The sequence below is a fragment of the Oreochromis aureus genome, linkage group 20, assembly GCF_013358895.1.
Source record: "Oreochromis aureus strain Israel breed Guangdong linkage group 20, ZZ_aureus, whole genome shotgun sequence".
NCBI classification, from domain to species: domain Eukaryota; kingdom Metazoa; phylum Chordata; class Actinopteri; order Cichliformes; family Cichlidae; genus Oreochromis; species Oreochromis aureus.
In genome coordinates this window covers 36,876,433-37,000,232 of record NC_052961.1, presented here as the reverse complement: position 1 = coordinate 37,000,232, position 123,800 = coordinate 36,876,433, and the positions used below count along the sequence as shown (strand labels likewise).

General features: G+C 40.5%; 3 protein-coding genes across 3 annotated transcripts; 2 read left to right on the top strand and 1 right to left on the bottom strand.

Moving 5' to 3' along the window:
• The first annotated feature begins 8,700 nt into the window (after window positions 1–8,700).
• Window positions 8,701–16,655, top strand: trappc6b (trafficking protein particle complex 6b). The gene is made up of 6 exons (XM_031743725.2): window positions 8,701–8,937; window positions 9,022–9,089; window positions 12,206–12,323; window positions 12,549–12,632; window positions 14,370–14,463; window positions 15,192–16,655. Exons 1-6 carry the CDS (start codon window positions 8,860–8,862, stop codon window positions 15,221–15,223), a joined length of 474 nt encoding a protein of 157 aa, XP_031599585.1. The 5' UTR covers window positions 8,701–8,859; the 3' UTR covers window positions 15,224–16,655.
• Window positions 16,656–19,072: 2,417 nt separating this feature from the next.
• On the bottom strand, window positions 19,073–28,784 carry LOC116323395 (putative beta-lactamase-like 1). Its single transcript, XM_031743723.2, has 6 exons — window positions 28,655–28,784; window positions 25,789–25,862; window positions 25,547–25,704; window positions 24,943–25,163; window positions 21,055–21,160; window positions 19,073–20,405 (listed from the first exon to the last, which is right to left on the bottom strand). The coding sequence occupies exons 1-6, from the start codon at window positions 28,782–28,784 to the stop codon at window positions 19,427–19,429; spliced, it is 1,668 nt and encodes a 555-aa protein (XP_031599583.1). The 3' UTR covers window positions 19,073–19,426.
• An 11,113-nt stretch (window positions 28,785–39,897) lies between these two features.
• Window positions 39,898–104,282, top strand: LOC116323399 (ephrin type-B receptor 2-like). The gene is made up of 16 exons (XM_039605038.1): window positions 39,898–39,990; window positions 63,556–63,620; window positions 67,311–67,995; window positions 78,283–78,438; window positions 81,714–82,049; window positions 82,172–82,296; window positions 82,443–82,605; window positions 82,727–82,835; window positions 83,172–83,239; window positions 91,022–91,144; window positions 91,520–91,767; window positions 94,304–94,519; window positions 94,616–94,765; window positions 97,041–97,234; window positions 97,332–97,487; window positions 103,475–104,282. The coding sequence occupies exons 1-16, from the start codon at window positions 39,939–39,941 to the stop codon at window positions 103,581–103,583; spliced, it is 2,955 nt and encodes a 984-aa protein (XP_039460972.1). The 5' UTR covers window positions 39,898–39,938; the 3' UTR covers window positions 103,584–104,282.
• Window positions 104,283–123,800: the final 19,518 nt, after the last annotated feature.

Here is a 123,800-nt window from a genome sequence, read left to right as displayed (position 1 = left end):
TGTTACAACCCTCTGGTCTAGGGGGCACAGGATGCAATAAAAAATGTACTAATTCTAGCATTCCATTAATTAAAACCACTGAACAAAACCTGGCTCAGCATTAAAGTAATTTATTTTCACAATTTCAGTGTTCCACATGTAACTTAAAAAGAAGAAAACCAAAGCTATAGCTAGACTTCAAGGTAATGATGTTATGTCTGCCCCGAGGCCTGTGCCAATGAAATGGGGCGTGTCCAAATGAAGCCCGTGTCCAGGCCAGTATCGTTCTTCAGAATATCATGTGATCAAAGATAAACGAGGCCTCGTTTCTCTGAAATGACGTGCCTTAGTACGTGATTCGAGTTGGTGAGAAAATGCAGGAATCAGCTTTTTGTGTGAACTGGGTGATCTGAGGTGATTCTGAAGATTATCACCAGCTTGCAAGGAGATTGTAAGCACATTATGGAGCCTCCAAAAAGGTGAAAAATATCAGCAGTTAGGGAGCATTTTGACATTCTAGCACCCAGTAATGACCAGCAGATATCAGTATAGGTCAGGGGTCGGCAACCCTGGGCACGTGTGCCACAGCTGGCACGCGAAGGGTTAACTGATGGCACGACACACAGTGAATTAATCTGAGAAGGTGCATTAAAAAATAAATGGCCGGGCCAGCGGTGCACATCGCAAATTAGCTTGCATAGACACATTAGTTGCCGCTTCTTAATGACGGTATCTTAGCTAACAACCCCAACTACCAGATTCAACTTGTAATTGGCTAAAAATAACTTAGCCTACCGGTGAGAGGGCCGTTGCTAGCTAGCAGTTTTTTCAAGCGATGTTGAAATTTCCACATTCCAACACTTCAAATGCTTCAGGAGCTGCCCGCTCAGCGCAGCATCAGCACCACGGAAATACACGGATACATCCGTAGACTCGAGACAGAATTCACAATGCGTTTTAGGGACTTTCAGGTGTATGGACCAATGTTTTCTTTTCTGATCAAACCAGAAAGGATTAATGAGCAGCTGGGTTTGTCTCGCATTAACTGGCTGGACACAGAGGACATCGAAATGCAGCTGATGGAACTGAAAATCTCAACTCTGTGGGGGTCAAAGTTTGCAGAACAACAGATGCAGATGGAATCTACAGCTGTGCGTGTTCATGGAGCTGCATTTTCACCTGCTGGACATCACTACCTGGCAAGTTTAACTGTCTTCAGAACATTGCAGAGGCCTTATTGACAGTTTTTGGCTCTACATATCTGTGTGAGCAGATTTTCTCTCACATGAGTGTCCTCAGGTAGCCGTCTGAATGCTGGACACTCGGAGACCTGTGTCTCTGAGTGGGAGACCAGAGATCACATTAACATGTGTGTCCCTGTATTAACAAACATGCCATATTGTACAGTTTATTTTTCTTATCATTGTTGTAAGGAGACCATAAATAGCATTTGCATTTTCTGTTGTACAGTTCATTTGCTGTTATGGAGTTCTTGTTATGGATAAAAAGTCTTTTTTTCACTGACAGTGGACTCATCTCTGTGCTTGTCCTGCTAGACCTCAGTGCTGCGTTTGATACTGTTGATCATAATATCCTATTAGAGCGATTAGAACATGCTGTAGGTATTACAGGTACTGCGCTGCAGTGGTTTGTATCATATCTATCTAATAGACTCCAATTTGTTCAAGTAAATGGAGAGTCCTCTTCACACACACTAAGGTCAATTATGGTGTTCCACAGGGTTCAGTGCTAGGACCAATTCTATTTACATTATACATGCTTCCCCTAGGCAGCATCATTAGAAGACATAGCATAAATTTTCACTGCTATGAAGATGACACGCAGCTCTATCTATCCATGAAGCCAGGTAACACACACAATTAGTTAAACTGCAGGAATGTCTTAAAGACATAAAGACCTGGATGGCCGCTAACTTTCTGCTTCTTAATTCAGATAAAACTGAGGTTATTGTACTCGGCCCTGAAAATCTTAGAAATATGGTATCTAAGCAGATTCTTACTCTGGATGGCATTACCTTGGCCTCCAGTAATGCTGTGAGGAACCTTGGAGTCATTTTTGACCAGGACATGTCCTTCAATGCACATATTAAACAAATATGTAAGACTGCTTTCTTCCATTTGCGCAACATCTCTAAAATTAGAAATATCCTGTCTCAGAGTGATGCTGAAAAACTAGTTCATGCATTCATTACTTCCAGGTTGGACTACTGTAATTCTTTATTATCAGGATGTCCTAAAAACTCCCTGAAAAGTCTTCAGCTGATCCAAAATGCTGCAGCAAGAGTACTGACAGGGACTAGGAAGAGAGAACATATTTCTCCTGTTTTGGCTTCCTTCATTGGCTTCCTGTTAAATCCAGAATTGAATTCAAAATCCTGCTCCTCACATACAAGGTCTTAAATAATCAGGCCCCATCTTATCTTAATGACCTTGTAGTACCATATCACCCTATTAGAGCACTTCGCTCTCACACTGCAGGCCTACTTGTTGTTCCTAGAGTATTTAAAAGTAGAATGGGAGGAAGAGCCTTCAGTTTTCAGGCCCCTCTTCTGTGGAACCAGCTTCCAGTTTGGATTCGGGAGACAGACACTATCTCTACTTTCAAGATTAGGCTTAAAACTTTCCTTTTGCTAAAGCATATAGTTAGGGCTGGACCAGGTGACCCTGAATCCTCCCTTAGTTATGCTGCAATAGACGTAGGCTGCCGGGGATTCCCATGATGCATTGAGTTTTTCCTTTCCAGCCACTCACTATGTGTTAATAGACCTCTCTGCATCGAATCATATCTGTTATTAATTTCTGTCTCTCTTCCACAGCATGTCTTTCATCCTGTTTTCCTTCTTCACCCCAACCGGTCGCAGCAGATGGCCGCCCCTCCCTGAGCCTGGTTCTGCCGGAGGTTTCTTCCTGTTAAAAGGGAGTTTTTCCTTCCCACTGTCGCCAAAGTGCTTGCTCATAGGGGGTCATATGATATGATTGTTGGGGTTTTCTCTGTATTTATTATTGTGCGATCTATTGTACAATATAAAGCGCCTTGAGGCGACTTTTGTTGTGATTTGGCGCTATATAAATAAAATTGAATTGAATTGAATTGAATTGAATTTTTTTGTTTTAAAATAGCTGATAACTTTTCACTGATAGCTGCCAACATCTGCGAACAAATATAATTCTATAAAGTTGTTCTATATAGTGTGTAATTGTTCATATAAAGCATTATTAAATTTATTGCCAATGCAATTATATGGCACATTGACTTCTGAGGAAACTTTAGATGGCACTCATCATCAGAAAGGTTGCCTACCCCTGGTATAGATAAATATCAGATATCAGGCTTTGTGTAGTCTGCCTTCTGACGAAGCAATTGGCTGCAAAGATTCAACACAGTCATTGGGCTTCAAGACACCATAAGTACTCCAGGGTCTCCAAGGTCAAAATAACAAACCCCTTCTGATGTAAAAAAAAAAAAAAAAAAAAACCCTACCAAATATCCCATCTAAAACAAGTTAGATTAACCCAGTTCACCAATGCAAAAAAGATCTAACCACAGAATTCCTACTAACACAGGATTAAAGTTCCTCCACTGATGAAGAGGAAGTGACTCCAGCTGTGCATCCAGGTGTGACAGCAAACCTGCAAACAAACAAGAGTAGAAAAGAAAAAAGGTCAGTGGATGTAACATATTCATTTGGGAAAAAGTCTAACCTATAAACCACCAACCTAATTTTTTAAAATTTTTTATAAGGACACAGAGCAATTTGAGGCCAAACTTGAAAAGCAGGTGATGAAAATTGCCATCATTGGTGAACAGTACAAACCTTGATCTGACAGGATATCCCAAGGTGCTGTGCTGTGCTCTCAATCTGAGCTATTGCAAAGACCTGAAGTGTACTTTTTTCAGAAGCTGTTCCTTGACCTTGATGGACTGAGAGCCAATGCAAAAGTAAGAAGTCTTAAGATATGATGATGATGATAATTATCATACCAATACACACATTTTAGACTGATAGAATGACATAATGCCCATCTACATAACCACGCAACATGTTCATGCACATGTAGCGCACATACATTTTGTCCTTTGTAAGGTTTTTGTTGTTATTGTTTAATTTCATTTTCCAATTGCTGTCTTTGTAGAATCTGTGAATCTGTTTCCTGTTGTATGTTCTACAATAATAATAATTTAAAAAAAAAAACTAATGTAAGGTCAAAGGTCTTTGCTTGTATTGCTTTGCTGATAGTATGTTATTTGCCATAAGTTGTTCAGGGTTACTGATACCCAGTGGCGTGTCTAGAAAATTTTTGTTGGGGGGGCCAGGTAGGGGCACAGATTCGGAGAAGGGTGGCAGATGTAATTGGCAGATAATGGTAAAAAAAAATTCTAACAACCGTTGTTTTTAAAGGCTGTCAATATTAATCTATAAAGTAAGATTGGAGGTTAAATACCATGTGGATGGCCCCGTGTCGTACATGATGTTGAAGGAGAAGATGTTTCAAAAGGCACCACATCCTGGTTATCTGGTTGATCATGAACAGGTGAAGAAGTGCCTGGGATAATATAAAAATATTACATTTCATTAAATAAAAAAACATGTTATTTAAAGCAGGATTTTGTTTTACTTTCCAATTATGTACCGTAATACATATATTTGCTTAGTTAATTATTTATTCCCAAATATTAGGATTTGTCCCCTATGGATTGGTTGAACAATATATAAACAATATAAACATCCCTTCCTTGCATTTTCCTTATTCATTCTCACACATACCTTCATTTGTAGAACTCACAGGTGACAATGATGACTGCTGCTCAGTCCACCTTTCCCTGACATTGCTCTCTGCTTTTGGTTGTATTTTAGCCTTCTTAAGGAAGAAATTTTCAATATTTTGAGATCTTTTCATTCTTTCTGTTCTTTTATAGGCGGTCGTGGCTTAAGAGTTGGGAGTCCGCCTTGTAATCGGAAGGTTGTCAGTGCGAGCCCCGGCTTGGACAGTCTCGGTCGTTGTGTCCTTGGTCAAGACACTTCACCCGATGCCTACTGGTGGTGGTCAAAGGGCCTGGTGGCGCCAGTGTCCGGCAGCCTCAGCTCTGTCAGTGCGCCCCAGGGCAGCTGTGGCTACAATGTAGCTTGCCATCACCAGTGTGTGAATGGATGGGTGGATGACTGGGTGTGTAAAGCGCTTTGGGGTCCTTATGGACTAGTAAAGCGCTATACAAATACAGGCCATTTATCATTTTATCTCTACTGGTTGGCCCTGAAGTAATAAAGCAAAAACTTATGTCACAAACAACAACTTTCCTGATGTATGACCTTGACTAGAAGTCAGGGATGTCAAATTCTGGCCCTCATGGACCCCTATCCTGCACGTTTTAGATGTTACCTATAGCAGCATAGCCAATTCAAATCAAATAATCCCCAAACACCTAGTTGTGCACAAGTCTGTAAATGATTCTTAAAATCAGCTGTGTTGAAGTATGGAAACATCTGAAACCGAGAGGACAGGAGCTTTGAGAACCAGAACTGCACATCCCTGCATTGAACATGGCACAGCCATTTCATGGGGTGATTTACACTCTATTCATAACATGGAGCTGGCAGATAGGATAAGTAATGAGAGAAATTAGCTAGACCGCACAGTGTAGTGTAAGTGCTGCCTTATGGTAAACTTTGGTAATATTAATGTATAAAGAACAACACCGGCTGATGATGAAATACAGTCAGCTGGCATGGTGACACTGCCAGTATGAACCTGCAACCAAATCTGCAGCTCCATACAGCAATGTTATGACTTGGATTATATCTTATAACTCATAACTCTTATGCTAGCTCCCCCCAGTAGCCTACTGTCTGAAATATTTGACGGTTGCAATAATTCTTTAAGTGTTATTTTTCCCTTGGTATTCTAATTTCACAGAGGTTTACTAAACTCAACAAACTTAATATTACTTACCGGGACATTTATTCTCTCCTCATTTTCTTTCGCCGAAAAATTGTTTTCTGCGGTGCCGTGTTTCGTGCTTGGCTCTCCTTCCTTTGCTAACGTGATGCTCATAGCAGTGATGTTCGATTCGTGAACGAATCGTTCAATACTCGAGAATCACTTTACTGACTCGTGAATCATGATTCACAAGCGCAACTTACTCACTGACTCATCCCTGTTGCTGTTAGCAAACTAATTCCATTAGTAGAAATATATCTAGCTTATAATTAAAATTGTGGGGGGGAAACAACAGCCAGTTTATTAACAAAAACATTCCTGCTCTGAACTGGAAGAAAAAACCCTGAGTAGAAGCTCACATCAAGATAATAGCTCCTCGGTTCACAGTAGCATCACTCAGCTAGCATGCTAACAGCACATTTGAGGTACTCACCCCCCTCATAGCATAAGCGAATCACTCAGGACTCACTAACCCCCTTCCTCCTGGCTCACAGCTCAAACGAGTTGAACGAATCACTGAATCACTCACCCCCTCCTTCCTGGCTCACAGCTCAAACGAGTTGAACGAATCACTGACTCACTCCCTCCCTTCCTGTTACGAATCACTCACTTGCCGTTTCTCAATTCTCAAGTACGTGAGTACGTACTCGCATTCTTGGCGAGTACGTACTGGCCGAGAACGCACGGGAGTACGGACTTGCCGAGAACGCGAGTACGTACTCACGTACTTGAGAATTGAGAAACGGCCTTTGCCTGAGTTTCGGACGAAATGCATTCTGGGATATTTAGCTGTACCAAGTCCACACAAGTCACCACCGATGCATGCTCGATTAAACGGGCGGAGCGAGAACACATCCGGGACTTTTTCGCGTTCTCGGTTTGATGCGTACTTCGAATTGGAACAGTACTTGGTCTCCGACTGATGACGTATCACGAGTACACAAGAACGCAAGTACGCAGTGTTGCCAACTCCTCAGTAAGGAAAATCGCTATTGGCTGTACTAAAAGTCGCTAGAAGTCGCTAAATGACGTCATCGCCTAATTTGCATAATTGGTCATGCTAATGTAATTGAAACCTACGTTGGTGGAGAGAGAAATAACATCGTGGAAGAGACATAAAGTGAGTAAAAAACGTCCTAAATGCAGTTAGAATTTATTTAGAACTACAAATTAAATTTCTTTTAGTAATTATTGTTTTTTAATGTCACAATTCCAACCCTGCTCCTTCACCCGGGCTTGGACCGGCAAAAGTGACCCGAAATAGGCACTCTGGTGGAGTTACTTCGTGTGTTTGTGTGTGTGTGTGTGTGTGTGTTTATAAGTAGTTTTAAACCTTGTGATCCACAAAACAGCATAAGAGTAAAAGAAGAACTGACTGCGTTACAGTCAGTGCGGGAGCAGCGGCTTCACTCATGCGTGATTCATTTGCAGTTTGGACGCATAGGTGTGAACATCTCCTGCCCTGATAGCAGCTGTGGGACGACTATCCTCCACCCGTGAGCGCTTTGGAACGGGCGAGGTGCCCACGGCAGCACCCGCTGCTTGTTGAGAGTAAAAGCAATACGCGCTTTCACGTCAAAAAGTCGTCATAAATAAGTTTCCAATAACACCAGAAAAAGTCGCCAGATTTGTCGCTAGTCGCTTTTTAGAAAAAAAGTCGCTAAGGCGGTCTGAAAACTCGCTAAATATAGCGACAAAGTCGCTAAGTTGGCAACACTGCAAGTACGCACAAGTACGCATCCCCTCCCTCCTGGCTCACAGCTTCTTCTTCTTCTTCTTGGTTGGCAACCATGTTAAGGCACTTTACCGCCCCCTGGCTCACAGCTAAGTGGACATTTAGATGAGAAAATATATATTTGACACATTTAAGGAAAATACCAATAAAATAAAATAAAAATAAATAAATGTTCCCTTTAGAATTTTTTTGCTCTTGTCCCATTGTAAACATATCACGGTAGACCCGACGATGTTTGCATGTACACGCTTTTTTCTTTATTGACCACTTTTCACACATGGTTGCTGTACCCACAGAGCCAGCTGTAGCTTTCCAGCTCACAGCCCGACACAAACCGACACAACAGCAGAGAGAGCACAGACTTTAAGCCGGCGAGGCTTGATTGCGGATGCCGCTCAGGTGCGTCCGCCTCCCCTGCAGCGGCACTGCAGACCACGCCCCGCCACACACATTAACCACGTAAAATAAATATTTATTCAGATATTTGGCAAATATTTATTTTTCATTTTGTTAGCAGTTGAGTGATTTTTTCCAATTATTTTTAAAATTCTGGTCAAGGCTCCGCTACAGGTTGCGAAATCCCATAATGATATAAGGATGACGGCTCACTACAGTTTTTCTTTGGTATATGAATAATTTAAATTCAACTTAATTCATTTAAAAGAGACCTTCAACTGGATGTCTTTCCTTTTTGTTATATTTTTTACGAGTTCAAAATGTGTTCATTACATAAATAAAATGTAATTTTCTCTGTAGCACTTCATGGATTTCATAAGCAACACACTTTAGGTGTTAATACAAAGCATAAAGGTAAAAAGCAATAACAGTGTTATCTTCGTTTTAGATGTCAAAAAGTATTTGCGGCTCCCAGTGTTTTCTTTTCCGTGGAAACTGAATCCAAATGGCTCTTTGGGTGTCAAAGGTTGCTGACCCTTGACTTAGATGAATATCACTAATTATAACAATACTGGGGAGAATAATATTTACTGCCAGATAACACTCCGGGCCAGCAGGTGGCGGTAATGGAATAGCGGCATGTTTATTTTCCTCAAGAGCAACAAGGAAGCAGAAGTAGTTGTTTATGCTAAATGTTTGTAGCTGTTTGACTTTATGTGAAGGGATATGATTCCTAGTCTTACACTGATTTAACCACTGACAACGTAGTTAGCTGGCTCTAGATCAGGAATAATGGCAGACGAAGCTCCTTTCCAGTTATTACACAGCGAGGTGATACAGTATATTTACAAGTCAGCAGAAGGAGAGACGGTAAGAACCTCTCAGTAAGAGTTTAGTGACCGGAGCAGTATTTGGTGTTGTTGTTAATGTTTCTGTCTTTTATCCTGTATTTAGGAGAGTGGGAGAAATGTCACCAAATTGGAGAATATCGGATTCAGAGTGGGCCAAGGGTTGATAGAGAGGTAATAACCTTGACTGCTGCAAACATGCATGCCGTTGACAAATCAAAGCACTGCATGTTCAAAGCCTGATTTACAACATGGATTCCCATTAAGAAAATGCAATCTAACTGCACAACTATAGGTGGGAGGCAAGTACCATTAATGAAAACAACAATAAAAAACCCAGAGTCTCTGTGGGGTTCAGGTCAGTCGAGTCGGCTGGCCAGTCAGGAAACAATATTACACTCGTGGTTTTGTCTTTAGACCACCAGGTTCTTTAAATCAACTTCATGATTTATTGGTCAAAAGTTGCGAAAAAATGTATGAAGACTTAAAATATCATGTGACATTTAACACTATATTGCCGAAAGTATTTGCTCATCAACCACACATGAACATGAGTGATATCCCATTCTTAATCCATGGGGTTTAATGATGGTGTTGACAGACCCTTTGCAATTATAACAGCTTCAGTTCTTCTGGGAGGGCTTTAGAAACCCATTCCACGAAGCTCTCAAAGCACTGTTCTTGAGCTGATCTGAAGTTTGGAGGTCTGTAATGACTGAAGTTGGCAGCTTCTGCTCATTATGCGCCTTGCCATTCACTGCTCTGCGAGGTTACGTGGCTGAACACTTTGTGGCTGTGTTGTTGTTGTTCCCAATCGCTTCTACTTTGTTCTAATATGACTAACAGTTGAATGTGGCATAGTTAGCGACGAGAAAATTTCATGACTGGGCTTGTTGCACAGGTGGCATCCTATCATGGTACCAGGCTGGAATTGAGAGATCCTGAGAGAGAAATGTTTGTAGAAGCAGCCTGTATGCCTGGGCTTGATTTTATACACCTGTGGCCATGAAAGTGATTAGAACACTTGAACTCAGTGATTTGAACGGGTGAGTGAATACTTTTGGCAATGTAGCACATAGGCATATGCATAAGAATGATATATGGGAATTTAAATATCACTTTGGATATTTTTGTTACTTTGGACTAGGGATGGGTGATATATTGAATATACTAAGTATTAAGCTGTCTGCATGTAATTCACCGTGACTTTTTTCCTCTCCCACACGTTGCAAATGCGTCATTAAGCCTCCACATCACATTTTTTTTGTATGTTATAAGCACAAAAGAACACCTTTCTCTCATGAATTCTTGCTTTATGTACTTTTCTGTTGCTATATTCTTTTTTTTTTTTGTTAGAGGTCTAGTGTTGGAAACCTGTGTGCAACTGATGGTTAAAAAATAGTTAAAATAAAACTATTAAAATATGTTAATTTTAATAGTTACGTTAATATGTTAAAACTGTTAAAATAAAAAATTCAATTCATTCAGATTTTTTTGTATTCAAAGTAGAAACAAATATATTAAATGGTCGATTTGAATGAGTATACCAGTGCAATTTTAGGCACTATATGGTTGAAAATAACTTTTATTTTTGGAGGTTATTTAGACATGTATTGTGTATCGTGATATTGGATTTTCCTCAAATCACCCAGCCCTACTTTGGACCTGGATCAGAGTCAAACCTTCATAAAATGTCTTTGTTTGCCAACACTTAGAATGCCTATACATAATTTCCTAAATATTACATTTAAATACCACATCATATTTGATCTATGATTTCTCTTTTACATTTTACATTTGCCTTTCTTTCAAGTTGACCCCAACATGTGTTAAATTTTTAAAGAAAGCGAAAGAGCTGCCTAGTTGGTAGACATCACATTATGACCCACCGCCTAATATTGTGTTGGTCCCCCTTCTGCTGCCAAAACAGCCCTGACCCATCGTTGCGTAGACTCCACTAGACCCCTGAAGATGTGCTGTGGAAGGGTTCTGTATGATATTGTTTTCCTGGTGTTGCAGTGTTTTTGCATAATGTGGGGAAGTGAACACTGAATAAACTTGTCTACTTTCGCCATCTCACCTCATTATGAAGATAATAAAATGGTGATTACAAATCTCTGAAGAGCATAAAAGAAGTCCCCCCCCCCCCCAAATTGATTCTGTTCATCTGGACTTAGCGCTTTCAGTGGGAGAAACATTTTGTCACTCATCCAAGTGACTCCTTCAGTCTGGAGACTGAAGAAATGTTAGAGTGACGAAACTTTTCTCCCACTGAAAGCGCTACGTCCAGATGAACAGAATCAATTTGGGGGGATTTACTTACCTGGATGATTGAGCATGCATCAAAGCATAAAAGATGGTAAAACATTGTTGCAAAGAACAAAAAAGGTTACTGCTGCATCAAATCGTTAATCTGAGGATTTTAGCACATGCAGTCCCTGATAAAGTGCACACAGTTTGTGCTTCACTCAACAAACTGCACAAATAATGTATTCCTACAGCAGAGAATCTGTGTTGTGCGTAAAACGTGCTGTAAAACAATTAGTAGAAATGTGGCACTTTTCAGTTGATTTTAAACCAAAATTCTGAATTTTGAATTCTGAATGGCAATTTTCTGTTGCCATAGTGATTTAGCAGGTAAAAAGAGAGGCACTTTCACCCAGACTTTAATCTTGACAGAGTCTCAAGTCATTATTCTGGCTACATAGTACATCTGTTGGATCTCAGCCCACATCCTCCATTTCTTACTACAGACTTTGTCATAAAACACTGTCACCTAGTAAAGAAATCCAAATACATTTTTAAAGTTCTGATTATAAGGAGTTCCTTTACTGTTGTCTGTTAGGCAACTTTATGACGAGTGTTGTTAAATGTGCTGATCATTTCCATTTTTGTAAGCACGTTTTGGCATGTACATGTAGCCTCAGATGATTAAAAATCAAGGTAATCCTGGATTTGTGAGTAAATAGTTCACATCATATAGGGTCAGTAGGGAGTTTGTCAGGATCACCTCTAATGGGACAGTCACCACAAGGGGTTTATTACGTATGGTACTCCCTGAACTGATGAGAGACAAAACTCTAGAGAACTCCAGCTGTCTTCTTTTCAAGCTCTCAAAACTACCCTGAACCTGTCTGAACACTTACACAGACAGCATACTGTTTGTGGTTCATGTGCACAGTTTTTGTACTAGGCGCATTCTCCTTAAATACATCTTACAGCCAGCAGACCGTTGAAAGTCAATGAATGATGTCCTAGTTTAATTTACCCATCTCTTTGTTTTTCTCTAGATTGACTAAAGACACAGCACGGTTTAAGGATGAGCTGGATATTATGAAGTTTATATGTAAAGACTTCTGGACCTGTGTATTCAAGAAGCAAATCGACAACCTCCGAACCAATCACCAGGTCACTGGGAAGCCTGTTTTCTCTTCTTTTAATCCTGTTTTTTATTAATGTAGCCTCTGACAAATCTAAATGATAATTCTTTTTTGTCATCCATAATATATTTGTAATATATAAATGCCAGTACTGTGATATTTTGCCTTGCTTCCTGTCAGATTGATTGTTTGTTGTTCTGTTGATGTGCGTCATTGCTGATGTCATATATCATCATATGATCATGTGTTTTAGGGCATCTATGTTCTGCAGGACAATAAGTTTGGATTACTGAGTCATCTGTCAGTGGGAAAACAGTACATGGAACATGCCCCAAAGGTGCTTTTTTTTTTTTTTCTTTTACTGGTCTGTTTTAAAAGACTAACCCTGCTTCTCAAACTGTCTCTTTTACTGAGACAACATGTACATGCACAGTAGCACATCATACCATCAGAGGTGTTCACACAACATGAGTCCTGAAAGACGCTGACACCAAAAGGGAGAATCTGTAAGAAAAGTGTGCGCTATGTGCACAAAGATTTTGGAGAGAGTTCAAACTGGTGAGACAATTATGTTGAATAAAGGCTGGATTATAAAATTAAACTAATGTAATTTCACTTCTTATAACATGTTACAGTAGAGGCAATAGAGAGCAGGCAGAGGGCATCTTTCAACATGGGCAGTAAAATGATTCAGTCAGTCAGTCAGTGGTGGTAAGTTTACTGTACATCTGCTTTGCTGTGGTCTGCTGGGCCAGCAGCATCAGAGCTGGTGAAAGCAACAGACTGAATAAACTTACTAGCAAGGCTGGCTCTGTGACTGATGGCAAACTGGACAGCTTTTTCAAGCTGTGGTGAAAAGGAGGTCACTCAACAAACTGTTAACCAGTATGGATGGATCCTGACCAGCTTCTGCACCACTTACATGGACAGGTTCAGATTACTTTTAGTTCTCCTTTATCATAAACCTTCCAATTAGCAGATTTTTTTTCTTGTGCCAGTGAGACAAGACGCCAGAGATCGAATCTAAAACTCTGTTCAGTGATTCATAGTCTCTCCGTTATGTTTTCAACACCCCCACAGCACAGAGCAGAGAGCTGGACCTGATGCTGCTGAGATTCATGGACAGTTGTGGAACTCATAGCAGCTGAAATGGAGGAAAGCCCGACCTTCCTTTGCTTAAGCCCTTCTTATCAAGGTTTACTGATTTTTAAAAAAAGGAGAAGTGATGAGTTTCAGAACAGATAATTGCTTGTTTTTTATCTGTGTATAAATGGCCAAGCATCAGTTGTATCAGTCTTTTTCCCAGAAATACACGAGTACTGTTGTGACGATGGGATTAATGCTGCAATCAGATTGTTTACCTACATTCGGTCTCAGTCTTCCTGTTATTCAGTACTGAGTATCAATTGCTCATTCACTCTTTGTTGACAGTTTATTTGCTTAGAATATAGCTTGAACCAGGCCACAGCATTTATAGCCTGTAGTTCTTGATGGAAATGGCTATAGTGAACATGGACTTTCAAAACAGAGAGGAACCAAGGGTGAGATATAGGAGTGGAAGGATTGGATTATACCTTATACAGAAGGTGCAGTGTGAAACAGATTCAATTCAATTCAGTTTTATTTATATAGCGCCAAATCACAACTACAGTTGCCTCATGGCGCTTTATATTGTAAGATAAATACCCTACAATAATAATTGAGACCAATTAAATGCTGTGTTAAGATTACATGGACAGTCACCCACACTAATTATTTTACCTGAGATCTGAGCTGAGCACTGAATCAGACAAAATGTCTGAGACATCAGACAGAAGCTCTGATTTAGGCCCAGGTGGACCATAGATAACAACAAATGAACTGGTTTTTGAGTTTTCCAGCTAGGGTGGATGAGGCTAAGCAAATTAAAACTGAATTAAAACTCTGTCTGGCTCTTTGGTTGAATAACCAGCTGGAGTAGAAGATAGCTGTTCAAGGAACTGATAAGAGTAAAGGTGTTCATATACTGTGACCCCTGTTTTATATGTGAGACCATTCACTGTCATGATATAAAGTAACTGTTTTCCTCCTGCAGTATCTGGCCTTCACATGTGGTTTGGTGAGAGGAGCTCTATCCAATCTGGGAGTGAAGAGTATTGTGACTTCTGAGGTGTCCGTCATGCCTTCATGTAAGGATTTAGTCATTCAAAAACCTTTTTAAAGAGCATTTAACAGTCATCTCCAAACTGAGGTTTGGGGGTTTGTTTTATTTGCTGAATAAATTCCATTAAAATGCTATTGAGTGGTTCAGAAAGAGAAATTTGTGTTGCCCATGTACATGATTAAAATATGCCTCAGATATTTTAAATGGAGAATACTTGTGTGATTTTTACGTGACTCTGGATTAAAGTAAGGTATAGTTTTTGGTTTTTATGGGCAGAGTCACAGGTGTGAATAGTGTTGCTGAGGTGAAGAGTATGTCAGACAGGATTGTGAGTTTGAAGCTATTAGTCAAAGTGGTGATATTGAATGTAGTTAGTGTGTAGGTAGAGAGGGTACCAGGATGGGAGAGAGTGGTCAAATGTGTGTAGCTAGGCAGCACCAGATGGTAGTCTGTAAGTTGTCTGGAAATCATGAACAGGAAACAAGTGAAGGCAGAGGTGACCGATGGATGCAAGGTGGGGCTGGGATTTAGTAGTGTAGATTATTGCACATATGCACATGAAATAGTACACTGATGTTTGAGTGAAAGGTTAATCAAATAGCAGTTTGTTTTAGTCTTTTTCACCACTGTACCAAACATGTCTGCTCATATAGTGCAACTCAAATTGAACTAAACTAGAAAAAAATGAAAAGCCAACATGAATTTTTTCTTTTTGTGTCAGCTAACACGAAAAATGTCTTTCTGCCTTTGCAGGTAAATTCCAGGTGATGATCCAGAAAGCGTAGGAGGTTACACACTCAAGCTGCACTCTTCCCTGGTGTCATATTGCCTTATCTGTTAGAAAGGGAAATGCCATCCATACTAATCAGTGAGAATTTCTCTCGACACTGCAGGGATTACAGTGGGGACTGGCCAAGGTTTCTATGGCTTAAGCTCTGGATGGCTGCAAACATCTGTATCCTGCTGACACACTGTCCACTGTGAGTGGAAAAGTGCAGTCCAGTGACATTAACATTTTGTCTGCTAACATTTATATTAATATAATCCTTTTGAAGTAAAGTCTCACTAAATGAACATTTGATTTAATGTCAGAAAGAAGTGTTTGCCACCACCTACTGTCACATCTAGTTTAGTAGCATTTTCACTATAAAGACAAACAAACCTACAGTGCTTCACAAATTTAAAAGACAGATCTGCCAAAAATTAGATTATTAGGGAGGTCACAAACTGAATTTGAGTTTTTTATACCCAAATTGAAGCTGGCACACTAAACATTTTCTGAGGAGTTACTAAAACTCATGTTTGGTTCATGATTGCCACTAAATATCTCTAATTTCTGAATCTTATTCAATAAGAATTATTAAAATAATACATTTTAAAATTCTCGAGTAACAACAATCACATTTTTTTCACATTTATTTTGTGACACTATCATCAGTTTAATAAGTATTATATGGTTTTGATTAAAGAGCTTGTACATACTGGCAGGTTAACCATTTTGGTACTAATACTGTTAATTTTGGGCATCTGTGAGGTAAAGTGTATACTGGGTGGTGCTATAATAAATGTGTTAAGCTGTCTATATTTATAATCATCACTTGTTCCACCACTGCCTCCACACCAAAATGAGCAGATTATTAAAACAGAGGAAATGTGGCGCACTTTAGCGGGTTGATGAACATTGCTTGCAAGAAATCCATGCCTGAGAAAGCAACTTAGGCTACATCTACAGGTACACAGGTACTTTTTTAAATGGCACAATCAGTCTCAAGTGTTTTTGGGAATGTGCCAAAGCAGCATGTGGTGATATAACCCTAGTTTTAAAGAAATCCCACAAACAATAACACAGCACACAGTCTGACATCAAAGAAGAGATAATGGCAAACATGTTTGATGTTACAAGACAAATATTCATCTAAACATCATGTAAATGTAGAAATGTAGTTTTTGAAAATGTTCACCCTGGCAGAAGTTTTTAAACTCTGTTTTCACTAATCGAAAATGCTGTGTATGTGTACGGACATAGCCTCATTTATATATTGATGTCTAATATGACCAAACATAGTTTGATATCATGAATAAGGACGTTTGCAGGGATGAAGAGCAACATTCCTGTCGAAGCGTGAAAAAGTGTGATTTATTTTCTTTGCATCAAAGTTGTATGTTCTACCCTTCAGATGCTCCCTTCACTTGCAATAAATTTAAGCATGAAAACAATTTCTGAATGGTTCCTTTTCCACACTTTCATTGTTTACTATTCTGTCAAACACACTTCAGAAATGACAAGACCACTAGACCAAACAAAGATAATTTATCTGAATTTCAGGAGTGGGACCACACCTCAGACATGCTCCTTCCGGTTCTCTGTCTACGTGCTGTTTGTAATCTTTTTTTATGCAAACACCCATCAGCATCTAATGATTTGTGCTCACCATGGGCCCTTCGTCCCTCACACCATCAGATGAAAACCTGTACTGCTCTCTTTCATCGAATTCCCTCCAGGCACTTCAAGAAACCAAAACACTTTTCTCTAAATGACATGATCAGGCTTCAGAGAGACCGAACATCACCGGCCATCCTGGGGAACCTGTTGGCAATCATTCTACATCTATTCACCCCATCAGAACTCTCTCTGCTCCATCCAGTTATAGAGTGGCTCAGATCACTCGCCATCTCAGCGAAATTATAATTTCAGAACCTCCATTAGGGGAAAATCACCCACAAGCAAAAGCTCCCGGCATAGATCCATACCCGCTTTCCCTGAAACTGGCCAATCCACCTCAGTGCCAGGCTATGAAGACACAACGCTGTTTCCACGCTTCAGTCATGACTCCTGAAAATATTCTTCCGTTAAAGATATAGACTGGACTGAACTTTACCTCACCGATGAGTCCTAACACTAGAATTACTGACTTTTTTATTTTCTGGTGCAAGTCCCGAGGCGTTATTCACCCCTGCTGAGATTTTCACAGGTCGTCAGCTCAATTCTCCTACTGCTTTTGTTGTGCAAACCACCCATTATCTTTGAGGCCTGGCACAGCTCAGATCCAAGGCAGGCCAAACCTCTGTGTTACAACCCTCAATCTATACTATACACTATCTATACAAAATATCCCACACATTGACTGACCTGCAAATATGAAAGACACACATTCACAATATATGGAAACACAAATCTGTTTTATTTATAAAAAATTGTGTGAAAACCGAATGAAAAGTTGCTAATACAATGGCATGAGTGACATTGAGATTTCTGGTGCCAGGAATCAAAGAGACAATGCCCCGAGATAGATTCATTTCTATTATGCAACACCTTCGATTTGATGACAAGGACACGCGGGCAGAACGGGTGAAAACAGACAAATTTGCGACGATCTCCGACATCTGGACATGCTTTAACGAGAGCTGTGCTAAGAGTTTCACTCAAGGAGAACACATGACCATAGATGAACAGCTGTTCCCTACCAAGGTTCGTTGTCCATTTACACAGTATATCACAACCAACCCAGACAAATTTGGGATCAAGTTCTAAATGGCCACGGATTTGGAGACCAAATATGTCTCCAATGCATCTCCTTACTTGGGAAAGGACCCCAGTTGTCAGAAGGGAGAGAGGCTGGCAGAGAACATGGTCATGAAACTGATGCAGCCGTTTTTGGTTGATGGGAGAAATGTCACAACAGACAATTTCTTTACTTCACTGTCGCACAGACTGCTGCAGCGCAAAACAACGTTACTGGGCACGGTGAATAAAGTACTGTTTCTGTGTGACTCCTCCCATCCTGCTGCATCTGAACCAGCTAACCGGCCCTCTGATTCATTTTCTCATTCATAAAGTACTTAACATGAACAGTTTTGAGGTAATTCAGTCATCAATATATAAGGACAGAGATAGGATTACATCACAGATGAGCAGGATGGACAGGATTAAAAAATGAGTACATCAGAGGGACAGCTCAGGTTGAACAGTTTGGAATCCATGAAGTGATAGTTCTTTGGTTTATTTATTCAGGTACAGACTCTGTGCTGTTTAAGGTTTTCAGAGTGAAGATTAAGAACAAAAACAATTCAAACATAATGTACCGACAAATTTGATTTGAGGTCAGGTGTCCTATTTTATATTAATGCTTGTAGAACAGACGCACACACACACTCTCTCTCTCTTTGCAGAGATCCGAGGAATCTTCTGAGGATGCTGATGCTATTTTCTGGAGAACTGATTGGTCATTAGGCGGTCATTTCATACCTACTGATCACTAATCTGGAACAGGTTTGGTTCACAGCACAAGTTACCCTGGAAAGACTTACCCTGGAAAGAAGTGATCCACCTTTGTAGTGCAGAAAGCTCAGGGTTAAACCTGAAGTTGTCTGGGTTAAGCTAAAATCCTACTTTGTAATACAGGCCTCTGATGACTTAGCTGTGTATTAGTTTTTCTTATTAAATTAAAAAACACCCTTGGGTTTTGTTTTTTTTGTTTTTAACCTTGTTTGTCTTCACGTGTTGTCATGTCGTGGCTGATAAATTTTGAAATCTTTTTCCCAAATCTTCAGGGGGTTAGTAAATGTGGAAAACTTGCATGTACATATATTTATGTTTTCACTTAATAAAACATCATGCTTACAGGTGAAAAAAATCAGACTACAAAATCAGATTTATTTATTCTCTTGTCACTTCACTTGATCATAGACACATATTTAGTTTTTTCCCTACGATCTGCAACACTGTAGGACCAAAAAATATGCACAATAATGAAACTTTTGCTTTTCTTGTGCCAACAATTTGGTAAAAGGATGATTTATACAAAACTAAATCAATATTATGAACAGAGGATTAACAGAGAATAATATTAAAACACAGTCCGGATTGATGATGTTAGATTTGCATGAGAGAGTCTTGACACTGCCTACAAAGCCAAAAACAGTTTTTCACAGCATATTTCCTTGATACAATTCAGTTTTAGTAATGGACTTGTTTAAAGTTGCAGTCTCTATGAGGTAAAGTATGGTCTGCCAGCTATCCTCATCATCCTATATGTATTGAGTCCAGGGCAGTCAAACCCTGGTGCCACACCTTTCTTGTTGAAAAGGTAAAAATTGAAAAGCTGTCTGTCCTGTGCCTCCAGGGAGACTGAGATATTATTTACTTTCAATTTGCAAGGGTATGGCCTCTCAAACACCACCCTAAAAACCCTGTCCTGCAGATAATCTAGCCTAATAATTTGATACTTAGATGGGACAGTTGTGTCAACCTGTGGTCCAAACTGCTGCATGAGCAGCACACCATCTGAATCTGCCTTGATCTCATAGAATGTCATATTCCTGTAAGTGTAAAATCCCACATATGGAGCTGGGTCAGGTGGTGCTCTGACAGGTTGTTGAGCTTCCCTGAAAACATTCTCAAGTGCCGGGATTAGGTAGCTATATGCCTGGCTCACAAGGTCTTCGTCTGTTGGCCGAACTCCTGCCATCAAGATCACCAATCCCAGCTTGAGCCGAGGTACAAGGGAGAGGGTAGCAGCAAATCCATCCAGGTCACCATCCTTTCTCACCACGCTGTAGCCAAACTGTTCACTGATCTCCCATGGTGTGCCAGTGAAGTTGGCAAAATAACCTCTGTGGCATTGGATGATCGGGGTCATCATTGTGTTCAGGGTATCTTGGCGGAGCAGAATGGCATCATATGTACCAAGAAGAGCCATCATAAGTTTGGCCATGTCTGCTGCTGTGGAATACATCTGACCTGCAGGCCGGTACCAGCCAAGGTCATAAAGGGGAGCTTGCTTTCCATTGCTGTACACACCCACAGCCATTTTCCTCTGAATTGCTGGTGTAAAATTAAAACCAGTGTCCTCCATTCTGAGCCGCTTCAGAATGGTGTCTGAAACCCAGCTCTCAAAGTCAGTGCCAGTCACATTCTGGGCCAAGATGTTGGCTAATAAAGAAAAAGCAACATTGCTGTAGTGGCATCTGGGGGAAAAGAAAAAATAATCTCACAGATGTTGGCAAATTCTCTTTGGATAGATAGTACCTAAAAAAATACTAGACTATTATAGTCCGTATACTGGGTATAGCAGTGTTTCCCAACCTTTTGGAACCACGGCACATATCTCACATTAGAAAAATCACACGGCACACAACCAAACAAAAATGTCACAAAAAGCATATTGATCATTTTCCCCCGCTCACCAGGTATGGCGGAATTGGCTCAGTTTGTCCCCAGTATGCCTTTTCTTTGCTTTCTTTTGCCCACTACTCATGCTGAGGCCTTCATCTGGGTCGGAATTTTCTCTAGGACCCAGGTTAGATGGACTACTTTTTCTTTTCAAATATTTATCAATTGCAATTACGTGCTACGTCATCTCACAGCATGACTGTTATGTAATTTCTTCTTCTGTTTTACTGGCAGTTGGCAACCTATTTAATCAGAGCAGGTGGTCGTACTGCCCTCTAGTTGTTCTGCCCGTTTCTCACGCCAATCGCTTAGAGTACTACTCATCTTCCACTGCGCACCTATGTGGAGCGGCACAGTGGTTGGGAAACACTGGGGTATATGTACCCAATTTTCAAACATATCAAAGAAATGAAGCTTTCAAATACTGAGAAAGAAATAACTTACCTAGTTCCCGGATCTGCTACAAGGACGTCGTCCTGTAACAAATTAAGGGCTTCCCGTGTGTCTCCACTCCAGAGGAGATTAGTTGACCTTAATCTTCTTGGTAAACCTGTACAAATGTCAAACCTTATTGAATAATACTGGTGGGTATTTTGTTCATGACTTTATGCTTTAGTAAAGTGATTCATGAAAATATTTCACCAAACTTTGTATATGAAATCTTCACTTGACCTAAACATTTTATAAAAAAATACTTTTTCTCAGGTGGGCTCTGTAGGCCTTCTACCCTATAATATATATCACCTTAAGGCAACTATTGTTGTAAAGAAATGCTATATAATTCCAAGTGAATTTAAATTAAAAGCTCACTGACTATGCACATTTATTTCTTGTGGTAGGGTTTTTGTCAGTAATCACATGATTAAGTGATCAATCACATACTGGATATTAGTTTTAAATTTCATTAGGTCTACACATTTGCTGAGGTGCTCATAACGATTGATTGATCAGTCACCTCTGTAAGACCTTTAGCTCATTATTAAAGATATGTCTTTTACTCTGCCTCCTGTGACTTGCACTTATGTCCCTGTAAAACCTTGACATTGCCTTTCCTTCATCATTTGTCTAGCAGCTTTTGTAGTGGGGTGTCACGGGTTGCCGGGGCAAGCCGTGTGTGAATTATTAACGGACCCAAGATGCAGACTGCTTAAGTTGTGAGCGAGCTTTATTAACAAAAAGGTGAAACAAACAGGGACGAGGTGGACGAAACCCAAAACCTAAGAGTAACCTAAACTGGGAAAAGCTAAGCAAAAACAAACCTGAAACCTTGAGATGTGTAACAGAGATGCAGGGAGAACAACGCCGGGAGAATGCACAGGAAAGTGGAGGGGAACAACACAGACGAACCAGCAACAAGGACGGGTGAACACACACTATAAATACACACACCAGTAATCAGGGGATGGGAAACAGGAGGGAAATACACCTGGGAGACATAACAGCTGACGAGGCAGGGGAAACGTAAACAGAACACACTGACATAAGACAGAGACCTTCAAAGTAAAACAGGAAACACATACACGAAATGACACAGACTCAGAGACACGGACTAAACACAGAGACCTACTACACTAAGGGGATACACAAGCAGGGAGGACACCAAACAGAGGGAACACAACTAAACCGTAGGAAACCCAAAACAACAGTCATAATACAAAAACTATCAAAAGTAAAAGTACACAACCAAAAACACTGGGTCACCGACCCAGGACCATGACAGTGGGGTGCTGCAGTGGGTTGTGCTTATTTTATGAATTATATTGTGTCAGACCTATATTGACCATTACTGTTTACTGAGATATTTGTCTATGACGTAATAGGAGTACCCATCAGAAGGGCATCATCCTCAGCCATTTTTGCCTACATTGGGAAAAGTCTATCTCTCTGTCAAAAATGATCCCATTATTTGTGCAAGTAGCTTATTATTCCTTCCCATCCATCAGTTTTTGGACAGCTTATCCAATTCAGGGTAAATTGTAAATGGCCTGCATTTGTATAGCGCTTTTACTTAGTCCCTAAGGACCCCAAAGCGCTTTACACTAAATTCAGTCATTCACCCATTCACACACACATTCACACACTGGTGATGGCAAGCTACATTGTAGCCATAGCTGCCCTGGTGCGCACTGACAGAGGCGAGGCTGCCAGACACTGGCGCCACCGGGCCCTCTGACCACCACCAGTAGGCAAACATGAGGTGGATATTTTGCCAGTTTAATGCAGGGCCATCACACAGAGACAGACAATCATGGACTGACAATTTAGAATCACAAGTTAACCTCTTTAGAAAGTAAGAGGAAGTTAGAGACAATATATAAGACAGACTCCAACCAGCCTGGAGTCAGTTTCAAGCATTTTTATTGGGAAGTGATACTGCGAACCACTGCAACATATTGCCACCCTATCGCTGTTAGTTCTTTAAAATTAATTGCCCTTTAGCTGTCATATGAGAACTGTATTGGTATCATCAGTCTGGTAAACTAGAAAATTCATCATTTCTTACATTTAAGAAACATTTCTTAAGCTTCTCTGAGATTTTTTAAAACCCAGACTCTTTTCCTAAACCTAATAACCAGTTACCGAAAACAAAACCCGGAACGCGATGTCATCTGGTTGAAAGTGAGACACAGTTATGTCACCACTACCCTGTGTGCTGCTTATTGTAGACCAGGGGTCGGCAACCCTGGGCACGAAGGGTTAACTGATGGCACGACACACAGTGAATTAATCTGAGAAGGTGTGTTAAAAAATAAATGGCCGGGCCAGCAGTGCACATCGCAAATTAGCTTGCATAGACACATTAGTTGCCGCTTCTTAATGACGGTATCTTAGCTAACAACCCCAACTACCAGATTCAACTTGTAATTGGCTAAAAATAACTTAGCCTACCGGTGAGAGGGACGTTGCTAGCTAGCAGTTTTTTCAAGCGATGTAGAAATTTCCACATTCCAACACTTCAAATGCTTCAGGAGCTGCCCGCTCAGGGCGGAATTAGCACTGCGGAAATACACGGATACATCCGTAGACTCAAGACAGAATTCACAATGCGTTTTAGGGACTTTCAGGTGTATGGACCAATGTTTTCTTTTCTGATCAAACCAGAAAGCTTTAATGAGCAGCTGGGTTTGTCTCGCATTAACTGGTTGAGTTAATGCCAGTTAATGCGACATCGAAATGCAGCTGATTGAACTGAAAAGCTTGACTCTGTGGGGGTCAAAGTTTGCAGAACTACGAACGCAGATGGAATCCACAGCTGTGCGTGTTCATGGAGCTTGCATTGTCACCTGCTGGACATCACTACCTGACAAGTTTAACTGTCTTCAGAACATTGCAGAGGCCTTATTGACAGTTTTTGGCTCTACATATCTGTGTGAGCAGATTTTCTCTCACATGAGTGTCCTCAGGTAGCCGTCTGAATGCTGGACACTCGGAGACCTGTGTCTCTGAGTGGAGACCAGAGATCACATTAACATGTGTGTCCCTGTATTAACAAACATGCCATATTGGCCCAGTTTATTTTTCTTATCATTGTTGTGAGGAGACCATAAATAGCATTTGCATTTTCTGTTGTACAGTTCATTTGCTGTTATGGAGTTCTTGTTATGGATAAAAAGTCTTTTTTTGTTTTAAAATAGCTGATAACTTTTCACTGATAGCTGCCAACATCTGCGAACAAATATAATTCTATAAAGTTGTTCTATATAGTGTGTAACTGTTCATATAGAGCGTTATTAAATTTATTGCCAATGCAATCATATGGCACATTGACTTCTGAGGAAATTTTAGATGGCACTCATCATCAGAAAGGTTGCCTACCCCTGTTGTAGACTTTGTTGCTGACCACTCAGAGCACTGTAGGCTGCAAGTCCTTTTTCAACTGTGCATTCATACAGCACGTTATTTTATACATTTCAAGCACTATGTTGATCTCACATTTATGGGAAATGTAGAATAACCAATTAACCTAACATGTATGTCTCTGGGAGGAAGCTGTTGGGTTAGGTGACAGTGGTAACCACAGCAACATTCTGCTATATAATGGTGGCATTCACTTTCTGATCTCTAATGGTCATTTTGAATCGGAAGCTGAACAATAAAAATAATAGTTTTTCATAATTATCAAACAAAGATGTTATTATTTTAGGACTTACAGTGAAGTTTCTGTAAGTGGATTATCTGTGTCCCTCCCAATTGTGATTCGACTAGTCAATCTTTGTGACACTGATGCTTCAGAGGTCTGGACTGGCTACACAGGCTCAACAGTTATTTGATTTGTGTTGCTTTAATGGATTAAGGATGACTGCCGTATATAAAAAATGGTTGTGGGGTTACCAGAGAGATGGCTGGACATCCTGCGCAGGGTGAGTGCAGGGGTGTTGCTACCCAGGGTCCTGACTGATGAGGATGCTGGTTGCCTACTTTTACCCAGTGGGTTCTTGATAGTGAAGTTGTCTAAGTACTTCTCCAGAGGGTCATCCAAAGAGTCCACCAGACCATCCTCCCATAGTTTGTATAGCATCAACGTGGGGAAGATCTTAGAGACGCTTGCAATTCTGTCGTCACAATAATGCAAGTAAGCACACCACAATAAAATGGTGCCATAAATAAATGTATCCTGGTTTAATGCATAATATTTCCACTGGACAGATTTGAGCATTTATCATACTTAATGGGTTAGTCTCACACATCACAGAAAGAAAGCTTACCTTATGCAATTATGGTCTAATCCCAGCGCCTCACATCAAATAAAAGAATCACACTGCTGGTTACAGCATGCATGGTAGTAATTATTTAAAATAAACTATTAGTATTATGGGAACCTTTTAGGACTCATTAAGACAAATTACCACTTCTTTTTTTGTTCATATGTCTTTTTCTTCATATGTTATGTTCTTATACCTCAGTACTATACCTTGTGCAAAATAATACATCTCACCTGTACACTGTGTACTCGTTGGGTGCAGGTGAGGAGGGGTGGCTCGTGTTCCTCTTGCCAAAGTTTCCATTCCATAGAATTGAGTCATTTAAAACCATGATTGCTGATATAGAAGGTAGCTTGGTGGTGTGAATTCTTGACCTCAAGAATATATCTATCTGTTAGGAGAAGCTTTATTAAGACCAAAGGTAACATTTCAACAACATTTCAATATATACTCATTATTTGCAGAACAGATTTACTTTTTCTAATGCAATCCTGAGTGATGTGATGGGATGTTTGAGTGGCACAGGCTCTGGAAAGCGAGGACACATCTCTTCTGCTGTCACTTTTTTGGTGAATTCCTCTGTAAAAAGAGGTGCAAAGGCAGACTCATCATATCTGAAACTTGAAGCCATGTCCATCTGTCATAGCAGATCTTACAGTTGTAGGCTTACATATGTATCCTTTTATCATATTTATGTAGAAGGGCCCGTCAAAAAAAAGAAAAAAAAAAAAACATTTACCAAACATCAACATATCTAAAGATTCTGACCTCTAGGTGAATTTGTCAGTTCAGAAGAACTGCTTGTTGTATACTCCCACCTCCTCTATAACACACTGGACAATCTGAAGAGAAGTTTCACCAACAGGTTCCTTCAACCTCGCTGTCTGAGGAAACGCTACAGGAAGGCGTTCCTTCCCGCTGCTATCAGACTCTTTAATTCATCTACTTGGAACAAGATTAATCACAGCTCACTTTTGTACACCACAACATATATTTGCACACATACTTGTCCTTTTATATTTATATCTATATCTCTATATTTATCTATTTATCTTAATATTTGTCTATCATAACTCTCTTTCTACACTCATTTTATATGAGTGCTTGCTGTTTGTTGGATATTTGCTGCTATTACAACTCAGTTTCCCTCTGGGATAAATAAGGTTTCTCTGATTCTGATTCTGGTGTAGTTAACAGAGCGAGCTCTTGACAAGCTGCACTTGAATAACTGAATGTTATATCTTGGATGTGTTGAGATAAATACACTGATCAGGCATGACCAGTGTTGGGCAAGTTACTTTGAAAAAGTAATTAATTATAGTTACTAGTTCCTTCTTCAAAAAAGTAACTGAGTTAGTAACTGAGTTACAATATTCTAAAAATAATTAATTACTAGGAAAAGTAACTATTGCGTTACTTTAAAAAAAAGTTTAACCCTCTGGGGTCCAGGGTATAATTCGCCATTTTTAACTACTTTTGATTTTCCCTCTACATTTCACCTTTAAAAACTATTTACTTTGCCTTGTTTGGTATCATCCTTTTCAGCACAACCTCATGTGTCTGAATTTACAGTTATGTTTTCATTTTGACATTCTGTATTAACACAATTGATCTAAAATCAGACAAAAAACATGAAATCCGAGTAAAAAAAGTTATATTTTTTACTGTAACAACCACAAACATGTTTATTGAATCATATTTCATAACTTTAAATGCAAATATAAATTGTCAATTTTAAAATCCTATGTACAAGTTTTGCAAACAACAAAGTTATTTGCAGCCATTTATCTTTTACCATTTTTTAAAATAACAATTTCAAGCTATTTATATAACAATCACTGTTCTGCATTCAATAAGATGCCACACAAATTATTTGTGCCACTCCAAAAATATAATTTCTGTCCACTATAAAGGAGAAAATCACAAGACCTGAATGTGTGCTGTGGTCTCTGAACCAAGATATTGGCAACCGCTCCGTTAAGTCTTGTAAGCTGCGAGGTGGAGCCATGGATCTGATTTGTTGGCTAGAACATCCCAAAGATACTCAACTAGATTGAGATCTGGGGAATCCGAAGCCCAAGTCAACACCTCAGACTGCTCATTGTGCTCCTCAAACCATTCTTGAACCATTTTTGCTTTGTGACAGGGTGCATTATCCTGGATTAGCATGTATGGCAGGACCTCAAGGCCACCTTTTTCCATTGCTCCAAGGTCCAGTTCTAACGCTGTCGTGTCCATTGTTGTAGACCAGTCAACGTGAGCTTGTAGACCAGTCAGTGTAGACCAGTCAGTGTGAGCACACTGACTTTCCAGCCCTATGCTCCATAAACTGTGATGTTCTGGGTATTCTGATAGCTATCTATCAGAACCAGCATTAACATTATTTGCAATTTAAGCTACCCTGTTGGATCGGGAACACCCCACAAGAGCTGCAGTTTTGGAAATCCAGTTTTTTAGCTATCACAATGCGGCCCTTGTCAGACCCACTTGAATCCTTACACTTAATCGTTTTCCCCTCTTCTAACACATCAACTTTGAGGACAAATTGTTCACTCTCTCTCTAATATATCCCACCCACTAACAGGATTCATGATGAAGACGTAATCAATGTTTTTGAATTCACCTGTCAGCGGTCAGAGTGTTAGGCCTGACTGGTGTAAATTATCAACAGCGTCTGCTGGTGTGAGACTTGAGGATATGAAATCGAGCTATATTTATTTCACAAGTTATGTGAAAAGTGGAATTTTTCAATGACTGTTTCTTTAAAAAAAAAGAAAAAGCTTTGATGACCCTTTAGGTAACAGTAAATGAATATCATGGTCTGTCTGTTTGGATGGTTGGTAGCTGACACACTTTTAATTGACTAGACCTATTATTAAATATGAACATGTAATGATACAGTAATGGAAATACATTAATAATAAATGTTGTTTTAATAATAGGAGTTCTAATGTACTGAAGGGACAGTACATACTCTAACATGTATGTAATAAAAAAAAGGTTATTAAATTCAGCGCATACACATGAGCCCCAAAACAATCCCATTGTTCATTATTAGGTGCTATAAATATGTAATGCTTTAATTCTCCTAGGGCCACGAAGTTATAAACCTGGGTTGTTTCTTATATTACTTCAGTCCTAGTGTGTTTTACACCATCACACAGTACGCTGCTATCTCTCCGCCTGAGTTAAAGTCTGCTTTAGCTCCTTGCTGATCCTACTGCTATTTCCAGCTTTGTGTAATCCTGCTGCAGCTCCTACATATAAGTACTTACACCAAGAGGATAAGAAGGCCCAGCTCACAGGTTAAAAAACACTGTACATCTCATGTGAGTGTAAACCAATGATGGCTAGCAGCTCTTTACCTGTCTTCAGTTTTGGCTTCCTATATTGCCATATGAAGCAGCAGGTCATGACCACAGAGAGCAGAAAGAAGACAATCATGCCAAACGTGGTCCATTTCACCTTCATCTTCTTTAATGGTTCTTACAGACAGCAGGCAAAGCCTATAAAAAAGTTGTACAAATGTTTTAGTGATTTTTTTTTTTTATCAGATATTGGCTCCAACATAAAACCCATAGCTCAAATGCATGCTAGTATGTTTCATGCCATTTGAAAATTTAGTCTCACATCTTTTTTGTGTTGTCATATAAAAATGTCCCTGAACATCAGTTGCATTAGAGATTGATTAGCTTACCAAAGAAGTGAAAAGAAGCCTTCCTCAGAAGCCCCTCATTATCTCTATGATATTCTTCATCATCAGACTAGAAAAAGCCACCAATTATTTTCCTTAAGGTATACAGAAGAAAAGTCATCAAGGCCGCTTGATCCTAACTCTTTTGCTCATGAGCAGTTACTGGCCATCTACTACATGCACTTAATCCTGACTGTTATCCCGGGCTCCAGTAAGAGAGTGGAATCTATTGCCACTCTACCATGACGTCATAATCTACAGGGCTACACCACTAAACGTAAGGAAGGCTGTGGAATTGAAACCTCTTGAACCCTCACCCTCTGAACACTTCCTGTTGATTCTGCAAGAGAGCTATTTTTCAGCAGCAACAATTTGTTCTGACTACTTAATTTACTCAATGTTGAAGAATTTGTATCATTTTTGCATTTTAAATTCAAGTTATCAACATCACTGTGATACTAAAACGCCACAGCACATATAGATGTTGTTTTAGATAATAACAAAAAGTAGAATCACAGCCCAAAACAAAGTATTACTAAATATTTTAATACATACTCATTTATGTAGGATAAAACACAAATCTGTGACTACGGCAACAAATAATTCAAATGTGAAAGAAATGAATCAGAATGGTGCCTCTCCAAGCCACTAGAAGGTGCTGTGGACTTTAAATAAATGCTATTTACAGACAGACATATGTCTTTAACAGATATATGGCTAGATAGGCAGGCCTAACCTGTGCAAAGTGGGAACACTGTGTAAAATGTAAATATACATAGAAGCTATCTTCTGTCCAAACTTTCTTGAGAGGTGTTGCTGCCATCAAGTTCCAAAAAATGTTTGTATTCATTTTAAAGTTCATCATCGCACAGAAACAGCATCAGTGAACTCTAGAAAAGATCTTTTTGTGACCTACAATGCAGACTTAATTTTATAATCTCTCCAACTTGTTCTGTGTCTGTCCTAAGGCCTCCTCCCAGAGGGACAGGACCAGATAACCTCACAAAGGAGGCACACAGTCCCTTCAGTCATTCGAGACAAGGCAAGGGCCTTATCTCTAAGGGTATCCAATAAGCCACCCTTCAGATAAAACTGATATTTTCTGGTTGTATCTGGTAACAGTAGATGTTGTAGTAGATGGCGACCCCTCCCCTAGCCTGGTTCTGGATCAAGGGAGTTTTTCCTTCCAGCATTCACCCCGTACTTGCTTGCAGGGGATCTTCTGACTTTTGGGGTTTACCTTACAGTAAAAACACCTTGAAACAGCGGCTGTTACGCCGGGAGGCGCGGTGAGGGAAACATTAGACTTCACACTGTCTTAACTGAAGTAATTGCTTTATTATCTCATGCCAATATCATGCACATACAGACAGCAACTTCTCAAAATGGCCCCCAATCCATTTCCTGCTCCCTTTAAATACTCTAAAGACCACGCCTTCTCAATTCAGACTGGCCTATAAAAGAGCTACCATTGAGCCAGGCCTCCTCTTTACTGGAAAAACAAGATGGCCATCACAGAGGTAACCTGCAAAACACTTTATTACATGAATGCTTCCCAACATTAGTCACTACCTCCCCCCCCCCTCTGGTCAACACATATCCGGCAAACGGGAAAGATAGTCAGCAATGAGATTCTTCTTACCCGAACAATGCTGGATGATGAACTGGTATGGCTGGAAGGCAAGGCACCAGCGCAGTATCCTCCCATTTTGATGCTGTTTGGAGTGCATCCACACCAGGGGTCTGTGATCTGTCTGAAGAATAAATTCTCTTCCAAGGAGATAATATTTCAATGAATCAATTGCCCATTTAATTGCCAGTCCTTCTTTTTCTACTGTAGAATAGTTTTTTTCCCTGTCAAACAGCTTTTTACTTAAGAAAAGCTCAGGTTTTTCTTCACCAGCTTCTCCCTGAGCCAGCACTGCTCCAAGTCCAACATTAGAGGCATCTACCTGCACAACAAATGGTTTGGAAAAATCCGGGCTTTGCAAAACGGGTGCTTCAGAAATCTGTCTCTTTAAAGATTGGAAGGCATGTTCACAGTCGTCATTCCACATCACTTTAGAAGTGTGTTTTCTCGTGAGATCTGTAAGAGGGGCTGCCAAGGTTGAGAAATGGGGAATAAACCTCCGAAACCAGCCAACCAAGCCCAGAAACGACCTCACTTGCTTCTTGGTTTTAGGTCTGGGAATTGTTTGTATAGCCTTTACCTTTCCAACTTGTGGCTTTATTTGTCCATGGCCAACAATGTATCCTAGATACTTCACTTCTTCTTGTGCCCAGGCACACTTGCTCACATTCAGAGTCAAACCAGCCTTCTGGATCTTTGCCATCACAACCTTTGATGCTGCAGGTGCTCCTCCCAAGACTCACTATATATTACCACATCATCCAGGTAGGCAGCTGCAAACTTGAAACAACCATTAAGGATAATGTCCATCAACCTTTGAAAAGTTGCAGGTGCCCCATGAAGACCAAAGGGCAACACAGTGTACTGAAATAAGCCCATTCCTGGAATTTGGAAGGCTGTGTATTCTTTACAGGATGGCTCTAAAGGCACTTGCCAGTAACCCTTACACAAATCTAAGGTTGTAATGTATCTAGCCTTTCCTAGTCTTTCCAGTAGCTCATCAATCCGTGGCATTGGATAAGAATCAAAACAGGAAATACTATTTAGCTTTCTCATGTCAGAACAAAATCGTAGTTGAGGGGAGTCTTTCTTTGGAACAAGTACAATGGGGTTTGACCATTCACTCATTGATGGCTCAATCACTCCGAGTTCCAGCATCATCTGAACCTCCTTCCTCAACGGTCCCATCATCCGTTCTGGTATCCTGTAAGGCTTAAGATGAACAGGTTTTGTGTCTTTCAAGATGATGTTGTGTGTTATGGCATCTGTTCGACCCGGTGTGTCTGAGAACAAAGATGGAAAAGATTGCCTCACCTCATTCAACTGATGCCACTGATCTTCAGTCAGATGTTCAGGAGGGTCTTCAGATTTGGGCATGTCTCTGAATGGACTCATCCCAACTTCTCCAACCTCCAAAATGCCACTGTCTTCAGGCTGAACATCCCGTACCATCAGGATTTGCTTCACACCTGGTTCTGGGGCATTTCTTTCATGATACTCTTTTAACAAGTTTACATGTAGCAGTTGCTTTGATTTGTGTCTGTCTGGACAAATGACCTCATATGTCACTGGGCCGGTTTTTCTGGCCACCGTATAAGGTCCTTGCCACTTAGCCAGCAGCTTACTTGGTCCAGTAGACAAAAGTACTAAAACTTTTTGACCAGTCTTTAGTTCTCTCTCACAGGCATGCTTGTCATACCATACCTTTTGCTTTTGCTGCGCCTTCTGCATATGGTCTCTAACCTTTTCTCTGTACGTTTCCAGTTTGTCTCTCATCTGCAACATGTAGGAAACGATGTTGGTCGTCAAAGCCACTTCAGTAGACCCCGGTGCCACTCCAGCCACCCAGTTCCCCTTCAGCATATCCAGGGGGCCTCTAACCTGCCTTCCATAGAGCAGCTCAAAAGGGGAGAAACCAGTTGAAGCCTGTGGCACTTCTCTGTATGCAAACAATAGAAAAGGCAACCATTTATCCCAATCTTTGCCAGTATCATCAATAAACTTTCTCAACATTTGCTTTAATGTACCATTAAATCGTTCCACCAAACCATCCGTTTCTGGATGGTAGGGAGTAGTTCGGATACCTTTTACACCAAGTTGGTCATAAAGAGACTTTACCAAATGTGACATAAAACTGGTACCCTGATCTGTCAGGATCTCCTTTGGAATGCCAACTCTGGAAAAAAGGTCTACTAAGCATCGAACAATGTGTTTGACCTGCAGAGAACGCAGTGGATAAACATCCGGATATCTTGTGGCATAATCACAAATGACTAATGCATATTTATGACCACTACTGCTCTTAGGTAAAGGACCTATGATATTCATAGCTATTCTCTCATAAGGTACATCCATTATTGGCAATGTTTGCAACTGGGCTCAGTCTGAAAGTTTGGTGGGAGCCACTTTCTGACATTCATGACATGTTTTGCAGTAGTCAACCACATCTGTGTACAATCCTGGCCAGTAAAAACGTTGAGCAACACGATTATAAGTCTTTGCCTGTCCCAAATGTCCTGACCATGGTACAGTGTGGCCCAAATGCAGAATTACTGATCGGTACTCTTTTGGTACAACAAGTCTGGGTTTCTCCATGTCTGCTAGATACAGAAGTTTATCCTTTATTATGAAAGGTTCTCCAGTTACACTTTTAAGCCCTACAGCATTTTCTTTTCCGTCATCCACGTTGCATGCTTTCTTAAAGAGAGGTTTTAAAGATGGATCATTTTCCTGTCTTTCTCTAAAATTATTGGGAAACTCCCACTGAAGATCAATAGGTGGAGACATTGGTAAGGTTGGTTCCACAAGTTTTGCCCTACCACTGTTTTTATTTTTCTCCTGCCTACGTTGGCGTTTTGTTTTCCTGATTTTACTCCCTCCTTCAAATAAGTCTTTATCTACATCTGGCAGTGGTTCTAAACCCCTTTTCATTGAACAAGTGACAACAGCACAGGAATAGGCTTCAGAGTTATTGTGAACCAAACTGTCTAAGATTGGTAAGTCTTCTCCCAGAATGACATCATATGCTAACTGATCCAACACTCCTACAGTTAACATAAATGCTTGGCCCTCAACTTCAATAGTGACATCTGCTGTTGGATAATCTTTTTGACACCCATGAACACAAGTAATATTTACAGGTTTGTTAAAGTCAGGTAATACATTGCTCAACATATAAGATTTAACCAAGGTTTGTGAGCTACCAGTGTCAGCAAGAGCCTTTACTGTTTGGCCATTTATTGAAACATCTACCACATGCTTATGTGGCACTAAACCATCACCAGTTAGTTCACCCTCAAGACCTGTGGAGGGAACTACACACAACTCTACTGACTTTGGTTTTCTTAGGGGACATAAAGAAGCTTTATGACCTGGCTGCTGACAGTAATAGCAAATGAGGTTGTACCTTTGACTGCAATGTATATATACATTGCAGTCAAAGGTACAACCTCATTTGCTATAGGCTTCTTACCACCCCTAGTGTCCAAGCTTTCAACACTAGTCACCCCTGGAGGTTTTACCTCCCCAAACCTTGGTCTCCCCACAGTCATCTTTGACTTAGAAGGTTCACAATGAGCAGCTAGGTAACGTTCAGCCAGATCTGCAGCTTCCCTCCTGTCTTTGGGTTGTTCTCCTTCACCCATGTGCGGACGCCTGGCTGCAGCACGAAGAAACTGTTCCAAAATAATGGTTTCACCAATCTCTTCTTTGCTCTGACTGTCAGGACGCATCCATCGCTTATAGAGTCCCTTTATCCGATTGTAGGTTTCACGCACACTCTCTCCCACTGGTACACTGGTGCTCCGGAACCGGTATCTGTAGGTCTCCTCTGTTACATTAAACTTGGATAACACTGCAGCTTTAATGGCATCATAAGAGTCAGACTGTTCTTCATCCATGCCAGCATAAACTTCAAGGACTTTTCCAGTCAATAACGTGACCACTCTAGCTGCCCATTCAACTTGTGGCCATCCCCACGTTTTAGCTATGCGTTCGAATCGTACAAAGAAACTTTCAGGATCCTCACCTTCCCTGAAGTCAGGTATTCTTGGCTTAGCACCACGGTGCATTTCTACTCTCTGCACTGGAGCAGGTTGAACAACATGCATTTGAGGCTGTGCATGCAGTGGTTGAGATGGAGGAGGCAGCTCAGCTTGGTGCTCAGCGACTCCGTGAGGTGGCTGCAGAGCTGATAGTGGAGGCAGTTGCCCAGTCTCTTGCTTTGGGAAAACAGCTGCTGTAGAAATGTCACTCTGGACAGAAGGCTGAAGTTCAGAATGTACATCATGTTGCAGCCTTGGTATATTGTCACTCAGTTGTTTAATCTGTTCAAACAGTATTGCTTCTGTTCTTCTGGAATGCCGCATAAATCCTCTAATTTCATCAAAGATATCCGGTTCAGAAAGTTCTTTACTCACGACACCAACTGCAGTCTGCTTAGGTCGTACTACTGGTTCAAAATCATCCTCATCAGCCATTGCTCCTTCAGGTGGTGGACCTGGCTCAATTGTTTGTCCACCTTCTCTTTCTTCCATGTCAGCAAGGGGGCTTTTCCTTGTCCCATGGTTTCTTCCACGTCCTACACCCCTCATTCAGTGTGTTCTCTCCCTCATTCACAGGCGTAACCAAATCCCACTCCTGACAGCACTGTTATGCCGGGAGGCGCGGTGAGGGAAACATTGGACTTCACACTAGTGATGGGTCCTGCAATACTGACGCACCGACGCATGTATCAAGCTCACCTAGCGCGGCCTGTATCGGTTGCCGCACAGCAAGAAGGTCCTGAGTTCAATTCCACCATCAGGCCGGGGTCTTTCTGTGTGGAGTTTGCATGTTCTCCCCGTGTTTGCGTGGGTTCCCTCCGGGTACTCCGGCTTCCTCCCACCGTCCAAAGACATGCAGTTTGAGGGGGTAGGTTAATTGGATAATCCAAATTGTCACTAGGTGTGAATGTGAGCGTGAATGGTTGTCTGTCCCTGTGTGTTGGCCCTGCGACAGACTGGCGACCTGTCCAGGGTGTACCCCGCCTCTCGCCCTATGACAGCTGGGATAGGCTCCAGCACCCCCCGCGACCCTGGAAAGGATAAGCGGAAGCGAATGGATGGATGGATGAATATGTGTTTTATTATTTTGAAATCAAGCATCTAGGAAGACTGTTTTGGACCAGGCAGTCCTGAATTTTATTATAAGGGACTGCCAACCCTTAGTATTGTGGAGAGTGTCGGAGAGAAACATTCCAAGATCAGAGGATCCTTTAACGTACTGGGGGAATAGGAAGACATCTTATCAGAACTTTTTCCACCTGGCTTTACAGTTTTTGTGTACCCCAGCTTCATCTGTGCCTGTGAGTTTTCCAAAGCTGGGGAAATGGTGTCAAAAAATGCAACAGACTGAATGTAAAAACATTGGATAAACTTATTTTTCTGAATAGAATTTTATAATAAACTCTGAGTCAAATGGGTAATATTACATTCACAATACTTTCATTTTAATTTTCACTTAGTGTCATTCACAATATATTTTATAGATGTCTACAATATTTGAAATGTAGAAGATATAAAATGATTCCATGGAAAGTACAATACCTTACAGTGTACAAGTATGACGAGGTCATTGAATCAGTGTCTGTTGTGAGTCTCAAGTAAGTTTCCTGCAATGATATTTAAGGTCCAGCAGGTGTCAGTATGGAGCAAAACAGCAACACTGTGTCGACACAGTATCAATACAGTTTGGGGAATGTGCTGAAACGCTTCACGAGGCCTCATCTACCCATCACTACTTCACACTGTCTTAACTGAAGTAATTGCTTTATTATCTCATGCCAATATCATGCACATACAGACAGCAACTTCTCAAAATGGCCCCCAATCCATTTCCTGCTCCCTTTAAATACTCTAAAGACCACGCCTTCTCAATTCAGACTGGCCTATAAAAGAGCTACCATTGAGGCAGGCCTCGGCCGTTTCTCAATTCTCAAGTACGCGAGTACGTACTCGCGTTCTCGGTGAGTACGTACTCGCCGAGAACGCACGGGAGTCACGCATCGCCGAGAACGCGAGCACGGACTCGCGATTTGTACAATTGGAACACCTGCGTACGTGATGATGTCACAGGTCCGGAGTTTTTACTGCCGTCCCCTCTTAATTTAACTGTGAGTAACATGTTATGAAGCTTAACTTTAATCACAGCCAAACCGGTTTACTCAGGAACAAATAAAACACTGAAATAAACCAAACATTAACATTTAGAAGTGATCTAAGTGACTTATATATCATTTTTAACCTCAGTAGTGAAACCTCTATTAATAAAAATAGTGTACATGTACATAAATGTACATACCTTAATAAAAACAAGCAGGTGAGATGTTAGAACGCTTTTATTTCTATTTTAGTGGACACTCAATACTATAGACAGCTGCTGGGGTTTCTTTAACCTGAGTAGTGAGAAGACCGCGAGCGGGGGGGTTTGAAAACGATGTGCCGGGAGTCCGCTGTACAGTACTTGGTCTCCGACTGATGACGTATCACGAGTACACGAGAACGCAAGTACGCACAAGTACGCATATTGAGAAACGCCCATCCTCTTTACTGGAAAAACAAGATGGCCATCACAGAGGTAACCTGCAAAACACTTTATTACATGAATGCTTCCCAACAGTTGTGAATTGGCTTTTGATAAATAAACTAAATTGAAATGAATTTAATGGTTTGCAAATCATTCCACTCTGTTATTTCTTATTATTTGTAAGTCTTTCAGGAATGAGCTTTCTATAATGCTGCCCTACCTCATGAGCCATAGAGGTTTTAGTTTTTGTCGCGTTGTTTTTAAAAATGATCCACCACTTTCTGCACTGCTCTGCTCTGCTCGCTGGGACCCCGACAGTGAGAGCAGCCAAAGAAAGGCACCAGCTTTACTGACCCATAAGTCAAGATAGATTATTTCTGATTGGATCGCTGATGGTGTGTCTGACCTACAATCTGCTGCATTCTCATTGCTGTCTCCCTGGGCATAGGTTTCCATAGGAACAAGCCGTAGGCTCCTCTAATCTGTTGTTTTGCAGCTCTCACTCATCTGGAGGCAGGCTGGATTCCTTTTTGTCATGCCCATATTCTTCTGCTCTATTTCCTCACTGAACTCTATCTCTTTTTCTCTCTTGCTTTACTGGCAGCGCTATCCCTTTCTCGCTCTCTGTTTTTCCCTCTTCCTTAGTCTATGTCATCCACTGAAGTCTTATCTTAGGGAATGTCTCAGACAGGTCGGCTGTGGAATCTCTATGGACATGATAGCAGTGCAGTTTGCAACAAAGCTATTATTGAGTTCTCAATGACAAGAGGACCAAATAAAACATGTCCTCATATCACAGGTTAGTTGTGTTTTTTACTTTAATTTGTTTGATTTATACTCATCCAGTCCAAATAAAATGTCTGAAATATATCACATGTAGGGTGAAAAGACTAAATGTTTAAACATTATGTTTCAAGTGCTATGTAGAAAGGCCAAAGATTGCAGCCATAACATTTAATGGATTTATAAATCTAATAAAGCATTAGCATCAAAAGCATTAAAGCGTTGGTACAACAGCCTCTTGTCTTTGAATGCAATTCATTTCAGTTCAGGTTTTATATCACCAGTTCACATCAACAGTTATCTTAGGATGCAACAAGCTAACAAGGACTTAACAGTCCTAGGAAGGAGGAACTCATTTTAACATGAAGAAACCTCCAGGTAGACACGGGCTCAGGGAGAAACAGCCATCTTGGGGGTTAAGGCCAAGAAAGGAAAGAAAAGAAGGTTGAAGAGAAATGACAAACCGCAAACTAGAAAGAAAAAAACAGTACTGAAATAGAGCTAGGTCTGACAACGACAGTTAATAAGTGAGCCCACAACAATAACCTACAATAACATGATCACCATGATCATATTTGCTCGTTAAAGTTGCTGTAAAATCATTTCTGAATAACATTCCTCAGTGTACAATTGTACAAAGACTTTGAGCTTCTCATCATCTGCAATACACAATATCATTAAAAAGAATTCTAAATATATAAATTTATAAATTTTAAATATAAATAAATGAAACAAGACTGAAAATCAGATTGGATGCTATTTTCATCCTAGGACCTGCCGTCCACATATGTGGACATCACATTTTTGGTTATTTTGACCAAAATACTCAATTTTGCTCTACATGGGCCTTATATCCACTTACGAGGACATTATACTGCTACTGTTCTATCAAAATTTTAAATGAATATCCTCATTTGTGGCTCTCATTTTTCTTAAAAACAAAAATAAGGTAAAAAAAAAAAAAAAAAATCTGGAAATTCTTTGTTTTTACATTCATCGGGCCCCAATATGCCCAAATATCAAAGAGAAATTAAAAATGCATGTTGTGGAAGAGTTCGGGTCTTAGGAGGTTAAAATGTTTTCGGTGTTCTGTAGTGAATGAAATATCAAATCTGCAAATTAGAATAGAATAGCTTTTTTATTGTCACTGTTACAAGAACAATGAAAGGCAGTTTGGCATCTCTCCATGTATGAAGTACACAATAGCGTAAGTATTCACACAATAACAGACAAATTTACATTACAAGAAAGATATGTACAAGTTATACATACACCTGCAAACATACACGCACATATTTCCACATACACGCTTACATCTATATACATACACATACATGCCATCTAACTAGCAGGTGCATTGAGAGGTGCAGTGCAGGAGTGCAGTGTTGCGACTTTTTGGGATGGGGTTGGTAATTGCTACTTTGCTAAAAACACTGGGTTCATTCCTCGGGTTATGTGTAGGTCAGTGTTAAGTGACGTAAGAAAAAAAATGTTTAGGTACAAAGATTGTGCTGACACTGAATGGTAAAGAAAGGTTTTTCAAAGCGTCTTCACTTGCAAATATAGCATCTAATAATTTAGGTTAAAAATTAAAACAGGCAAGTGTAATAGTAAATTTGAGTAAAAGCACTTTGTTACGACGGAAATGCATATTAATGCTTATTCACAATTAACCCTGGTGGCCTTGTTTTAAAAAAGAAACAAAGAACCCAAACCCAGTCAGGCGCAGCCCATGTTCTGGGTTTTTTCCGCTGCTTTTCTGCCCCCTCTTTTTTTGGTTTCGCCCAACCTGGCCTGAACAGCAGCGCTTCAGCCTTTATCTTGGTGCCACTGATGATGATGAGGATGCTTCTCTCCATCTCTAAATGATTTCACAGGAAACCGACCACAGCTGTACGGCTGCGCGATGAATACACTGGCTTTTAACAGGCATAACTCTGGAATATCTGTGATTATGGATATCTTGTACTTTCTATGGATGCTGCCGTCGGTGTGGGCTGTCGAAGGTAAGCTGGAATTCGACTCTTATTTGAACGTAAACGCTTGAACGGAGCCGAGCTGTTAGCGAAGGGACGACAAAGCGCCATCATTAATTTACAAAAAAGAAAGAAAGAAAGAAAGAAAGAAAGAAAACAAAAGCCGACTATGCGTATTTTAACCTCATTTAAGGGACCAGTCTAGCGGAAATCACCGAGGATGGATGGAGCTCTACAGCTTTCACTATACCGAGAAGGATTAAAGCTGCAAATATGTTGGTAGTCGAGACAGAATTTAATCAGCTTCTCTGGCATTTATTCTTATCTGGCATCAAAGGCCATATACACAGTCTCATTTTCTCTGTTCCTCTCCTTGTTGTTGTTATTATGACTATTCTTATTATTTATCTTTAATTTAACTGACATTCCTTTTGCTGCAATCATTAAGTACAATATGTTTGGTCAGGCAAATACTTTCCAGTCCCACAACTTCAATTTTCTTGTTTACCCTATTTGTAAGAACAGTAAGGATAAGAAATATTTTATTCATCTAAAGGTTGACAAGATCAATTACATAAATACCCAGTATTTCTCATCAAAAGTTTATTTTAAAGAGGAAAAACAGTTAAAGTCATTGTAGGAGAGAAAACACTTTTATAGGAGAAAATAGTCTAGCCTGAGATAAGACAGGGTTGGCCTAGTCCACTACAGGGGGGACTTTACAAGTTTGATCACTTGCCAATAAAATGAATGTCTGTAATTGTTATGGTATTTTCATTTTCTTGCAGAGAGACAGAAGATAAACCAAACATTAAAAAAACAAAAAACATATTTAATCCCCTACAACTCAGCCAGAACTCATGCTCCAATAGGATTGACACTGTGCCCATGTGGCACCCAGATTACATTCAATTCAAATTTATTGATGTAGTCCCAAACCACAGCAACAGTCGCATCAATATCAATATTGTATATTGTACGATAAAGACCCTACAATAATACAGAGAGAAAACCCAACAGTTATGACTCCCTTTGAGCAACAGTGGGAAGGAACTCTCTGTGAAACACTGACAATAAAAGGACAGAGCACAAGTTGAAAAACTCAATAGGTCTCCAACTGCTGCACCTGTAAGAAAAAACACATACAGAAAACAAACAGCGCCTGAAGGGAAACAAAAGAAAAAAACATAGATGCACAAACAAACAATCTTGTTGTGTTCTGAGTGTGTTTGTCTGTCAAGAAATATACTTGGTAATGAGGGTGAGAAGCTGCATCCACACCCCCTTAGAATACAGAGACAGACAGAGACCCAGGTGACCAGGGTGCAGCCCCCATAGTACTGAAGACCCGAGGCCACACATCTTGATGACAACTGCGTGCACATCCCAGCAGGAGAAGAAGGGACGACCCAGATGGGGCCCTCATGGCCAAAGAGCAAGAGGACCAGAAGCAATGGTGGGCAGACGACTCTGACAGAGACTGGCCAACTCAGCATAAGCCGAGGTCCGGGCCCCAGGTACCCGAGAGCCGCCTGGCACCCAGCAAGTTTGCCAGTGAGCATTTAAAGGATTCAAAAAAGGCTTGAGAGAGTGTGTTGTGTTGTGATGAGATGAAACCAAATCGAGACATTATTAAGTCATGTTTTGCTTGTTGATCAAATAACAGTAACATGCAAATCCACTTATAACATCTGTGTAATGTGTTTTCTACATTTTTGGTTGATATTCTGTCTCTCTCCATTAAAATGAACTACTCTGAAAAAGTTAATTTCTTTGTAAGTGAGCAAACCTAAATAATACGGAAGGATTTAAATAATATAATAATTATAATTATTGTGATAATTTTATTCCCCACACAAAGAACATCATGGGATTTCCAGCTGCCTGATCCTATAACACTATTACTATTATTACTAAGGAATGGTTCAGAGACATCTGATCCAGCTCTATCTATGAGCGTGATCAAAAAGGATAACGCTAAGCGTAATATTAAAATTAGAGACAATGTCTATCTCTCAAACATAAACACTCAATATTTCAGTCAGGTTTTAAAGCATTTCACAGTACAGAGTGTATCAACTTTTTTGGGATAACGTCAGTGTTGGGGCTGCCATCGTCCTCATTCGGCATAGTTGGTTGAGCTTGTTAGTGAAGTGTGTTTGATGTGATGGGGTGTGTTCTCAACCAGATGAGCGAAGATGGTGATGAGGTGTTTGGAAATGTTGTAAGTGGCTGAGTTTATACTGCTAACAATAGGTCTTCCAGGGACTCCTTCTTTGTGGCTCTTCAGAAGTTAATATGTGCAGGGTATAGGATCCCCAAAGTAAAGTTAGTTTGTAGGGTGGTCAGTGGCTTTTTCTCTTTCAAGTGTTTGTAGATAGGCTTACTTTGAGACTTTAAGTATTACTGTCACTGAGGACTGGGGCAATTTTGTTGTGATAACCAACTGAGTTAAGAACAACAGTACACCTTCCCTTGTCAGCTGCTAGTAGGTTGATGCTGTGGTCTTCACTCAGGGATGTGAACACCTTACCTGAATGTTGAGGTTGGATGGAGGAACTTTTGCACTGGGCAGGGCAGGTTGCCCTGCTTTTGGCTGTGTTAGTTTAGTAACCCTTGAGATGCTCCACCTTTTGTTATTAAAACTGAAGAAGCCTATTGGATGAAAGGTCTAAAGAAATCCAGTCCTCTTCTTTTTTTCAAGCTCTTAAGACTACCATGACCAGGATGACTGGGAACATACACAGACAATACAAAATACAAAACAAAACACAAAGAGCAGCTACCTAAACTTTACTTATTCGGTGTCTTGTTAACAGTGTCACATTCTGTACAACCCTGAATACTGGATACTTTCTTTAAAAATGAAGGCAAAAAAATGAAAAATGTTTGACCCCCTGGTATAAAGCAAAACACGTACCTTAAAGCAGATAACAGGAGTGGAGAGGAAATGGCCTTGCGCTTCTTTAGAAGATCTTCATTTGGTCTGGAAAAATAAAAGTCTGTGACTCTTAAAAAAAAAAAGCCATCCATAAAACTAGTGCATTTTGCTATTTGTCACTGCTCAAGGAAAACACAGATTACTTTTCACCTCAGCAGCCAATCTGACAAAGAGTTGGAGCTCCGTTGAGCCAAGTATTCCTTTAATCTTAACTATGTCTGTGTAGGTACTCTGTAATCCAGGTCATGGTACTCTTAGGAGATTGAAGTCAAGATGAGAAACTCACTGTAATGACAAGCATTCATGAAAAAGATTCTCCGGTTTGTTGGTGTTAAGAAATTAGTTTGTACGTGATGACTTACATAGGAGGTTATATAATTGTCGGGGTTCTCTCTGTTTTCATGGTATTACTAATGGGTCTTGACATTGCTTAACATATAGAACCTTGAGGCAACTGTTATTGTGATTTGGCACTATATAAATAAAACTGAACTGAATTGACATCCAGGAATGATTGAAGTCATTTTAATAAAACAGAATTTAAAAATATATTTTAAAAAGATAAAAGTCCACACCTGTTAATTGTGTATGTTTTCTCAGTGTATACAATTCAGATGGAGTTTTGGTAAACTGTTAATAACAATAATAATAATAATAATACTAGTAGTAGTAGCAATAGAAGTACATGCACTGTTTGTGTATCCCTCGTTTTTGCTCCTACTGTTGACAAGAAAAGGAAGTTTTCATATAAGCCATATAAAATGCATTTCATTGATTCAGCATTTGGAGAACCAGACCTTTAGCAGTAATAACATGAACTCATGGTTTTCTCTATGACACAGGTGTTGAACTCCAGGCCTCAAGGGCCAGTGTCCTGCAGGTTTTAGATGTGTCCTTGATCCATCACAGTTAATTTAAATGACCTCCTTGACGTGTCTTGAAGTTCTCCAGAGGCCTGGTAATGAACTAATCATTTGATTCAGGTGTGCTGACCCAGGGTGAGATTGAAAACCTGCAGGACCCTGGCCCTTGAGGCCTGGAGTTCGACACCCCTGCTCTATGACTTCATCAGTCTCTTACATTGTCGAGGAACTTTAGCCTACTCTTCATTAGGGATGGGTACCGGTATCCGGTGCCATAACGGTAGTAACCAGACCGAAAAGCAGCGCACATTGCGGTGCTTTGTTTCGGTGCTTTATTTCGGTGCTTTTTTTTTTCCTGAGATGTCATACACTTTGGATTCTAGCCAATCATTTTACCTTTGCAAGGATAGTAGGCGGGCCCAGGTACATACGTTCATTTAGAGCAGAGCTACCGATTAAAAATGACCAAGGCGAAGCGGTCAAAAGTCTGGCTGTACTTCAGAGCAAAAGATGCAAACTCAGCAGCCTGCAACAAGTGCTTTAAGGTGATACTGTGATACTGCGCAAAGGAGGTAACTCCTCGAATCTGATGACGAACCTGGCGAGGCATAGAGTCCTGGCCCCTAGCCCTGCCAATGTAGCAGAAATGATGACGGATGATGATGGCAGCAGCAGCTGTTCTTCTCCGGGCGAGTAGCTTAATGTTGTTCGTGTGTAATTTACGTTGAGTAGGCTAACCAGGTTATTAAATTAATGCATGTAAGGTGAACTAGCAAACACCGTCGCAGTTACATGCGGCTGTCTTCTTGTTTGATGGCAGATACTCCCTTCACCCTGGACAAAAAGGTTAAAATGACCAAAGAAAAAGTGGAAAACAGCTAAACATGAGAGGTTTTTGGACAAAGTTTGTGATTTTTCCATTGTTTAAGCACTGCTTCCAGCCAAGAGTGAGACCATATATGCCCTATAGCTGCAGAAAAGGCTAACATTGTTATCTTTTTACAAAAAGACAGCTAAACATGTGAGGTTTTTGGACAAAGTTTGTGTTTTCCATTCTTTAAGCACCGGTTCGAGCACCGTTTCAAAAGTACCGGTTTGGCACCAGTATCGGATAAAACCTAAACGAAACCCATCCCTACTCTTCATTATGTTGCTTTAGTTCATGGCTGCTTTACCATTACAGTCTGTATGCACAAATTTGTGTGTAAAAAATACTGACAGATGTTTCACATGCAAATCAGTGATTTGTCAATATTTTTCATACGGATCTATGGATTTATCTAAATATCAATAGTATCAATAATTCTGGCAGCAGTATCGGATCCGTACTAGTGTAATAGAATCAGTGCTTTAGTTTGTCTCCTCTTAAGGTCAGTACGTTGTTCCACTCATCAATATAGCAGACATGTCTGTGTAAATGCCCCTTTTCTCATATAGGCACACTTTTCTCAGCTCCCTACTCTCCTGTGTGTAGTTGTCCTGCTGTCTTGTGACTCGTTGGCAATGAGTGAATGCACAGGTACTTCACAGGTGTATACTAATTTTCAGACCTGAATTTATTACTAATTTACAAACAAACTCAGGGTTTGTTTGTGTAAGCGTTCTGTTGCTAGCAAAACAAACATTCAGCAAATTAAAGCAAATATTTAGTTACATGTTGCTTTATATTTTGTTATGTTGCAGATTAAGTCATTTGTGCGTACTTACTTGGTTCTTTGTTTTCAGTTTTCATGTAGGTCAGGTTTGGGGAAAGGCCCGCCTGACATTTCCTGATTTTAAAGTACTGATGATGTCAGATGTGACATCAGCAGGGTAAACCAAGATGAGGGGTTTCTTCTACCATAGGAATGCTTCCTTTTGTGTGTTTCAAGATGTAAAGGGATTTGTTGAATCTTTTTTTTTTCATATATAGAGCCGTTTAGCTGTTACATGTGCTAATCAGAAGTGTGAGGAGCTTTTTGTAATTTTCAGTCATCTGTGTAGAGTTTTAGATTACTACTGTACTGGCTGGACTCATTGAAGGGAAATTGATAGCCCTATATATAGTCAGTCTCTGCTTGATTAAGATGAGGGAGGAGAGGTGAGCTTTGTTACTGAATTCATGGACTTTTTAATTTTGTTAACTAAGTTACTTTGGGGGAGTTTTAAGTTTCACATATGGCGTTCACTGTAAATAAAAGTCTCATCTCTCAGAATCCTAAATGTCTGCAGAGTCTGCTTCCTACCACCTTCCTTGACGTTCGAGTCACACTACTTCACAGGCTGAACCTGCGTTAATCCGTCATCAAGATTAATGCAATGAAAACCCATCTAGATTGCAGAATGGACAAACTTTGTACAAACTGGCCGAAATGCGTTGAGAGTGACATTTCCGGCATTTTGAGTCATTCTGCGCCCTAGATGGGTTAATTGCGTTAAAAATTTTAATCGCATTAATCGTGACGACGGATTAATGCGCGTTAACGTTGACAGCCCTAATACCTACATTAGATGTTAAAAAATTTATCAGTCACCTCATCAAGGTTATAAAATTAACACAACCCAGCAGAGAGTGTGATTGGTTTGGCAATGATTTCCTTTGATGTGTGCAGTCTTTCATGTGCAGCCCTCAATCATATGCTGGCTCCCTAAACTGACACTCAGTAAATATTAACTCTTAACTATTAACCTTAAATATTAACCTCTGCATATGAATCTTTGTGTTGTCTTTATAAACTCACTTTCACCTTAGGTCTGTACAGTCTATTATTATAGTTAAAGAGATCTGGTAGACTCAAAATGTAAAGTTCATACATTCATTTACAGTGAAAGTTCAATGCTAAATGTAAGTAATGGAATAGCAGTCAGTTGTTCTCAAGGCTCAAGGAAATTCTACAAAGTATCTCTCCACTAGAAAATAGTCTCTCTATCTCTCTCAGTAAGTCAGATCAGAAGGAGATCCAGGAATCCTGCACACATGAAAACAAACAGGTGAGGCAGAAGCATAAACAAACACCATGAGGAGTCAGGCAGGTGGAGCCAACGGCATTGTTCCCTGCATGACAATCCAGCATCAAGTGAAGGTCTTCCTTCTCCTTAAGTCATGGGTTGGGACCTCGAGGCATCAAGGGCCGCTCTTCGGCACGTTTTAGCTTTCACCTTGCATCAACACCCCTGAATCAAATGATTAGTTCATTACCAGGTCTCTGGAAAACTTCAAGACATGTTGAAGAGGTATTTTAGCCATTTAAATCAGCTGTGTTGGATCAAAGACACATCTAAAACCTGCAGGACACCGGCCCTTGTGGCCTGGAGTTCCCCCACCCCTGCCTTAAGTAGTAGCCAGTCTGATCACAGGATTATCACTAGGTGAGTTAATCATAGGTGTGCTGGACTGAAGGGTGAGTAGTGGAGGAAGAAGAGGACGGACACCTTTCCAATTATTTTTTGATATGCGTTTTGTTTCTAAATTCCAACAAATTTATTCAACTCAATTTGTCGTCATTTGTTAAGGGGCTTCCCTTTTTATTTTTTTCTTGTAAGAAGCTAGCTTGGCCACAGTGCTCTTTGCTGACATTTTAGAGTGACTTATCTAAGTCAATCAATATTCAGCAGCATAGTGCTCTTTCGCCTCTGGGAGAAGTGACAGAAAAACACTGAGCATTAAAACAGCTCATGACCTACTTCTTCACTTGCATATAACCTCAGTCCATTGGTTTAAATCAAACAGAAATGCCTGCTGCATCTGCCCCTTTCACAAAGAGTCGTGTGATTGACAGACAGAAGCAGCCAGTGGGATCAGTGCAGCTTATTTACTATACTCTCTATGAGATTTGAAGCTGACGACAGACCTAAATGAGACACTATATGGGTCCTAACGTGTGATCACTTTTATAAAAATCAGTCTTTGTTTTTTTTAACATCATTTAATATATATCTGATTGTGTCTCAAAAGTGATTATGGAGTTCTGTTAGCATTTTATACTCACAGGGTGTGTGCCTGTTACTGTGCTCTAACAATAGCACATATGAGTTGATCAGTGTTAGTCATACAGTAGTAGAGATCTGCAAGTATCTCCTCTGATGGAACTTTGTTAGTGAGCTGGGGGAGTCATGCTCTTGGATGGGTGGCTACCTGGAGTTTCTAGTTCAGTTACACTGCTCTCTTGTATCAGGGTTGGCTTATTTTGCTCAGTATTCAATAGGAAAGCGAGTTTTTCCTTCCTACTGTTGCCAAAGTGTCAAAGTCTTGGAGGTCATCAAGATGTTTTCTGGCAAAACTGAGATGAACCTCAGAGCTCTAGACTTTTTTGCCACAGTTGCACTGGTGTGCCTTACTTTTTTCCTTAGGTGCACCAGCACAAAAGTTAGGTGCACCCAAATTTTTCAACTGCATTGCTTAACCCCACTGTTTTACATATTCACATTTTTTTTTAACTGCTGTCCATGCAGGCAATATTGATTTGTAAATTATTAACTAACAATCTTGTCAGCACAAAGTTCTTTATTTGGAGCACAGTTCAACAAGAAGGATAAGTTACTGAAAAGGTGCTTGTGCTTAAAGTGCTTTGGCACTCTTTGGTAATATTGTAGGCAATGTCAAACTTTATCATCATCTTGGCTCCTCTGATGACCTGTTTGCTGCTGCCTGCTGCTGAAAGGCAGTGGGGAGAGGGGACACTTGGGCAGGGCATTTATCGCCGCATATAATGTGTTTTCTGGATACACTGTGCTTTTTCAGTGTTCAGAGGTTGATGGCTCCGTGTCAGAGCACTGGCTATGAATTTTAGATGGATCAGGCCTTAACGAAAAAGTTATCAATCATCTTTTCTCATTACCCACAGCTACATCCACTTCTGTCAGGCCTAGGCTTCTCACTAGGGCTGGGTATCATCACTGACTTCTATCATCTATCATCACTTCTATAATCCATTCGATTCCGATTCACAAAGTCCTATTGCTATTCATTTTGATTCAATTTTGACTCAGACAGTCAGGAATATTCAGTAGTGACACTGTGAGACTTCATCAGAGGTGTGAGCATCACAGCAGATGCCTTTGTGTCAAAGTAACTGAGGATAAAACACAGAAAAACATGAAGGAAATTTTCCTAGCCTTTCTTTTTATAGCAGATAATCGCCTTAAAACATTCTGCAGTAGAAAACAACAAAAGAAAACCATGAATCAACATTAACAGGTTAATGTTAAGCAGAGCAAAGTTACAGAGGTTTGATTAGAGACACAGCCTAGCATTTTGCAATTTGGGATCATTTTAAAAAGTTCAAATTTCTTCGCTATTAAACAGCAGAAATGAGGCCTTCTTGTCGAGGTCATTTTTGGAAAAAAAAACAACAACAGCAACAAAAGAATAACAGTGGCCGACAGCACTGTACATGACTTGTGCGTAATAAGCGAATGAATAATGCACAAAACAGAGATTTGAGATTTGAGGAAATTGTTCTTGAAGTACACTGAGAGAGAGAGAGAGAGAGAGAGCTCTGCATGAAGTGTGACTTTTATCTTGGTGGAAGAAAAACAGCAAAAGTAAGAGGGAATTCATGACGATGATATTCTTTTGCTGCTGGTTTAGTGAATTTTGGTTGGAGAGACACAATACCTGCAGCATCAGAATCTAGCACCCGACGGCACGTGCATGTACACATGTACGTGCCGTCGGGTCCGCGCTTTGTGTTTACGTCTTCGGGAGCTGAAAGCCAACAGCTCACAGATTCTGATGCGTTGGGTCTGTGTTTACGTCTTTGTGTGGAATCTGTTTACCTGCTCTCATTTACTGTTTTAGCTGTTTGGTGGTTGTTGAAATGGTTTTGTGAGCTGTAACCTGAGATTCTGGCGTTTCTGGCAAAATACATTTATATTTAAACGTCGATTCATGATTTAATGAATCGATATCGCTTTATTCATGTCATGGTCCTGGGCCATGTTGGCCCAGTATTCTTAGGTTTTGTGTGTTTTGTATTTTGCTCTTTCTTTATGCATTGGTTCCTAGGTCATTCTGTTAAGATGTTCCTTTGGTTACCCTCTGTGTGCCCCTCTGTATCTGTGAACCCTCGTCTCCCCTCCTTGTGTTTTATGCCATGTTTCCCCAGCCCGCTATGCCCGTGCTCTCCTGTCTCTCTCTCTCCTCCTGTCTGCACCTCTGTACTTCCTGTGTTATTTTGACAGTCTCCCATCAGTGTCGTGTTTCTCCTGCCATGTCTCGTTACGATTATCTGTGTCACCTGTGTTCCCCGTGTGCTCCCACTTCCCTCGTTAACCCTCTGTGTGTTTAGGTCTGCGTCTCTCTCAGTTCTGTGTCGCGTTCTCCCTCATGCTGTGTGTGATTCCCCCATGTTTCCTGGTGCGCTTTATATTTAGTTTTCCCAGTTTAGTTTTCTTTAACCTGTGATCTGTGTTTCCAGCAATAAAGCTGTGCTTTTTGAGTTCAGTCCTGTTTTCCGTGAGTTTGCATTTGGGTCCTCATCCTGCCTGCACACAGCCTAACCATGACAATTCAAGCTACTCACCTCTCTCTGCACTTTCAAATGTACATACGCATAGGACTACAGGACTATCTGGACCACGGCCAATCAGAGAGGTCCCGCCCCTGAATATCTCTGATTGGTTTAGACCATGATATGGGCATAATGTGTGTCTGTTGTTGACCACACGGAGATTCTCAGCGTTGCGGAGACTTTTTTTTTCTACTCGAGAATTTTTTTTGTACTAATATGTACACCGTATTACTATCTGTTGACATGAGGAGAGAAAATGCTCTCAATTATGGAAACAGCCAAAGGGTTTTTTTATGTTTGATGTATGATTTACATGTGTGTGGCTGTTAATAAAGTTGGCGCGCTCTAGGGGGCGTGTGCGTTCATCCAAAATGGCCGAAGGCTGATGTGTGTTTATTCCTCCCTAAGTATCGTCGGGGCAGTTTGCCATGCACGTCAGATTTTCCTGCGCATTTTCATATCTCTGCTAACAGGTTATAGGCCCAGAGAGCTAAGACATTTTCCAAAAAGAGTCCATGTGTTTTTGCCACCGAGAGAAACGTCACAACGTACAGCGCACTCGGTGAGGATTAGCATACCATGCTAGCGCCATGAGCCGACGAGCCGCTGAGTCAAATAGTCGTTGGGCTCAGCTAGTTTTTGATGGAGACGAATAGAATTACGAACTATGGGAGACGAAATTTTTGGGCCACCTTCGTTTGCATGGATTAAGTGACATTATTTTGAAGCAGCCTACCGACGCGGTGGGAGAAAAAGACAGAGCAAAGAATGCAGAGGCCTACGCGGAGCTGATCCAGGTTCTGGATGACAAAAGTTTGTCTCTTGTTATGCGAGAAGCAGCGGATGATGGGCGGAAGGCGCTGGGGATTCTAAGAAACTATTATGGGGGTAAAGGGAAGCCTCGTATAATTAGCCTGTATACAGAACTGACTTCGCTCCAAAAGTCCAGCAGTGAGAGTGTGAATGACTATGTGATACGAGCAGAGACAACAATCACAGCCCTGAGAAATGCTGGAGAAACATTGAGTGATGGGCTATTGGTAGCAATGGTTTTGAAGGGACTGCCAGAATCATTCAAACCGTTTGCTATCCATGTCACACAAAGCGAAGTTGAAGTGACTTTTGCTGAATTTAAAACTAAACTACGAAGCTATGAAGATAGAGAAAATGTGCGCTGCAGCGTCAGATGACAATGTCATGAAAGCACGTGCACAACCGAGCGACAAACCCACTTTTGAAAATTCGAATGACCGGGGAGCCGGCAACGCAGACATAGTGTGTTTCAGATGCGGACTAAAGGGACACAAAGCCAGGACGTGTCAGTGCAAGCAGTGGTGTAACGAGTGTAAAAGCACCACCCATCGGGACTCAACCTGCAGACGGAAACGGTGGCAGGACAACGCACGAAAAGTTTCCGAGGAGTTGAGCAGCAAAGACTATGGATTCCGGATAAGCAGCGAGGATGCAGAGTTCCAGTCAGAGCATGGCGTCAACAAAATGGGTCTGATGATGGACACAGGGGCAACTTCACATATTGTTACAGATATAACGAAGTTCAGAAAATTCGACGACAGCTTCCAGCCCAAGACACACTACGTACAGTTGGCTGACGGCAGTGTGAATGACTATGTGATACGAGTTGCAGAGCAAAGAGGGGAGGCAGAGTTTTGCTTGATGGACAGCAGGGGGCAGTGCCACAAAACAACCTTGAAACAGGCACTGTACATCCCCTCATATCCACAAGACATCTTCTCTGTGAAAGCAGCTACCTCCAATGGAGCGACTGTGATCTTCAAGCAAGGAAAAGACACTCTGCGACACAAAGACTGCACAAGGTTCCCAATATCTGAATACGACAGACTGTATTACCTGCAAACAGTAGACACTGAAGGTTAAGACCAGTGTAAGGGTTGCTATGACATGCAAACATGGCATGAAATTCTTGGGCACTGTAATTATGATGACATTCAGAAATTACAGGGTGTTGTTGATGGTATGGCAATGAAAGGGAAAACAGATAAATCTGTCTTGCATTGTGAAGTGTGCACATAGGGAAAGTTCGTTCAGACTAGAAACAGGGACCCTGATGCACGAGCCAAAACTGTCTTAGAGCTGGTACACACAGATCTAGCTGGACCAGTAGACCCAGAGTCCAGAGATGGATATAGATTTGCACTGTCATTCACCGATGACTATTCCAGTGCAGTGTTTGTGTATTTTCTGAAAAATAAGAGTGACACAGCAAAAGCAACACAGAAGCTTTTGGCTGATACAGCCCCATATGGGCAGGTTAAATGTATCAGGTCTGACGATGGAACAGAGTTTATGGGAAATGAGTATCAGGCACTCCTTAGCAAAAATGGAATCAGGCATGAGACCTCAGCACCATAATCACCACACCAAAATGGTACTACTGAACGTAATTGGTGCACACTTTTTGATATGGCCAGGAGTATGGCAATAGAGAAAGAGTTACCTAAAGAGTTGTGGACTTACGCAGTGCAAACAGCAGCTGTAGTGAGGAACAGATGCTTTAACAGACGCACAGGACAGACACCATATTTAATGCTGACAGGAAGAAGGCCAAACCTTTCCAGGATGCAGACATTTGGGTCAGTGTGTTATGCCTACAGGCAGAACAAGAGAAAACTAGACTCAAGGTGTGAGAAAGGAATTTTTGTTGGATATGACAAGAACAGTCCAACTTATATGGTCTACTACCCAGACAGTGGGAAAGTACAGAAGCATAGACTGGTGAAGTTTGAGACCAAAACAAGAGTAGAAAGACAAACACAGACTGACATGGTGCCAGATGATGAGGGTGACTTTGAGACACAATACAGGTCCACCAAGACCAGAGAAAACACTGATTTGAGTACAGACCACATAGATACTCTGGAATAGATCCCAGTAAGCATGTCTGAGATGAGCAGCCAGTCACAGGAGAATGAATTCGACTGCAAGGCTGTAAGGTACCCTTCCAGAGTGAGAAAAAGGCCTGGGTATTTAAGTGAATATGTTACTGACAAGGAGGATTGTGATCAAGTACTCACAAACATGGATTATTGTTACAGAGCAATGTGTAACATACCCCAAACATTCAAGGAAGCAATAATTTCATCTAACTCAGAGAGATGGGTCAGTGCAATGGATGAGGAGATGAAATCACTAAGAGAAAATGACACATTTACCTTAACCACTTTGCCTGAGGGTAAGAAGACAGTGGGGGGTAGATGGGTGTATGCAGTCAAAAACAATGGATACAGTCAGAAGATAGGTGTGGATTATGAAGAAACATTTTCCCCTACTGCTAACCTCACTAGTATTAGAGTGTTGATGCAAAAGGCAGCACAAGAAAACATGCTTTTACATCAGATGGATGTTAAAGCTGCCTATCTTCACGCACCAATAGATTGTGAGGTATTCATGGAACAACCTGAGGGTTATGAGGTGAAATCCGACACAAATGAAAAATGGGTGTGAAAGTTGAAAAAGTCGCTATATGGGCTAAAACAATCAGGTCGAAATTGGAATAAGTTGTTGCATGAATATCTGAGTGAGAACAACTTTGTGCAAAATACTGCTGACCATTGTGTTTACACAAAGATGACAGAAAATAAGAAGGTGATTCTGATAATATGGGTAGATGACCTGATCATTGCTGCTAGTGACGAAAGTGAACTAACTGTTGTGAAGAAAATGGTTGCAGCAAAATTCAAAATGAAGGATTTGGGTAAACTGAGACATTTCATTGGTATAGATTTTGACCAGAGTGACAACTGTGTAAAAATTTCACAAAAACAATATGTGGAAAAAATACTTCAAAGATTCAACATGCAGGATTGTAAAGAAAGACTGACACCTTGTGAGCAAAAACTGAACTATGCTGATGATGCAGAAAAGATGAGTGATGTCAAAAGGTACAGAGAGGCAGTTGGTAGTCTGATCTATTTGGCTACATGCACAAGACCAGACTTGAGTTTTATAGTCAGTAAACTTTCACAGTACTTTACTGAGCCAACTGAAGACCAATGGACTACAGTAAAACATGTACTGAGATATCTGAAAGGGACAACCGAGAAAGAACTGTGTTACAGGAAATGTGACAACAAAGAACTGAGGTTGTGGGCATACAGTGATGCTGATTGGGCAGCTGATGTAACAGACAGACGGAGTACAACTGGTTATTGCATAAGCTTGTCTGTAGATGGTCCTTTAATTTCATGGAAAACCAAAAGGCAACCTACTGTTGCATTATCTACCTGTGAAGCTGAGTACATGGCTTTAGCTGCAACCCTACAAGAGGTTTTGTACCTAATGCAACTGTTACAAGGTATCGATGGAAAATATGCACCGCCAAAGGTTTATGAAGATAATCAGGGTGCAGTTGCGTTGGCGAAGAATCCTGTGATGAGACAGATGTAAACATGTTGACATAAAGTACCACTTTGTGAGGTCAACTGTGAGTGAAGGAAAAATAATTCTGGATTATTGTTCAACAGAAGAGATGGTAGCAGATGTAATGACAAAACCTGCAAGTTAAGTTGTTCAAGTTTGAGAAGTTTATGTTTGGACATTAACATGGTATACGGACATGTACACAGTACCGAGGAAGAAACCCTATATGTGTTTTCTTTTGTTACTTAAGAGCATCATAATATGAGAGCAAGTGGGGGTGTTGACATGAGGAGAGAAAATGCTCTCAATTGTGGAAACAGCCAAAGGATTTATTTATGTTTGATGTGTGATTTACATGTGTGTGGCTGTTAAAAAAGTTGGTGCTCTCTAGGGGGCGTGTGCATTCATCCAAAATGGCCGAAGGCTGATGTGTGTTCATTCCTCCCTAAGTATCGTCGGTGAAGTTTGCCATACACGTCAGATTTTCCTGCGCATTTTCATATCTCTGCTAACACTATCAGTGGAGTAAATGGGTTATTGTAGGTACTTGGTGTTTGCTCTCACTGTGGTATTGTATCGCTTTCTGTTCCTGTTACCATGCACAGTGGTGATTTGTGTAGCTTAATCTGTGTAGCTCAATTAATTTCAAAATTAATTGTGATTTTCCTACTGTAACCTTCATGTGCTTTATCAGAGCACAATTTTCTTGAACCACCAGCAAATTATAGTCTTACTATTCAGTTATTGTATCACTAGCAGTATAGCCTGCGGTTCTCCTGCTCAGTGTATCACATCTTTAGTTACTCCTGAGCTTCGTTTAGCGTACCTTGTTTGTAGTTTTGGAGACAGGGCTTAGAGAACTGATGACTGATGCCGCAGATGACGTTTTGTAAAGAGGACCCAAATGCAGACACTTGGAGACTAGACTAATCTTAACAAAAGCAAGCCATTTAGCATACAAAAATACAAAACAAAAGGCAACTTTCACTAACAGAAAACTAAACTGGGAAACCACTAGCACATGGAACATGAGCAAGAGGCATCTCATCTAATGGAGTGATAAATCCAAATTTCAAATTTGTTGTTCAAATCATTGGAGGAGGAGGTCAGGCAAGAAGCTCAACAGTGAGTATCTACAGCCATCAGTAAAACACAGTGGAGGCGGTGTACTGGTTTGGAGCTCCATTTCAGCCAGTGGTTTTGGGGATCTTTTCAAAACTAATAACTAATGAACTAATTATGAACATAGAAAAGCACCATCAGATTGTGATCCACAATGCAATACCATCTTGAAAGCCAAGACAATTATTTTTAATTCAGCCGCACTGGAGAGTTTTCAAGCATGAACACTCTCTGTAACTTCGTGCCAAAGCATTTCAATTGGGCTCCAAAAAGTTTGGGGATTTTATTTTAATTTTCTAAGACATGAAGAGGTGAACCTGCTGGTGTTTTTAAGATCACTATCCTGCTGCACAATTCAAGCACACTTGAGCTTCAGGGCATGAACTGATGGCTGGAAATTCTGCTTGAGAATGTTCTGGTAGAGAGCAGATTTCATGGTTCCATCAATTATGGTAAGTCATCCAGGTCCTGAAGCAGCAAAGCAGCCCCAGATGATCACACTAACACTGCCATGTTTGACTGTTGGTATGACATTCTTTTTATGAAATGCTGTGTTAGTTTTACACCAGATGTCACAGGACTCAAACCTTCCAATAATTTCAGCTTTTGTCACATCCATCCATAGAGTATTCTTGGGGTCTTGGGATCATCAAGATGTTTGTTTTTTTTGGCTAATGTGAGATGAGTCTTGTTGTTGGGATGAGTTGGGATGAGATGAGTGTTGTTTTTGGTCAGCAGTGTTGGAACTGTCCTATGGATGCCATTTTTGCCTCTCTCTTATACCAATACCAAAGTCTTCTTCTTAAAAAAAGTCCTTCAAGCTTGGGTCCTCTACCAGAGGCCTGGGAGCTTGAGGGTCCTGTGCAATATTTTAGCTGATCCTAGGACTGCGCTCTTCTGGACAGAGATCTTAAATGTTGTTGCTGGGATCTGCTGGAGCCACACACGTGGCAGCACAGGAACAAGCTCTGAGCACAAGATCCATAGAGGCTGGGGTCTGTCATACCAGGCAAGACCCCAGGTGCAGGCTGAGCCCTTGATGCTTCTTTTTTCCTAATGTTGCTGTCATTCGGTATTGCTACTTCTATTACTATGGCTGTCTTCTTTTGCTTGTCCACCACCACTTTGTCCGGTTGGTTGCCACCACCATTTTCTTGGAAGTCCCACAGGATCTTAGCTCTGTCATTCTCCACCACCCTAGGGTGCGTCTCCCATTTTAACCTAGGGAATTCCAGGCCATAAACGGCAAAGATGTTTCTCTATATTATGCGGCCACTTGGTTATGGCGTTCCATGTATGTCCTGCCTGCTAGCATCTTGCACCCTGCTGTTATGTGCTGGATTATCTCAGGGGCATCTTTACACAGCCTGCACCTGGGGTCTTGCCTGGTGTGATAGACTCCAGCCTCGATGGATCTTGTGCTCAGAGCTTGTTCCTGTGCTGCCATGATTAGTGCCTCTGTGCTGTCTTTCAGTGCAGCTTTGTCCAGCCACTGGTAGGACTTCTGGATGTTACCACTTCTTGTCACTGGTACATACCATGGAGTGGTCTGGCCTTTCATGTTGGTTCCCCCACTTCTTGGGTTTCTGCTGCCTGAGGTATTCACTGAGCATGCGGTCGGTTGCGGCCATCCTCCTGATGTATTTGTGGATGTTCCCTGCCTCATCCTGGACTGTACTACTGATGCTCACTATTCAATTCAGTTCAATTCAATTCAATTTTATTTATATAGCGCCAAATCACAACAAAAGTCGCCTCAAGGCGCTTCATAGGTACAGAGAAAAACCCAACAATCATATGACCGCCTATGAGCAAGCACTTAGGCGAGAGTGGGAAGGAAAAACTCCCTTTTAACAGGAAGAAACCTCTGGCAGAACTAGTTCCTGGCCTCCTTCCTTCCACTTAGCGTACAGCCTTAGGGTATTGGACTTGGGGTGAAACCCTCCATGCATGGTCAGGAGTTTCCTTGTCTTGATGTAAGTGGCTTCTATCTCCTCTTCGGCCAGCTTATTATCCCAGCAGGGTACCTGATCACGGGCAGGGCGTAGGTGTTGATAGCCCGAATCGTGTTCTTACCCTTCAGCTGTCTCCTCAGGACTTGTCTGACCCTCTGCAGGTACTTGGTGGTTACAGCTTTTCTTGTGGCCTCTTGGTGGTTCCGATTTGCCTGTGGGATCCCCAGGTACTTGTAGCTGTCCTTGATGTCTGCAATGTTACCGTCTGGTAGTTCGATCCCCTCAGTTCTGACTACATTCTCTCTCTTTGTTACCATCCGACTACACTTCTCCAGTCCGAACGACATTCCGATGTCATTGCTGTTTATCCTGATGGTGTGGGTCAGTGAATCGATGTCTCATTCACTCTTGGCATACAGCTTGATGTCATCCATGTAGATGACATCTACATGGGATCCATGTAGAGGAGGTGGCTGACACCACCTCCTCTACATTGCTCCATTCCGTAATTGGTATCCATAGCCAGTCTTGTCAGTGGTCTGACTGAGGAGGTTCAGGCCTATGCAGAACAGCAGTGGGGACAGAGCATCTCCTTGGTAGCTATTCTGGGTGTCTCTCATCAGCTAGCAGCTGGTTGATTTGTACTGCCAGACATTTGTGGAGTGCAGTCAGCTTTTTCAGCCAGTAGGCGTGAATCGTGTCAGGGCCTGGTGCTGTCCAACTCTTCGTACTGGAGACCCTCTTTTTGGATATCTGCCACTGTGATGCCACCCTCTTATACCAATAATATATCTTTTACCAGTTGTATGCCCTAATTAAAATTTAATATATATAGATACACATTTCCCAGAAATTAGGAATTTGAGTATGAAAGCTGGTAAGCAGCATGGCAGGCAGTGCTGGGACATAAAGCAAAGTGAATTTTATTGAGGTATCCCTGTGGGTTTAATCCAGCATGGCATGCAGAGTGTTGTGAAGCCTACAATGATTATTTTTGCTGGACTTAGTTGGCCCACTCTCTCCTCCTCTTTGCCCTACTTTTCATTGATTCATGAAGCAAAGGCAGAACAAGAGATCTCTCTATATATGTGCTGCAGAATTGCAGTGCCAGATGGAGACAGTGGAAAGGCAGAGAGCCATTATTGTACAGAAAGACAGTGCATTCTACAATAAATATTAAGAAGGTGCATCACAGCAAGGGTTTAGTGAAACAAAAATTTGCCATTAATAAGAGTAATTCACAGAGATTATACATCTCAGAGAAAACAATTAGTTACCCTTCGTTCTAATTTAAACAGGATGTAACTAGATTGAATATGCAGTACTTCCAGCATATTGTAGTCACTTATTTGCATTCAAGCTGCTGAGACTGAGCTGCGATGGTGAGTGTCTAGTCACGAAATGAGGGCAACATATACTAATACACCCCCACCCTCACAAACCCATGATGTCCCCGTTTCCCCTGTCTATCTCCCATCAGTAGCTCCAGCCCATGCTAGCCTGTATTTTAAATGCTCTACTGCTGCACTGCTCTTCACAATTAACAAACATGTTAAATCATGACTTCTTTCTCTCTAATTTTGAAAGAAGCTTTACCAGTTATAAAAGAGGCTGTCAGACTGACACAATTTGATTCAAGCAGGAGATACAATGGCAAATTTAAAGAGCCACTATAGATGAAGTAGTCTAATCTTTTCTCTTATTTTCATACTTTTAACAGTTATTATTATTTTAGCTATGGTGATCCTAATACGCTAGTGTAAAAACTATATAAAAAGACAATGAGGCTGCCTAGAGCTTAAGGGAACTATAGCTTTGTTACAATTCAAATTTATTACTGAGTAATAACAGTCTTTTGAAGTTGTTCAGAGAATACAAATTTGTGCAACTTTAAATTTAAATTTCAGCAGCTTTTGAATGTTTTGCTTATACCAATATCGGGTAACATATGGCAAATGTGCGTGTCTATAAGATTGCAGGTTGTGTCAGTGGTGCGACACAGAGATACAGCCAGAGCTTAAAGCAGTTTTCTATTAGTAACTATTTGGATCGACTCTCCACGGTTCATGACAGTTTACAGGGTTTTCCATTAGGTCAGGGATGGGGGAACTCAAGGGCCAGTGTCCTACAGGTTTTAGATGTGTTCTTGATCTAACACAGCTGATTTAAATGGCTACATTACCTCCTCAACATGTCTTGAAGTTCTTCAGAGGCCTGGTAATGAACTAATCATTTGATTCAGGTGTGTTGACCCAGGGTGAGATCTAAAATCTGCAGGACACCAGCCCGTGAGGCCTGGAGTTCCCCACCCCTGCATTTTAGTACCAGGTACTAAAATAGTACCTGCTCACCCAGGAGAAAAAAAAAAGAAGGAAAAGGCTGCAATAAACAACTCAGTGGTCCCTGAGCCTGACGAAAAGCCACCGAGCAGCAGGTATATCGTGGCCTCGACGTCCACCTTTGTTGTGCTGTTCATGTCACATAATAATTACGTCACAGGATGCTTGGTCACGTTGCTATAAAGACAACCACAGGTCATACTCGATTATAATGGAAAACCTCTTGATCCGAGTTGAGTCGTGGCGAGTCGATCCGAGGCTCTACTAATGGAAAAGGGGCTTTTACTCTTCTCCACCCTTCTTGGCTGAGTCTGTGGGAATTGATTGCAGGTCAGCACTCATGGCCTCTATTCTTCCTATTTAGCCGCGGCTGTGACACCTGGCTTGTCACTTCTTCCCAACTCCTCATTAATCACTGCTGATACTAATAGAAAGCGAGCAGCCAGAAAATGGGACATTTGAATGCAACACTGGGTGCTTACATTTTAATATGACGCTGGACAAATACAAGACTTATTCTTCTTTTCTTTCTTTTTCTTTTCTTTCGAACAATTAAATTTTCAACAAAACAAACAGGAAATGGAAAACATAAGAAATTTCCAACACAATGATCCATAAAGCAAAAACAGAAGGTGTATGAAAGGAAGAGGCAGTGGCTTATCCAGTCCTGCCCCTAAGTTTAACTACAATTTTGTAACCAAAATGGTCATGCATACATGCATACAAACACATACACTTACATCTGTCTATAGACAAATACTGTCTCATATCACCAACATATTAATATTCTCATTCTATGCAATAGTACAGCTATAAAATAGCAGCAGGTAAAATAAGTTATACATAATTAATCTGAATTTTTTTATTTTTATACCTATCAAATATGTGTGGCTTGTATTTATTCTTAAATTGTGCAATATTTAAACTTTAATTTCCCATCTAAACCATTCCACAAAGTTACTCCACAAACTGTTATGCACATGCTTTTAATCTTTAAATTGCATTGTCCTCTCAGGTCGTATTTTCCCTCTCTGTTCTGAAACAAATTTTGAATATTATTTGGAAGCATTTTATTACTTGTTTTGAACATCATCTGTGTAGTTTTATATTGTACCAAATCCATGAATTTCATAACTTGTGTGTTTAAAAATAGATTATTGGTGTGTTCGCAATACCAAACATTATGCATTGTGCATATCTTTGAAGAGAACTCTTCTAATTGTTACCCCAGAATTAAGCACAGTAATTTAAATATGGCAGTAAGAGTTTGCAGTAAAGTGTGTGGAATGTTTTATTGTTTAGGATGTGCCTTGATTTTCTGAAAATCCCCATGGTTTTTGCCATCTTGTTACATCTTGTTATGTTAGGTGTTTGTTATATGGTTTCCAACAGAGCTTGTGGTCCAAAATTAAACCAAGAAATCTGTTTTCAAATACTCTTTCAGTGGATACCTTATCGATTTCTGATTCCGCATTTCACAATTTCTTGATTTCCAAACAACATAAATTTGGTTTTGGATAAGCTTATTTTTTTTATCAAACCAACATTCATTGTCTCATCTGCAAAAACAACAAACCTCAGCATGTTTGTCACTTTACAGATGTCATTGATATACATAGTAAACAGTTTGGGACCCAATACTGAATGTTTCGGGACACCACAGATAATATTCAAGCACGCAGATTTTGAGTGTCCGATTTGTATGAATTGCTGTCTATCCAAGATGACTTTTTAACCAGTTGTTTTCTACCCCGCTCACACCATATCTTTCCATATTTGTAACAATATTTTGTAGCCAATTGTATCCAATGCCTTTTTCAGGTCAATAAATATCCCCACTCTATACTTTTTTATTATCTATATCAGGAATCCCCAACTAAAATAGCAGGAAGTCCACTGCCTTTGTCAGTAACCTACTAATTTTATTCAGGTCTGTTGCAGCAGGGACACATGTAAAAGACACCGGCCCTCGAGGACTGGAGTTTGACACCCATGCTCTATACTGACTCTCCATTAAAATATTATCATTCTTAATGAACTTTACAAGCCTTGCAACAAATATTAACTTAGAGAACTGTGAAAGTAAGGAGACCAACCTGTAATGAGTAAAATTATTCTTGTCACCAACTTTCTGTAATATTTCTCTAAATATCCATAACTTTGGATATTTTTTATTTTGTCTGTGAACGTAACTGTTCTGAATGATAAATTACATATAGTAGGGACATAATTCCATCAATTACTTTTTTTTACTATAGTCAACTAGTCAAATCAATGTCATCGCTGCCTGTTTACATTTATTAACTATTTCTAGTTAATAATAAATAATTATTAACTTTCTTCTACAACTTCCAGTTGGACTGAATTAGGATTTTCTGGTCCACAGTCCTCACCCACACTGTTCTCCTCAAGCAGGGTATTTTTTTAATTTCCTTTGCCAGATTTGGACCCACACTGACAATGAAATCATTACCTGTTATCATTATCTGTTAACCACCTCATTCCTATTTGTAATAACCATATTTTTTCTCTGAAAAAGTCTGGGTAATTAGCTTTGGTTTGTTTATTTCTAATAGTCCATGTACCTTTAGTGTTATTCTTTTTATCCTCTGGCATTTTATTATAATAATCCTTATTACATTTATTGACGGCTAAACACAGTGCAAAGAAAAGAAAAGAAAAGGTAAACAAAGACTAACCTAAAAAAATGGGGAAACAACTAAAACCTGAAAACGTGATGAGCTGAGACATAAAACATAAATATGGACAAAGACAGTTAAACGTGGGATAACTGAGCTTGACGCATGACAAACAGATGACCCAACAACAAACAAAGGGAAACTAACACAATATATACACAGACAGTAACGAGGGAGGACAGGAGGGAAACACAACTGGACCTAATCTGACATAAAAAAGACAGGGAGGAAGCAAAACTGTAACACTGTAACACAGGACACGGAACGATCAAAATAAATCAGTAAGCAAGACAAATACGGAAGACGAAGACACACGAGCTGAATACTGAGATTGTGGGAGAAACTGACATGGGTGCATGACTGACTTGGGAGACAGAGAGTGAACATGGAACACAGAGACAAGAGGAACAAAATGAGTAACGTGGAACACAGGGAAAGTACTTTGGAAGTACTTTGGTTGTTTCACACTGGTTTGAAGCTAACATCTGATCACTAGGTGACATTCCAGGCTCTGGTTTAAACCTCTGATGTATTAACTACCAGAATATATCAGTAATAAGTGCTCTGTGTCTCACTGGTGGTTCTTTATTTTGTAGGCCATCCACTTCAGTTATTTTACTGTTTGTCATTTGAAGTCACTGAATGTCATTCACTTTTTATGGTCTATGGTCACTACATCGCTGCAAATCATTTCCAGTGTGAACAGAGCTCAATACACACAGTTTTTAGTGCAGTGTAACGTAGTTCTAATTCTTATGCCAGCCTTTTTGGTTTTGATTATCTCCAGAGGTACTAATGGATTCAACAACAGCAACAGCAGAACTGGGCTGGACCACCTACCCATCTCAAGGGGTGAGTAGAAAAATCAACACACTAGGAACAATGTAGTCAAAAGTTTGGACACACCTTGTCATTTAATGGTTTTTCTTTATTTTTACTACTTTCTACTAGTGGTGCAACGGATCAAAAATCTCACGGTTTGGATTGGATCACGGTTTTAAGTCACGGATCGGATCAATTTTCGGATCAGCAAAAAAAGAAAAAAAGACAAAATTTGAACATTTACTTATTAACTTATTTAAGTATTTTTTGCCTATTAAAAACATTCAACTCAAGACTCATTCCACGCAATTATATAAAAACAAATTAAGGTGCAATATAGGGCAGTACAGGGCTTTGTATCTACCACTCCGCTGTGATATAATGAGCTGTCACGGTCACGTAGCTTTCCGTTGACCTGGAGGTCCACCCATTTGTAGTTGGGCAACAGAAGATGCCTGGGACAGTTCAGCCATAACTTTAAACTTTTCCTGCTCATACATGCCTGGGTCCGATCTTGTCACTGAAGTGGACGTGCAACGGGATATCATAGCGGGGCTCAAGCACGTTCATCATAGTTTAAACCCCTTGTTTTGCACAAGGGAATACGGCCTCCCGCCTGCAGCTAAACACCCCAGTAGCTTTTGTAATAGCTTTAGCCCGGTCGGATTGGGGAGCAAAGGGCTGCTTAAATGCCGCAAACTCCTCTGCTCCTCCACTTGGACCGCTAGCGCTGGCCATAACTATCGCTTGACAGACTGACCACGTGCACCATACACATACTTTTTTTCCTTCTTTTTCGAATCTTTGGATCACGTGCATCCCAAACCGTGGAGTGGGATCGGTTCGCATTACGGATCAACCGTGATCCACTGCACCACTACTTTCTACAATGTGGAGGCAAACTGAAGACATGAAATATATGAAGCAAGATATATGAAATTATATAGCAAAGAAAAAACTGGTAAATAACTCTAAATATGTTTTATATTACAGAGTATATTATATTACAAAGTAGCCGCCCTTTGCTTTGTTGACAGTGCTGCAAACCCTCGGCCTTCTCTCAGTGAGCTTCATGATGTAGTCACCTGAAATGGTTTCACTTCATAGGTGTGCCTATCAGGGTTCTTTTGTTGCACTCTTAATGGGGCTGGAACCATTAGTTGCGTTGTGCAGAAGTCAGGTTGGTACACAGCTGACAGCCATATTTGACAACTGTTAGAATTCATATTATGGCAAGAACCAATCAGCTAAGTAAAGAGAAACAACAGTCCATCATTACTGTAAGAACTGAAGGTCAGTCAGTCTGGAAAACTGCTAAAAAACTTTGATTGTGTCCCCAAGTGCTGTTGCAAAAACTGCACTTCTTCCCATTAGAAGTGCTACACTGAAACTGTCTCGACCACCCCAGGAAAGGAAGACCAAGAGTCCCCTCTGCTGCTGAGGATAAATTCATCTGAATCACCAGCCTCAGAAATCACAAGTTCACAGCACCTCAGATTAGAGCCCAGATAGATGCCACACAGAGCTCCAGTAGCAGACACATCTCTACATCAGCTGTTCAGAGCAGACTGTGTGAATCAGGCCTTTATGGTCAAATAGCTGCTAAGAAACCACGACTGAGGAAAAGCAACAAAAAGAAGAGATTTGTTTGGGGCAAGAAACACAAGGAATGGACATTAGACCAGTGGAAATCTGCGCTTTGGTCTGATGAGTCCAAATTTGAGATGTTTGGTTCCACATGTCGTGTCTTTGTGCAACACAAAAAACATGAACTGATGGTGTCTACATGCATGGTTTCTACCATGAAGCATGGAGGAGGAGGTGTGATGGTGTGGGGGGGGGGGGGGCTTTCCTGGTGACACTGTTGGGGATTTATTCAAAATTGAAGGCACACTGAACCATCATGGCTACCACAGCATCCTGCAGTGACATGTCATTCCATCCGGTTTGCATTTAGTTGGACCGTCATTGATTTTTCAACAGGACAATGACCCCAAACACACCTCCAGGCTGTGTCAGGGCTATCTGACCAAGAAGGAGAGTGATGGAGTGCTGCACCAGATGGCCTGGCCTCCACAGTCACCTGACCTAAACCCAGTGGAGATGGTTTGGGATGAGATGGAGCGCAGAGTGAAGACAAAGGGGCCAACAAGTGCTCAGCATCTCTGGGAACTCCTTCAAGACTGTTGGAGACCATTTCAGGTGTCGACCTCATGAAGCTCATGGAGAGAATGCCAATGTGCAAAGCACTAATCAAAGCAAAGGGGGGATATTTAGGAGAATCTAAAATATAAAACATGTTTTGAGTTGTTTCACAGTTTTTGTTTACTAAATAATTTCATATGTGTTTATTCATAGTTTTGTGTTTATTCATAGTTTTGATGCCTTCTGTGAGAATCTACAATGTAAACAGTCATGAAAATAAACAAAAAAAAACATTAAATGAGAGCACCTGGAAAATATATACATGGTGGCCCACTGGAAAGTCATACTTACAAGTCTACAAGTCTTATTTTTTACTTTAATCTGGGGGTCAAACATATGCCATTGATCCAGAATCAGCTTTCTGAAGAATCAAGTTCAGCACACTCTATAGAAGTAATACTCCATGTTTATCAATAAAGTAGATTCTTGTGCTGGTATCCAGTGATACCAGCATTACTGCACAATCTTTAAAACTGCATCTTTATTAAATCTATTTGATGTTTGATGACCTGAAACTTTTAAGTGTGAAGAATATGCAAACTATGAGATCAGGAAGGGGGGGAAATACTTTTTCACTGTCCAAAAAATTTCTAAACCAAGCTTTAAAAGTTGTAGAATTTCCTTTAAGTCACCTGGCTTGCTACATCCAAATATTGATAGTATAAATACTAATTCAATTCAATTCAATTCAATTTTATTTATATAGCGCCAAATCACAACAAAAGTCGCCTCAAGGCGCTTTATATTGTACAGTAGATAGCACAATAATAAATACAGAGAAAAACCCAACAATCATATGACCCCCTATGAGCAAGCACTTTGGCGACAGTGGGAAGGAAAAACTCCCTTTTAACAGGAAGAAACCTCCGGCAGAACCAGGCTCAGGGAGGGGCGGCCATCTGCTGCGACCGGTTGGGGTGAAAGAAGGAAATGCTGGTATTGGTATCAGATCAGTGCTAACATGGCTGGATCAATACTTTGTTTCTGTCCTCCAAACTCAGTATGTAGCTGATACTCAATTGTGTTTAATAATTTATTTTTTCTGGAAATGAAAAAATATAACTCAAACAAGCCCTGTGAGAAAATGTCTGAACCTTTATCTGTTGACTGTCACATCTATGTTATTTAAGCAAATTTAAAGAATAGAAGTTGACCCAATGTGCCATACAGATGGGGGCATTTGATTTCCAGATCTTCAAAAATCCCAGCTTTAAAATATATGAAAAGCTGAAAAGTATGTTTTACTCTATTAACTACTTATTATGGAAAATAAAAATCACAGGGATTTAGTGGTGATTAAAATGGGTTGCAAACTTCTGATGAGTGACTTGTAAGTGACTGCTCTCCCCTCTATAAGCTGCCTTTGTGGGTTAAAAGTTTCTGTCTTGGTATCAGCAGTACTGGCTGACTCCACTAGCTTCTTCTGCTTTTGGATTGTTCCAAGTTGACTTCAATGTTTTAGTGCTTGCATGTTTGTCACTTTATCAGTAGCTCTGTTTCTTGGCTCTCTTCTAGTGGGAAGAAGTTAGTGGATACGATGAAAATATGAACACCATCCGAACATACCAGGTGTGCAATATCTTTAATAGCAGCCAAAACAACTGGGTCCGGACCAAATACATCCGTCGCCGTGGTGCTCAGCGTATCCATGTCCAGATGAAATTTTCAGTACGGGACTGTAGTTCCATACCCAATGTCCCTGGCTCCTGCAAGGAAACCTTCAACCTCTATTTCTTTGAATCTGACTTGGATAAGGGCACTAAATTATACCCACCCTGGATGGAAAACCCATGGGTGAAAGTGGACACTATTGCAGCCGACGAGAGCTTCTCTCAGGTCGATCTCGGTGGCCGCATCATGAAGATCAACAGTGAAGTTCGAAGCTTTGGACCTGTTTCGCACAATGGCTTCTATCTTGCTTTCCAGGATTATGGTGCCTGCATGTCACTCATTGCTGTCCGAGTCTTCTACAGGAAATGTCCCCATATAATCCAGAATGGAGCTGTTTTCCCTGAGACACTGTCAGGAGCAGAGAGCACCTCTCTTGTGGCAGCCAGAGGAGTGTGTGTTCCTAATGGGGAGGAGGTGGATGTACCCATCAAGCTGTACTGTAATGGGGATGGGGAGTGGACGGTACCTATTGGCCGCTGTATGTGTAAAGCTGGATACGAGGCTGTGGCGAATGGTACAGTCTGCAAAGGTAAGAAGGAATGTGTGAATGAGTTCTTATGAGATGTGCCTCTACGGCTGTGCCATATTATATCGCTCGCAATAACACCAATGTAAATTTCACATCATATAAAATGTCAAATTACTACATCGTTGCTATAGCAATGTCATGTGTTTTTAGCACCTAAAATGGAGCTACTTCAAACAGCTCCAGCAAATCACGATACATTGCAAAATATGTGAGAAAACTGTTCTTGCTAAAGATGGAAAGATGAGTGTTTCACACACATGAGACAAAAGATGCAGTTGCAGCTGATCTGCAACCCAAATGTAAACCAATGGCTCAACTTGGCTGAACTTGCTAGTTGTGCTCCATAATGACAGGAGGAGCAGCAAATAAACAAATAATAATAAGAAAATAACAAACAAACTGAAGTCACTACCACAATTTTTCTTGAAATATTGTGATATAATTTTGAGCCCAACATGCCCACCCTGGCTCTGTTCACAGATGAAGAGCAGCAAGAAAATAGAAATAGTTTTATATGCATATTGATGATATTAGTGTATCTCGAAATGAACCAGCTTAAAGTAACTTAAGTGCAACATTTTTCATTCATTCTGTAACCAAATGTATATATACAGACAAAGGTACTTTACCTGTACAACAGATTGTCACCATGGCAACACTGTGTAAGATAATGTAAACTACACAGTTCCCCACCTGAACTCTGAATGTGCTTGAACTGCTCAATAATCTGAGATTAAAATATATACACTACACTAGGGGCGATCGTGGCTCAAGAGTTTGGCGTTCGCCTTGTAACTGGAAGGTTGCCGGTTCGAGCCCAGGTTTGGGCAGTCTCGGTCGTTGTGTCCTTGGGCAAGACACTTCACCCGTTGCCTACTGGTGGTGGTCAGAGGGCCCGGTGGCGCCAGTGTCCGGCAGCCTCGCCTCTGTCAGTGCGCCCCAGGGTGGCTGTGGCTGCAATGTAGCTTGCCGTCACCTGTGTGTGAATGGGTGGATGACTGGATGTGTAAAGCGCTTTGGGGTCCTTAGGGACTAGTAAAGCGCTATATAAATACAGGCCATTTACCACTACTTCTACAGAAATTCTTAAACAATACATGAAGTATTTTCGTTTATCAAATGCTTAGTGTTCACACTTGTAAGGATTAAAAGTTTTTTCACCTGTACAATACTCATATTCTTGCGTAGACTTTTGGTTTGTAGCTCCATTATGATGGATATCCCAGACTGTCAGACACTCATCATCACAGATTCATTCTATCAGTATCAGTGATCATGCACCAGTGTCTTTCTCTCTGACAAAGAAAGTGACACCACTAATTAGGAAGGGAAGTTAAATAAATCATTATTTAAAGAACAAGATTTCATTGTTAGTCATTATTATTTTCAAAAGGGAGTAGGCAATTTACTTAAAAAATACTGGGCTCTTTAGGAAGCAGGAAAGGTAGTAATGTGGGAGAAAATAATATATTCCTGTTCACATAAGAAAAATAAAGAAAGAATCCCTTTATTAGAATTGGAAGAAAAAATTACAAATCCATTAAATAATTAGAAGCTGCCTATATTGCCTCAGACTAGGACAAAGTGCCCTTGTCAGTCTTTGTGGAATTGCCAATATGCTCAGATGGGACCTTCATCTAAGGTACACAGTAAAATTCACTGAGTAAATTTTACTCAAATTGAATAAAATTCTACTCTAAGAAAGACAGTATTTGGTCCCAGTCTAAATGGAGTAAAATTTACTCTTATGGCAGAGTTATACTTTCAGAGTTAAATATACTCTACTTAGTGCAAATATTTTACTCTATATGATGATAATTTACTCAGTTTATTATAAAATAAAAACAACTCCACCATAATTTCATTCTAAATAGAACAGAATTTTACTCAGAATAGAATTATTAATAGAAGAAAAAATAACTTTTTTTTCACTCACTATGTAATTGTATTACAATCATTCACCGCAAGGTTTTAAAGGTACAATAAATAAATCAGAAAAATATATTTTTATTTTAACAGCCACCTTTATTGTTCAGAGGAAACAGTGTGGTACAATATAAAAACTGGAATCCCCACGACTGTATGACACCTGTAAATCAAATGCTTTACAACAGAAAAGCTCTTTGGCATAAATTACACGAGGTCCGTCTCTTTTACACAGAACTTGAAAATCATTGAAATGCTCATTGAGACACACTGTTTGCAGTGCAAAAGTAATCAATAACCTCTCATCCTTCACAACATTGTAGACCTTGTGAAAAACTGGCATTTCAAAATGGACTTTTATACAAACAACTAAATCTGCACGATAAATATTTCCATGGTGTTTTGCCCATCTAACATTTAACACCTTGGTGTTGATTGGTACCTAAAGAGTCTCTGCCATCTCACAGCCCCAGTCCAATGCATTTCAAGAAAGCATGTTACCTGGTCCAGTGGTCAGTCTTTTGGGGTTTAAATGTCTGCCAACTGAAAGCAATAGGACTTTGATGTTTTGTTGCCAACGCGTTTAGTTACGTTTTTGAACTTTTCAATTGTTTTTAAAGAAGCTGTGCTTTGCTTCATTGCATATGCACCAGCTATGCAAAAGTGGTCCTGTTTTAAGTATACGTGTACGATAATGCATCATGAAGTGATGCTTTGGTAGCAGCTTCTTGTGTGGAAACAAACTTTTGGATAACCTGTGGTGTTTGGCGATCAGGTGTTTCAAGAAAATAGTGATACCTTTTGATAACACTGCTGAAAATACAATATTCACTACTTGAAACAACAGCAGTAGCAAATACCAGTGCTGATCGTTTGGACAAACTAAGTCTCGAAAGATGAGTGGTAAATGCCGATGTAAACACCAGGACTGGATGGCATTTAACCCCAAGTTATTTGAGTCCTCTCCCAACTTCACTGTAGGTGATTTGTTGTTTTGTTCCATGTAGCCATAATTAAAGCTCTTAATTCTCGTGTCCACTTCCTTTGATGTTGTATACTGATCTATTGCATGTAACATAATCAGTTTCATTTTATATTGTGCGACTCCCTCCAAGATATCGTGCATAATATCAACAGAGAAATGTTCACATGTATTGAAGTACTGCAATGAGTTTAGAATGCAAGACTGTTTAACACCCATCGCATTAGGAAGTCAGGGATTTGCCTCCATTTTTTGGCAATGTTCAGTATGAAGTGCTTGAGTTCGCATGATTATCTTGGGTGAATCCTCTGTAAACTCTGTCTGAAAGTCCTCCTTCTCAGCAAGACAAAGGTGGCAACAATATCTGCTACTAAATGACTCTAGAAAGCAAACAGACAGTGAAGACCAAAGTAGTAGTAATGGAATTTCCTCTGTTTTACTGCTCCAACTCTGGCAGCCAATCAAAATGATTACAATCCAAAATGAGTGAAAATGACTCTTTTAGAGGAAAATAATGTTAACTCTGGAAAAATTACTCTCTCCATTTTCCTGTGTAGAGTTTCCAAAGGCACTTCTGGAATAGCCGCCTGGTTCAAAAGCTGCACACTATCGGCGCACATTCCCCCAATAAAACTAGGCCATGATCTGTTCCAGAGTTTTGTCATATCCCCCTGCCATGAGGTCATACAGAGCTACCTTGAAAATAATTTCTTGGCAGCTCTGTATGACCAACAGCTGGCTGTGTTGCTCGTCCATTCAAGTTTCACAACTCACTCAATAGAGTCTGTCTCTAATCCACACAAAATGCAGGTAGGTCAACGCTATGTGGAGTAAATTATTGGAGTAGGCGGGGCCTCCAGAGAAGACGCTGTCTCCTCCTCCCCAGAGTCAGCTTCAGACAACCTTGGTTGTGAACACATCTGCACATTCCAGCCAATCTGTTCCCAGAATTAAGGGATGCGTCAGATGGGACCTAACCACCGTCTTGACTCTGTGTGCACCTGTATTTAATCTTTAGCAGTACTGCAGGATATTTGTGTATGTCCCCACACACCTCCTTATCAGACCAACATGCTTCTGCCACCGCTTCCTCTGATCCTGGCAGCAATGCCAGTGAGAAACCAGCCCTAGCAACCTCTCCAACATCTTGGACTGGTCCTGCAGCTAGTCCAACTGTCAGCGATGAAACATCGCCTGCTCCTGATTCATCATTGCCACCAGCTAGGCCACAATCCGAGCCAGTGTCTTGACTGGCTGAGTTAGGCATGGTCACGTCAGCCAGGTCTGACTGACGTGACCATGATAATAAAAATATAGAACAAGCATGGAAAAACACATGAAAACATTTCCGTTTTTAGCATAAGTCTGTCTACTCACTCGCTTGCTCTCAACCGTTGCCTTCACTGCTGTGACACGGTGCTTGAGATTACTGACTCTAATAATAACTTTAATATCACTGAAAAGAGCAGAGTTGCTGTTTCCAAAAATTTAGAATTTTTTAGATTGCTCACACTGTTCAAGAATTATGGCAGTTTATAAAAACCAAAAACCTGTTGGTGGGAATGGGTTAATGGGTTAAAAGCATCACTACATTGACACTGAAGAAGACAACTAGGGTGCTCTGCTCTTTTCAACCTACAACGTTCATTGTCTGGAAAGCAGACAATACCCTGCCCAGCTGAGTAGGACAGGGGAGGGGGTGTCAAGAGAGGTGGGATTGAAAGAGATTAAAGTCCCCCTGCTTTACCTCTCATTACAACAGAGAGAAAGTAAAATTCAATTCAATTCAATTTTATTTATACAGCGCCAAATCACAACAACAGTCGCTTTATATTGTAAGTTAGAGCCTACAATAATAGATACAGAGAAAAACCCAACAATTATATGACCCCCTATGAGCAAGCACTTTGGCGACAGTGAGAAGGAAAAACTCCCTTTTAACAGGAAGAAACCTCCGACAGAACCAGGCTCAGGGAGGGGCGGGGCCATCTGCTATCTGCTGCCACCGGTTGGGGTGAGAGCAGGAAAACAGGATAAAGACATGCTGTGGAAGAGAGAGACAGAGATTAATAACAGATACGATTCAGTGCAGAGAGGTCTATTAACACACAGTGAGTGAGAAAGGTGAGTGAAGAAGAAACACCCAGTGCATCATGGGAATCCCCCGGCAGCCTACGTCTATTGCAGCATAACTAAGGGAGGATTCAGGGTCACCTGGTCCAGCCCTAACTATATGCTTTAGCAAAAAGGAAAGTTTGAAGCCTAATCTTGAAAGTAGAGACAGACACTGTCTCCTGAATCCAAACTGGAAGCTGGTTCCACAGAAGAGGGGCCTGAAAATTGAAGGCTCTCCCTCCCATTCTACTTTTAAATACTTTAGGAACATCAAGTAGGCCTGCAGTGCGAGAGCGAAGTGCTCTAATAGGGTGATATGGTACTATAAGGTCATTAAGATAAGGATAAAAGGGTTTAATATCGAGCCTTATATGTTAAAAGTGATACAGAGTGCTAAAAACAGAGTTTGCCTATGTGCTTTTGCCATCTTTCAAAAATATAATCAAAGTGTAAGTTCAATTAATATGTTAAATAAGTAATAAAAATTATTCTAATGCCTCAGTTCAGTTTGTATAAACATGATTCAGCCTTGGCAGATGAGTGTCTTTGTGTGTACGAGGCTGGCAACAGGAATGTGAAATCATCATTATACATTTCTGAATGAGAGAAATGGTATTAAGTATGTTGTAATCGTTAAACACAGAATAATAATTTATATGTGATTTTGCTAATAGTTAATCTGTCAAGGAGTGCAGTGTGGCAGGCAGGAGTAGGACCCAAAATGCAGGCGCTCAGACTATTGGCTGGCAGGGAAAAAAAAAAAAAGCATACAAACTAAACTAAACTAAACTAAACTAAACTAAACTGGGAAATAACAAATTAAGACTCACAGGGAGCCACAGGAAGATCCACACAGCAAGAGGGACAACGCGACATTGACTCAGAGAAACACCGGGTTTAAATACACTGGGAAGTAACGAGGGGAATGAGACACAGAAGGAGAGCACAGCTGGGGGAAATCAGGACTGACGAGACAGGGAAGCGTAATCTGAACACACTGAGATCAGACACAGACCTTCAAAATAAAACAGGAAACACACACGCAAAGACACAGACTCAGAGACGCGGGCTTAACACAGAGACCTGACTACACTAGAGGGGATACACAGGCAGGGACGATGGAAAACAGAGGGAGCACAGAATACTGGGAAACCAAAACACACTGTCATAATTCATAATATCAAAAATAAGAGTACAAAAATCAAAAACACTGGGTCACCGACCCAGAACCATGACATAATCTGTGTTAATTCTTAATGATGATCAGAATGTAATCAGGTATAAGTTTAACCAACATAACAAATAAGAAAATAAAAACTATGAAATGATTCTACTAACACGTCTCTCACTGACATTTCATATGGAGTGACTTATTTGTGCAAAGATGGCCTTGGAGGCTGTGAGAGTGCGTGAGAAGGAACATTGAGAATACCAGGACTGACAAACACAGAGTTCTGTTTGTCAGTCTTTTTTTCTGTAAAGAGAAAAAGCGAGAAAAAATATTTGTGTGTAACCGAGTTGAAAAGAGATGTCATGTTAGAGTGGATATTCATGTGACTGAGACGATGATAAATCCTGTTGAAGTAAAATAACATAATCTAAACTAAAGACATGACAGAAAGTATATGCATATTTGATTTAATGTTCATATGTAGTGAAAATATGTACAACAAAGACAGGAAGATGTGATGAGGAAGGGGAAAGATGAGGACCAGGTATACCAGCTATAAAGGTTTTGTGCAGAAGAGATAAGTTGTTCATTGCTTTGTCTCCTGCGAGATGAGCACTACAGAAGGTAGTGCTCATCTCGCTGCTCATTAGCTTCAAGAGGATTTGAATTTCCAGGGGATGCTTGTTGGAGTATATCAATACAGAACACAGAGCGCATCTTCAGGCCTGGGTGTGCCTTTTCTTTCATCAGTCTCTCTCCTCTCAAGATCATTATTACAAATCAGCATTAACTCAACGCAGGTCAAATAGATAAGTAGAATTCAATCGATTTGATTTTGTGATCAACATTATTTGCTTTGCTTTTGCTTTTATGCATGTAAAGACATGTAAAGGCATGTAAAGACATGCATATCACTCAAAGGATTCTTACAAGTTACACCGCAAAACACAAATGGTTACACAGCACAATTAAATTCTTACTTTGCAGGTTCCTTTCACACAACTAAAAGAAAGTAATAATAAGTAAAATAGTAAAACAGTGCTTTGTAGATCTTGTAGCTTATATGTGGGTGTAAACTTGCAACACTGTCACAGTGATAATATATATAGAGTATCCAATGGGGGGGGGGGGTCAAAAATGTGATTTTCAGAGTATTTCAGAGTATCATTATTCATTTAACAAAACCTAAGACAAAATGCTGAAGTAATGTGTGAAAAACCAAGAACACTCTGTGATTGAAAAACCTTTAGATTTGCTTACTATCTGCTTGTTCGTAGCCTTCAGTTTTAATTGTTATAGAAATGTTATAGATGTTACGGTCATAAAAAAGGGATGGGTGTGGCTGAAGTGGGTTGTCTACCAACTGGAAGGCTGGTGAATCGATCCCTTGTCCTTGTGTCAAAGTATCCTTAGTTGCCCTCGATGTGAATGTTAGATAGACGTATTTGCATATAGATTAAAGATCTGTATGAATGTGTTTGAGGGAAGGGACTGACAAAAACCCCTTTCATATTAGAAGAGAGACGTAGCTGACAGAGAGCAAATACCTGAGCGAATCATCACACTGTGATTGGATGAGTGAGAGTTGCAGTGAGCAAGCACTTTGAGTGCTCAAAATTGAGTAGAAAAGTACCACTCAACTTACCATTTAGCAGAATGTTAGAAGTGTCTCTAAATGGCAAATCTATCGTTGTCTCTCCCTGTTTATGCAATAAAAAGGACAATGGAAACTGGTAAACAAACCTTCCCTCCTACTTGGAATTAAACACCTGACCACAAGTATGGGAAACAATGCAATACATAATCCAACTTTTTTCATTCAGAATTAAAGTGACAACTATTTTTTTACTGGATCTTCCAACCATGCACACACACATTTAAGCACGTCTTGTACTTTCCACTTAGCTCAATCTGTTGGGCGGTCTCTAGTTTAGACATTCGTTTGACAGTTTGAGGAAAAAGTTACATTTGCAGTACACAAACAGAAATGCAAGCAAAATCTTTTAAATTAAGTTAGTTTAAGGAGAAGCTGACTAAAGTTGACTTCACAGTAAGGTTGGTAGGCATGAAATGTATCACTGTAAATTATTAGATTTGTATACTGTACATATATTTTTCATCTCATGTGTTTTCCTTTATAGTGTCTGCGTTCTACAAAAATACCTCCAGTAAAGTCCAGCATCATGAGAACTGGTTTGGGGAATGATTGAATTCCTTGTTGAGATAAATAAATCTTTTCCTCGAGTAAATTCTGTGCATGTTCATGCAGCAGTAACTTTATTTCAAATGTTGAAATAATTTTCAAATAAATAATAAGTCTGAAAATATTCAGACCTGGATGAAGGACTTACTATTTCAGAATCCATTAGTTTGGCTTTGAGGCATAGTGTATGGTGGCATGTCGACCACAACCATAAACATTCATTTACTCCACTCACTCTGTTGATGTCATGTCCTCCTTAGGTTTCAGTTTGTCTTGGGTTTGATAGGGTCTCGCTTTTCCACGTGTGACAGCTGGAGTGTTCCACATTTAGGCATGCCCTGGAAAAGACATACACACACACACACACACTCACACTCTCACACACACACACACGCATTAAAAAACACTGATAGAACTTTTTTTTTTTTTAAAGTTAGAAGATGGGCGAGTCATATATCAGAAATCGCAAAGAAGTTGTTCAAACCCTTTGCAGGAAACAGATGGTGGCATGTATTACTATTACTCTTGCAACTGACTTCTTCCAACACTCTGGAATCTCAGTACTCCTACTGTCATCTTCCTTCACTTGTTTATGGAACCAGCTGAAGAAAGACTGGGAAATTCTGAACCGTATCACTGGAGTGACAGGACTAGCAGAACTGACGGTCTTGTGAGTAAAGACCAATAAACAAGCCAACTAAAAGAGGAAGACAAACACCCTCTTGATCTTTTGAGTTTGAGGTAAACCTATTTTGTTGTCTGGACTGCAGGAAAAGGACTGCTGTAAAACAAACTGATTTGTTAATATCTGTGAAGAATGAGATGCAAAATTGAACACTGAAAACTTAAAGCGGAGTTTGGATTCCCTGAGTTGAAAAGGTTCTTTGTGTTGACGTCTTGTAAGTCAGGGGTTTGGGTTATTTGACATATTCTTTGAATATATTTTTGTGATTCTTGTTGAAGCTGGTGTTTATTGCTTTTATGCAGCATTTTTGTTTTATTTAGTGTTCAAGTATTCACTGTATTTTCATTTTGCTTACATCCTTTGTCCATAAGTTTAAGGGGCTTGAGCAGGGGTGGTGAGGGCCGGTGTCCTGCAGGTTTTAGATCTCACCCTGGGTCAACACACCTGAATCACATGATTAGTTCATTACCAGGCCTCTGGAGAACTTCAGGACATGTTGAGGAGGTAATTTAGCCATTTAAATCAGCTGTGTTGGTTCGAGGACACATCTATAACCTGCAGGGACACCGGCCCTCGTGGACTGAGATTGCCCACCCCTGGGCTAGAGGAAGCACAGAAGCTAAAAAATAAAATCTTAAATGTCTGGAGAAAATCAACCTAAATTATCTACCATGACACAAGCCCTCCTTCTCTTTGTCTTCAATAGTTTTCCATTACTCTCTTTTTAGTTTATTTTCTAAGAGCCTTTCTCTTGTTTTCATATTTTGTTTTACTTCCAGTCTTTGTATTTTTTATGGGTAAAAAACGAGTGACATTAAATCAGATCAGATTAGAACAGGAAGAATAATACAATTTGTAAAAGCATAACATTCTTAGCTTACTTGTTTTTTTTCCAAATTAAAGAGAATTCACTTTTCAGGCTGAAAATGTTTTTGCTTTTTATTACAGTGGTAGAGTCTATAGTCATTTCTGTCCAGTACATTTATTAGTTGCCGCCATGTGGGCTATAATGATTAAACATTTACTTTCTGAGCAAAGGCGTTTGAAAAAGCTCACACAAACTATCTTAATCTGTAGTTGTGGCTCATAAGAAATTATTCTGTACTTGTATAGTGTGCAATTTGTTCCTAAGCTAATTGTTTCTTCTTTCCTGTCTCAGCAAGTTTTTTAAATGTATTTAACCACTATGTGTTTCCCCCTCACAGCATGTATTACAGGCTTCTTCAAGGCTGCTCAGGGAGACCACAAATGTTTACAGTGCCCCATTAACAGCCGGACCACCAGCGAGGGAGCAACTAACTGTGTCTGTCGCAATGGCTACTATCGCACTGAATCTGACCCTCAACAGATGCCTTGTACCAGTATGTATACACACACCTGTCACAATTCCCAGATAGCAGACTACCAGATACAAATAGGCTTAGCCCATGAGCACCTACGCATGTGAAGATGATGATATCAATTTTGGCCAGGGTGTACCCCGCGACAACCTGTGACAACTGAGACTGACTCCAGCTGGGGTGAGAGGAAACAGAAGAGAAAGATAAGATGAAGCTGATCCATGTGAACAAAGTTGCGAAACAAGGATTAGTCATAACCTACACTAGATTATTTGAAAAATTAAAACTGCTCTATGTATACATTGAGTTGTGTGTAATTACATCTTCTCATGAATTTAGAAGTAATTAATTTTAAAAAAACAGGAGGGTGTGCCTGATTTTAGAAACTGACATGTTGCCCTGCTATCTTGAATATAGTGGTTGAGATGGAAATAGTCCTTATATATGTAGCTACAGATCGGCCACATATGTTGTTTTTAATATAAAGATCACAAATAACTATATACGACCATTTAATATTTGTGTGTGTGGGCAGCCATCTACCATGAACAGTTAGGGATGAGGGTACGAAGACAAAATGAAAAAAAATCAAATCATTTTTTATTTCAGATGTTTTGCCAAATATTGATATTATTCAATCATGTTAATATATAGTGTTTACAGAAATGTTTTTATACACAAAGAGTAGTAGAAACATGCCAACTGGCTGTGACTATTATGGGGAAATGCAAAGCAGCTGGTCACTAAATGTGATCAAAAATGTGTTTTTCCTGCAGCCACTGTAGCTAGGATTATACACTTGAATTGGGAGGAGTAAAAAACTGAATTCAGTTGACTACAATCCGTAATATACTCACATCCAGTGGGGAGATTCTAAACTCTTACATAGAAACACCATATATATATTTGTAAGTATTAGTAAGTCAAGAAGTTAACTATTCTAAAGGCAAAGTGCATAGGAGGATTCCCATTAGCTACAACCGCGCAGCAACTATCTTCCAGCAAACATGCCCACAGAAAATGTAGACCTCATGTGAGATAGCTCATGTCAGGCCTAGAGCAATTTTGCCTTTTGAGTCTCTGTGTGGGCTTTTTGTGGGCAACCCACAGTGCTCTTTCCCACTGAAAACCTTCATTGGGAACCTAATTTTTTTGACCAACATTATTCCATACCAATTATGTAATGTACCATGGGACAGATGTGGGCCCCACACTCTGGAGCCTAGACTGGCCCAGGTCCCAGTACCAGCATGTAATATGGCCCATATCACACCGGTGATATTTGGGCTGGGGGTTTGAAAGTTGCTAAATCTATCACTAAGGCCGTCTTCTGCTTGTCCACTATTATGTCCGGTTGGTTAGCCACCACCATTTTGTCGGTCTGTACCTGAAAGTCCCACAGGATCTTAGCTCGGCCATTCTACATCACCCTTAGGGGCGTCTCCCAGTGGCCTGGCCTTTCATGATGGTTCCTCCTCTTTCTTGGGTTTCTGCTGCCTGAGGTATTCAATGAGCACATGGTTGGTCGTGGCCAGCTTCATGATGTATTTGTGGATGTTTTTTCTCTCATCCTGTACTGTGGTGCTGAAACTCACCAGTCCCTGCCTCCTTCCTTTCACTTAGCATACAGCCTTAGGGTATTGGACTTGGGGTGAAACCCTCCATGCATGGTCAGGAGCTTCCTTGTCTTGATGTCAGTGGCTTCTATTTCCTCTTTTGGCCAGCTTTTTTATTCCATCAGGGTTCAGGACATGTTGAAAAGGTAATTTAGCCATTTGAATCAGCTGTGTTGGATCAAGGACACATCTAAAACCTGCAGGACACCGGCCCTTGAGGCCTGGAGTTGGACAACCCTGGCTTATGAGTTTTGCCCACCAGTACCCCTAGCATTACTGGTGAGTGCGGCCCTTTTGGCCACTGGTGTTATTTCCAATACCTTTCTGAGCTGTGCTTATGTAATGACTGATGTGCCTACTCAGCTCTGTTGCTATGATGCCTGAGATGAGCTTCTATGTTGTGGAGAAACAGGTTTTCTTGCAGTAGTTCAATGACATCATATTCTTGTAGGGCTTTTTTTATGATCAGGATTATTCTGCTCTGTGTAAGCCAGTTTGGATTAGTACCTAGGAGGAGCCCCTTTATTTGTGCTATTTGTGAATTTCACTTAGATGCATCTTAGCAGAACAGGTGATTCTCTTCTCTGGTTTATCTCTTCAGTCTAGTTTCAAGAGCTGTGAGCCTTTTTTTGTCATTTTCAAAAGCCTCAGTTTTGAAAACCCAATTGTACCTTATTTTCATCCAGGACCTCTCTCTCATGAAACCCTTTTGCACCGATTGATATCCTTCTGGGTTTCTCTGATTTTGGCTTCCAGCTGCCCTCTCTGTGGGGAAGCTTTCTCTACCTGGATCCTTGATCTTATACCGAAGTGCTCTAGGATTTCTGTGTCAGTCGTTTCAGTGATACTGGTAGTATGAAAGTTGCAAAGAGCAGTTTTTGCATCTACAAGCATCTGATCTGATGGAGCATTGTCAATGTTCCATCACTTCATCAGTTCAATGTTCTCTCATCCCAACCGGTCGTGTCAGGTGGCACCCCTCCTTGAGCCTGGTTTTGCCGGAGGTTTCTTCCTGAAGACCTAACCTGAAGAGGAAGCTCACAGTTGTCCAGCAGAGAAATATAGACTTGGAGCCTGAATTTCATCTTTCCCCATTTGAACTGCAGACCTCCCAAGGGACAATAAAGGCCATGGCACATACAGTGCCTTGAAAAAGTATTCATACCCCTTGAACTTTTATACATTTTGTCACCTTGCAACCATAAAGTTAAATGTTTTTTATAGAGATTCTTTGTGACAACACAAAGTAATACATAACTGTGGAGTGGTATGAAAATGATACATGGTTTTCAAAATTTAAAAAAATAAACTGAAAAACATGACATGCATTTGCATTCAGCCCCCTGTACTCTAATGCCCCTAAATAAACTCCAGTGCAATCAGTTGGCTTCAGAAATCACTTAATTTGATAATCGAGTTCCCCTGTGTGTAATTTATTGTCATTATAAATTATAAGTATTATATTATAATTATATAACCTATAAATACACCTGCCCCACCCCCCCAAAAGAAAACCTCCGGAAAAAGATGCAGGACTGACGCCACCATCCAATAGACCCTGGTTTTTTGCTTGCAATCCTCAGCTAGTGAGGTGCAAGCTTGAGGGAAAAAAAAGTAACAAACTTATAACAGGCAGTAATTACTATTAGCATAATTTTCTTTTCCCCCTTTGTCTTCTAGCTGTTCCATCTGCACCACAAAATGTCATCTCCATAGTAAATGAGACTTCTCTGATGCTGGAGTGGAGCCCACCAAAGGAGAGTGGTGGCCGAGAAGATGTAGTTTACAACATCATATGTAAGAGTTGTGGCAGCAGCCGCAGCGGCTGCACCCGCTGTGGTGACAACGTACAGTTTATCCCACGTCAGCTGGGACTCACCAACACCCGAGTACATATCAGCGACCTCATGGTTCACACGCAGTACACATTTGAAATACAAGCTGTCAATGGAGTGTCTGATCAGAGCCCTTATTCACCACAGTACACATCTGTCAACATCACCACAAACCAGGCTGGTGAGGCATGATGTTACTCAAGTGATATTTCAGTGATTTCAGTATTAACTTCTGTTTTAGTAGCTTAAATGCCTGTTAGTATGTTTTCTACACCCTTCAGATTCTCTTTGTTTTTTTCTCAGCACCATCAATAGTGTCCATCATCCACCAGGTTAGCAGAACTCCTAACAGCATCACTCTGTCCTGGTCCCAGCCAGATCAGCCCAATGGTGTTATTCTGGACTATGAACTGCAGTATTATGAGAAGGTACATCAGTGCCAACTGATTGAATTCATTTCAACAGTCACCTCAAGGCATCTGAGCCTGAAACATTTTGGCTCTTGAATTGTACTCAAAAGTTTCAATTATAGACAGATCTGCCTGATTTAAAGTCTTTGGTGTGTGTTATTCAGAACCAAGCAGAATGGAACTCATCTCTAACGAGGAGTCAGACCAACACCGCAGTCATACGAGGCTTAAGGCCTGGAACCATATACGTGTTTCAGGTCCGGGCTCGGACTGTCGCTGGATTTGGACGCTTCAGTGGTAAAATGTACTTCCAAACCATGACTGAAGGTAGGAATCAGATTTACTGACAAACCTAAATTCAGACGTATTTCTTCCCCTGTGTGCTACCTAATATGTAACTCTAAATATAAAAATTACATTTTGTGGTTTCTTGTCTTTTAACCTGTAGAAGAATATAACTCCATTATTCAGGAGAAGCTCCCCCTCATCATTGGTTCATCTGCTGCAGGGGTTGTCTTTATTATTGCCATCACTGTCGTCATAATTGTTTGTCGCAGGTGAGCCACTCTGTGTCCACTCTGTCCCCCAGAAAATGTCCCACTCTTCACCACATTATGTTGACATTTTTGACAGTTTTAAATGGGGTAGAAACACATGTTTTGTTTTTTTCTGGAGTAGTTCAAACTCAAGACTTGACTATGTCAGGTCATGATTATTTACTTAGTAAACATATATTTTGTGTTGTCTTTGTCAAGCATCAGTCTTTATTGTACACTAGTGATAAAAGCACACCCTGTGCTCTGTTTTGTTTGATTTTTTATGTCATTAATAGATTTAGTTTTTGTTTTTGAGTTGATGGATCTACATGCTGTCTTTTTTGTATTTGTTTCCAGCAAAAGAAATTCTGACAGACCAGAATCTGAATATACAGACAAACTACAACATTACACCAGCGGTCACAGTATGTACCTTTTACTGCAAGTTGTTGATATTTAGACTAATAGCCATTAGTGCTGTATTTTGTGAAATTAATGTTATTTCAAGATTGGATGTGGCAAAAAAAATGACAGAAAGAAATCTGGTGTTGGGTCTGTTCCCACAAACCCGCTAATTCTTGAGACTTATTCATCATGAAAGAAAACAAGACAGTCAGCGATCGATTGATTACTTGCGCAAGGGAGGCCTCATCTGTGTCCAGCACGAAAATGACCCCGACGATGGCCTCCTCTCGCTGCCTTTTATTGAGAGACAGTTCACACTAAACACAGCAAAGCAACGCCCACATGGTTCTAAGGCATTGTATGTATATGTGTGAACTTTTATATGTAAGTAGGAATGTGTGTGTGTGTGTGTGTGTGTGTGTGTGTGTGTGTGTGTGTGTGTGTGTGTGTGTTTTGGGGGTGCGTTTGTGTGACCTCCTGCTGACCAAAAGGGTCATAAAAGCAGGAAGCTTACAACACAAGAAACAGATCTTTCAGATAGGATGTATCTACAATAAAACCTCCCCCAACACAAAGTGGTTAGAGGTGCTCAGGATCAAAGGAATGGCTTTGATAATACTGCTTGAACTAAGACTGTACAAATTTAAGAAACACAATGGCAACATTCAACAATTAGACCTAACATTTCCCCCCTTTTTGTCATTGTATATACTTAAATTTCAACTTATGCACCCTTTGTTTGGACAGTGTCAGTGTAGATTTCATTCATACACAACTCCTCTTCATTCACCTTCTATCGATGCAAAAGTTCACAGTTAATACAGTTAACCTGCTTCTCATTGATCTCATACACAGTAAACTACATCGTATATGTAAGCAAATCAGTGTCAACAGTCCAAAAACAGGAATTAATATTTTCAAAAGAAGATGCCACCAAGGACCAGACATTCACCAAGTTATCCAGCCTTGTGGTGCATCTACTCCTGTCGTGCGATTTATTATGTATTCCTGCAAGTAAACAACTGAATGTAACAGTCAAACAAGAAGAATCAACATTCAAAATCATTTGAATCAAATCATATGTCACTACAATACAACTGTATACAGACATAGGCATTCAAACACATCAGTTGACTTTATCGTTTGTCCATGTGGCTCTCAGCTAACTTCAAAGCTGTAGCCTGGTCAACTCCCTTCTTTATGACTTTATCAACCCCCCAAATCTTCTCACTTTAGGCATCCTGTGGGGGTTAGAGTCAACTGGTGAATTATCTGCATTTACAACTCTTCTCCTGTCCTGTTGTCACCACAGGAAAAGCTTTGTGAAGGAAATTGGATCAAGGTGTTTTGATCTTCTTGGTTCAAAACCTCAACCAGCTTAGAGAAGTGTTCATGATGTAAATGTAGACAAAAGGCTTCTCTGTTTACGTCCTTCTTACAGAGGACAAAAGAATAGTTGATGTTGTACAAATTCCATGGTAAATCTCCAACTTGGACTAATCCATTGCCCTTCATACACATAGGCAACTGGCCTGTTTCCAGTTCATTTAGCTTTTCAATGTCCTGCAGCAAGTCAGATACTTGGAGTCGGACTAGCAGGTCTGTCGTACCAGAGCAGTTCACCTTCCCAGCTACTGGTGAACCAACCGTCCATTCAGGTTCAGAAGTTGAAAAGTTGGCAGTGTTCCAAGTACGTTTACTCATGGATGTGTTGCTAAGGCAACCAAACAAACTGTCTCGCTCTCAGTGATGCTATATGGCCACAGTCCAGAAGAATGTATAGCCAGTGGCATCACAAGCATAACCATTGGTCTCGTTCTTTATGTGAGCGGTTGTGTTCACAAACTGCCACCAGTAGTTGTTGAAAACCCATGCGGGTACTGGGTGTGATTTGCTCTGTCCCAGTGCGCTCCTGTCATCCCACTCTGGGTCCACAGGCACAAGAAGGCGAACAGCACATTCCCAGCCATTCTAAATTAGGTTCAGGATCCAATGGTTTCTTCACCAGGATTGAGACGAGAGGTCCTAGAGATTTACTCCCCCCTTTGTACCCTGGACTTTTCACCATCACCCAGAGTCGGCCAGGAAGTGTGTTACCTTCTTGCAGTGCACTTGATGTATCCAAGTGTTTCTTTCAGCAATCTTCACTGCTGTGGTCGTCATCAGCAGCATCCGATATGGACCTTCCCACCGTGGACTGGATCAGCACTTCCTCTCCATGGCCTTATCAACATCCAATCTCCAGACTTCAGACTCTGCTCCTGCGGAGAAACAGAATCATCTGGCAGATCATTTGTTCTCAAGACTTCTTTATTTTTACACATTTTAAGCATCTAATCTGCTAATATGCTCTCTCTTCTGCTCTCCTATCATCACTACAGAAGACTAGAACTCTAAATACTCTAACATATATAATCTCAACGAGTCAGACCATTCTCTGTTGGAGTAATCCTCATGTCCATTCGTATACCTCCTAACTAATTCTATACAGTTTAACCATGTCCTGCGTGTCTCTTCCTAAGTCTTAACTTTACTATTCCATTAGTTCTCTCTATCAACCCTGCACTTTGTGGGTGATATAAACAATGATGTTTTTAGTGTTATCCCTAGATGTTGTGCCATTAATCTAATCACTTCATTTACAAAATGTGGACCATTATCACTATAAATGGTCTCGGGAATCCCATGTTCCAAATGATATTCTTACATATTGCTTTGGCAACCGAAATGGCATCTGCTTCCCTAGTTGGGACGATTTCTACCCACTTTGAAAAAGGGCACACTATCACTAAACAGTACTTATAGTTATTACAGTTGGACAGCTCTATAAAGTCCATGTGAATAACTTAAAATGGGTGACTGGGTCTGGGGAATTTCCCTCTCTTAGGTCTCAAATTACCCTGAGAATTATGCTTGCAACATATCATACATGACCTGCAAAAAAATTTTTTTTAAGGGTATTTAATCTTAAAGTATAAACTACTCATTATCTCCCTCCTGTTGCGACATGGCAAAGCCCATGGCGCAAAATAGCAGCAGTCTTATACAAATTCTAAGGCAGTATTGGTTTATCACACAGATAACAAACACCATCCTGCAAGCTCGCTCCTACTGTAAATCACAACCGTTTCCCTGCAGTAGATTGCACTGCCAAAACGTTAACACCATGTTCTCCTAAAGTTGCCTCTTTCGCGATCTTATCTGCAAAAGCATTCTCTAATGCAACTGGATCTTTCCCTCACATGTGTGCTACACATTTACAAACGGCAATTCTACTGGGTAAAAACTCTGCCTCCAGCAGATTTTGCAAGAGTTTGGCATGTTCTACAGGTTTCCCTGTAGAGGCTGTCACACCTCGTCTCACCCATTGCACCACAAAGAAATGTAATGTAGCAAATGCATATTGGCTATCAGTGTATATCGTCACATCTTATTTCTCTGCAGCTTTACACACTTCCGTTAAAGCTAGCATCTCTGCTGCTCAAGCAAATATGAAACATGCTAGTTGTCCTGCACAGATAACTTTCTCACTATCTACTACAGTAAAACCTGTTTTAGTCTGTCCCTCTACTGTTGTAAAACTCAAACCATCAACAAACCAAACCTTTCCCTCACCAAGTGGCACATCCGTTAAGTCATCCCTCGGCTTGCACTCCTTCTCGACGTGGTCTCTACACTCATGAGAAGTGCCCTCTTCTTTCGTTGGCAAAAGGTTTGACGGATTCAGAATTGTGCATCACCTTATGGTAATATGTATGGTTGTGAGAGTAACAGTAACATTAAAGACAAGTGTCTTGTAGGTGACAGAAATGTAATTTTAGTCTGCAGTAGAAGACATCTACCTCGTGTGGAACTAACAGTGTCAAAAGGTGAAATGAACTATTTCCTGAAACATTGTACAGCTTGAGCTGCTGCACATACTGGTCTCACGCATGGAGGTAAAGCACAAGCAACTAGAGCTAATCTGTTACGATAGGAAGTTACTGGCTTCACTTGTGGAAAAAGTGCTGTTAGTTATTTCACAGTCACCTGGCATTTGTGCTGTTCACAGAACCACAAGTCCATCGCTGGACCTCCTCTGCGCTGTCACTTTTTGGAGCCTGGCACGCTCCCTCAGGTTCTCATGTTCCGACGCTGCTGAAGATTTTAAAGGCACAGCACGTCGTACACCTTAGCTGTCTTCCTCAACGTCAACGTCGAAACTCTTTTATCTCATTTAAGATTTTGCAGTGCAGAGTCTCCTCATGACGATCTCCTGGAAGCCCAGTAGCACAGCTCTCTGTGCCGAAGGTGATCTCCGATCCTCCTGAAGACTCTCTCCTGGCCTCAGCTTCCATCTTGTGGACGATCTCCTCAGTCACTCCTTCTCGTCATGGCATCTCGCGACATCTGCAAATTAAAATGACACTCCTCTCGCCACATGGCTTCCGCCATGTGTCAACTCCCGAATGAGACATGTACAAGAATGTTGCACAGTCTCCCTAAAACATTCTCCAGGGTTTGTCCATTGGAGCAGCCGTACTCCAACCTGTGACCCTGTGTAAAAACATCAGTCAGCAATTAAATGTTTAGCTTGTTTAACTCCCAGCTCCACCCAGAGCCTGTATCCTGGAAGACAAAGTCTTTAAATCAAACTTCACATTTTCAACCAACTATAGATCATAAGAGTAATAAAGTATTCAGCATAAAAGACAAATATCATGTGCAGGTTTTCTCCAATCATTAAATCACTATTATTATTATCATAATTTGTCCCAAATCATGAACCATCCCAATTTATTCCACAATTTAATCGGTGACTTTCCTTAAGCAATGTCACTCCACTCATTTTTATCACTGTGAGCTCAATAGTGGCCAGCTAATGAGCCCCATGTTCAACTATTCTGTAACCATCTGTCTGTGCTGAATCCTTTACAAGCACTCTTAAAGAAAAACAAACATTAGCCAAACACACGGTTCATCCTGGTGGTCAGGTGTCGGCCATCCAGATTCCAGAGGTGCTGTAAAAGGTCATAAAGCTAACACTCTGCTGTAAAAAGAAGTAACACTGGTTTCAAACACAGTGTCACACTGTATTCACTTCTCCCTTGTAACATTCATATTTTCTCCACAACACAGTGTAATTTCATCATCAACACACAGCCTGTAACCACAGTTTTCTTCACACAAAATCTCAGTAATCCTGTGGTAGAAAAACATCATTAAGTTGTGTCCTGCTATAAATTACATGATCAAATCACATGATTAACCATCTGCTGTGGAAAAAACTGATGTAGATGTTAGCGCAGCGCATCTGTATGCACACTTTCTCACAGTGACCTCTGCACTGTAAACAATACAAGGTCATGAATAACACACCGCTGGTAAATTCACAAAGGCACAGAAAGTGGCAATTAAAAGGTTAAGTCAGCACGGCCCAAAAGCCCATGCAACCTGTTGCTGTCATCTTTCTGCTTCTGTAAAAAGAAACATACATACATCCACCCTTTTGTCACTGTCTAGGTGGAGGTGCAATCTTGCATACTGGTGTCAAGTCAGCCAAACTTTTGTCAGTCCAGTCAGTCCCCATTTTTTATTTGCTGACAGTAGAACCTCTCGTGACGCAATAAGTTTCTACTGCCAGCAATGACGTCATTTCAAAAAAAAGAAGAACTTTAGAATCGGATTACGTCGCTGAATCCTTTTTGGCATGGACTTGTTTTCTGATTGTCCCAAATAAGTGGCTTTCTCCCGAGCCCATTTTAATTTTTGGAGAAACTCACTTTGCAACAGTTTTCTCGGCGACGAGTCGTATAACGCTTCTGTTCTAATCGTGCATATCTGCTCAAACAGAGATCATCAACCGAAACTTTCAGTACGCCATGAAAATAACAAAATAAAAAGAAAGGAAAGAAAATAAAGGAAAGCAAAAGAAAGAAAGGCCTTGTTTAAGTCATGACATGTGTTCTTCATGCCAGGGGGATAAATCGTAACAACCCATTTGGCAGGCTCAACTTAGTAACAAAAGACAAATCAACAGCTAGATCAATCTCAAACATTCATCCAATCAGCCACACACAACATACAGCATAACCCTGTTGTCTCATCACATAATAAGTTTCTTTTCATGTATCCAAATGTGTGCCATGGTAAAACTTCTTCACACACCAGAAACTCACAATCAGCTCACTCATTTAAAACCCCTCATCAGCATTCTGTTTTCTCCTCTATGATGCAGTCATCTGTCCTCCTATAATATTCAGTCCACTAGTCAATGTATCACTTTCATCTTCCTAGTGACTTGGACAAGATGACAAACAGAATCTCATGCTTAAGATGCTATCTGGTCTTCATGAGTATCATTTATTGTGTATGCATGTAGGGTTAGTATGGTTGATGTATTTTCTGTATGTTTTTGTGTTCCTCTCTCATCACATTTTCATTATTCTCATCACTGCTTAAAACAACACACATCTCTCTCTCTCTCTCTCATGAACAGAAAGTAGCATTACAGCTGTTTCAGGCTGAGAAACACCAAACACTCTTTGTGCTATCATTCACCAACACAACTTATGTTATTTCTTTGTCCACTGGGCAGGTGACCTGCAGAATCACGTCTGCCCCAGCTGGATACCTTTTCACACACACCGTGACGTCAGACACGCTCACACTCACGCAGACCACGTCTGGCCCGCACACACACAACATAGGCCTATCGCTTGCGTCTACACGCACAGCTAGCGCTCTCTGTTGAAAACTCTCAAACGCCCCATATGGCGGAGAATTCAACTGTCGGACACTCTCCAAACGCCCCAAATGGCGGAGATTCCGAACACTCCTCACGGCGGAGTCACCGAACCTAGGTTGTCTCCACGCCCCACACGGCGGAGATGCCTGCGTCTCTCTCACACGGCTAGCGCGCTCCCGTACCTGCGGTCAACGCAGGGTCATGTAGCCGCTCTCTAAGGCCTTCTGTACTTACTGTTCATGTTGTTTCCGTTCATGGGAAGAGTCTCTGTATCCCGTCAATCGCCATCCATCCCGAGGGGAGTTCAGATGCAAACTTTCCGGCCTGGTGACAAGCATCAAGGCATCAGGGCTTTCCGTCAATCATCCCAGACGTTGCGGTGGCATCCTCTCCCTCTCCTCGCGGTGGATGCGATGTGTTAGGATCCGGCTCGAAGGACCAAATAAATGTTGGGTCTGTTCCCACAAACCCGCTAATTCTAGAGACTTATTCATCATGAAAGAAAACAAGACAGTCAGCGATCGATTGATTACTTGCGCAAGGGAGGCCTCATCTGTGTCCAGCACGAAAATGACCCCGACGATGGCCTCCTCTCGCTGCCTTTTATTGAGAGACAGTTCACACAAAACACAGCAAAGCAACGCCCACATGGTTCTAAGGCATTGTATATATATGTGTGAACTTTTATATGTAAGTAGGAATGTGTGTGTGTGTGTGTGTGTGTGTGTGTGTGTGTGTGTGTGTGTGTGTGTGTGTGTGTGTGTGTGTGTTTTGGGGGTGCGTTTGTGTGACCTGCTGACCAAAAGGGTCATAAAAGCAGGAAGCTTACAACACAAGAAACAGATCTTTCAGATAGGATGTATCTACAATAAAACCTCCCCCAACACAAAGTGGTTAGAGGTGCTCAGGATCAAAGGAATGGCTTTGATAATACTGCTTGAACTAAGACTGTACAAATTTAAGAATCACAATGGCAACATTCAACAATTAGACCTAACATCTGGTTTCCCTGTGTTTTCATGTTTCAGTCTTTGCATGTATATCTGTTGCTGTTTCTTCTGTTTTTCTGTTGAAGTGTCACCGGGAATGAAGATCTACATTGACCCCTTCACATATGAAGATCCCAATGAAGCGGTTAGAGAGTTTGCTAAGGAGATTGACATTTCCTGTGTAAAGATTGAACAAGTGATTGGAGCAGGTAAAACAAAGAGGTGCCTTAGAAAGGAAACGATGTTAGGTGTAAGTAAAGACAGACAGTGATTGGTGAGGTTTATGATACTTAGTACGTCAGATTGTGACTGTCTTGATCTTTATTATTATATTAATTGTTTTTTTAAATTAAAGAAGGTAATATCAAAGGTTTCTTTATCAAAGGTTAGATTAATAAGTCACTGCACTGTGGTGACAGTGCTAGAAACTAAAATCACCTTAAACAGCTTTTCTGCCTAATTATTCTCTATCATGTATACCTAGTTTACAGCAGTTTACAAAAACTTTAAGAGTGACAGAAGATGACACAAAATGAATACAATATAATACATAACATGTCATTTACCTTCTGTCAACCTGACAGGAGAGTTTGGAGAAGTGTGCAGTGGAAACCTCCGACAACCTGGGAAAAGGGAGATATTGGTGGCCATCAAGACTTTAAAGGCAGGGTACACTGAACGCCAGAGGAGGGACTTTTTGAGTGAAGCATCTATCATGGGTCAGTTTGATCATCCCAACATCATCCATCTGGAGGGAGTGGTTACCAAGAGTAGCCCTGTAATGATCATCACTGAATTCATGGAGAATGGATCCCTTGACTCATTCCTCAGGGTAAAAGAGACATTGTACAATTCAATACAAGTATAGTAGTACGTGTGTGTGTGTGTGTGTGTGTGAAAACAAGTAACATTAATGAGCAAATGAGGGTGGTTACTCGTCAGATGTCACTGAGCTTAAATTCTTCCATGTATTTTTTTTATTATATCTGTGGATTGCCATTTTCTGATTGTTGTCCACTTCTCACACATCCCAGCTTATGAATTTAGGTGAAGTCATCGTCAAGAGGTTTTAAAGTCCATCCATCCATTTTCTTTTGTTTATCCGGGGCATCATGGGGGAGAGCCTAATCAAAAAAGCCCAGACATTTCTTCCAGCTTATCCCAGGGAACACGAGGCTTTCCCAAGCAAGCCAAGAGATGTAAATCTCTCCAGAGTGTCCTTGGTTTGTCCCAGGGCCTCCTTCTGGTGGGACATGTTCAAAAGAACTCACACCAGAGGCATCCTAGTCAGGTGCTCAAACCACCTCAACTGGCTCCTTTTGTAGATGAGAAACGGCTTTATTCTGAGCCCCTCTCCAGTGATTGAACTCTTCATCCTATCTCCAAGGAAGAGCCACCATTCTGAGAAATCTAATTTCTAACACTATTATCTGCAAACTAAGGTCAGCAGCACCCCACACCCACTCTACACAATGTGAATATAGCACCACTTTACCCTCCTGAGTCACCTGACAGTCACTTCAACTTCAAGGTCAAGGACAGAAAGTCTTGTTCCATGACCTCACAAACTCTTCCCACACCTGAGTATTTGTTTAAACTTTTCCTACCAGTGCCCATCAGCTGCCTCTGAAGTCCCGAAAGCTAACCTTCTACAACTTAATGGCTCCCTTCACCTCCAATGTCCACCATCTGGTTTGAGGATTACACCTTGCGGACACAGCTCTTTCCAGCAACCTTAGCAACAGATGTGCAGAATATGGTTCATTTGGACTTAATGTCAAGTTCTGCTGGAGGTGGGAGTTAAAGATCTCCTGTAACATGGTCTCTGCCAGACATTCCCAGCATTCCCATTCCCTCCACTACATGTTTGGGTGTACTAGGTCCAGAATCCTCTCCCCTGCTACCTGATCCAGCTCACTATCAGCTCGTGATGAGATGACAGCTCAGCTCCCCTCATTAGCCAATTATCCAGAGCATATATCTGTGACCTAGGGTGTCTTGGTGCCACGTGCACCTATGGACATCATTATGTTTAAACATGGTATACGTTATGGACAAACTGTGATTTGCACAGAAGTCCAAACACAAAACACCGCTCAAGTCCAAATCAGGCAGGTCGTTGTTCTTGATCAGCTCCCTCCAGTTCTCCAGTTCAGTAGGACAACAGAGTCACCAGATGGAGCACCCTCAATCATCCCAGTCAGTGACTGTAAGAAGGTTGGGTTATAATAATAACAATAATATTCATAAGAATAATAATATATGTTGTTTGGCACATAAGTGCAAATGACATCAGGTCCCCTGAACTAAAGGGTTTCAAAAGTGAAAAGAATACCAAGAGCAACTCTAGACTGGAACAGAGTCCAATCCCCAGGAGGCTGGTTCCAGAGCCCAAGCCTTGCCTTGAGGTGAGCCCAACTATATCTAGCCTGTATCTCTTGACCTCTTGAACCAACTCAGGCTCCTTCCCTCGATAGGCAGGAATCAGACTGCCATCCACTTTGGGGTGGCTGTAGCTCAGAAGGTCGACCAGGTCATCTACTCATCAGAAGGTTCTTGGTTTGATCCAGTAGCAACACTATAATAACAGCTAGACATTTGTCAATTTTTGTCATCAATGTGTAATAATTTTTCATTGCACTGACCTCATATTGTTTTTCATCACTTGTACTCACATGCCAGTTATTCTGTACATATACAGTATATTTACTATCAACCAATTCAGTTGCCAATAGAGATACATCTTATGTACAGATATATCTTAAGACTAAGAGGAAACACCAGTCCCCAGTAGAAACCCATGCTGGCACAGGGAAAATATGCAAACTTTACATAGAAGGTTCCTATCAGACCAGGAGATCTGAACCAAGAACGTTCTGCCTGCAGCCAAGAGTGCTAACCACTGCTAAAAACATGCATATTATTGCCTTTCCAGGTCATTTTAACACGTGTTTCTGCCACCACCCAACAAGCATCTTAAGAGTGCCTCAACTTGAATCTTAATAAATCTATGTTGAGCTTTTTCTTGGTTTTTATTGTTTGTTTTTTTGTTTGTTTCTTGTATTAGAAGATGCTAATGTTTCTTGCTAAAGCAGCCCCAAACAAAATTGAAAGGCCTGCTGTATATAACCTGGTACACTGGTACTCTCTTTTTCAAGAGAATTTTTACAGTTTAATACTTGAAAAAGGCTGCATATGGAAGCAGGCAGAGTGGTTGAGACATAATGCTCAGACGTTTATCCAAAAGAGTCCAGTGTTTTTTCACTTAGTTTTATAACAACCTGTGATGTTTGGAGAGTCAGCACATGTGGTTTGTGTGGAGTGAATTTATATTAATTTACACTAATTTGATGTTGTTTTCTTAAAAGCAAAATGATGGGCAGTTCACAGTGATACAGCTGGTGGGAATGCTGCGCGGCATTGCAGCAGGAATGAAATACTTGTGTGACATGAACTATGTCCATCGAGACCTGGCAGCGAGGAACATCTTGGTCAACAGCAACCTAGTGTGCAAAGTGTCTGACTTTGGCCTGTCACGTTTCCTTGAAGAGGATACTTCAGACCCCACTTACACCAGTGCTCTGGTGAGTCCTTATCAGTGACTATGGAGACCTTCATTCAGTACATTTCAAGTGAAGTACTTCAAACTGCATTATAAATCTTCTTTTTCTTCTTCTTAGGGGGGAAAGATTCCCATCAGGTGGACAGCACCAGAGGCCATTCAGTACAGGAAGTTCACCTCCTCAAGTGACTGCTGGAGCTATGGCATAGTCATGTGGGAAGTGATGTCATATGGAGAGAGGCCCTACTGGGACATGAGTAATCAAGATGTAAGTAAAGCCCTTTAAAATTACTGGTATTTGTGTTTAAGATAAACAATGATAAACTGCCAGATAGTGGTAATTGTTCCCTTGGGCTTATGTTAAGCAGTTTAAATTTACTGCCAAAAGAATCTGGTAACAGCCCATTATTGCTTCTGTAGTCGGTCAGAGAAAATCTTTTGTGACTGAAATTGTACCCTGAAATCGGTAGGTCACAGAGAAATGAGAAATGTGAATAAACTAAATAAACCTTGATGCACACTACTTACTCCTGAAAAACAACCCCATCTCTCCGCCACCAAATTTTTAGCTTTGGCACAATACAGTCAGATAAGTATTGTTCTCGTGACAATTACTTAAACCCGAGGCATCCATCAGATTGCCAGATGGAGAAGCGTGATTTGTGACTCCAGAAAACACATCTCCACTACTCTAGAGTCTAGTGGCGATGTGCTTTACACCTCTGGATCCGAGGCGTTTCAATGTTTTCAAACCCATGAAGCTCTCCAGGCACTGTTCTTGAGCTAATCTGAAGGCCACGTGAAGTTTGGAGGTCTGTAATGATTGACTCTGTCCATAAAGGTGGTGACCTCTGTGGCAAGCTCATGCTAACCACATAGCAGACAGGTCTGGCCCGGATCTGCTGTCAGGCCGGCACTGCTGGCTGACTTTTGGCATGGTAAGTGGTATGTCATCCAGGTGTGGGCCAGGCCTGGCATAGATGGGACTGTTTATGTGATGGAATCCCACATCTGGCCCGATTGTGGTTTGGTTTATGTGGCCCAGGCTCATAGAAAACAGGTCCTCCCCAGATCCAGCATCAAGCTGGCACTTCGGACTGACTGGTATCATGGCAGGGTGTATCTCAACCAGATGTGGGCCAGGTCTGACAATGATGGCACTATTTAGGTTCCTATTTTCCTATTTTAGTTAGAAGACCTGACAGGGGATTTCTTTAAATCACCCCGTAGTTCTTCAGCTGACACACCTGAGTTAGAAAACACAAACACTGCAGCTGTCTTTCACTCGCGAGGGGCAGTCATGGAACGCAAGACCTGCGTCTCATCACTGTCTGCGTGCTTTATTTATACTTTTCTGTGTGTGTGTGTGTGTGTGTGTGTGTGTGTGTGTGTGTGTGTGTGTGTGTGCAAATAAAATAGAGTTATTCTAAGAACTCAGAGCTGAGGTTCCCCTTTTTCTAAATCTGCATGTTCTTAGAAGAAGAGGAAGCTTGAAGTTGTTTATCACAGAAGAGTTCATGACACAAGTCACGTAGACATTTGCTTATTGATTAATAAAAGAGCACGTTTCATGTAGCTGATCATATATACACAATTTTCTTTTGACAAGACCCAAATGCCACGTTGCAATACTATACTGCTATGGTTGTCAACGTTTCAAATGCAGGTTTGACAGGTTTGTGAGTGTACACTTTATCCAAAACCTAGTGAGGGTTTACTCATTTTTATCACTGGGTAGCTGTAGCTCAGGAGGTAGAGCAGGTCACCTACTGATCAGAAGGTTAGTGGTTCGATCCTTGGCTCCTCCAGTCTGCATGTCAAAAGTGTGAATGTGTATGAATGTAGTTAGGAAGCACTCAGTTTAGAGAGATTGGGTAAATATGACATACTGTATAGAGGACTTTGAGTAATCCGTGAGAGTAGAAAAGCACTATATAAGAATCAGTCAGTTCACTGCATGAACAGAGTTTTGTCATGTTACTTTTGCACTATTATGTTCCGGCACATGTTGTTATTACATGGCTTGATTAAACTACACATTAGGCTGACATCTGGGGCCAGAACTGAAACTGCCCTGGGCCAGTACAGGGCCAGCAGTGTGTCTGCAACTGGCCTCGTGCTGGCCCATGTGTGGGCCACCTCTGGCAAACCAGATCTGGGCCACCAAAGGGCCGCCATTCTTTGCGGTACGTGGCCCATGCGTAAGCACATTGTGTGGGCCAGATCTGGGCCATACCAATTTTACTATGTGGGTACACAGTGTTAAACATGTCCATGTCCCAACTTATTTGAGATTCAAAATGGTCCCATCTTTTTCTTAAAATAGTCCATTTTCTCAGTTTAAACATTTGATGTGAGAATAAAATATCAGTTAATGAGATTTGCAAGTCATTTCTTTTTGTCTTTTTTAAAATCCTGTCCTGTTTGGCAGCTTTTTGCAATTGGAATTATGATCTGAATGCATTCAGTTTTTATTTACATTTTGCACCTTACTCTAAGGCTTTTGTTTTAACCATGAGTTTTTAAATTGCAAATTGTTTTAGGTAATCAATGCCATAGAGCAGGACTACAGGTTGCCACCCCCTATGGATTGTCCTAGTGCACTACATCAGCTAATGCTTGACTGCTGGCAGAAAGATCGCAACAACCGACCCAAATTCAGCCAGATTGTCAGCACACTGGATAAGATGATCCGCAATCCAAACAGCCTGAAGGCCATGACACCACTGTCATCAAGGTATGACAGGAAGAAAAATTATTTCACACTGAGAGTTGCTGACACCCAATCATCTTTTAACTTTTAGTTCTTTTGTCTTTTTCTGTCCACCATTTAGTGTTCATTTAGCTCTGCTTGACCGCAGCACTCCAGATTTCTCCTCTTTCAGCACCGTCGATGAGTGGCTGGATGCCATAAAAATGGGCCAGTACAAGGAGAACTTCACCAGTGAAGGCTTCACCAGCTTTGATGTGGTGTCTCAAATGACCATGGAGTATGTTAGATACTTTTCTTATATCAAAAACAGAGGTCTCACATGCACACACTAGATGATGAGTTAGAATGCGGCAACAATGGGGAAGTGTAAGGATTTGAGTGAGGGAAAACCTTGGACCTTGCCATCTATGTGGATATTACTACCTACTACCTCCTTAAGCATTGTTGCCGACCATGTGCACAAGGGATGTCAAATTGATTTTACATTGTGGACCACACACTGTACACCCCACTTTGATTTTAAGTGATCTTAAATGGGCCAGACTAGTGAAACTACATTATAAATGTTGTTACTTGTTAGTTACTGTGGACTCCTTAATTGTTGAAAAATAGTATCTTACCTGTCATTTCAGTGTTTAACTGTTAGTAATTGCTTTAATGTAGTCTGAAAGAAACAGAAACCTATTCATGAAAACAGTATTTCCTAATGGCTGTGGCCTCTTTCAGTGGGATAATGTGCCATGCCGCAAAGGAAAAATGGTTCAGAAATGTTGAGATTTAGAGGATCTGTTGCTAATCTCTTTGTGTCAGATACCACAGCATGCATTCAGGGACCTACTGGTGTCTCCATGCCTTGATGGTGTTTGTAGTCAAACTAGGCACTGCTCATGTTGGTACTGGTCTTAGAATCCTTGTGCACTGCCCTGCCAACCAGGAGCTGGTGCTTTGGCTCTCTGGTGTAATTTCCAATACCTTTCTCAGGTGGTCCTTAGGTATGGACTCATGTGTCTACTCACCTTGGTTGAGATGAGCTTCCATGTTGTGGACAAGCAGGTATTCAGGCAGTTGTTCTATGATGTATAACATTATTGGGATCCGTCATGATCATGATTGTTCTGCCCTGTGTTCGCCAGTCTGGATGCATACCTACTAGTTAGTCTTTCAGCGTCACTCTGAGACAGGATATTTCTAATTTTAGAGATATTGCACAAATGGAAGAAAGCAGTCCTACATATTTGTTTAATATGTGCATTGAAGGACATGTCCTGGTCAAAACTGACTCCAAGGTTCCTCACAGTGTTACTGGAGGCCAAGGTAATGCCATCCGCAGTAAGAATCTGGTTAGATACCATATTTCTAAGATTTTCAGGGCCGAGTACAATAACCTCAGTTTGACTCTGAAGAAGAAAATTAGAGGCCATCCAGGCCTCTAATTTGGTGTGTGTTATCTGCCATCATGGATAGATAAAGTTTTCTGTCATCTGCATAGCAGTGTAAATGTATGCTATTTTTTCTAATGATACTGCCTAAGGGAAGCAAGGAAATGTAAACAGAATTGGTCCTAGCACTGAACCCTGAGTTAACACACTAAAGGCCCTCTAGGCTTCCCAGATTTTGCCTTCCACCTGCCTTTAACATGAAAGGCATCCTCTACCTGGATTCTTGATCTTATACCCAAGTGCTTCTAGGATTACTGAATTAGTGGTTTCAGTGATATTTTTAGTAGGGATTGTCCACAGAGCAGTGTTCACAGAAATTTTGTTAAAAAATTTGCAGGAATTTCAAATTATTTAAAGTTGCATTGTGTGTAGAATTTTGAGGTGGTAAAATAACTTTATTCCATTTTGGAATAAGCCTGTAACATGACAAAATGTGGACCAAAGTGAAGTGCTGTAAATACTTTCAGGATGCAGTGTATTTAAGGAATATCTGTGCTACATTTGGAGTAGAAATTGATTAATATTAATTAATTTCAGTTTTCTGAAAACTATGTATTCACTTTGAATTTATCTACAATAATTGCCAAAAATGTCATTTTCAAATCTTTTCGAGTTTTTATTTATATTTTATAGGCTTTTGTTTAGAAAATTGGGTTGTAATAAGGTGTAAGGTAAGGTAAAATTGATATATATATATATATATAGCACTTTTTCCATGGAATAGCCAGAAGAGCACTATCAGTGGATCTAAGAATCCGGTTTGGAGAGTAAGGCTGAAGAAGCTCGATGACATAAGTGGAGGCCTCTCTTCATAAAGACATAAAAGTAAAAGTGAGGATTTTAAACTCATATATAATAATAATAACTAGAAAGCGAAAATTTCAGAAGAAATTTTAAGTGTGCCTATGCCGCTGCTAATCAGTGTAGTTTGCCATTCATACAGCTACAGAGAGCAAAACTCAGAAGAGCAGCCATTCTCCACCATGAACTATGGTAAAAACAAACACCGCTCGCACCTCACAGATGACAGCTTACAGTTTTGGGTAAAGATGGAAATACTTTGTACAGCCCCGATTTGCAGACGCTGTGCACAGAGCTTCATGAGCAGAAGTCCCATTGTACCACGGCAGACCCGACAATGTTTGCATGAACATGCTTTGAAGCATTACATTATGGACCACTTTTCACACATGGTTGGTGTACCCACACAACCGGCTGTAGCTTTTCAACTCACAGCCTGACACACACCCAAAAAACAGCCGAGAGAGCACAGACTACGCCCGAGAGGCGTGATTGCAGATGCCGCTCAGGTGGGTCCACCTCCCCTGCAGCGGCACTGCAGACCACGCCCCGCCACACACATCAAACACGTAAAATAAATATTTATGCACTTTTGCATTCACTTTTTGTTTTTTGTTATTTTTACACAGTGTTCTGAATGATTAACAATGGTCTACAGCCAATCCTGTGTATTATTATACAAACTTTGGTTGTAAGATTCAGATAACTATTTAATATAAGCTAAATATTTTATATGAGAGTAAGAAAGAAAAGTATATCTTTGTGTCCACCTTTCTCTGTTAATGGCCTACCTGGCCCCCTGGCAAAAGCTTTGCTAGATCCGCCCCTGCACAGTTACCAGCTGTCAGCTACACAAAAAAGGAGCTTGGTGTTTATTTGTCTCTCAGAAACAGTTCATAACTTCCCTTCAACTCATTCATGTCACCTAAAGGGTAAATCTGTTTCTCCATCACCAGTTCAGCTCTGATGATTCACTAAGGACATCTGGTTTGGACCAGCCGTTTTTACAGCTGTGGCTCCAGCAAACATCAGCTGATACTGAAACGTGCTGCTGTTGTTTAGCGCAATAAACAAGAGCGAAAAGCCGATCGTTGATCAGTTTCACGATTGAAGTTGCAACAGGCGAGAGAATCACACGGGAGGCTTCGTAACGACAGAATAAATCGTAATATTTTCTCTGAATGTGGGACAATTCCCTTTGTACGGCAACTCTATGAACTAACCCTTGTGAATAAAATAAAGTTCAACGTCAGTAACTTAGCGCACACACAGGTCAGCACAACGAAAATAAACTACACCTAAACTCGGTTTATATCTGACCCAAATTGAGTGCAATTCATAACTTCTTACCTGAAATTCAGTTCACCTCATGCTCCTGCCTTAGGTTTCCCTGATCCACGATCTACCACCGGTCGATCGGGCGGTCGCTCGCCGCCTCGTATGTCTCGTTCCCGCATGTTCTTTCTGACACACACCGGTGGATAGCTGCTCGGGTTGTAGCTCGCGTTAGCCAAGACCAAACAACTCAGTTATTTTTTCCACATCGACCAGCATCATCGGCCCATATAAACGAAAAATAAGTCCACCTAAGACACAGACTGTTGGCGAGCAATCGGTGATGGTCAGCAGTCTCACTGAAGGCAAGCCCGGGTGCTCGAAGGGTCGCTAGCGGCGCTAGCTAGTTAGCCGGCTAGCAGCAACATCGTCAGAACACTGTTGCTAATATGGGATGTTTTGACAAAACGAGCAGATATGTGAAGTTTACACACCTACATTCTCGCCTGAAAATATCTTAAAAGTTTATTTTGTGACCTAGAAACACTAATAAAAGACATTTAAAATGAAGACGTGTCCGCCATTGTTTAACTCGGCAGAGGTGTGCTATGAAAAGCATTGCGGTTACCGTAACTATTCAATGGTTCGCGCAACCTTAAAACTTCCAATGGTTCCTGAAAGCAGCGAGGCTGTGCTCGCCATTGATATTGTCGTCATTACGGTATCCAAATAAGGGTAGACAGGATGTACCACTCCCGGCATACCACTAGAGAGAGCCAACACACCACAAATGAAGTTTGAAATTTGTTTCAGTGGGACCAAAAGATGGAGCCAACACACCACAAATGAAGTCTGTTTCTATGGCGCCAAAAGAAGAATCTTTCTAAATTTGCACTAAAATATTAATATTTCAAAAACTATAAAAGTCATAAACACCAAAAGTCATACCATACTAGTCCAGCTCCAGCCACACAAAATGATCTAACATATGTAACCCTATTGTCAAAACTGTGCGGCAGAGAAGCGCGGGAAAATTTTCACTAAAATATTAATATTTAAAAAACTATAAAAGTCATAAACACCAAAAGTCATAGCACACCATTCCAGATCCAGCCGCAAAAAATGAGGTAACATATATGAAGCTTGTCTCAAAACTGCAGGGCGAGTTTCGCTGCAAAATTTCAGGCGGAAACTGAAGAATAAGATGAAGAAGAAGAAGAATAAATCCGACGAATAGTAATACGTGTGCCTCTTGGCATAGGCACACTTAATAAGAATAATCAATCCGACGAATAGTAATAAGTGTGCGTCTTGGCATAGGCACACTTAATAAGAATAATAAATCCGACGAATAGTAATAAGTGTGCCTCTTGGCATAGGCACACTTAATAAAAGATATGGTAATAAAATGATGAGACTTTGCCAACAAAAATTAAAATAAACACTTTATATTTGCCACCATCGACCTTAAACTTCCAAAGAAATTAAACATGAGCATCTCTATTAGACTGTTCAAACTTTCAGGGGTAAGACTTGGATCTCACAGGTCAGGAACATGAGCAGCACTGAACTTATCTTTTTATTTTATTTGTATCCCTCAATCGTAAAAGCATTGCTCTGCTGCCTGCCCCAGGGTCACATGGACACCCAAGTTTGTGAACACAATAACTCAAAAAGGAGGTGTTGTAATACCATAGGTCTATCAGATGAGTCTGAAGCTTGGTGATATTGACCTCAAGGTTTAGTCAGGGTTCAACTTTCCTGAAAATCACTGAGGATTTTCTCATTTATACAACAGGTATTCTACTATGAAGCTGAGGGGTAGCACTGGAAGCTGCCTGTATTTTTATTTATTTATTTACTTTGAACATTTACACATTTGTGTGCTCTAAATTTTTCACCTATGGTCAGAATGCTCTCCTGTTCAACTATAATGTCCTGAGGTGTCTATGGTAGGAGATTTCCTGAACTACCTGTGTGTGCCATTGTGCATCAGCACATAAGAGCATTCAAAACCTAGAGGTTTTTTTGGCCACACCAGCAGCCTCACTTACTCCCTCCCATACTAGTTATCCATGTCCCCAAAAGGAAAAATTAAGTTGAATAGTTTTTTTTACACACTAGAGGAGACCAAATGGGGCGACAGTCACTCAGGAGGTTGGGAAGTGCATCTGTAACCAGAAGGTCGCCTGTTCAATCCCCGGGCTCTCTGTCGTGGTCGTTGTGTCCTCGGGCAAGACACTTTACCCTACCGCCTACTGATGTTGGCCAGAGGGGCCGATGGCGCGATATGGCAGCCTCGCTTCTGTCAGTCTGCCCCAGGGCAGCTGTGGCTACAACTGTAGCTTGCCTCCACCAGTGTGTGAATGAATAGTGGAATTGTGAAGTGCCTTGAAAAGGGCTATATAAATGCAATCCATTATTATTATTATTATTATTATTATTATTATTATTATTAAATGTGTGTCACAGAGACAGAAGTGCAAGTGGACTTGCACTGAGAAATATGAAAGTAACTGCTATGCTTAAAATGTTGCAGATTTAAAGGAAGATTGGTAAATTGTCATGATGGGTTATGACCTGAATGCCAGAACTTTTTTAACCAACTTTTTTACAATTTTATAATATACACAAAAGTTGTCATTTAGATATGGTTTTCAGTATCCACAAGCCAGAATGCCTTCTGAGATGTCAACTGTTAGTCCTGTGGTGTAGCTGGGTGTAATGATGGCGTATGATTTGTCTTCAGGGATATCCTCCGAGTGGGAGTGACATTGGCTGGTCATCAGAAGAAGATTCTGAACAGCATCCAGTCAATGAGGGCCCAGATGAACCAGATCACCTCTGTGGAAGTGTGATCTCATAGACCAGAAGCACAAAGACTGTTTACTACAGGAAGTCCAGCTGCCAGTAACCATGCATTGAGGAACACAGACACTGTGACTTCAGTTGAACCTCAGATTCACTTTTCCTCCTTCCAAACACTCTCCAAAGGCTTCCATCAGTATGCAGCACAGCACAGATGTTGATTAGTTTTCTTGAAGCTGCTGTATATTCAGGTAACAGTCATTTTGGGGGCTTTTTGGCCATCACAATCATCAAACTGCTACAGTACAGTCATGTGTATTGTTAATGTTCCATCACTCTTCCACTCTCTCCACTACCAGCAACTTAAGTTATTCTTAAGAATTAATGTCCTAAAATTGGCCTTGCACTTTGAATTTTATGCAAGGAACCTACTGTCACAGTGAAAGATGATATTAAAAGCAGCATAGCAGGACTCAATGAACTGGCTGGTGCAAATTACAACTTATACGTTAAGTTGAGCATATTTATTTATAGCTGCCACCTTCACCTTACTGCTACCTCTGTACCACAGTAATTGTGGCATTTTTCGTAACTATGTAAAGTTTCTTAATTATGTAAAGCTGCAAATCAGAACTTTTTGTCAGATCAAACCCAGTTTTTGGTACAGGCAATTGAACATTTACATAGATTGTATGGTGTGAATTTGAATAAGGAAGCATTGGCTAACTATGACCCTTATATTATTCAGCTACAATGTAGATGAACACACTTCAACTACCAGCAGCAACAGGTGCCAAATACATATCTATCTATCTATCTATCTATCTATCTATCTATCCATCCATCCATCCATCCATCCATCTAACTAGATAGATAGATAGATAGATAGATAGATAGATAGATAGATAGATAGATAGATAGATAGATAGATAGATAGATAGATAGATAGATAGATAGATAGATAGATAGATAGATAGATAGATAGATAGATAGATAGATAGATAGATAGATAGATAGATAGATAGATAGATAGATAGATAGATAGATAGATAGATATAATTTATCTCACTGTCCCATTTACTGCAGAAACTGTGATACAAAACTTACAAATATGATTCTCGGTTCTGTACATGTGTTTTGGGGTTAAAGGTTTACAAGTTTTCATGTTTTATAGAAAATTGTTCAAGAGAAATACCTTTTACACCCAGTTGTTGTCTTGTACATATCAGTATATATTTTTCTTTTTAAAAAAGACTGCTCTTTTATTTGGCACTTTTATAGCTGTTAAACAAATTGCTTTTCAATGTTTCTTATTCTCACATACCACTGACAGCTATAGGTGCTGGCTTGCCATCAAAAGCAAATTGGGATTTAGTGTCTTGCCAAAGGACAGGTCTAAATGATGAGGCAACTGAACTACAAACACTATATTTAGTGACTCAACATTACTTGAGCTATACCTTCCCAAATGGTGTCTGGCCACAATCTAATTTCAACACCCGCATCAGCAATTATTATTCTAGCCTCAAAGTGATTTAAAAAACATTCAAATGTCCTGCAGATTTTGAAATATAGAAATTTTAAAATGTCAATTCAAATGTCTCTATGTTTTGCAATCTAACAAAGGCTGTATGCAGAGGAGTGCTTTTCAAGACAAGTCATTTTCAGAATATGAAAAGTAACACAAAATTTAATTATGTGTTTGTTACACCCCGGCTCTGCTAGGCGACAGGAGAGGTAACATAAATGAGCCCAGAGACAGGAGACAGGAGGGTCAGATTAAAAAACACAAGGTTTATTACCACAACTGAAAACCATTAGTGAAACAACTCACAAGGCAATTAGGCAATTTAAACAAACCAAAAACAACTCTCATACATTCAAATAACACAAGAACACTAATCATCTCAAAGGCAGCAACTCAATAACAGAGGCTCAAAAGGCAGAGGCGCAGCGGCAGGAGGGACAGCCTACGCAGTCTGTTCAAATCAAAGAGTCCCCCCACAAGTGAAGAATCCTCAGCCTTTTGTACTCCCAGGTAAACGCAGGCAGCCGCGTCATTGGTCCGCTGCATCCAAGGATCCGCAGCAGCCAATGGTTTGTGTGGACTGGCACACTCCGATCTGCATGCAGTTGGGTGGGCATAGGTCCCCGGCCAGCCAATCACCCGTGAGCCCTGGCACGCTTGAATTTCCAAGGTGTTTTTCAGTTGTCTAAAATATATCTCTGTAAGGACAGTGCAACCAACTGTTGCTCCATCCAACCCTTCATTTTCTTCCACTTAACTAGGGCCAGGACCAAATTGCAGGGGTAGAAGCCTAAGTAGAGAAGACAAGACTTCTCTCTCCACAGCCACCTCCTCTGGGGGAAAACCAAGGCATTTCCAGGCCAGCTGAGAGACTTAATGTCTGTAGTGTGTCTTGGGTTTATCTCAGTGCCTCCTCCCAGTATGACATACTTAGAACAGCTTGCTCAGGAGGTATCCTAGTCAGATGCCTAAACCCCTTATAACACAGGTGTCGAACTCCAGGCCTCGAGGGCCGGGGTCCTGCAGGTTTTAGATGTGTCCTTGATCCATCACAGCTGATTTAAATGGCTAAATGACTTCCTCAACATGTCTTGAAGTTCTCGAGAGGCCTGGTAATGAACTAATCATGTGATTCAGGTGTGTAGACCCAAGGTGAGATCGAAAACCTGCAGGACCCCGGCCCTTGAGGCCTGGAGTTCGACACCCTTGCCTTATAAGCTGGTACCTTTTGGTGTGGAGGAGTAGTGGCTCTACTCGGAGTCCCTCCCTAATGACTTAACTCTTTGGAGAAGGGTAAACTGCTCCAGTGTGAGCTATAGGCCGCCACCTGATAAAGTCAACAGAACCACATCAACTGCAAAAAGCAGAGACAAGATCCTGAAGCCACCACAGTGGAAGCCTGAGAAATTCTGTCCATAAAAATTACTGCCAGCAGTGTAACCAAGTTCTCACTGTGGTTTGAACAGTGACCAGATAAGGACTTTCTATCATAGTCTTTTTTTGTTTGTTTGTTTCTTGTTGTCTTTCTTTTTTCTGTTATATTTCTGTTTTTGTTTAACAATGTATTCTCAAGATAGTCCACAAGATACATGTGGACTGGTTTGAGACCCTGAACTGTGCATTGAGATGAGAGCAACTATATCCAGTCACTCCTGTGAGTGGTAAATTCAAGTGGGTGGGCACATGTCCCTTCTATGGGCTGGACACAGCCAGGCACCATGGGCTTTGGCCTGGGCACAAGACATCACCCTCCCCAGGCCTCACTCCAGGTCATGGTTATACCCCAATGGTTATTTAATTTAAAAAAAAAAAAAAAAAAAAACAGTTAACATTTGAATGGCATTTCAGAACCAAACTTATAATCCTGATTTTTTTTTCTTTTTTTTTAAGTTATTACACTTTATTTGATGTTCTTGTTCTTCAGTTTGGCCTTTCAGCTAAAAATATTGGATAACTGAATAAATAACAGATCTTATAATTAAAAAGCTGAGAGTAAAGAAATACATTTTTTTAAGGATTTTCCATTTAACTTTCAGCTTAGTCATGCCTACACCCAAAAACATTCTGCAGTTAGAATATTATTATTTAAATGCTCTAAATGTCATGGCACAATGAATACATACTCAGATTGTATTAAATATGTAGTTAGCCATTTAAAAAGGTACCTATACAGTCTCTCTGTTTTACATTTAATTCCTTTGGTGGACTTTTGCCTCAAAAGAAGAAGGTCGTGAGTTCAACTCCACTATCTGGCCGGGGCCTTTCTGTGTGGAGTTTGCATGTTCTCACCATGTTGGCATGGGTTCTTTCTCCCTGTATTCCGGCTTTCTCCCACAGTCCAAAGACATGCAGTTAGTGGGTTAGGTAAATTCTTCATTCTAAATTGTCCATAGGTGTGAATGTGAGTGTGAATGGTTGTCTGTCTCTATATGTTAGCCCTGCAACAGATTGGAGACCTGTCCAGGAATACCCCACCTCTCACTCTATGGTAGCTGGGATAGTCTCCAGCTCCCCTGTGACCCCGATAAGAAAAAGTGGAAGAGAATGGATGGATGGATGGAATTCGGTGTGCTTCCATAAAGTTGAGTTTCAAAATAAAAGCAGTGAGCTAAGATTCATTTTTGGATTTGAGAGCAGTATTCAGTTGTTTAAACAGAAACCCCATTCTCTTGCATTCTTCTTCACATGCATTGCGCTTCTAAACTGATCCACGCTGCTAGGCATGGGCATGAGAAGTTTGATAGTATACATCTATGATGCATCATTAAAAGTGTCTTGGAGAACTTAGAATAGTTTATCTGTGGATTAAATCTGTCAACAGATGGGTGATCTAAGAGGCCACAATAAATGAATATGAGGCTTACTTTGAAAAGCTGTAACTTCCAATTTTGTAAATCATCACTGAAAAAGTCTACAACCACTGACTGACATGATTTAAAATATGGTTAGGTTTTGAGTGGAAAATCAAATTAGCCATGGTTTGGGAAATTATCATGATATAGTTGTGCAATGTTTAGGATTCTGTTTAGGATTCTGGCACCGCAAGTGCATTTCTGTCTTTGCTTCTGAGAGGAAAATCATTCAGATTGGCCATTAAAGCTATAAGCACCAAGCCTCAGAACAAAATAGCTATGCTGTAGCTCTTATAAAAGTCTTTGCAAGAACTTAGGTATCATGTCCCTTTTAGATATTGGTGTTTATACACTCTGGGTTTTTTGAAGGACATAGAGGTCCTGTGCTCCACATTATTACCATAAAAGATGTGTTTCTTGTTTTGTCCTTTCTGTCCTTGTACATATTCCCTTCATGATTTGAAATGAAGCTGAAGTGTACTATAATCCGAACTCAGAAATCACTGTGGGTTGGGGTTTGAAAGGTAACATACAGTGGCTTGCAAAATATTTGGCCCCCTAGAACTTGAAGTTTCCCACATTTTGTCACATTATAGCCACAAACATGAATCAATTTTATTGGAATTCCACATGAAAGACCAATACAAAGTGGTGTACACGTGAGAAGTGGAACGAAAATCATACATGATTCCAAACATTTTTTACAAATAAATAACTTGAAAGTGGGGTGTGCGTAATTATTCAGCCCCCTGAGTCAATACTTTGTAGAACCACCTTTTGCTGCAATTACAGCTGCCAGTCTTTTAGGGTATGTCTCTACCAGCTTTGCACATCTAGAGACTAAAATCCTTGCCCATTCTTCTTTGCAAAACAGCTCCAGCTCAGTCAGATTAGATGGACAGCGTTTGTGAACAGCAGTTTTCAGATCTTGCCACAGATTCTCGATTGGATTTAGATCTGGACTTTGACTGGGCCATTCTAACACATGGATATGTTTTGTTTTAAACCATTCCATTGTTGCCCTGGCTTTATGTTTAGGGTCGTTGTCCTGCTGGAAGGTGAACCTCCGCCCCAGTCTCAAGTCTTTTGCAGACTCCAAGAGGTTTTCTTCCAAGATTGCCCTGTATTTGGCTCCATCCATCTTCCCATCAACTCTGACCAGCTTCCCCGTCCCTGCTGAAGAGAAGCACCCCCAGAGCATGATGCTGCCACCACCATATTTGACAGTGGGGATGGTGTGTTCAGAGTGATGTGCAGTGTTAGTTTTCTGCCACACATAGCGTTTTGCATTTTGGCCAAAAAGTTCCATTTTGATCTCATCTGACCAGAGCACCTTCCACATGTTTGCTGTGTCCCCCACATGGCTTGTGGCAAACTGCAAACGGGACTTCTTATGGTTTTCTGTTAACAATGGCTTTCTTCTTGCCACTCTTCCATAAAGGCCAACTTTGTGCAGTGCACGATGTTAAGATTCAAAAATTGGAGAAAAGGAGTACGGAGGGCTCTCAAGCAAATAACAACTCTGGTCCAGAAGGTATGATCAAAGCGAAGATTTATTGGTTACACGCGTGGAGTTCAACACTGTGCAAAGTCAGTGATGGAACTGAACTTACAATAATCAGACAAAGGTTTTATAGGGGTAAGACAACAAAGCCCCCTCTTTTGCAAAGCAGACACAGTACAGCCTACGTCAATCTAAACCACAAAATGTTCCGTTAACTTTTAACATAGTTTAAAGAACATCACGTCTCATCTCTATCCAGGTGTCGTACCATGAACTCATTCTTATCTCCTGGAACATCTGGTGCACTTCCTGTAACCAACTGACAGTACGCCGGCACAATTTGCAATTGCAGCAAAAACACATCTTAACTTTTACCTACTAAATGAATCTACAATGGTGTGTACGTGTATGTGTGGGTGTGTGTGTGTCTGCTGTGTATGCTGTGTATGTGTCATGACCTCTCCTGCTCCCCGGCTCACCTCACACCTTCAGTCATCCTGAGACATGAGGCCCGCACGTACACAGCTGAAACTATATGTGTAATTTCTAGACTAAATGTCACACTCAAATAATGCTACTAAAAATATAAACGAAATTGCTTAGCTCTTAAAACTTAACACTTAGCTCAAAAAATATGAGTAATAAAGGATAATAAAATAAATCGAGAAGTATGTCGTGTAAGCAGGTGTGGTGCGATTCCTTTCAGAGCTCCCGTCATCCTCACCGTGTATTGGCTGATCATAACGCCTGCCAAGAGTTTCTGACCCTCACTTGACCAGGAGCCACAGTTCTTTAATAAGCTCAAATGCCATCGTGTATAAAAGATTAAAATCATTTTCATAACAAAGGGGTTTTTTCCCCAGATCTGCCAATATGTTTGCTCGTCTCCATTACAGTTTAACCATTGAAAATTACAGTGATCAGCATACTATTTTGGAAGTTACAGATTACCTAATGACAAAAGCATTTTGTCTGACCCCACAACGACTAATAGTTGTCCTATGGACAGATTCCCCCACCTGAGCTGTAGATCTCTGCAGCTCGTCCAGAGTCACCATGGGCCTCTTGGCTGCATTTCTGATCAGCGCTCTCCTTGTTCGGCCTGTGAGTTTAGGTGGACGGCCTTGTCTTGGTAGGTTTACAGTTGTGCCATACTCCTTCCATTCGTGAATGATGGCTTGAACAGTGCTCCGTGGGATGTTCAAGGCTTGGGAAATCTTTTTGTAGCCTAAGCCTGCTTTAAATTTCTCAATAACTTTATCCCTGACCTGTCTGGTGTGTTCTTTGGACTTCATGGTGTTGTTGCTCCCAATATTCTCTTAGACAACCTCTGAGGCCGTCACAGAGCAGCTGTATTTGTACTGACATTAGATTACACACAGGTGCACTCTATTTAGTCATTAGCACTCATCAGGCAATGTTTATGGGCAACTGACTGCACTCAGACCAAAGGGGGCTGAATAATTATGCACACCCCACTTTGCAGTTATTTATTTGTAAAAAATGTTTGGAATCATGTATGATTTTCATTCCACTTCTCAAGTGTACACCACTTTGTATTGGTCTTTCAGGTGGAATTCCAATAAAATTGATTCATGTTTGTGGCTGTAATGTGACAAAATGTGGGAAACTTCAAGGGGGCCGAATAGTTTTGCAAGCCACTGTAGCTCAGAAGCCTCACAGGAGCAATACAGCATTAGAAATATTTTGGGGGTTTTTTAATGTGAATTTTGATAAAACTGTGAGAGGTTTGTTTTTGTTTTTTTTTAAATAAATGTTATGCAATCGTTGTATGTACAGAAAAGAAAAGTGAATTTTCCATTTGAGTCATGTGACATTTGAGTGTTTTGGGGTTTTTTTTAAATGGGGACATTTGGCATGTTAAACCCTTCCTTCTAATGTACTATCACAAATCACATGTTCATCCATTCACTATGGTGTTATCTACATGAGTCCCTTTGAACTTGGTCCTGTTTGTACATGTTCAGAATGTTGTCAGTTATTGTAAGGCTATAACATGTTTTGATGGTAGCATTGAAAAGCACAATTCCAAGACATTTATTCCCTGCTTATGTTTTGAAATTCAGTGCTATTGTAAAAAATCAGGAAGGAATACATATGCTTCTTTAAGGGTTAGTTATTCTTTGTAATCTGCTCACTGGAACACATAAGAATAAAGAAACAAACTCTTAACAAGCTGCTTTAAAAGTGAAGGTTTGGATTTCTAGTGTTGGATCAGGACAACAGTGGGCATAAAGGCCAGACTCCTTTTTTCTTTTGTGATATGCTGTAGTTTAAAGAAATGCACTGACCTGAGTACAATGTCCTGATGCATGTTCTTTCTGAACAGAAGGTACAACCAAGACTTCTGTATTGCAGAAGCTCATTAGACATTGCATGTACTATTCTGGGCTCAGTGTTAGTCTTCCTGGAGAGTGTTTTTTGGTACATTTTTATGACCATGATCCAAAAGAGGTGCTTCCACTTATCTCAGCTTTAAGCTTCTCCAACATGTTGTTTATATTCTCTTTTAATGTAAAAATGTATTGTTCTCTCTGATTTATAACAGATTCATATTGATACAATTTTTTATTCTATGTCATATAATCTAATTGTAAAAACAGCCTTAAATGTTTTACAAACACATAAACACCTTGTACTGTAATGTATACATGCATTCTCTGCACATATTTAACACACTGGACCCAGGCAGTAGATTGACATTAGATGATAAGTGCTTCTGTCCAGAATTATTATTTGATGGTGTTTGGTAAGAAATCAGATTCTGTATATTAATAATCCATCCACCCATTTTCTCTGCTTATCTGGATCCAAGCAACAGTCGAAGAAGACATGATCCAATCTTAATCTCCCCATCCACCACCACATGTTCCTCTGGTGGGACATCATGGAGTTCCATGTATCCATTATACTTAGAAACCCAAACCACCTCAACTGACTCCTTCCTACAGGAGAAACAGCAGGTCTTCTCTGAGACACTCCCAAATAACTCACATCAAAGGCTTGTATCAGTGATCTTATTCTTTTGATCATAACCCACAGCCCATGGCCATGAAAGCTGGAATTTGAATATGACCCTGACATACTTGCTCCTCCACTTGAGACAGAAACTCATCTTACAACTTGCAGAAATTTTCTTCATTAAAGTCATGAACAAAATTGGTGACAAATAGTAGTCTGTCCAATATTACATAACCAGAACAAAAACCACAATAGTCATCCTGAATTCATCCACTAAGGTAGCCTGAGGAGGGCAGTCCCCAAAGCTGGACCACACCCTTCTACCTCCCTTCTTGAAAAGTGGGATATGACCCCAGTCAGCAAGAGGGTCTGTCCCCCCATTGCAGTATTGTAGAGGGATATCAGTGGAACAGCCCCACAACATCCAGAGCTTTAAGGAACTTGGGGCAAATCTTATCCTTTCCAGGGTTTTTGACTACCTCAGTGACCTTATCCACAGTTATTGGCAAGCTAACCCCCAAGTCTTCTGCTCGGTTTCCTCAACAGAAAACATGTTTGTGGTGGGGCGTGGTCTTAATCACGCCTGCCTAGTTAAAAACACGGGGACTCAGGGGTTGTGGGTTGTTGGGGTGTGATGTGAAATCATTAAAATGGCTCTACACGATGATCTTTGGTCCCGCCGTGTCTCATTCACACCACACTGGTGCCAAAACCCAGGAGACGGCATGGCGGGTCCTTATCGGAGCCAGGGACGGGAGAAGCTGGCCCAGAGGGTGGCCGAAATGGCGGCCGCCCAGCATGAGCAGGCGGCGGAGGTGCGTCGCCAGCAGGAAGAGCTACGGGACCAGTCCGAGCGCCACCTGGAAAGAATTGGGGAGCTGGCGGCGCTGCTCTGGGCCTGGGCGCCACCCCCACAGGCGTGTCCCTAGGACAGTGAAGCGGTGGAGGAGCTGCGTGAGGCACCTCAGCAGCCGGAGGTGGCAGACGAGGCGCGCGGGGATCTGCGCCTGCCGGAGGAGGGGGAACAGCCGGGCGAAGGGCTGCTCCTGCCGGGAGCGGTAGAGGAGCCGCTCCAACCGGAGGCGGCGGACGAGGCACGCGAGGGTCTGCGCCGGCTGGAGGAAGAGGAGCCGTGCGAGGGGCGGCTCGAGCCGGGAGCAGCGGCGGTGGTGACCGAGGAGCCGTGCGAGGGGCGGCTCGAGATGGGAGCGGCGGCGGTGGTGACCGAGGAGCCATGCGAGGGGCGGCTCGAGCCGGGAGCGGCGATGGTGACGGAGGGGCCGTGCAAGGAGCCGGAGGTCCCCGTGCCAGGGGAGCCTGCTCGACTGGAGCTGATGAGCGAGGCGTGCGCCACGCTTGAGATCGCCGTGCTCGCCAGACCGGCCTCACCACCACCAGAGGCCGGTATACGCAGCACGTCTGCCCAGCCGCCTGTGAGCTGGGGCTCACGATTGTGCCGGCTGCGCTGGGTGCACCTGCCACGCGGTCGACCTCCGACCCAGCTTTGCCTGCGCCGCTGGATTCGCGGGCGGCCACCTGAACTCGCACCTCCCCTTCGCTTGGCCGGGGCCCGGGGGCGCCAGCTGTCAGGGCTGAGTCCCTCTCCCACTCGCGGTGGGGGAGTAGGTTCGGCCGGATGGCTCCCCAGCCTCAATCGGGCAATGGGGGTATGTGGTGGGGCGTGGTCTGCGGTGCTGTGCAGGGAGGGCGGACGCACCTGCACGGCATCCTTAATCACGCCCGCCTAGTTAAAAACACTCTCTGAAAGTGTTCATGACATCACCATGTCACCATGTAGACTGGAATATGGAATGTGTTTTTGCAAAGATGATTGTTAAAGCTGCATTCTGCTGGCCCTATCAGTACCCATCAGCTGAAACAGGAGTCCCACAGTCTACCCTAATTCAGTTCCTCTCGCACTCAACGATCCCTCTTCTATCGCACTTGGGGCTTGGCACCCATTTCAGGCAGGGGTGATCATATCTCCCCTCTGACTTGTCATCCTGGCTCCCCCTCTAGAGAGGGGGACTCACCACAACCATGTTTGCATACATGTTTTCAGTTCATTCCAGACTTCCTGATGCGTTTTAATCAGTTATCACTACCTTGTTATTACATTCCTGCTTATTACACATAAAGTGTCAGAGATGTTCTGGCCCTTTATTGTCAATTTACATGTACATTATGAGTACATTATGAGTACATCTAAAATGACATGCATTATGGGCATTATGAGTGCTCCATAGCAACTGTGGTATTTATAAGATATAAATAGTAAAACAGCAGGAATAAATAAAAAACAGGAGAAATATATACAACTAGAAAGTGCATTTTCTGAAGAAACTGCAGTGTGAATGCTTGAATCTGAATGTATGCACTGAAATGAATTAATTGCTGAATTTAAGTTAAAAATGTTGAATGAGATGAAAAATACAGAAATTTTCACCTGAAAACAAAAGTGCAGAACTGCTAAAAGCTGACATCCACACAGAAGTTGGAAAATAGCTGAAAATGTTTTAATTGTAAATTAGAAAAACCTAAGTAATGAGAAAAGAAAATTTAGAGTCAGAAAACATCTGAATGAATATTAAAAGTTCATATTCTTTGAATCACTGAATGACTAAAATGTGATCCCTCCACTTGGATCCACACAGTTTTAAAGGTTTACATCTCTGAGCTTTGAAAGACACGCTGTTCTGAGCCATTTTAACATTAGAGTCTATGGAAGAGTTGGAGGGAGGAGGCTGTGCATTGGTGACATTTATGAAAGAACCATAACACCTAGTACAATAGTAAACACATTGGATGAAAGAGGACAGCGATGGCTACGTTTTGAGGGTAAAATCATACCTGTACAGCAAATGCTGCGGACACAGCAGCAGTTTTAATAAAGGATTTTAAGATTTATTTTTTTGCTCCTCTCACTCTAGCAGTTGAGCTGTCTCACTCTAGCCCCAACATTCCGTCCCATACACACCCATTATAAACTCTGAAACGGCTGAAAAAACAGCATGAAACTTAAACTGGAACTGAAGAAAAAGTATAACAGATATTGAAAAGATAAATACAAGTTGAATAGTTGAATGTCTTGTCTTCGTTTTAAAGTTTTAATGGTGGCTCTATGTCAACATATGTGGACTTAGTAAGAGTTTAAAAATGAGTAAGTTGAAATAGGATTTGAAGGGTCTCCCCATTGAAATACATGGGAAATTTTTGTTGAAAAAAGTTGAATAAAATTAAAAATATAAATGTTAAAAATGAGGAAAAATAGAAGCAGTTGTGTCCAAAAGAAGAGGAATCTAATGGTGTTTGAATGGTTTTTCTAAGTTGAACGGTTTTGAAGGAGTAGGACTACAAAAAACGTACAGAATAGATAATAATAACTAGAAAAATTTGCACTTCCTGCGAAAATGCTGTGTGGATGCCTTGTAGTGGAAGCAGAAGAAGTAAAACTATATGCTGAAAAGAGGTGAATAAACTGAAAATTCAGCTGAAAACAGATGCAAAAGCTCAACTTTCAAATGAAAAGAGGTGAAAAAACTGAAAATTCTGCTGAAAAGAGGTGAGTCAGCAGAATTTCTGCAGAAAAGAGGTAAAGGAGCAGAACGTTGCGCTGAAAAGAGTTGAATGAGCTGAATTTCTGATGAAAAGATTAGTTTTTCTGAAAAAGCTAGGATTTGTGCTGAAAAGGGGTGAAACACTGAAAATTTTGTTGAAAAGGGGTGAAGAAGCTGGAAATTCAGCTGAAAAGGGGTGGAGAAGCTAAAATTTGTGTTAAAAAGATTTTTAAAAAATGTAACTGTTAACTGAAAAAATTGTTGCCATAAGCGAGATTTGAACCCAGCGTCCCGCTCTGAGAACGGATGCTCATCTCACTGAGCTAAAACACAGCTCACCCCAGGAAGCAAAATCAGTGACCACATTGATAATGTGTTCCATTCATTTCAATGGTCAAAAGTCATAGCACACATTAGCAGAAATAGCAGAATTTTTTAAAGTTTGAACATAGTATTTATACTATACCATAATCTTTCTTCTAAATCATAATATTTGAACCAAATGATAGTATTTTTGCCTAATAACAGTATTTCTGGTAAATCACAGTGTTTGTGCCAAATCACAGTATTTGTACCAAATCCTAGCACTTGTGACAAATCATAGTATTTAGCTAAATCTGTGCTAAAACATAGTATTTCTGCTAAAACGTAGTATTTATACTAAATAATATTTTTTCTTCCGAATCATAGGATTTGTGCTGAAACATAGAAAATTCTGCCAAATCATAGTATTTGAGCCAAATCATAAAATTTGTACTGAAACATTATTTATGATTTAGCAGAAACACTGGGACTTGGTATAAATACTATGATTTACATGAAATACTTTGACTTACCAGAAATACTATAATTTAGCAAAAAGTACTACAGCATAGCAGAAATTCTATCATTGAGGAAAGTTACTAGGATTTAGCAGAAATACTATGATTTGGCACAAATACTATGTTTTAGCACAAACACTATGTTTTGGCTCAAAAACTTTTATTTTGCAGTTATACTATGATTTGGAAGAAATACTATGCTTTGGAACAAATACCATGATTTGGCAGACATAATATGAGCAGTAATAATATAACATAGCAGAAATACTATTATTTGGGTAAATGCTATGGTTTGGCACAAACACTATGATTTAGCACAAATACTATTTGTTTCAAATACTATGATTTAGCAGTAATACTATTTTTGGTACAAATACTGCGCTTAGGCACAAATACTATGATTTGGCAGACACTAAGATTTAGCAGAGATATTAGGAATTGGCAGAAATACCAAACTTTGGCACAAATACTATAATTGAATACAAGTACTTTGAGATAACAGAAATACTATGATTTAGCAGAAATACAATGTTTTTGCAGAAACACTGTAATTTCACTCAAATACTATGAAATAGCAGTAATACTATGATTTGGCAGAAATACTACGTTTCAGTACAAATACTATGACAAAGCAGAAATACTATGACTTAGAAGTAATACTATAACAAAAAGGGATTCCTCAAAATACTATGAAATTGCAGTAATTCTGTGATTTGGCAGAAATACTGTACTTCGTACAAATACAATACTTTGGTACAAATGCTATATTTTGATATGAATACTATGATTTGCAACAAATACTATGATTTGGCACGAGTAGTATGATTTAGTACAAATACTACGAATTGGCAGAAATACTGTGACTTAGTAGTAATACTATAACATAACAGATATACTATGATTTTGCAAACATTCTATGTTTTTGCACAAATACTTTGATTTGGTATAAATACTATGCTTTGGCACATATACTATATTCAGCAGATATACTATAACATAACAGAAATTCTATGACTTAGTAGTAATACTATAACATAACAGAAATATTAATTGGGCACAAATACTATAATTTGGCACAAATACCATGTTTTGGCAAAATCCCATGATTTGGCACAAATACTATGATATGGCAGAAATATTATGATTCAGTACAAATACTATGATTTGAAAGGAATACTATGATTTAGTAGAAATACTATGTTTTAACATAAATACTATCTTTTGACAGAAATTTCTGCTAAAAGGTACTATTTCTGCCTTCTGGCAGAAATACTGTAATGTGGCATAAATACTATGATTTGGGATAAATACTATGATTTGGCACAGATTCTATATTCAGCAAATATACTATAACATAACAGAAATACCTCCACCTAGTAGTAATACAATAACATATCAGAAATATCATGATTTGACACAAAAACCATGATTTGGAAAAATACAATGATTTAGCAGAAATACTATGATTGAGCAGAAGTACTGAGATGTAGTAGAAGTACTTTGATTTAGCAGAAATACTGTTATGGAGGAGTAATACTTTAACATGGGAGAAATATTGATACACAGACACACATACACAGAGCCTAAAGTGAACAGTGGCTGTTAAGAGTCTGGGCTTGGTATATCTAGGTCAGTTAAATTGGCTGCACCTGCTGTAACCAGCCCTTACACACACAGACACAGAGAGAGGTGTGAGTTTTCTTCAGTGTATTTCTGACATTCAGGACTCCCCTCGAACAAATGGCCATAATTTCCTAAACGTAGGGGCTAGAACGGTCATTCTGACACTGTTTTGTTCAGAAGAGATGGGGGAATCTTCAGGTGTTCATAATTCAGAGATAAAATATAAATTATTAAAGATATATGACTTGTAACACACTGTAACTGAGTAGAGGCAAAGCAAAAACTGCCTTGACATGCCCTCAAACAATGTTTTGTAACTCTAAATCTCTATGGAGCATCAAAATCATTCTTTCACCGTAAGAAACAGCAGGCTTTGGTGAACAGTCATGGAAATTTTCAGGGCTCTGTTGAAATCCATCAAAAGATATGACGAGAGAAAAAGTGCCTCATTTCCAGAGTTTGAAATCTGAAGAAATCTGAGCGAGGGACAAATTTCCTACTCTCAAACAAATGTAATTCATGGCCAAACGGTAATAGGTGAGAAAAAAATTCTTGAATTGTGAGCATCAGGAGTGTCTGAAGATATATTGGCACAAGCCTCATGTCTCAACTTTGTTTCGTTAAGGAGATATGACAATTTGAAAATGCCTGTTATTAGAGAATTCCAGCGGTGATTTTAAACAAGCTCTCCATTGAGTTTCTATGGAGAGTTTTCAGACTTTGTGTTGCTCTGAGGAGATTTCCAAAACATCTATAAGTCCCACAACAATGATAGTGACATTTTCTGAAAGCCTGCAAAAATACCTACGTTTTGATGTATAATTTGTGGGAGTTGAGTGGGAATTGAGCGAGTAGCTAGAAGTTGTTCGGACATGAAGAGAAAATTCAGAACGGACCAGCACTCACTCTGAGTTAATTGCATAGCAACCATAGCAACGCATGTATTTTATGAAAAATCACAATTTTGCAACTGAAAACTTAAAGAGAGATAAGATTAAAACGGTAGAAGATCTGAAAAAGCTGAATCAGACAGGAATAGCCCAATAATTTGAGAACATTTTAAAGTTTGAATGGAGTTTCTAGGTGAAAGTATGACAAAGTAGTTAAGTTTCAAAAACAAGCAAGTTTTAGCAGAATTGTGGAAGTTTTCCATTCATTTCAATGGGACAAATTAAAGGAAAAAAGTGTAATATTTTAAAAAGTATAATAGTAATCAACACCAAAAGTCATAGCAGTCATCAGCAGAAAGAGCAGAACAGTTTAGAGTTTGAACGGTGAAAATCGGCTGAAAACTGAAGCAGTAGTTAAACGGCGAAATACAGAGCAACTAGAAGAATAAAGTATAAAGACTAGAAAAATTTGCATTTCCTGCAAAAATGCTGTGTGGATGCCTTAACGCTGAAGTTGCCTGCTGAAAAGCTGAAAAAGTTGAAAACTTGCAAAAAGTTATAGGGCAGTGAAGAAACTGAAAATTCTGCTGAAAACAGGTGAAGAAGCAGAAAATTTTTGCTGAAAAGTGATGAAAAGCCAAAAATTCTACTGAAAGGGGTAAAGATGGAGAAATTTTTGCTGAAAAGTGGTGGAAAAAAAACTTTGCCCTGAGCAGGATTCGAACCTGGCCCTTCTGGTATTAAGGCGGCCACTCAGCTCACTGAGCCAAACTCATTCTGACAAAGAATAGATGGAGAGACTGACAATTTCGCCGAAATGAGCAGAAGCTGCTGAGAATTGTGCTGATAAGAGGTGAAAAGGCTGAAAATTTTGCAGAAGAGGTGAATAAGCAGAATTTGGCCTTAAAAGAGGTGAAAATTTGGCTGAAAAGAGTTCAATCAGCAGAATTTCTGCTGAAAAGAGTTCTGCAGAACTGCAGAACTCACAATTCTGCTGAAACGAGGTGAAGAAGAGGTGTTGGGCTGTTGAGAAGAGTTAAATAAGTTGAACTGATGTTTGGGTAGAAATACTATGATTTGGCAATAATACTGCATTTTAGCACAACTCTTGAGATTTGATTGAAATACTATGATTTAGAAGAAATATTATGACTTTGTACAAATACAATGTTTTGGCACAAATACTATGATTCTATGATTTAGTTCGAATGCTATGATTTGAAACAAACACTATGATTTGGCAGAAATACTATTATTTAGTAGAAATACTATGATTTACCAAAAGTACAATGTTTTTGCAAAAATACTATGATTTTGCAGAAATACTATGGCTTAGTAGTAATACTATAACATCACAGATATATGATGATTTTGCAGACATAGTATGTTTTTGCACAAATACTACGATTTCGCTCAAAAACTGAAATTATGAAATTGCAGTAATACTATGATTTTGAAGGAATACTATGATTTGGTAGAAATGCTATGTTTTAACATAACTAATATCTTTTGACAGAAATTTCTGCTAAAAGGTACTATTTCTGCTTTTTAGCAGAAATACTGTAATTTGGCATAAATACTATGATTCGGGAAAAATACTATGATTTGGCAGATATACTATAATCAGCACATATACTATAACATGACAGAAATTCCTCCACTTAGTAGTAATACTATAACATAACACAAATGTTATGATTTGACACAAAAACCATGATTTAGCAGAAATACTATGATTGAGCAGAAGTACTAAGATGTAGTAAAAGTACTTTGATTTAACAGAAATACAATTATGGAGGAGTAATACTTTAAAATGGGAGAAATATTGATACACACACATACACAGAGCCTAAAGGGAACAGTATTTGTGCCATGGAGTGTTAACAAGAATCTGAGGTCCATATTAGAAAAGCTGCTAAAATCATAAAAGTTTGCAGAATTGTAATAAATGATCAATATGAATTACTGGTCTGTGATAGTGTATTAATTTGTAGGGAAAAAAAATGTTGACCAAGGTTGAATTGAACCCGCGATCTTTGGGCTGCCGTCCGGTGTCATTACCAATTGCGCCACTGGGAAAGAGAGCAGCGGCGGCTGAAAAACAGGGAGATGAGCTGTCAGGTTTAGATCGCGGTGAGAGGCGTAAAACGCCGATTTTTAGAGTTACAAAACGTCGTGTAACTCAAACAGTAGGTGGAATAGAAGCATCATTCTTGTACTGGGTGAATCAGCGGACTTTGGTGTACTTTGACTGCGATTTTTATTGCTCTTTGTACCTCCGACGCGGAGATATGACGAGAGAAGAAACGGCTTCATTTTCAGAGTTTGAAAAGTGAGAGGAGGACAGATTTCCACCCCTCAAACAAACGTAATTCATTGCTCAACGGTAAGATGACTGTAAAAACTGCTCCAACCGTGAGTGTCAGCAGTGTCTGAAGATGAATTGGCACAAGCCTCTCGTCTTAACTTTGCTTTGTTAAAATTATTTATGATTTGGCAGAAACACTGGGACTTGGTAGAAATACTATGATTTACATGAAATACTTTGACTTAGCAGAAATCCTATAATCCAGCAAAAAGCACTACAGCATAGCAAAAGTTCTATTATTGAGCAGAATTACTAGAATTTAGTACAAACACTATGATTTGGCTCAAAAACCTTTATTTTGCAGTTATATTGTGATTTGGCAGAAATACTATGAGCAGTAATAATATAACATAGCAGAAATACTGTTATTTTGTGGAAATACTATGCTTTGGCACAAATACCATGATTTGGCAAAAATACTATGATTTAGCAGAAATACTATGATTGAGCAGAAGTACTAAGATGTAGTAGAAGTACTTTGATTTAACAGAAATACTATTATGGAGGAGTAATACTTTAACATGGGAGAAATATTGATACAGACACAGAAACACATACACATACACAGAGCCTAAAGGGAACAGAGGCTGTTAAGAGTCTGGGCTTGGTATATCTAGGTCAGTTAAATTAGCTGCACCTGCTGTAATCAGCCCTTACACACACAGACACAGAGAGAGGTATAAGTTTTCTGCAGTGTATTTCTCACATTCACATTCAGGATTCCCATCGAACCTCCTGGTCTCAAGGCAGCTACTCATCTCACTGAGCCAAACTCATTCTCACAAAGAAGACTGACAATTGTGCTGAAATTATCAGAAGCTGCTAAGAACTGTGCTGATAAGAGGCAAAAAGGATGAAAATTTTGCAGAAAAGAGGTGAATCAGCAGAATTTCTGCAGAAAAGAGGCAAAGAAGCAGAACGTTGTGCTGAAAAGAGGTGAATCAGCAGAGTTTCTGCTGAAAAGATTTTTTTTTTCTGAAAACCGCCAAAAAAGCTGGAATTTGTGCTGAAAAGGGGTGAAAAAAATGAAAATTTTGCTGAAAAGTGGTGGAGAAGCTAAAGTATACCAAATCAAAGTATTTGTGCCAAAACATGGTATTTCTGCCATATTGTGGTATTTGTGCCACAAAAGTTACTACATTACAACATGAATACGGATTAAAGATGAAAGAAACTGGCAACAAATTCCTTCACTACAAACCAGTCTGATACCACTTCTTTGCAGTGTTCACGTTTACTAAGGCACTACCCACAAGAGGGCACTCCAACACAAGAGATGACCTATGTACACTGATGCACTTAGTAACAGTCAGCCTCCTACTTAGCCACTACGTAATACAGCGATATTACAGTGTACAAATTCACATAAATTTGCAGGGGAACAAACAAAGCAGGAACAAGCCCAAAACAATCAAATAACTGTGCTGCCATAGCTATCGCTAACTAGCACATACGCTAAAAGGTAACTAAAACCAATACACACAAGTAGCAGGGTAAACATCTTAAGCATGGAACATTAACTCACGTTTATGTGACACACACCATCCCCAACAAATACAGGATGGGCTATTTGCTCCCCTTCCCAGCAGCTCTCTCCTCAATCGTTAGCCCAGGAACGAAGGAAGACCATCTAGCTCAGAAGTCCCATGAATCCCCTCACTGCTCAGAGGCTGCTGGGTAATGTAGCTCACACTAACACAGGTTTTTCTACAAGCACAAATACTATAACATAGCAGAAATACTGTGATTTTGTTGAAATACTATGCTTTAGGACAAATACTATGATTTGGCAGAAATACTATGTTTTAGGACATATACTATGATTTGGCTCAAATACTATGATATAGCAGCAATACTATGTTTTGGTACAAATGCTGTGCTTAGGCACAAATATTATGATTTGGCAGACACTATGATTTAGCAGAGATAATACGATTTGGCAGAAATACTAAACTTTGGTACAAATACTATAATTGAGTGCAAGTACTTTAAGATAACAGAAATACTATGATTTAGCAGAAATACAATGTTTTTGCAGAAATACTGTAATTTCACTCAAATACTTTGAAATAGCCGTAATACTATGATTTGGCAGAACATAACAGAAATTCTACGACTTAGTAGTAATACTATAACATAACA

Coding starts and splice junctions, on each gene's coding strand:
- trappc6b (XM_031743725.2), top strand. CDS start 8,860: ATGGCAGACGAAGCTCCTTTCCAGTTATTACACAGCGAGGTGATACAG. Junction 12,324..12,548: donor ACCTCCGAACCAATCACCAG/GTCACTGGGAAG, acceptor CATGTGTTTTAG/GGCATCTATGTTCTGCAGGA. Junction 12,633..14,369: donor ACATGGAACATGCCCCAAAG/GTGCTTTTTTTT, acceptor TTCCTCCTGCAG/TATCTGGCCTTCACATGTGG.
- LOC116323395 (XM_031743723.2), bottom strand. CDS start 28,784: ATGAAGGTGAAATGGACCACGTTTGGCATGATTGTCTTCTTTCTGCTC. Junction 25,863..28,654: donor AGAGCTGCTAGCCATCATTG/GTTTACACTCAC, acceptor TGACAGCAGAAG/AGATGTGTCCTCGCTTTCCA. Junction 20,406..21,054: donor GTAGCAGATCCGGGAACTAG/GTAAGTTATTTC, acceptor CTTTTCCCCCAG/ATGCCACTACAGCAATGTTG.
- LOC116323399 (XM_039605038.1), top strand. CDS start 39,939: ATGGATATCTTGTACTTTCTATGGATGCTGCCGTCGGTGTGGGCTGTC. Junction 67,996..78,282: donor GAATGGTACAGTCTGCAAAG/GTAAGAAGGAAT, acceptor TCCCCCTCACAG/CATGTATTACAGGCTTCTTC. Junction 82,050..82,171: donor CATCACCACAAACCAGGCTG/GTGAGGCATGAT, acceptor TTTTTTTCTCAG/CACCATCAATAGTGTCCATC.